Source organism: Trichomycterus rosablanca, chromosome 12 (assembly GCF_030014385.1).
Source record: "Trichomycterus rosablanca isolate fTriRos1 chromosome 12, fTriRos1.hap1, whole genome shotgun sequence".
In the NCBI taxonomy this organism is placed as follows: Eukaryota; Metazoa; Chordata; class Actinopteri; order Siluriformes; family Trichomycteridae; genus Trichomycterus; species Trichomycterus rosablanca.
The window spans coordinates 28,074,431-28,196,968 of NC_085999.1; the positions used below are offsets into that span (position 1 = coordinate 28,074,431).

General features: G+C 41.1%; 2 protein-coding genes across 3 annotated transcripts; both read right to left on the minus strand.

The window, feature by feature from the left end:
• Positions 1 to 43,699: 43,699 nt before the first annotated feature.
• Positions 43,700 to 70,363, minus strand: ndufa10 (NADH:ubiquinone oxidoreductase subunit A10). Its single transcript, XM_063005591.1, has 10 exons — positions 70,205 to 70,363; positions 66,718 to 66,886; positions 62,101 to 62,316; positions 59,123 to 59,209; positions 57,015 to 57,136; positions 56,653 to 56,732; positions 55,495 to 55,549; positions 54,107 to 54,192; positions 53,832 to 53,940; positions 43,700 to 43,883 (listed from the first exon to the last, which is right to left on the minus strand). Exons 1-10 carry the CDS (start codon positions 70,277 to 70,279, stop codon positions 43,815 to 43,817), a joined length of 1,068 nt encoding a protein of 355 aa, XP_062861661.1. The 5' UTR covers positions 70,280 to 70,363; the 3' UTR covers positions 43,700 to 43,814.
• Positions 70,364 to 73,400: 3,037 nt separating this feature from the next.
• Positions 73,401 to 117,577, minus strand: LOC134323945 (aryl hydrocarbon receptor-like). 2 transcript variants are annotated; one of them, XM_063005564.1, is made up of 11 exons: positions 117,256 to 117,577; positions 113,952 to 114,133; positions 84,599 to 84,699; positions 82,939 to 83,028; positions 82,161 to 82,281; positions 80,706 to 80,845; positions 80,412 to 80,614; positions 79,468 to 79,577; positions 78,787 to 78,928; positions 76,326 to 77,997; positions 73,401 to 74,699 (listed from the first exon to the last, which is right to left on the minus strand). In XM_063005564.1, exons 1-11 carry the CDS (start codon positions 117,309 to 117,311, stop codon positions 74,607 to 74,609), a joined length of 2,910 nt encoding a protein of 969 aa, XP_062861634.1. In that variant the 5' UTR covers positions 117,312 to 117,577; the 3' UTR covers positions 73,401 to 74,606. The 2 variants fall into 2 exon arrangements, with proteins under 2 accessions (XP_062861634.1, XP_062861633.1); XM_063005563.1 differs by lacking the exon at positions 117,256 to 117,577 and having other exon boundaries at positions 113,952 to 114,662.
• Positions 117,578 to 122,538: the final 4,961 nt, after the last annotated feature.

Here is a 122,538-nt window from a genome sequence, read left to right on the forward strand (position 1 = left end):
GGTTCTTTCCTGTTCCATCATGGCTATACACCAAGCCAGGTCAAGAAAAAAACTGTTTAGGCCAGTTTTGTGAAACGGAACAGCACTGACCTTTATCTTACTGAAAACCTGTTGAGATGAACTGGAACCTTGATTGCCAAAATTAGTTCATGACTTCACAAATACCATTATTACTGAATAGGCACAAACTGCCACAGAAAGCCATCACTCAAAACTGGAGGCTAAGGGCAGTTGTAGCTTAGTGGTTAAGATACTGGACTAGTAATCAAAAGGTCGCTGGTTGAAGCCCCACCATTGCCAAGTTGTCACTGTAGGGCCCTTGAGCAAGGCCCTTAGCCCCCAATCGCAGTACTGCAAGTCACTTTGGAAAAAAGGTATCTGCTAAATGCCAAAAATGTAAATGTTAAACAACATAATGCCTATGGTTTTTTAAAATAGGCTGTCCAAAAAAATGGTCAGATGTCCAGATACTTTTGGTCATACAGCATTTTTTTATTACACTTCTTTTCACTCTTAAATCTATATTCATTCCCACTTCTCTGGGCTTTACTCACAGCAAAGGCCAAACTCGTTCCAGTCACATCACCATCCTCCAGCTGTGAGGGTTATTGGTGTGACACAGAAGCAAACATCTGGACTCACCAGGTAAGATCACACCATCTGAGCTCTACTGGCTATATTTATATATAGACTGTTAGACTCAGGTTAGAGTGACCGCCACATAGGACGACCCTGCTGCCCTTGGTATCGCTGCAGGACAATATGGCCTGGCTGGTTTTTTTTTTTAAATGCTTTTCTTTCAAAGCCAAGGTGCCCTGCATTTCTACTCTGTTCCCAGGATACAAAAATGAAAGAACTTCAGTATGTTTAGACCTATTTTACTGATGTTATGTTTGAGGTAAAATCATGTTTATAGCTTTTTGAACATTTGTTTAAAATTTAAATATGAAATCTTGTATTTACAAAAGTATTTAGATCCTTTGTTTAATTGTTTGTAGGAGCCTTGCAGCAATAACAGCTGCAAGTCATCTTGGATATGTCTCTACAAGCTTTGGTAACAGTGAATGAGAAACCTACTCCAAAGACTCTAAAACCTCAATGAGCTTCTTGAATTTAAAAAAACTACAGGTAGCTACAACAGTCTCCACTGGGAAGGCTTTTCACAACATTTTAGATTGTGTCTGTGTGTACTATCTTAAGGACAAAAAGGCCTGGCTCACAACTGATGTTCCAATTCTTTCCGGTTCCTCCCACAGTCCAAAAACATGCAGTCAGGTTAATTGGAGACACTGGATTAACCTATAGGTGAATGTGTGTGTGTGTGTGTGTGTGTGTGTGTGTGTGTGTGTGTGTGTGTCTGCCCTGCAATGAACTGGCGCCCCGTCCAGGGTGTTACTGTGTCCCTTGCACCCATTGAAAAGCTGGGATAGGCTCCAGCACCCCCCCCCCCCTTCCCCCCTTCCCCCCTTCCCCTGACTGGATAAGCGGTTAAGAAAGTGAGTGAGTGAAACTGGAGGAAACCCACTCAGACACAGGGAGAATATGCAAACTCCACACAGAAAGGACCCAGACCGCCTCACCTGGAAATCGGACCCAGGACTTTCTTGCTGTGCGGCGATAGTGCTACCCACGGAGCCACCATGCCCCCCCCCCCCCCCCCCCCCCCCCCCATTATTTAAAAATGTTTTACTAACATGCCTCCCTCATGGTAAAACTCAGGGTTGTAGGCATCTCGTAATTATATTTTTGACAAAAATTAACCTTTTAAAGCTCAAACTATCAAAACATTTCCCCAAAATTATATATTTTTCAAACTGGAGTGTGTATTTGACAAAGAAAAAAGAAATTAAATAAAAGTTTGCATAAAAATTTTGTTTTGTATCATATTTGATACATCAGGATTTAATAGATATATTTTTTTATTTATTGTTGACTTTTTTATTACTATTGTTTATTTTGTTTATGCATTTTCTTCCCCCTTTTCCCGCATCCAATTGCCCGATTGAGTCATGCTTCCTCTCCACCAATGCAGATCCTCGCTCTGATTGAGGAGAACGAACCTAACCCACACCCCCTCCGACACGTGGGCAGCAGCCGTAGGCATTTTGTCACCTACACTTTGACGAGTGCAATGCGGATCAGCACTGTGTACAGAGAGACACACCCTGACAGCACTCTTCCTGTCTCTGTGCAGGCACCATCAATCAGCCAGCAGAGGTCGTAATTGCATTAGTTATGAGAGAGTCCCTATGCGGCTTTTTATATCCCACCCATATCTGAACAACAGGCCAATCGTTGTTCATGTGGCTGCTCATCCCAGACTCGATACGATGTATTCGAGATCCCAGCTCTGGTTCCAGCGTGTTTTTACCTGTTTACGCTGTTTTAACAAACAAAAATGTACAGAACATAATTTTTAACCCCTTTCATTCATTTGGTCTTGAATAAAACAATACCAATACAATCCCTAATTCATAATCAAACTAGACCTGTGTGCTAGTTTGATTTGCCAATCCAAAGCAAATAGTATTTGCCTTGAAGTGTCTGAATCTGAATCTGAATTGAAGTGGTTAAATAAAAGTGGGGAGGCACAGAGCCTCACGGTTACAGATAAGCTTCTCAATAGGGAACAAAACAGTCATAGCAGGAGCACAAGTGCCTGTACAACAACAATTCAAACAGCCACATTTAGACCTCAACTGAACATTCAACAACAATTCAAACAGCCACATTCATCCTCAATCCAACAACAACAACAACAATAACGGGCCAGAATAGTAGAACACTTTCCTCTTTTTGTGTATGTGGCGCTAAGAACTACAGATGAAAGCCGTGGGTATGGAAAAGAGTGGGAAACTGTTGAGGTTTCATAAACTGAGTGAGCGGAAAGACCAAGGAAGAAGTGAGAATGGAAACACTAAACACAATAATAGTGTGAAAAGCATTAAAGAGTGCCTGCAGAAAATCAGCATGTGACTCGCTGTATCAGGCTGCACATAAGCAGAGGTGAGCCGTTACCTATATATACCTATATAATAAATACCTATATACCAGCAGTTTTTTGCACCACGGACCGGTTTCATATAAGATATAATTTCACGGACCGGCTGGGACGGGGGTATTTAAAATAGAATAACTATAGAATGGAAAATCTGTGTGAATCCTGAGCTTTTTCGCTGCAACGAGACGCTGCTCCCACCTAGTGGTGATTGGAGACAATAACACCTGAAGAGTTTCTGAAATTTAATTGCTCTTGTAGCGATCTCAAATGTTTAAATTTTTCTGTATGGCCCGGTAATAAATGACCACACGGACCAGTCCGCAGTTCAGTGGTTGGGGACCACTGCTACATACTAAATACTGTGCTACATTAAATCTCCGCCAATGATTGAGACAGAGCCCTCAAGTTTGTCCACTAATTTAGTGTCCTCTCTGCTCGGTGTGCAATCTGAAGCAAGTTTTGAACCTTTCACCCAAATAATTTCCGTTAAGCACCATATAAAACATACTTGAAGAACGTTATACCAATGTAATTATCAGCTGCATGAAAAAATAGAGTACATTGTTTCAGAAGTGCTCTGATTAGTCTTAATAATGTTTCATGTGTGGTGCACGAAGAAGGGAAGAAATGTGGTTTAATGAACATTTTACTTGCAATTACAGGGATGTTTAAGGTCCTGTTGCTTTTTCATTTGAATGTTTAATCATGTTGTCCCCATTTTATTGAAACACCTCAGGCTGTTCAAACTTTAAATAGTAACAATATGGACTATTAGTGTTTTTCAATCCATATATACACCGATCAGCCAAAACATTAAAATCACCTCTTTTTCTACACTCAGTGTCCATTTAAGCAGCTCCACTTACCATATAGTAGAAGCACTTTGTAGTTCTACAATTACTGACTGTAGTCCATCTGTTTCTCTGCATGCTTTGTTAGCTCCCTTTCATGCTGTTCTTAAATTGTCAGGACTCTCCAGAGTAGGTCCACTACAGAGCAGGTATTATTTGGGTGGTGGATCATTCTCAGCACTGCAGTGACACTGACATGGTGGTGGTGTGTTAGTGTGTGTTGTGCTGGTATGGGTGGATAAGACACAGCAATGCTGGTGTTTTTAAACACCTCACTGTCACTGCTGGATTGAGAATAGTCCACCAACCAAAAACATCCAGCCAACAGGGCCCCATGGGCAGTGTCCTGTGACCACTGATGAAGGTAAAGAAGATGACCAACTCAAACAGCAGCAATAGATGAGCAATCGCCTCTGACTGTACATTTACAAGGTGGACCAACTAGGTAGGAGTGTCTAATAGAGTGGACAGTGAGTGGACACGGTCCAGCGCTGCTGTGTCTGATTCACTCATACCAGCACAACACACACCAACACACCACCACCATGTTAGTGTTACTGCAGTGTTGAGAATGATCCACCCCCTAAATAATGCCTGCTCTGTGGTGGTCCTGGGAGAGACCTGACCATTGAAGAACAGAGTGAAAGGAGGCTAAAAAAGTATGCAGAGAAACAGATGGACTACAGTCAGTAATTGTAGAACTACAAAGTGCTCCTATGTGGTAAGTGGAGCTGATAAAATAGACAGTGAGTGTAGAAACAAGGAGGTGGTTTTAATGTTATGGTTGATCGGTGTATACTGTATATATATAAAACTCTTCGTTTTGTGATACGATGAGTTTATGGGAGCGTAACCCCATTGTAAATCGGGGCGCGTCTGTATATATGTATTACCCGCAGTGATGAGCTAACAACCTTTCTTGGTTTTTAAATTGCCACCGCATTTTGCATTTTGACACACTGATCAAATTAAAACAGCTTACATAATGAACCAAGCAGCGATAGCATGAGCAGCACACACACACACTCATCCCATCCCTCATCAACACACTTCCATTACTTTTTAACAACCTAATCATTAACCATGCTACAACCAGACATGTCAGTTGCACCACGACTTCAACAGCACCATGCGACAAGCAACAGCAGCCTAATTGTGTCAGAATCATTTGCATCATTGCACATCTTGTAGACCTCTGTCCACACAACTATATAATAAATAAATATGAATAATAAACAGGCTTAGACTACATCCACGTTTCAGATGTTAACACCAGCCAGGGTAATGATTTATAAAAACGTTAGTCATTATCTGTTTTACCACCGCTTTATCCAGGTCAGTGTTGGAGTGGGTCTGTTTCATTAGGGAGGAAACACCCCAAACAGGTTGCCAGTTCATCACAGGGCAGACACATATACGCACTCACACACTCACAATTTCTAGTAGCTCCAATTGGCCTGACTGCCTGTCTTTGTCCATGTGGGTTGTCTTCCAGATGTTCCCATTTCCTCAAACAAGTTCACAGGCAGAACATGCAAACTCCACACAGAAAGGACTCTGGCTGCCTGGCCAGGCAATCAAACCCAGGACCTTCTTGATGTTAGGCAACAGCGCTACCCACTGCGCCGCCGTGCAGCCCGGAAAGAAAAGGTAACATGCACCATTTTAATAACAGTGCATCACAGCAGGAACTGGCTGTACAAAAGGATACAGCTTGTGGTTGCTGATCAATGTGAGGTAACTGGGCATATCGGACAAGTACATGCACACCCTCCTCCTAATCAGTGTGTATAAGAGGGCCTTTAGATGAAACCCACTAATACCCAAAGGGTTTAATTACTAAAGGACGGAGCTCATTTATCAGCTACTGTTAAGAGTTATTTCAGAGCAAGCAAGCAGCACAAAGTAAATAAATACACATTACCAAAGTTACAATCTATTCTTTTTAATTACTCTAAAAACAAACTAGTTTTCACACTTGGTGATTTTGTGGACAAAGAACGCTGCTTAGAGCAATGTGAACACTAACCTCGATTTTAGTGGATATGTGAACACTAACCTTATTTGCAGGTTTATATATATACACTGATCAGTCATAACATTATGACCACCTTCCTAATATTGTGTTGGTCCCCCTTTTGCTGCCAAAACAGCCCTGACCCGTCAAGGCATGGAATCCACTAGACCCCTAAAGGTGTGCTGTGGTATCTAGCTCCAAGATGTTAGCAGCAGATCCTTTAACTCCTGTAAGTTGCGAAATGGGGCCTCCATGGATCGGACTTGTTTGTCCAGCACATCCCACAGTTGCTTGATTGTATTGAGATCTGGAGAATTTGGAGGCCAATAAACACCTCAAACTCGTTGTTGTGCTCCTCAAGTTGTACTCAGTGTGATGCATTGTGTATTCTGACACCTTTCTATCAGAACCAGCATCAACTTCTTCAGCAATTTGAGCTACAGTCGCTCGTCTGTTGGATCGGACCACACGGGCCAGCTTTCGCTCCCCACATGCATCAGTGAGTCTTGGCCGCCCATGACCCTGTCGCCGGTTTACCACTGTTCCTTCCTTGGACAACTTTTGATAGATACTGACCACTGCAGACCGGGAACACCCCACAAGAGCTGCAGTTGTGGAGATGCTCTGACCCAGTCGTCTAGCCATCACAATTTGGCCCTTGTCAAACTCGCCAATTTTTCCTGCTTCTAACACATCAACATTGAGGATAAAATGTTCACTTGCTGCCTAATATATTTCACCCACTAACAGGTACTGTGATGAAGAGATAATCAGTGTTATTCACTTCACCTGTGATTAGATAGATAGATTGGAACTATACCAACAACAAACAATGAATAGTTTTTACTAGTGCACATAGCATTTTTTTTATGAGCCTCTATCATACAGTTGAGATGATCACAAAAATGATGCAACTTTTTTCAGCTGCTAGTTTCAAGTTGAAATTTAGGTTAGAAAGGCTGTTTTCTCAAAACCATCTAACAATATTTTTTATATATATACGGTCCAAATAAGATTATTTAGCAGCTTATTTTCACCCAAGTATTTAGACTCAAAGTTAGCTCAACCAAACAGTTGAGCAGACCATTAAAGGGCTAAAAATATCTAAATTTAGTTTTCAGTTCCATTGTGCAAGAAAACTGCAGGCTTTGTGCTCATTTGGAGGCCACCTCTTTGTCTCACTAACATCCAGAGTCAGTCACAGGATTTTCTCTCACAGTAGTTGTTGTATTTCACACTTTTCGCAACGTTTAGCATCTTCAACATAGTGTGCAATTGTCCATAAATATCTGTGTAATCATGGCTCCAAAGCGTGAAGCTTCTAGTGCTTCTGAAAGTGTGCTGGAAGTGTGTATATAGATAGATAGACTCAACACACTGTAAAATAGGAAAAGGGGAAAATAAAGTAGAATATTCAAGTTACATCATTTCAAAACAAATCAATAAGCAGGTGAAATGGTAACAGGTGAGGGAATCATGATTGGTTATGAAAGCAGGATCCACTAAAAGATTAGTCAATCACCAAAGGACTAGCAAAAATGGGTTGTGGCTCACCACTTTATGCCAAACTTAATGAGAGAAATGTCAATCGGTTCAAAAAGAACATTTCTCAATGCAAGATTACAAATAATTTAGGTATTTCACCATCTAATGAACATGATATTGTAGAAAGATTCAGAAAATCTGAGGAAAATCCCAGTCTGTGTAGGGCAAGAGATCCATGTGATCTGATCTATCAAAGCTGGCATCAATCTTCGTGGCAACAGTTTTCATTTAGCCCTTTTTATTGAAAATAAAACTCATTTTATTTTATTTTATTTTATTTAAAGCAGACCTTCATTGTCGCCCAGGCAGTCAGACTGTTTAACACCACACGATGGCAGGGACGTTGAACTAAATCAAACTAAACTCAAACTAAAACACATTTGTACCGCCATATCCAAACCTACATATTACTCCTTGATATTTCATTCTTATATTCATACCTATATGTATATATTGGTTATAATCTATATTATAATTATCTACATATATTATTATACTATTATTTGTATATTACTACTATTATACTCATTCATACCCATTTCTGATATAATACATCTACACTGATCAGCCGTAACATCAAAACCTCTTTGTTTCTACACTCACTGTCCATTTTATCAGCCTCACTGTCCTATTTGGGTGGTGGATCATTCTCAGCATTGCAGTGACACCGACATGGTGGTGGTGTGTTAGTGTGTGTTGTGCTGGTATGAGTGGTTAAGACACAACAGCACTGATGGTGTTTTTAAACACCTCACTTTCACTGCTGGACTGAGAATAGTCCACCAACCAAAATATCCAGCCAAAAGTGCCCCGTGGGCAGCGTCCTGTGATCACTGATGAAGGTCTAGAAGATGACAAACTCAAACAGCAGCAATAGATGAGCGATTGTCTCTGACCTTACATCTACAAGGTGGACCAACTAGGTAGGAGTGTGTAATAGAGTGGACAGTGAGTGGACACGGTATTTAAAAACTCCAGCAGCGCCGCTGTGTCTGATCCACTCATACCGGCACAACACACACTAACACACCACCAACATGTAAGTGTCACTGCAGTGTTGAGAATGATCCACCACCCAAATAATACTGTCTGTCTGTCTGTCTGTAGTGCTGTATGACCACCAGTGCACTAAAACAAAAAAGACTGGAGGCTATAGTATGTCTGTCTCAATGACAGTTTAGTGACAGTCAGTTTAATGACATTATGGTTGAGGCTTTTTGGTCCACGAGTAAAATAAAAAGTGTTTTCTGTTATCTAAAACTGTCTTTGCTCTAAATTTAGTCATCCGCTTTTTTGATGATAAGCCCACCACAAAGCCACAACTGCTTAAAATTCACCTCACAGGCAGCACTGTAAAACATGGGGGCATTTTATCCAGCACTCGAGCCTAAAAACACATTTCTAAAGTCAACGTTGCTGCTTCAAACAGCCAAGTGTAGTGCAGAGACCAACACCGGATGTGCGCCGACAGCAGAAATCCAGAACAATAACAGTAAAGTCATTTTGAGCTATCTCTGCTTTGTGGATCTCATATTAAAGGCTATTAAAGAGCACAGTTGTGAAGCCTCCAAAATATATTTTCACAGACATTGTCCCATTCTAAAGATGAACCGCTGACTAAATCTTTAATCTGTGGAGACAGATAGAGCTCCGGAAATATACATCATATATCTTTATGTGGTTTTCCATCTCCCAAAGACACATTTGTACCCAAAAGTGGCAACAATCTTATAAAGGAGAATTGGAAACACGGAACGATGATTGTTCTGTGCGAAATCAAAAGCCGTTTTGTCTTGCAAAGATGACGGAAACGTTAGAAGAATATCTAACGACCAAAAAGGCAATAATGTCTAATTTCTCCTGTGCATTTATCATAAAACAATAAGAATTTTATACAACTTTATTAAACAGACTGGCTCACGCTGTTATGATCAAGCTGCCTGCATTAAATATCGTGCTGTCTTGGAGAGGATTCCTGTGGGCCGCACAATAAAAGGCACAAGCAGTTGGTCAATTTATCCCATCATTCATTTATTCCTTCATGAATCTGTCTTATGCAAGGGTCTGGAAACTATCCTAAAAAATGGCCAGACACAACTAGAGACATTCAGTCCATTGCAATGCATCACATACTCGTTTGTAAACTCCCATCTAAATGGCACGGTGTCTTAGTGAGTAGCACTGTCGCCTCACAGCAAAAAGGTCCTGGGTTCGATCCCCAGGTGGAGCAGTCCAGGTCCTTTCTGTGTAGAATTTGCGTGTTCTCCCCATGTCTGTGTGGGCTTCCTCCGGGAGCTCCGGTTTCCTCCCACTGTACAAGGACGTGCAAGTGAGGTGAATTGGAGATACGAAATTGTCCATGACTGTGTTTGACATTAAACTTGTGAACTGATGAATCTTGTGTAATGAGTAACTACCGTTTCTGTCGTGAATGTAAGTGTATAAAACATGACGTTAAAATCCTAATAAATAAATAAAATGGAATCTAGTAGTCAATCTACCTACTGTTATGATTTGGTACGTGGAAGAAAACATTCCAAATCCCCCCTTTAAACCAGACTGGTTAGACTCCATACCTAAAATATTTAGCACACAACTTCTAATAAGTGGACCCAGTTATTTTAGCCAGTCATGGTCAACGATTGTCAGTGTACAGGCATACGAGCGGCACGGTGGCTAAGTGGGTAGCACTGTTGCCTCACAGCAAGAAGGTCCTGGGTTCGATCCCCAGGTGGGGCGGTCCGGGTCCTTTCTGTGTGGAGTTTGCATGTTCTCCCCATGTCTGCGTGGGTTTACTCTGGGTGCTCCGGTTTCCTGCCACAGTCCAAAGACATGCAAGTGAGGTTAATTGGAGATACAAAATTGTCAATGACTGTGTTTGAACTGCACCTTGTGAACTGATGAATCTTGTGTAATAAATAATTCCTGTGAATGTAACCAAAGTGTAAAACATGATAAATCCTAATAAACAAACAGGCATACAGCCATGTAATCTTCATAGTCAAACACTGATAAAGGAATAGCTAGAAAAGAACATCCTTATTTGGATCATGATGGCAGTTGTAGCCTAGTGGTTAAGGTACTGGAAGGTCACTGGTTCAAGCCCCAGGTTCAAGCCCCAGGATCAAGCCCCAGGTTGCCGCTGTTGGACCCTGGACCAAGTTTCCATTCCATATATATCGAGTTTCTTTCCATATACGTATATCAGTGTTTGCTATATAATTCCTGTTTGGCTTGCCATAATATATATATATATATATATATATATATATATATATATATATATATATATATATATATATATATATATATATATATATATATATATATATATATATATATATATATATATATATATATATATATATATATATGAAGAAAAGAACATCCTTATTTGGATCATGAGGGCAGTTATAGCCTAGTGGTTAAGGTACTGGAAGGTCACTGGTTCAAGTACCAACTCTGCCAGGTTGCCACTGTTGGACCCTGGACCAAGTTTCCATTCCATATACAGTATATCGAGTTTCATTTTATATATATCGAGTTTCATTTTACCGTGGACCCTTGAGCAAGGCACTCAACCCTCAATTGCTTTGACAATATACTTAGACAATATACTGCCACAGTACTGTAAGTCACTTTGTATAAAAGCGTCTGCTAAACGCCAAAAATGTAAATGTAAAGATAATGGATATACTCAATTCCCTGTGCACCCTGGAAACCTCTTGCATGACACCCTCGCTGGTCAATAAAGCTATGTAAGAAAGCTATGCCTCTGCATGTACATAGGGGTGCAGTATTCTCTGCTTTTATTGTAAACTGGGAATTTCTAGGAGCAACAACAGCTCATGCAATTTATACCCAAATGCTAAAGAATACAGCATTTGTAAATGTAGTCAAGTGTTGCAACACTCACTATCAAGATAAAAACTTTCATGTTAATGCTACTGTGCCCAAAGAGTCACACACAATGCCAATTATCAGGACGCATTCACATAAGAAGCGACATAACCGCCTTTGCACTGGCTTGCCATCGTTTACTACTGTTTATTCTAGTCTTAATTCTAAATTATTTGGTAAAATGCCCATCTACAAGCAAAAAAAAGTTTAAGGTGGCAAAAGAAAGACCAATTTCATATTATTCACCCATGAGTTTGAAATAAGATGGACACTTTACACAAAGATTAAACTGAATGTTGTGATTACACTTGGTTCGCTGTGGAAATACAAATGATTTAAATAAAAATGATGCTTCCGACCACATACCTATTCCACCTCTCTGAAGACCAGTTTCAGCTTTTATTGCACAGCTAAATTCCCAATAAAAAATGTAATGAGGGTTTTATGCAATGCAACTACTATATCTCTCTATGATTAAGTCAAGGGTCTGATAACATTCTGCACTTACATTACTGGTTCTCATTTGCTTGCATTTTTATGAGTCATTATGTCACACTTGCCCTGGGTTTTCAAAATACTCCATATAGAGGACAACAAACCAATTTGGGCAGTGTCACGTCAGAATTCCTGCAGCGTATAGGAATTAATGAGCAGCGTCCCAGTTTCTGTAAAAACGGTGCCTGAGGCACACAGCTCCCATGTGGAGACTTAAAACGGGTGGGTCAGGATTCGTTTAGAGGTGACAGATGCTCGGAGCTCTGAAAAAGGCCAGTTAAACGTGCAGGGTTCGAGTCAGGGTTTGGCCACCTGAGAGCTGTAAAAGACAATATCGGATTGAAGGATGATGTATCAACAGTAGACACTGGTCGTTATGGAAATCTGAGATGTCAAGGATGATGCAATGAAGCGTCTTATAATAGTATCTCCAGAGATCAGCTCAAAGTCCGGCACCTTGTTTAGGTTTCTTGATGAAGGGATTTAGCAAAATGAAATGACATGTTTTGTTTTGTGGGACTAAGAAAATGAGTCAGGTAATATCTGCTGTATGGTCAAAAGCAGCAGATACCTGACCAACCCTCATTTCTGAAAAGGTTGAGACATTATGACCACCTCCTTGTTTCAGCAACGGACTGTGTTAGATGACAACGGTCCTTCTAAGTACTCACAAGCCCATGTTCACAACATTCAACAGTGGATCCTAGCCTTGCCCTACATGGACTGAGATTTTACCAGATTCCCTAAATCTTTCTACAATATTATGCATGATAGAGGGTTAAAGATCTAAATAATTTGCTAGCTTGCATTACAACATGTTTTTAAAGACAATTTAAAGCAGAGAGAGATAAAAACTAAGCTTTTGATGATTTCTCCTTTTACACCATATTTTGAATCCCTCACTATTACCTGTTCAGTAGTTTATTGTGGAATGTTTCAAAACAGTGCAACTTGAATATATTGTAAACTTCTAAATATTATTTTGGACCATACCAACTTTTTTGAGGCACCAGGTTTAACATTTGTAAATATTTATCATTAAATACAATCAAGATGGTCCGCCAAGTTATTAGCTACACTTTGACAAGTGCAGTGCAGCTTAGCGTAGTGTACGGAGGGACACACCCTGAGAGCACTCTTTTCTCATCTCTGTGCAGGCGCCACCAATCAGCCAGCAGAGGTCGTAATTGCACCAGTCATGAGAGAGAGACCCCATCCGGCTTAGTCCCGCCCATCTGAACAACAGGCCAATCGTTGGTAATGTGGCCGCTCAGCCTCAGCCGGCAGGCAGAGCTGAGATTCGATACGATGTATTCGAGGTCCCAGCTCTGGTTCCGGCGTGTGTTTTTACCGCTGCGCCACCTGAGCGGCCGCCAAGTAGTTTTTTTTGTACGTCAATTAAATAAAGGTTAAAGAGGATGAACTAATGACACATTGTTTTACTGCTTTTTATAAATTGTCCCAACATTTTCAGAAATGAGGTTTGTACATCCTATTTTACAACCACAGGCAGCTCTATCTTGGAGAACTTCCGTCTGTCGGTACTGGTACCCATTCAGTTTGTTTTATCCCAAAGGTGTTCAGTGGGGTTACGGTCAGGGCTCTGTCCAGCCAAATATTTGTCCAAAGTAAGTCTTTCTGGACCTCAATTTGTGCACATGGGTACAGACGTGATCTTATCAAAACTGTTGCCCCAAAATCGGAAGCCGATAATTTATTGTAAACAATTGGGAGCAACTGTGTCTAAAAATCCATTAACAAAATAATTAGAAGAGGTGATAACACACTTTTTGTCATAAGTTGTTCATGCTTAGGTCTGTTTTTGTCCTTGGTAATAAGACATGCATTATATCCAGGGCAAGATGATGTGGTGAATTAATAATAGAATGATTTCCATGCATATCTTAATTTCTTTAGGGGGAAAAGCCGCCAAAGCTGACACGTATAATCCTGTTTATGTGATTGACTCATGTGCTGTGCTCTTGAATAATTGTAGAGGTCATGAAACATTCTGCAGGGCAGGAAACCGAGAAGTTGTCGACAACGTGGAGGAATAAATTTGATCTTGAGAGCATGAGAATGTCCTGATGCTCTTTGACAAGGCATAAAAAAGATCCTTGAGGCAGCAAAGTCAAGACTTGTGATTGTAATCCATCTTTCTCCTATTTATGTATCGTCAAAACAGATAAAACAAAGCACAGGGTCTCCGGGGGGCTCTCTGAATGATCCCTCTTTTCTGTACCTTTCAGGTATGCTCATTATCGCTCCAAACAAATCGCTTCTTTATACCGATGCCTCCCCTGCATTTGTTGAAGACAAAGTCATGTAATTAAAATCTAATCAAAGAGAGGAGGGAAAGCATGAATATTTAAATCTGCTTGCCTTCTGAATCTTAATGAAATGCTAATTTATAAGCGCTTGGGGCTTTATTCTGGCCAGGGAGCAAATTAACTAGATTTTCGTGGAATCCCTAAAGTCATTTCTCCCCCTCGTAGCTTCAGTGTTTAACATACGGAAACATGATTAAAACTTCCATTCAACGCTTACATCACCAAAGTGTTTATGAAATCAAGTCATGGTGCGTTCTGAAATAGTCTTTCACAGTGACTCCGAATTACAGACTTCAAACTCGCTAATTATTTGCAGTAATCTTGCAAACTTAGAGCTTTTCTCAGCACTGCCACACATGCGCACACATGATCACACACACTATGTGGACTCTGGACCCTGTGCTTGTTGAACATCCCATCTTAAATTAATGACATCTTCATATGATTGACCACCGTCATCTGTCTGCAAACCTAGTGAGCTCTGTACATAAGCAGCATTTTTAATCATCCTACACAAGCTCCCCTAGAGAAAGCTGTTTAAATTCTTAGATGCCTTATTCTGACCGATATTCTGACTGAATAACGAGGGAGCAACCAATATGTTCATAATTTCCACCTATACTGTATACACCCGTCCATTATGTTCATAGCACCTTAATCTGTATATTATGTCTATAGCAGAGATGGGGACTTCAGACTCGACTAGGACTTGTTGTAAATGACTTGGACTTGACTCGTGATTCGCAAAAAAATGACTTGTGGACAGCAACATTAATTATGTGTGACAATTATATACATATACATACATACAGTATATGTTAGATCTTAGTTACACTTATGTCCATACATAAATATATATATACTGTATATATATTGTATAAACATACATACATATATGTATAATTGTCACAATCAGAATGATGTCGGATCATATATATATATATATAATCAGATCATATATATAAATAATCCAACATCATTCTAATTGTGTCATTTTCTGCTCTCTAATAACGCTCCGGCCGTCTTAACCCGCAACGCACGCAATGGCTAAATGTTCCAGCCAGCTTCCGGCGTAGTGATGAAGCGTCGCTCCCTACTCCCTACTTTGAATTCGAATCTCACTTAAAATGGTGAAATACGTAGTGCACTTCACAGCAACAGATAATGTGAATGGAACGCTCCTACAGAATTGGCGCTAATGATTGAAAAAAACGCTTTCTGGGCCAATCACACCTTCTGATTTTAATTGTTAGTAAGAAATGCTGTTATTTGCATGTATTTAGTTGTGTCCAGTCTAATTATACCAATGTATTAATTCGATTTAGTTCATTGATGGACTGAGTAGCTAAAGGAGCAGTTACTTAATACAAATCTGCTGAAACCCTGTTAGAACCAAAGTTTTTTATTTTTATTAATGCAAAAAATAAATAAGTAAGTGCATGTCAGCTTAAGTACCTAGTAAATCTTTTGAAGACAGCCCTTGAGTCTGCTCAACTTCATTTCATTTATTAATATACCTCCATTCCTGCATTTCAGGCCTGCAACATATTTCAAAAAAGTTGGTTTCAAACAGGTGATGTCAACAGGTGATTGTAATCATGGTTTAGTACAAAAGCAGCATCCAAGAAAGGCGGAGTCTTTGATGAGCAAATATAATCAGATGATCTCCAGTTTGTCAACAAATACATGAGAAAATTATTGAAATGTTAAAAACAATAAACCTCAAAGAAAGATTGGAAGGGATTTGCATATTTCTCCCTCTACAGTGCATAATATTATTAAACCATTCAAGGAATCAGGAGGAATTTCAGTGCATAAAGGCCAAGGGCGCAAGCCTAAGCCGAACGCCCAGGATCTTCGATCCCGCAGACGGCACTGCATCAAGAACCTCCACTCAACAATAGCTGATATAACCACATGGGTGAGGGATTACTTTGGCAAACCTTTGTTAAGCACTACAATACAGAGTTACATGCACAAATGCCACTTACAACTTTACTTATGAAAAAAACTTATGTTAACCATGTCCAGAAGCGTCGACTTCTCTGGGCTCAGAGGCATCTAGAATGGACCATCACACAGTGGAAACGTGTATTGTGGTCAGATGAATCAGCATTCCTGGTCTTTTTTTGAAAAAAACCAACTTTTTCTGATTTGGGGTTGTACTTTTTGGGGTTTTTCACACCCTAAGAGCACTCTTTTCTCATCTCTGTGCAGGTGCCATCAATCAGCCAGCAGAGGTCGTAATTGCACCAGTCATGGGAGAGAGAGAGAGAGAGAGAGAGAGAGAGAGAGAGAGAGAGAGAGACCCTATCCGGCTTAGTCCCGCCCATCTGAACAACAGGCCAATCGTTGTTCATGTGGCCGCTCATCCTCAGTCGGCAAGGCAGAGCCGAGATTCGATACCAGCTCTGGTTCCAGCATGTGTTTTTACCGCTGCGCCACCTGAGCAACCGAGGTTGTACTTTTTTTTATCTTAATAAATAAAATTACCTGGAACAACTGACAAATATGCAATAATAAAATCTAGGAAAAGAGCAAATTGTTCTTCTCGATACTTCAGGTGGAAAACGAAAAAAAAACCAGGTTAAGGCCCTGTATGAAAAGACCTGGCACATCACTTGGCACCAAACAGCTTTTATAAAAACAACAATGACTCTATTACAAGCCATGCTTAAGGAGTTCCTTTTAGCACTGCTTTTCTCACATTTAATTTAAGGAATCATATTTAGATGTTTTGTCAGCCTTTTTTTCCTGAAGCTGATGACAGTGTGAGACAAAATTGTTAATGTAGCCCGAGGAGACTTAGTGACTTATAATTAAAGCAATTACCAAGCAGCTGTTTAGAATGTTGTCATTACTTCTTCTTCAAACCCTAAATTAAACTGTTGAAAACACCCTTAATCATGTGCAATGACCAACAGTACTGAGCTCCTCAGAGGTTCGACCGTGAATTTCACAAATATAAAGTGGGGCACATTTTGCTTGTCATGTTTGATGAAGAATGGCTCTCGGTGGGTGGTAATGCACCTGCTCTGCTGCCTTGTACTCTTCCAAGGGGGCTCAGCTGCTTCTCCATACGGTGGTCAAATTGGTCCTAGATTAAAGGGGTCGAGTCAGATGAGTCTTTTGAACCAATGTGCTGTTTCTTTCAATTTATTTTCATCAAACGATTCATCCCGGTCAGGGTTGCGGCGGGCTAAAGACTGGGTGCTATGCAGGAATAGCCTGGAATGAGCGACCAGCTATGGCATTGCTTGGTTGGGATCAATAAACTTAAATGTGAGTGCATTCAGGTCCATTGCCATTTATGTAACATGGACAGATGTAACCTAGTAGGTAGAGCTTTAGGCTATCAATCGAAAGGTTGAGAGTTCAAATCCTAGCTTTGCCATTCAGCCACTGCTGTGCCCTTGAGCAAGGCCCTTAACCTTCTCGGCTCCAGGGGCGCCACACAATGGCTGACCCTGTGCTCTGACCCCAGCTTCCAAACAGGCTGGAAAGAAAGAATTGTGTTGTACTATACACCTGTATATGTATATACAGTATAATAAATAAAGGCATTCTTCTAGGCATTCTACTCTATGGTTTTCCACGTTATTGTAATACTAACTTGCTTATTATAATCAATGATAATTTAGGGTGACACCTCCTGATTAGGGATCACAGGAGGTAAGACATTGATCAGGGAGGTAAGAAAGAACCCAACAGTCACTCTTAGGTCTTGTTTATACTTGTAGTTTGGTTCTCTTGGTCCAGACAAAACAAGAAAATGATACATTGTTCCATTTTAGTCCTGGTTTGCTTTGCGTTTACACTCACACATTTACAATTAAACCAAAATAAGCAAAACAAGTGATGAATGTTGCAAGTATGATGTATGTTTTAGCCCAGACTGGGCTTAATGCACTGGGTTGTGCATACCTGGTGGTATATTTACCAACTGGAAACACAGCCAATATTGGTATAATTGATTTTTAAAGAAGTCAAAACAGTGGCAAGGTGTCCAGGTGGCACAGCAGGATAATCAGCTCCCCGAGTTCAAAACTCAGCACTGCTACCGGTCGGCTGGGCAGCCCCTAGCAGGCATTATTGGTATATTTTTGGCAATGCCTGCGGCCGACCAAAGAAATTGGCCATTTAGTCTGACCGGTGGGAAAAGATCAGACCGAAAAGTGGGTGAGGTCTTAGACGCTGTGCAAGGACTCTGTTTAGTACCCTAAGGCATCTGTACAGGCAGTGGAGGAGCTTAGAGATCAGGGCGTGGCTTTCCAGGCGCGAATAATGACCTCACATGCGAATTCACCAAAAGTATGGTCAAATAAGAATGGTTAGGGCTGGCGCCCAGGTGGCGCAGCAGGATATTCCGCTAGCGCACCAGCGCCGAGATTCTGAGCTCCGCAGTTCGAAACTCAGTGTTGATACCGGTCGGCTGGGCGCCATCTAGCGGGCATAATTGCCAGTGCCTGATTAGCAGACAGAGAGGTGCCTGTGCAGAATGCATGGGTGAAAAAGTGTTCCGCTAAGGGCTGCAGAGCAGCCTCGGAGGAGGTGTGAGCAGCAATATACCCACCTCGACTGCAATCAGGGATCCCCAGCAGCGGAAGACAAATTGACTACTTTAAATTGGGAGAAAAATGGAGAAAATGCATAAATAGAACAAAAAAAAAAACAGTGGCAAAAATTTCTCCTTCTCATGCTGCATCTCGGTCTGTTTATTTGGTGTGCACACACACGCGCGCGCGCGCGCGCGCGAGAGTTCACACTACTGTAACAAACCACACTAACAAAGCATCACACCAGGGTTCATTTTAATCAAACTAAAGCTGACAAGTATAAACACAACCAAAAAGAGCTCCAAAAGTTTTGTTTATGGATGGGAGAACCTGTTGGATGAACAAACATCTGCAGCCCATCATAAATCAGGACTTTATGACAGTGGTAAGACAGGAGCCACCGTTAAATAAAAGGCATATGACAGCCTGCTTAGAGTTTGCTCACCAGCATATAAAGGACTATAAAGCACACTAGTGCTGGGATTCTGATCTCCCCGAGTTTAAATCTCAGCTCTGCTACCGGTCGGCTGGGCGCCCCCCTAGCACGCACAATTGGCCTTAAGTCTGCTGGGTGGGAAAAACCGGACTAATAAAGGGTGGGGTCTTCAACTCATTTATACATTTTAAATGTAATATATACATTTTAATCGTAAAATGTAAAACTCTGTTTAAAGGACCTTGGTTGTCCAGGGCGCCTGTACAGAAAGTGCACAGGCGCAGAAATCTGGGTGTGGCTTTGCGTGTGCGATAACCGACCTCACACACAAGTCCACCGAAGTATGGGAGAATAAAAAGGGATTGGTGGACAGCGCAAACATCAGAGGGAATGTTCAATGTGGGTCAAGACGCCTTTGGGACACCCTCCTAGGATGCCATCGGGGTCCCCAGCAGTGGACTGGCTACACTAAATTGGAGGGAAAAAAAGGGTCTAAATACTTTCTGAATCCACTGTATGTATTTACCGCCTCATGTTTGCCTGGACAAGGTTGTAAGTGTCCCTGTTATAAAAATGATTTATGTGCACAATTCTCCTTCATCCCAGACCAACACCAGGAAAACAAGTTTGTACATTTGACCATAAAGGACATCGGTTCCTTGAAGCCCTTTTTATTATTCACTAGTGCTCCTGAGATATTTCAAGTTCTCAACCCCCCTCTGGCTATCCAGTCCTACTGCAAGCATATTGCTCTCGGCTCGCATGCACAGCTTGATCCGATAGTCCAGCACCCAGCCTCGGGGCCCGAGCACAACCGGCATCGACACCACGTTCAGTTCAGTGAGCTGCCAACACTGAAATCTTGGATCTTAAGGAGATCAATATCAGTCTGGGTTATCAGTGTAAAGGTCATCTGCCGGATCTTTCCGTGTCACTGTCCTGATGCTGAAGGCACTGCTCGGCCAGGAAACCAGGGTGTTTTTTTAAAGAACTTGTGTGAGTGAGTGTGTGTGTGTGTGTGTGTGTGTGTGTGTGTGTGTGTGTGAGTGTGAGTGTGAGAGAGAGAGAGAGAGAGAGAGAGAGAGAGAGAGAGAGAATCTCCCTATTTACAAGCCTATTTACAAAGCAACAACTAATAAAGGTACTGTATTATACCGAACACCACATATATACCAAACTGATGTTGCCATCAAACCATGAGCTTATTAGACATACCAAAATATCTGCATTTGTATGAAATAGCATCCCAACCCTCACTAACCTTGCTGATAGCACTTTAACAATAATACAGTGGTACCTTGAAACTCAACCTCAATTGGTTCTGGGAGTGGAGGCAAGTTTAAAAGGCGTTGAGTTTCAAGGTATTTTTTGGATGTATGGAAAACCTGTTAATGTGTTCCATGGTCTCTTGGAACTGCATGTATTTTAGGGTTGTTTTTGACACCTATACACTGAAAAATAATACAAATATAATATAAAAACACTAAAATACATTTAAAAAACAGATAAATTCAATAAAACCTGCACTTTAACTTTACTTCTTTATTGTTTCCTTATGCTTCTTAATCGTGGAGATGCTCGATCTTGGAATACCACACTCCTTAGCGAGTTCAGTAAGTGCGCATTCACATGAGAAGCGGCAAAATTACGTTTGTGCTGGCTGTGCTGTTATTTCCTATGGAGTGTGGCCATGCACAAAGCTTAACGTGACTTATTGTACTAAAACAATGAGCGAGAAATTTCATTAGTGGGGAGAACTTATGAGCAGTAATAATTAAGAGAAGTTTAGTGTTCTTGTGTCGTTTATTTAGTACATTGTCACATTAATCAAATTTTTGTAACAATAAGCGTTTTAGACTCTCTCTGAAAAGCTGATGCTTACCGTTTCTCAGAACCCCGAGCTATAACATAAGTTTAAAAGTGAAACAGTGAGAGAAAATACAGCTAAACACAGATACATGTGGAGCTTTCAGAGTGAATTTGACGGTTATTCCACACAAATGCAGATTCGTCTCATATTCGCACTTTGATGACGTTTTACCGCACAACTTAAGCCAAGTGCTGAACAATGTCAGTCGCACACACGTCAAGTTTAAGGGAAACGTTGAGTTTAAGCCTTTGATGCACAACCTGGGTCAAAAGTGACCCAACTGAGTTTTTATTTTCTATATCTTTGCAATAAATTAATTTCGTCTTTCAAGCTTCCATGAATTTTTCAATTAACTTGTTTTTGATCATCACAAATCCTTTTTCAGTTTTATATTTTTTGCTTTTTTAATAAAAATCATTTTTGTATCACTACCCTTCTAATGCACAACATGGGTCAAAAATGACCCTTATGTATTTACTATGGAATTTGACAGAAACTACTGACATTTGTAAGTGTTTGTAGTCACGGTAGTTACTCATTACACAAGATTCATCAGTTCACAAGGTTATATCAAACACAGTCATGGACAATTTAGTGTCTCCAATAAACCTCACTTGTATGTCTTTGGACTGTGGGAGGAAACCGGAGGACCCGGAGTAAACCCACACAGACACGGGGAGAAAGGACCAGGACCGCCCCACCTGGGGATCGAACCCAGGACCTTCTTGCTGTGAGGCAACAGTGCTACCCACTTAGCCACCATGCCATCCATGCTGGTCAAGAAGGCCCGTCTTGCAATTGATGTTCCAATTCAACTAGGGTTGGGCGATATTGCCGATTTTCATACCGTCATACCGTCTTCAGGAAATACCGCGGTGGGGGGTGGGGGGGGGGGGGGGGGGGGGGGGGTTGTCGCGGACAAACTTTACAGTGTACACACGAGTGTAATTACAATATTTCAATGTTTTATTATAAAAAGATTTAACAATCTGAACGTCAAACATTGCTTATCTTAATAATAATAAATACGCATAAGTATAAATGCATGTGTATCAATTACACTTTAACACAAACATTAACACATAACATTTTGGCATTGTAATCTCTCTCTGCCCACACAAAACAGAATAATAGCAGGCTACACACTTCAATATATTTCAAAAGTTAACTGCTTAGTTTATAGTTACAGATATTTCTTAAGTGTATGAACGTGTACGATTAGTTATGCCTGTAATCCAGAATTAAGTTCTATACCGTAACAAAAAATATGAATGTAAATGTTCATGTTGCAATGACGGTGATGTAAAATAATGTTAAAATAATTCAAAGTCCAAACATTTGAGTGGTTAACGAGAACGCTACTTTACATGTCACACAAGCTCAGTGCAAAACACGAGCACGGAAACGGTACAAATCCGATCTATTCCCTACACACTCGCTCCCTACGCCCTATAGTGCACTTAACATTCTTAAAGGGCCAGACAATATATTTTATAATTCACATTACACGACAGGTGAGACATTCTTTTTTTCTTAATATAGCGCTTTTATTTAGGAAAAAATAGTTCTTACATAGGCAGGAAAATCTATGGCAGACAAGAGTCAGAACAGCGGATTGGGCGTAACGTTATTATTACTGTTTGCTCCTTATTCTCAACACTTGTGCTCGATTTACACTGAAGATATATTTAGTAAATAAGTACATGTCCGCGCATGCACGCGCTTGTGTTCATTTCCGGTTGAACTGATGAAAAATGTTGATTTTGAAAAATTAAAAGACGAGCCGTTTTTTAGTTTCTGCTTGTTAGCTCACAGCTAACGCTAGCCAGTGTGGCTCTTCACTCGTCTCTCTGTGTGAGCACCCCACAGCCAATCAGCGAGCTCCAACCGCCTACCCCTTACTGTGGATGCGCGCATGTCCTAAAGTCTCAGTTTTCAAGGTAAACCTGAAGCAGAAATTTGGCGCTTCACATTTAAAAAATACCGTCACCATTTTTGAATACCGTCACCATTTTTGAATACCGTCACCATTTTTAAATACCGCGGTATACGGTAATATCGTCATACCACCCAACCCTAAATTCAACCCAAAGTTGTGTCATGTGTTATGTCAACACTCATCTACACCAAACCTGGTCTTTAATAACCTTTTAAGGGCACATCATGTTGTAACAGAAATAGTCCCTTCCCAAACTGTTGACTGGGGTGTCAACATATTGAATATCTTGCCACACAGTGCACATGTACATGTACACAAAGATTGTGCCAACTCCATATTAATGCCCATTATTTTGGAATAGTTGTCTACATACTTTTGGCCATATAGCATATCTACAAAGTTTATCAAATGCAATTTTGCTGAGCAATTTTTATCACTAATGTGCAGTTTGGGGAGGATTTAGAAATTGGATGTAGCAGGTGCCCAGAGACTTCAGGAGTCTAAGGAAATTCTTATCATTGGCAGATGAGCTGAATCTTCTCAAATCTACCTCCAAGTATCTTTCTTGAACCTGCTTGGCCTGTAAATTTGATTTCAAAGATCTGCTTCTTCAACATTTTTAATCAACACATGAATGACTGTTGGGCTCATGTGGAATAAGTGCCAGACAGTAATGGAACAGCGTTATCATTTTTTCTAACTTAAGATTCGCACAGAAAATGTATTGGATTTATGGAAGGATGAGATATAGCCTTGAGCAGTGCAGACATCCTAAACAAAATCAGCAGCAGCTTTACTTTTTTAATCATGTGACCAGGTGTGGGCGGCACAGTGGCCTAAGTGGGTAGCACTGTCGCCTCACAGCAAGAAGGTCCTGGGTTCGATCCCTGGGTGGGGCTATCCGGGTCCTTTGTGTGTGGAGTTTGCATGTTCTTCCCGTGTCCGTGTGGGTTTCCTCCGGGTGCTCCGGTTTCCTCCCACAGTCCAAAGACATGCGAGTGAGGTGAATTGGAGACACTAATGTCCATGGCTGTGTTTGATATAACCTTGTGAACTGATGAACCTTGTGTAATGAGTAACTACCGTTCCTGTCATGAATGTAACCGAAGTGTAAAAGATGACGCTAAAACCGTAATAAACTGGCCGCTCAGGTGGCGCAGCGGTAAAAACATATGCTGGAACCAGAGCTGGGATCTTGAATACATCGTATCGAATCTCAGCTCTGCCTTGCCGGCTGAGGCCGAGAAGCTACATGAACAACGATTGGCCTGTTGTTCAGATGGGCGGGACTAAGCCGGATATGGGTCTCTCTCTGCCAGGATGGTGCCATTATGACCTCTGCTGGCTGATTGGAAGCGCCTACACAGAGATGAGGAAGGAGTGTGTGCTCTTAGGGTGTGTCTCTCCGTTCACAACGCTAGGTGGCACAACACTCGTCAATGTGTGGGTGATAAGATGCATACGGCTTTCTGCCCACGTGTCGGAGGGGGGGTTAGCTTTGATCTCCTCGGTCAGAGCAGGGATCGGCATAGGCGGAGAGGAAGCATGATGCAATTGGACGCACTAAAGGGGGAGAAAAAGGGGAGAAAATGCATTAAAAAAATAAACAAACCAGGTGCTGGTACATTAACAGTCTTGTTTCAAAACATATTCATAATTTAGCGATGCATAATATGAATGATTTCCTATTAATTAACTAAATCACATGTAGTCATGTATTAGGTACATAAACACAGACGCATATCCAGAGAGCTTCGCAAAATTATTATTTTTTTAAATTACAATTTGTCACTTTCATAATTGTCCATTATATCAGTCAATTATATCTGTTTTCTGTCTACGTGTTCCAATTTCTGCATATTTTTTTGTGGAAGTGATAAGAACAAACCTCATTATACTGCATGCCAGGAATATATTAAAAGCCATTTCTAATTCTCTGGGAATCAAAGTGAAAAATCTCATTTATTCATTTATTTGCAGTTGTTGCTGATGAAGGTGGCACAACCAGCGACGTAATTACTTTTAACATGGGTGATACGAGTCTTGTATTAGCTTTTTCCTTTATTAAATGGAAACTGTTTTGTAATTAATCCTGTTCTGTTACACTTGGTATTAGGATCAAAACACCATTTAGAGTAACAACTGTGACGGGTCTAATTCCAAGTTGATAACAGCACTTGTTTATACACACTGATCAGCCATAACATTAAAACCACCTCCTTGTTTCTACACTCACTGTCCATTTTATCAGCTCCACTTACCATATAGAAGCACTGACTGTAGTCCATCTGTTTCTCTGCATGCTTTGTTAGCCCCCTTTCATGCTGTTCTTCAGTGGTCACGACTCTCCCAGGACCACCACAGAGTAGGTATTATTTGGGTGGTGCATCATTCTCAGCACTGCAGTGACACTGACATGGTGGTGGTGTGTTAGTGTGTGTTGTGCTGGTATGAGTGGATCAGACACAGCAATGCTGATTGAGTTTTTAAAACACCTCACTGTCACTGCTGGACTTAGAATAGTCCACCAACCAAAAATATCCAGCCAACAGCGATGAAGGTCTCGAAGATGACCAACTCAAACAGCAGCAATAGATGAGCGATCGTCTCTGACTTTACATCTACAAGGTGGACCAACTAGGTAGGCGTGTCTAATAGACTGGACAGTGAGTGGACACGGTATTTAAAAACTCCAGCAGCGCTGCTGTGTCTGATCCACTCATACCAGCACAACACAAACTAACACACTGCCACCATGTCAGTGTCACTGCAGTGCTGATAATGATCCACCACCCAAATAATACCTGCTCTGTGGGGGTCCTGACCATTGAGGAACAGGGTGAAAGCAGGCTAAAAAAAGTATGTAGAGAAACAGATGGACTACAGTCAGAACTGCAAAGTGCTTCTATATGGTAAGAGGAGCTGATAAAATGGACAGTGAGTGTAGAAACAAAAAGGTGGTTTTAATGTTATGGCTGATTGGTGTATAGTGAAATCAGAAATACGAGGGATCTTCAAAAAGCTTTCGCACTTATATTTTGGTTGGAAACAGTGAGGGTGGGAGGAGTTGTAATTGCTCGTGTCTGAGAAACAGAGAGTGCTTATAGTCTGGATTTAGCTCCATCTGATTTTTACCTTTTTGGACCGCTCAAAGAAGCTTTAAGAGGAAGAACATTTTCATATGATGATGATATGAAAGCAGCAGTGCATCGTCTACGCGCTCAACCCAAAATGCTGATGGTATTAAAAAATTGGTACGACGTTGGGAAAAATGCATCAGAGGGTGACTATGTAGAAAAGTGATGTCCATTGTTTTTAAAATTATTAATAAATACAGTTTTTAAAAGTGCGGAAACTTTTTGAAGAACCCTCATAATAAAGCACAGACAGTAATTACTCACATATGCCTTAAAGTGTACATTTCTAAACCCCTACTGACAAAATGCAAACAGTAAATTATGCCAAATTTAAATGTACAAAAAATTTACATATTAAATTAGAATGCATTGATTAGTGGAAATAAGACATAGCAGCACAGGGTCACATGCATTACAATCTGGAAAAAAAGGATAACTGGCAGTGGTGGTTTAGTGGTTAAGGTATTGGACTAGTAATCAGAAGGCTGCCACATTGCCCCTGTTGGGCCACTTTAATTCCTAATAGCCCAAGTTGCATTCAGTCACAATTGTAAGTTGCTTTTGATTGAAGTGTCTGCTAAAGACTAGAAATGAGTCAATTCTAAGAAATTTTAGGTCCTTATGCCTAGTTCACACTACACGATTTCTGCCCTGATTTTCGCTCGCTGACAGGTTGCTGTTAAATGTGGCAGCTCGGAGGCGACTCGTCATTTGCTCGGGGCTCGGAACTCGGCTCTCGATCGCTATGTTTGAACTGTTTAACGATTTAATCACCGAGCGCACAGATTCAAGAAAAATATCTAGCATGTAAAATATCTGGACCTGTCGGCGAGGTTGCAAGCAGGTTGTAAGTGCTATGTCGAACTACATCCAATGAGAATGCAAGATACGGCATGAGGGGAAACATGAGAGAGGAGTGTAAAAACGTGGGACAGGGGCATAATATGGTTTTCATCAGAATACGTCAGCACACACAAAAGCGTTACAGTTTTTGTGACCTAATCGTCCACGCCAAACCATAATACCAACACTGCATTGCAAAAAATATTTATTAACCTCCAACTCACTACAGAACAAACAATCCCTGCTGGTCGCGTAGCCCAATAAACTCAGATTCACGCTGCACATCAGCGCACAAACTTTGATTGTTGACGTGCATTTTTGGACCTGGTATCATTAAACCCCTCATCACTTCTCGCGTGCATTTTCGTGACAAAACGTAGTTTGGGAGACCAGACAGACTCATCTGAGATTCCTCCTAATAATAGATTGTGTGATGTGTGACCCCCTATCGCCGATCAGTCGTGTAGTGTGAAACCCACAACGACTAAAAAGACGCCCGATTGCACTGTACAGCGATCTGACAGATCTGGAAGTCGTGTAGTGTGAACTTGACAGACAATCTTCACAGTGTTTGCAGGTAACAATGATCTCTACAGACAATTTAAAGCACCCACTGCAATGTTTTTGGGAGGTGGGAGAAAAATTGATAGCTGGAGGTATAACCCACGGCAGTAAATAGAGGCCAGGACTCATGTGACCTTACTCGAAACACCTTGACCACACAGAACAGCCATTAGATTTAATGACAATCCCACGGTCACACCGACGGATATGCAAAAGTAATCGAAGTTATACAAATCATGTGTTCACCCTCTGCATGTTAATGATTCATTAGAGCCAGGTCTAAAACATGATTAAAGCGACAGAACAAAAATGAATAGATGTCAAAAAAGAGGCCACTCTTGACACTCGGGTTGTAAAATTATAGCTGGGGGCATTTCTTTTTTCCATTCCGGTGTCTGAAGGATACTGCAAATGTCAAGGACTTTCAGGTGGAGAACATAGAACGGATACGGTGTGGGTTTCCAGGAGGAAGTTGAAGTATAATCAAATTACAAAGAAAGGAAATACTGACTGATATCAAGACCTTGAAAAGAAATTAATAATGTTTTAGTGAAGTTGTGTCGCAAATATATTCAGCTTCTGTGCGTCGAGAACAATACACTGATACTAATAGGATGGAAACAGCACTGATAAATAACTACTGTAAACAATAATAAAACTAGGTTAATATCATATTATTTTATCAGGGATCGGCATAGGCGGAGAGAAAGCATGATGCAATTGGGTAATTGGACGCGCTAAAGGGGAAGATAAAAGGGGGAAAATGCATTTAAAAAAATAAAAGGAAGAAATTTTAGGACTTTTCACTGAATATTAAAGGGTATTTTCGTCTTAAACGTAAACTTTTAAATTCACTTAATTTTAGAGCAACGTAGATATAAAAGTAGGACTACTGCTGGGCGGTATGACCAAAAATTTTGCATCCAAATATTTTTTAAGATTCTGACGGTTTTTTGTATGACTGAGACTTTTTATATGTCTGTGGCTTATTCTACTGTCATAAGTACATAGAATATAAAACATTTTAGTTTTAAGTACTAGAAGCTTTGCTTGGCCCCACATAATGACACAGTATATGATGGAATCAGTACACATTAAACAGTTGTAATAAATACAATTTATTGTTTATTTAATATTTAAGTACAATGTTTTGTACAATTACCATCAGTTCTCCCTCTAACAATTAAAACGTTCGCAAACTCCACTGTACAACTTGACCACAAGTCTGTTGTAGAAAAGTGGACGGCTTTAAATCTTCGATTCCAGTTCGCTTATAACGTCAGAATAGCAACTGACATTAAGTATTTTTGCCCCATAAGAATCCAGCATTTTAATTATTGCTCTGAAAGCTTCTTTTCCACTGTCTATAGAGGAATCGTGTCCTTGCATATGTGGATTGTTACTGCGCTCATAATGTTGTTGTTTGCAATGGCCGTGGCTCGACAAACGGTGCAGTATAAAGTGTCTTAGTCTGTTCTAAACTGCCTACACGGCTCATTTCTTTGGCAGGTTCTTCTGCTTCATATTTGGTCTTCCTCTCTTCATCCTCCATCTGTTTTTGTTTTACCATATTGAGCAAATCTGCACGGCCCCATAGCGCTTTTAGCGTTGAACAATATTATATGATTTGCACTCTACTGAAGCCTACAGCTGTTAAAATTATCTATGCTATGGTGTGGCAGTATATGAAAGATCCCTACAATATGAGGAATCAAAGACGGTATACTGAATGTACCGTCATACCGCCCAGCTCCAAGTAGGACCTTTAAATATAGATGTAAATACCAGTGGCGATTTCTCTAAGACTGCAAGGGAAGCTCAGCTTCCCCTAAAATGTCAAAAATTAAATGGTCAAATATGTACAGTTGTGTTGACATTTCATTGACTACAAATGCGTTAGAACACGTTCATCTCGAAGACGAGTTTGTTCCGAATCAGCTACTTATCATACTTTCCCTTAGCGTCAATGCATTTGCCCGCAGAAGCTGAGCGTCTCTTCACTTCTATGGGGCTGCATGGGTTTTTTTTTTCATTGCTTCGAAACTCGCCGGTCATTGGATAAATGCCGTGATTTTGTCCCGCCCCCGGACGCTGAGCGTCTCTGGGGGTGAATGGAGCTGTGGGCGGGTCTGGACGCTGAGCTTCTGCAAGATGATTGGAGGATCAGTCGAAAGGCTGAATCCCGTTTTGATTGACAGCTATCACTGGGAGCTTCAGTCCCATCGCGGATTTTGCGAGTGAAGTCGAAAGACAAACTGCATCCCATTTCAGGACATTTTCTTGAAAAGGAACGGAGGGCAGAATTTATGTATAAATAAATTGACAAATTTTACAATGTAAGCCTTACAATGAGCTTCCCCTCTTTGAAAGACCAGCAGCCGCCACTGGTAAATACGTATATACATAAATGTCTCCAAGTTACAAAATCCACTGATTTGTTTCTGATTTTAGCATAAGTGCTCAACAAAACACAGCAAATTTGCACTTTAATACCTGGTTAATCCTAGATCACATTTTTTGCTAATGTATTTTAACTTTTACGTAACGAATTTGTGCACTTCTGTCACTTCCAATTTTAAATCATTAAACATTTCAGCATTTTCTAACCCAGTTGTGTTGTTTGTGTCCACGGCTATGCAAAGCACTATTAATTTCCATCACATTATCCGACAGTGCTGGGTGTCCAGTACTTAAAAGCAGATCATCTGAGCATCTATTATGCTGTTTTTTGAGCTATTTGTATGCATTGCACATTGCAGTCAGAGCCATGTTATGAAACTTAGCATTACCCATTCAAGAGCAAAACAAATTTGTTTTCTGCCGCTTTCTAGTGTTAACCCATCATAAATCACATTTGTATGTAAATTTTCCCACGACGTAACATGAGAGCACACTGGAGGCTCACCTGCTCGAAACTAACATGTCAACACGACATATTTAGGAACCCCTGATGAGAAAGAGGATCAGAGATCACAATTTAAATTTTCAATCTAATCCACCATGATAAGTGGCTGAGACAGATGTTGATCTGGCGCATGAGGCTCTTCCATTGTCGTTGTGTGTCAGCGTGGCAACATGGGGTTTGTTTACCCTTCCAGCTGATTCATGCCCCACTTCTAAACAGTGACTGTAATGATCCACAATTCAGAAGTCAGTCTGGATTAGACCAGAGTGTGTGCAACCCAGGCTGGGGCCTGGCATTTTGCCAATACACATTAAATCTAGTGTGTACTGATCAAAGCAATGTGGTCTCCATATAAAAAAAACTACCCTAAAACAAGTATTCAAGCACATTTCAAATTTACACAAAGATTTTTAATAAATAGAATGTGTCTTTATAAGCTTAAGGAACGTATTAAATAAAAGAACGTAAGTACTGAAGTTGCATCAAAGCTTTTGCTGCCAGCCTTGAGACATCCAGTGTAAGAAATAATGAGCTTTTTGAAGAATTTTGGTTCAGTTTTGACCTGTTCCTATTATGAACATTATTGTTTCTAGGTCTTTAAAGTTACATGAGTTTCTATGAGAGACTGGAAATGCAAAAATCTGCCAGAATCTTCATGCTATATGCTTGGTGGTAGGGCTGCAACTATCGATTAATTTTGTAATCGAGTATTCTATCGATTATTCCAGCGATTAATCGAGTAATCGGATAAGAAATACTTTTGCTTTAATAAAGAGCCAAAGTAAATACATATAAGATGAAATAAGATGTGTATCTTAAAACAAACTGTACATTTTTATTCCTTACATACAGGGCAGTTTAAAGAGAACATTATTGATATGCAAAAACAAATACATCAAAAATAAATTAAATTACTTTTAAAATGTATACAGGCAACCTAAAACTAAGGCATAAATAATAAACAATAATACATAAACATATGCCTCTAATTTGTGCAACTTTTAGAACTAAAAGTTTCAGCTCATGCAGAACATAAAGCTTTAATATTTTGTTGGGAGGCTTTGTGGCCCTTGTAGGGGGAAAAAAAAATTCTGTCAGGATTGTATCTCCTAGATGAGGTAGATTTGGCGTTTGTGTGTCCATGTGTGTTTGCCTAAGCCTTCAAAAAAGCCTGTGGTGGTTGTGAAGAAAAGTAACGCATCAACAAGACGCTCTGATGGTGTGGATGTTGTTCTGAGTTTTCATTTTTTCAGCTTAAATGATCTAAATCTTTGTGGTTTTCTCTGTCCAGTTTCCTCTGTTCAGTCTCCTCTGTTCGCCCCTCAATATTTTCTCTCTCTCTCCATTCTGCAGTCCGCGCTATCAAATCTCGGCTGTGTTTCAAATCGCACTTTCGTACTGAACCGTACGCAGGAGCGGCGAGCGTGTCCTGTTAAGTACTGTTTAAGTATGAGATTTCGGATGCAGCCCTCGGCTTCTTCACGTCACCTGCTCACAGCGTGAACGCGTTGTGCAAAAGTGCAAAACACCGTGAGCGGTATATAGTTGTATGGATTAAACGATGCCTCGATGCGAATAATTTGAATCAATGGTTTTTAGTAATCGAATTACTCGAGTTTCTCGAGGAATCGTTTCAGCCCTACTTGGTGGCGATGGGTTTTGTTTCTAAAAATCATAGACTGAATGTTTATTGAATGCAAAACCAGCCCTGAACAGCCTAAACCAGCAACAGAGCAAAATATTGGACCGGTTACCAACTTTTTAAAAAGCCTTGGTGGCCAGACGACTCGTCGGGTAGATCAGTTATTTATTTAATTACATTTGATTTTTGTAGCAATAACAACAGTCCAGCACAGGGCAAAGGAAATCTTTATATATACTTAAGTTTGCCAGTGTATGAATATAAATATGAAGAATATCTAATAGTAGAACAACATTACTAATGCAGTAATAATTCACCAATGCGAGGATATGATTTTTCTATAGACAGGCAAGAAATAACCTTTTAGAGCAATAAATAAAACACTGGTTATGAGGGATGTCTTGCTATATTAACGTTATACCAACAACACCGAAGCAAGCTGGAAGCGGAGATGTATAAAAGTGTCCACTGGAGTGTACAGTGGAGTCATATATCAGTATAACGGTATAACTGTGCACTTCATCAGTGAAGACTGGGAGTTTGCAAACATCATTTTATTAAGGTAAAAGGTGTTAAAGATAAACCAAAGTGTAATTGTATAATACTTAAATATATTAAATGAACAATGCAAATTGTATATATAGTTTTACGCGTACTGATTCCATCATATATAGAGTATTTTTGTGTGGCCAAGCAAACCTTATAGCACCTTGTTTTATATGTACAGTATAATAAGCAATAGAATACACCACAGACATATAAAAAGTCCCAGTCATACAAATAATAAAACACACCATGACACACTGTGAAACCGTCAGAATCTTAAATACCGTGATACAAATTTTTGGTCATACCGCCCAGCCCTACCTTAATATTTTGATATACATTTTCCTAATTTAATACTTTGAATGCACTGTTCATTAAAATACATTTTAATTGTCGTTTCTATATTACATTCTTCACTACAGTACAATACGGTACACATCCAAATCCAGAACTAGCCGTATACCGTACACAATGAGTGATTGTCTGTTCCCAATTCCACAAGGGTGCCCATAAAAAAAGGATATCGCTGAAGGTGGGATTGTGACTGCATTCTCCACCAAATGCTGAGAGCACATACGTGACAGTAACTATAAAAAATAGCAGCTCAGCAACAACAGGAGGATTTTCAGTTGCCTTGCTGGGACTGTTGTGGTCATTCATTTTCTCCAGCCCTGTTGGAACTGCTTTAATAAAAACAATTGACGTTAGGGTTTAAATGTGACGCCCTTATTGTCATGCTCCAGTGGCAAATCCATTTTCATTTGGCGCTTCACCAATACAGCCCGCTTTGTCCCTGGTACGGAAGGAAAACTAAATTTAGAACGAGTATTTAGGTATACTACAGGTCACTCGGCAATGAAAACAACCACTAATTGTTGGATAGCGGATTAGGGTACTGTGCCATGGAAAAGGGCCATAAGATGTTTAGCACAACAGATACTGGTGAAAAAGTAGTGACTTTACATTTACACTATGTATAATCTTTGCAGGTTTTATAAAACACATTTTACTATTAATAGCAATCATATCCATGAGTGGCGAGGCAACTAAGCTATACAGCAGCTTAGCTTAATTACATTTATGATTAGGTAGCTCAGTCTTTTTTTTCCTTGCATTTAAATGAAAATGTATTTATTAAATTTACCGACAGTCACATAAACACATTTTTAGTCCTGGTATGAAAAAATTGAAAACAAAAGAAAACAAAAGAAAACTTTATTGTACAACATCTTATAAAATACCATTGTTTATTATTAAATGAATAAATCATTCATATAATAATATTTGACAGCTATATTAGTAAGCTCTAAGGTGGATAAAGAGCTAGACAGTAATCATTTTTTACATTTATTGATATTTGCAAAAGCCACAGACAGACAGCTGGGAATAAGTGACAGTCAGTAATTATAGAAGTTTATTTTGTGTAAACTGTATTGATGTTTAAATTAAATAAAATCATGTGGCTTTTTAAAGCCTTGAGCATTTTAAAATCTTATAGTGGTAAAGTAAATATGTATAAAATAATGCTAAAAGAATTGATAAACAGTTCCAGGTGTTACTAATTTATAAATAGTTATATTTTATACTTTTTTTACATTTTAGCACAGTCACACCATATGACATTTTGCATGTTTACCTTTAAATGAAAAAATAATAAAACAAAATGATATTCTATCTAAAAGTAAAACGGTTACATAAAACATTCAATTTAGCATAACTGACATGTTTTTGGAGGAAAAACACATCTTAATATATACTTTTATTTGATTACGGTAAAATCAAATAAAAATATGTCACCCACCCATGTATGTTTGGGTACGTTGTCTTTTTGTGTACGTTTATGTGTACATTTATGATTTTTATGGTCTTAGACATCATTGAAATTCACAGATTTAAGGTACTGTGACATAAGGCGAGAATATTTAGAACATGCATTTAGTCCAAGCAAGAATGAAAATACACTTATAACATTCACATACGCACTTCTTTATATGTCTTTGACAGATAGGAAGAAATTAGACTATCTGAGTCTTACACATGGACACAGGGAGCGGTGCAGCACTCACTTACCAGCTACAGTGTATCACAAAAGTGAGTACACCCCTCACATTTCTGCAGATATTTAAGTATATCTTTTCATGGGACAACACTGACAAAATGACACTTTGACACAATGAAAAGTAGTCTGTGTGCAGCTTATATAACAGTGTAAATTTATTCTTCCCTCAAAATAACTCAATATACAGCCATTAATGTCTAAACCACCGGCAACAAACGTGAGTACACCCCTTAGTGAAAGTTCCTGAAGTGTCAATATTTTGTGTGGCCACCATTATTTCCCAGAACTGCCTTAACTCTCCTGGGCATGGAGTTTACCAGAGCTTCACAGGTTGCCACTGGAATGCTTTTCCACTCCTCCATGACGACATCACGGAGCTGGCGGATATTCGAGACTTTGCGCTCCTCCACCTTCCGCTTGAGGATGCCCCAAAGATGTTCTATTGGGTTTAGGTCTGGAGACATGCTTGGCCAGTCCATCACCTTTACCCTCAGCCTCTTCAATAAAGCAGTGGTCGTCTTAGAGGTGTGTTTGGGGTCATTATCATGCTGGAACACTGCCCTGCGACCCAGTTTCCGGAGGGAGGGGATCATGCTCTGCTTCAGTATTTCACAGTACATATTGGAGTTCATGTGTCCCTCAATGAAATGTAACTCCCCAACACCTGCTGCACTCATGCAGCCCCAGACCATGGCATTCCCACCACCATGCTTGACTGTAGGCATGACACACTTATCTTTGTACTCCTCAACTGATTGCCGCCACACATGCTTGAGACCATCTGAACCAAACAAATTAATCTTGGTCTCATCAAACCATAGGACATGGTTCCAGTAATCCATGTCCTTTGTTGACATGTCTTCAGCAAACTGTTTGCGGGCTTTCTTGTGTAGAGACTTCAGAAGAGGCTTCCTTCTGGGGTGACAGCCATGCAGACCAATTTGATGTAGTGTGCGGCGTATGGTCTGAGCACTGACAGGCTGACCCCCCACCTTTTCAATCTCTGCAGCAATGCTGACAGCACTCCTGCGCCTATCTTTCAAAGACAGCAGTTGGATGTGACGCTGAGCACGTGCACTCAGCTTCTTTGGACGACCAACGCGAGGTCTGTTCTGAGTGGACCCTGCTCTTTTAAAACGCTGGATGATCTTGGCCACTGTGCTGCAGCTCAGTTTCAGGGTGTTGGCAATCTTCTTGTAGCCTTGGCCATCTTCATGTAGCGCAACAATTCGTCTTTTAAGATCCTCAGAGAGTTCTTTGCCATGAGGTGCCATGTTGGAACTTTCAGTGACCAGTATGAGAGAGTGTGAGAGCTGTACTACTAAATTAAACACACCTGCTCCCTATGCACACCTGAGACCTAGTAACACTAACAAATCACATGACATTTTGGAGGGAAAATGACAAGCAGTGCTCAATTTGGACATTTAGGGGTGTAGTCTCTTAGGGGTGTACTCACTTTTGTTGCCGGTGGTTTAGACATTAATGGCTGTATATTGAGTTATTTTGAGGGAAGAATAAATTTACACTGTTATATAAGCTGCACACAGACTACTTTTCATTGTGTCAAAGTGTCATTTTGTCAGTGTTGTCCCATGAAAAGATATACTTAAATATCTGCAGAAATGTGAGGGGTGTACTCACTTTTGTGATACACTGTATATATAGTTCTCTCTCTTTCTCACATGAGAAAGCGAGAGAAGATTTCACAAGAAAAGCACTGAAAGTTGTAAGCACTTACCTAAATTGCCTATTAGGGGTTATCCAGGCAAATGGATGTTCCACTGAGTCTGGGGGTGGATTAATAATGCACACAGACATTTATAAATGACACAAAAATATTTTTTTGTTTACTGTTTTGTTATAGTTCAATTCTATACACATCACCATAATACCTTTTAAGTTGGTGGTGGTGGGGGTGAATATTTCTAATTGTATTTGTAGCTGTTAAGCAGAGAGAGTATATCAGAACTTATTAGAACACATTCACGACATTCAGCAGACACTTTTATCCAAAGAGCAATAATCCGCTAGCACACCAGCGCCGAGATTCTACGTTTCCAGGTTCGAATCTCGGCTCTGCTATCGGCTAGGTGCCCTCTAGCAGGCACAATTGACCTCCAGTCTGCTGTGTGGGAAAGACCGGACTAAGGGGTGGGGTTATCAACGCTGTGTACAGACCTTGGTTGGCCAGGGCAGGGCGTCTGTACAGAAGTGGAGGAGCGCAGAGATTGGGTTGTGGCTCTCCGTACGCAAAGCTGACCTCATGCACAAATCCACTGAAGTATGGGTGAATAAGAAAGGACTGGTGGACTGCACACACGTCGTGTGTGTCAGGCGAATATACACACTCCTTGGACGCCGTCGGGGTCCCCAGAAGTGGATTGGGTACGCTTAATTAAGAGAAAAAAAGGGGTAAAGTGCAAGCAGTTAAGAGTTTAGGGCCTCAGTCAGAAGCCCAACAATGGCAAATTGGTAATGCCCCTGCTCAAGATACACAATACAAGATACAAGATACAAGATACAAGATACAAGATACATTGTAACACAGTTAAAAGCTTGTTTTTGTTTCTTTTGTTTGATTGGTTAATCGTTATTACCACCACAACCATACTAAAATAAAGCCAACATATTTAAAGAGCATGAAAATTTATCATAAGCCTTAGACAAGCTGTTTTCACTCTTTAACCGCTAGAGACAAAAAAATTTGCTATGTGCACCTTAAAAGTTATGAGCTACTGACGTAGTTTTCCCCAGTTATACTTTTTTTACCTGAGGACTTACAAAAATGCCAGAACTTTTACTTAAGTGATGTGTCCTGGCTACCATTTCCACTTCTTATTATCATGGTTCTATTTTTTCAGCAGAGCTGTGTCAGCTGAAGGGTCCAGGGACACACCATAACTCTGAGAAGATTCCAAAGCTTAAATTATTTAGATATTTAAAACATTGCTGTCAAAATAAAAGCCTCTTAACATCAGCTACACCTCAAAGACAGGCACGGGGAGGGGGGGGGGGGGGGGGGGTAAGAAAGTCCTCTGTAAATCTGTGTTAAATATTGAAGTGTTGCTATATAAAACCTCAACACTGCCCTCGTCTGACAAGAGAAATGGAAAAGCTTGAATGTTTTGTTTTTTTTGTTCCTGAAAACTGTATGAAGTGTGCCACCAAGTGGTTTCTTTACCATGTTCCAGAGAGGTTCTCAACCTTTTAAGTTCAAAAATGCCTATGATAAGGGGCGCTCGACTTGTGGCTTATGTTATTTTTCATGTGCAAATAAATGCATATTATACAGAAGATAAGTTCTGTGGAGTTTAAAAGTGAGTTTATGTAGCTAATAATTTCATATCCATGGTCTGAACACCAAATAAAATATTCTGCAACTTCTGTAAATGATCCGTCTTCTACATCATGCTTACAATCTACAGCTGAAATAGACTAGGGTGTCCATATGTCCGGTTTTAGGGCGGACTGACCGGTTTTTCATCTGCCTGTCCGCAGACCAACACGATGCCTGGACGGACATGTATTTGTCCACCACTGGAAGCTGTCATCATTAATTTGTCTGTCATTGGCTTACAAACATGTCAAAGAAATGACTTCATTTCTTTTTTTTTTTTCATTGGTTTAAAGTCACCACTTTCCGTCAGGACGTCCACCACTTTATTGTGAAACGTCCAGCCCAGAAATGCTAGCTAATTACTAAGTTTATAGCTGTTCACACTGTCAACATGCCAAAACGAAAAACAACGTACAGCTCTGATTGGTCGACTCACCACCCTTTTATTTTGAAGAGTTTGTTCGTTTGTTTGTTTTATTAGGATTTTAATGTCATGTTTTACACTTTTGGTTACATTCATGACAAGAACAGCAGTTACTCATTATACAAGGTTCATCAGTTCACAAGGTTATATCGATCACAGACAATTTTGTATCTCCAATTTACCTCACTTGCATGTCTTTGGACTGTGGGAGGAAACCGGAGCACCCAGAGGAAACCCACACAGACACGGGGAAACCATGCAAACTCCACACAGAAAGGACCCGGACCACCCCACCTGGGGATCGAACCCAGGACCTTCTTGCTGTGAGGCGACAGTGCTACCCACTTAGCCACTGTGCCGCCCTATTTTGAAAAGCAGGAAAGATTAATTTCATGCTTTTTGTACTAAAGAATCAAAGAATTTTGTACTAAAGAAACAAGTAGACTCTAAATGTGGTAAGTTCATCACAATTTAGTTGCAACCCAATTAAATCAATTAAGGTTTCAATTTTGTGTTCTGTTGTCATTATCCTGACCACCCACAGTCATGCCCTTCTTTTGGATTATGGAAGAGGCCACCCTAAAACAAACACAAATTATATCTTGGAAATGAGACCAAAACCTTTTCTAAACCATCTATACTCAGATGTCCACAAATTTGGTGATAGTTGTTGACATTCCATTTCAAAAACACGGACATTGATGGACTATATGGTTAACTGTATGTGGATACCCGTCCTAATTATTGAGCGAATGGGTTTCAGCCACACCCATTGCTAACAGGGTTAACCACTTTCCTAATATTGTGTTGGTCCCCCTTTTGCTGCACGATACGCAACAAACTGTGATGCACTGTGTATTCTGACCCCTTTCTATCAGAACCAGCATCAACTTCTTCAGCTAATTGAGCTACAGTAATTGGTCTGTTGGATCGGACCACACGGGTCAGCCTTTGCTCCCTACGTGCATCAATGAGCCTTGGCCGCCCATGACCCTGTCGCCAGTTTACTACTGTTCCTTCCTTGGACCACTTTTGATGCACTACAGACCGGGACACACCCCACAAGAGCTGCAGTTTTGGAGATGCTCTGACCCAGTCGTCTAGCCATCACAATTTGGCCCTTATCAAACTCACTCAGATCCTCATGCATCCGCATTTTTCCTGCTTCTAACACATCAACTTTGAGGATAAAATGTTCACTTGCTGCCTCATATATCCCACCCACTAACAGGTGCCGTGATGATGAGATAATCAGTGTTATTCACTTCACCTGTTAGTGGTCATAATGTTATGCCTCGTCTGTGTTTAATAAGTGTTTGAGGAAGGCCCTTTCCTGCACAAAATAATTTCTATAACACATATATAGACATTTCACATTTACATTTTTGGCATTTAGCAGACGCTTTTGCCTTGCTCAAGGGCCCAGCAGTGGCAACCTGGCCATGGTGGGGCTTGAAGCAGCAACCTTATGATTACTATTCCAATACCTTAACCTAGGCTACAACTGCCCTATATATATACAGTGTATCACGAAAGTGAGTACACCCCTCACATTTCTGCAAATATTTCATTATATCTTTTCATGGGACAACACTATAGACATGAAACTTGGATATAACTTAGAGTAGTCAGTGGACAGCTTGTATAGCAGTGTAGATTTACTGTCTTCTGAAAATAACTCAACACACAGCCATTAATGTCTAAATAGCTGGCAACATAAGTGAGTACACCCCACAGTGAACATGTCCAAATTGTGCCCAAATGTGTCGTTGTCCCTCCCTGGTGCCATGTGTCAAGGTCCCAGGTGTAAATGGGGAGCAGGGCTGTTAAATTTGGTGTTTTGGGTACAATTCTCTCATACTGGCCACTGGATATTCAACATGGCACCTCATGGCAAAGAACTCTCTGAGGATGTGAGAAATAGAATTGTTGCTCTCCACAAAGATGGCCTGGGCTATAAGAAGATTGCTAACACCCTGAAACTGAGCTACAGCATGGTGGCCAAGGTCATACAGCGGTTTTCCAGGACAGGTTCCACTCGGAACAGGCTTCGCCAGGGTCGACCAAAGAAGTTGAGTCCACGTGTTCGGCGTCATATCCAGAGGTTGGCTTTAAAAAATAGACACATGAGTGCTGCCAGCATTGCTGCAGAGGTTGAAGACGTGGGAGGTCAGCCTGTCAGTGCTCAGACCATACGCCGCACACTGCATCAACTCGGTCTGCATGGTCGTCATCCCAGAAGGAAGCTGACGCACAAGAAAGCCAGCAAACAGTTTGCTGAAGACAAGCAGTCCAAGAACATGGATTACTGGAATGCCCTGTGGTCTGACGAGACCAAGATAAACTTGTTTGGCTCAGATGGTGTCCAGCATGTGTGGCGGCGCCCTGGTGAGAAGTACCAAGACAACTGTATCTTGCCTACAGTCAAGCATGGTGGTGGTAGCATCATGGTCTTGGGCTGCATGAGTGTTGCTGGCACTGGGGAGCTGCAGTTCATTGAGGGAAACATGAATTCCAACATGTACTGTGACATTCTGAAACAGAGCATGATCCCCTCCCTTCGAAAACTGGGCCTCATGGCAGTTTTCCAACAGGATAACGACCCCAAACACAACCTCCAAGATGACAACTGCCTTGCTGAGGAAGCTGAAGGTAAAGGTGATGGACTAAACCCAATTGAGCACCTGTGGCGCATCCTCAAGTGGAAGGTGGAGGAGTTTAAGGTGTCTAACATCCACCAGCTCCGTGATGTCATCACGGAGGAGTGGAAGAGGATTCCAGTAGCAACCTGTGCAGCTCTGGTGAATTCCATGCCCAGGAGAGTTAAGGCAGTGATAATAATGGTGGTCACACAAAATATTGACACTTTAGGCACAATTTGGACATGTTCACTGTGGGGTGTACTCACTTATGTTGCCAGCTATTTAGACATTAATGGCTGTGTGTTGAGTTATTTTCAGAAGACAGTAAATCTACACTGCTATACAAGTTGTACACTGACTACTCTAAGTTATATCCAAGTTTCATGTCTATAGTGTTGTCCCATGAAAAGATATAATGAAATATTTGCAGAAATGTGAGGGGTGTACTCACTTTCGTGATACACTGTATATATATATTTTTTTTTTTATTATTTATTTATACTTGTTTAGGCTGTTGTTGTTCCAGTGTGAGTTTGTGTGTACAATGGAAAAAAAAAAATTATTTATAGATTGTTCTGTATTTAGCTCCATTCACCAGTTCTTTCCCCATAGCTTGATGCTACCACCACCATGTTCCATGGGATGATATTAGCAAGTTATATAAAGTGGCTGTTTTTCACCACATAGTGCTGGCTGTTCTGTTCACTTGGTTAAAACTTTGCCTCACTGCACTAGAGAATAGTTTGTCACAGTTAACGCAAGTGGCCTGCACAGAATATAGTCACCTTGTTCTCCATTAAGTTCTTTTAACTGAATGGGTCCAAATTTCTGCTCCAGTAAGGGTCGCCACAGTGAATCATTTGTCCGCAGGTTTGATTTGGCACAGGTATAACCCTCCTATTTATCCAGCCCCCTGTCCAATGGCTAGGTTCCCATACTGCCATGTGCCTTCTGCCCGGGATACGAACCCCCAAAACATAGCATCACGCAACAAAAGCTCAGCCTTTACAAAATAGTAGTCTGTTAAAGCTGCAATTCCATTTCAATGCAGACAATTTCTGGAATTGGATGTAAAAGGAGTTCATGGCCAGGTGTCTGCGTACTTTCAGCCACATGTACAATGCGTGAATTAATGTGATGTTGGAAAAATCAGTATTCAAAGCTCTCAGGGTTTTATTCATGTCAGTAATTATTCTGATCATGGTTGCAGTGAGGTTAGGCAAGGATTAAACCCAAAATTTTGAAGGTCTGCAATCATTTGCAATCATCAGTTATTTTCATTGTGTAAGGGAATCAACGATGAAGACACAGCTGTCTTTGTTGGCTCTTCACAGGTCGTTCCCCACTGCAGAAAGTTCATGTGCAGGTCTTCTGTAGCTGTGCCACTCAACAAGAGCTTGCAATCACAAAAAAGATTTCAGTCTTGTGTAGCAAAAATCCTGTTCTTTTGATCCCAGATCCCTCATCTATTCATTTCCTTTACCCAATCAAATCACTCAGGAAAACCAGGCTACACTTTCACACCATCAAAGACAAAGAGATATTCTACCATGAATCCATGAATGGTTCAAAGCTCTTTGATTGCTCGGTGTCATGCGAGAACTTCACTTTTTTTCTTCTGCAGCGTAATTGGAGAGCTTCATGAATAATCAGCATATTCCTGTTTTTTTTTTTTTTTTTTTTTTTTTTTATAAAACGTATCAGCACTTGCAATCATGAGTTGATTATGGTAATCCGAAGCCTCTTAGGTCTTCGGTGCACAAAAGACAGGAATTAATCACCAGTGGCACACGTCTATTTCTGGAACGTCGTTCGTTCTGGAGGCCGAAACAAAACAAAAGCCGCAGACCGGCCCAAGATAGCATCTTCAGAGGAGATGCTAGGAGCAGCTAATGATTTCAAGCGAGCTCTCTTCGTTACACTTCTCAAAAGCGACATTTAATTGCAGTGATTAGTCACCGTCTTGCTTGGGTGCTTCCTCTGAGCCGTCTTTTGTTCATTTTGAAATACTGCAAGAATGCTACATGTGTTTGTTGGGACATCCTGTTCCAAAACCAAGGGCATTTACCCCACTTTGCAGATATAACAGCATCCAATCCTCTGAAAAGTCTACTCGTAAAAATGAACTGAAAACTGCCATCTCAGCCCATTGGTTTGAATGGCCTGAAGATAACGGTGTTAGCTTTGTAAGCAAAAACTGTGGTGACGTAATCACTGTCTAAGTAGTGTGTCTAAATAATCTGCCTAATAAGTTTGATGTCTTATTAGAACCCTCTCTAGTTAGACAGCAAGGCAGCTCACTAGGTTTTCAGCCGAATAGGGACTCCTTGTAACTGATGCACTATGACCTCTGCTGGCTGGTTGATGGCGCCTGCACAGAGGCGGGGAAAGGGTGCAGATCATGGTGTGTGTCCCCGTACACAAGGCTGATTCGCATATATGCACTCGCCTAGTGTGGGTGACAAAATGCATACAGCTGCTGCCCATGTGTCAGAGGGGGAGTGGGTTAGCTTCGTTCTCCTCAAGTCAGAGCGGGGTTCGGCATTAGTGGAGAGGAAGCGTGACGCAATCATGGAATTGGACGTGCTAAAAAGTCGAGAGAAAAAGGGAGAAAATGCATAAACAAAACAAAAACTAAAGAATAAAAATATTAACAGTATTTTAAAGAGGTGATTTATTATTAAATGTACAGAGGTTGATCAGCTGATGAGCTGAATATAGAATCTGTTTTTATCTTCTCTCTCCTGCTCACTGTCTTCTCAGGTAAGCTTCTCACTTCAGCCAGATGCCTTTGTCTCCTGCGTCTTCATTGTAACCCTCAGCGTATTTCTTTCCAGGAAGCTGAGAAAAAGAAACCGACATGGTCAGAAAAGGCGACACAAACAATTCCTGCAGGTCTTTATGACATTTACAGAATTCTTCAGGCACCTCACAACTCAACACGATTGCCATTTTGGCTGCCATGCTGCGATTATGAAACGTAATGCATCTTGATTTAATTTGTTTTATCATATGATGTATGTTCGGAACAGTGGTAGCCTAGTGGGTAGAGCTGTGGGTAACCAGTTGGAAGGTAGTGGGTTTGAATCTTGACTCTGCTATGCAGCCACTGTTGGGCACTTAATCAAGGTTCTTAAGCCTCTCGACTCCAGGGGCGGCAAACGATGGCTGACCCTGCGCTCTGACCCCAGCTTCCAAAAAAGATGGCAAATGCAGGACAAAACATTTAATTGTACTGTACATGTGTACATGTATATATTACAAATAAAGACCTTCCATCAGCTCTAGATTATAATTATCATTTATATTTAATATTTTAAAAACAATGATCCATTGTGGTGACCCCTAAATATGGGCGCAACTGAAAGAAAAAAACGAATATAGTATATTTATTTATCTTATTATATATATATATATATATATATATATATATATATATATATATATATATATATATATATATATATATATATATATATATATATAATATTTTATTATTACAGTACATTATATTATATATTACATTTTATTAATGCTTGCTCCTGTTAAAACTAGGGTTGTCCCCTCCTCTCACTCCTCTCCCTGGTATACTCCTGAGCTTCGAACCTTAAAAACCCAGGGCCGACGGCTTGAACGTCTGTTTAAGAAAACGTCGCTGCAGGTTCATGCCTTGGCGCTCGCGGACCACTTGGCCAATTATAAAGCAGCTTTAAATGCTGCTCGATCTAGCTACCTTACTTCTGAGTTCAAAAAAGCTGGCAATAACTCGTCTAGACTTTTTTTCTATTGTTAAAAAGATTCTGTGTCCCCCATCTAACTCTGTCACTGCGTCGTCGGATCTCTGTAACTCTTTTCTCACTTTCTTTCAAGATAAAGTGTCGGGCATATATAGTGAACTTTCCACTTCGGAATCTATCTCCACTATATCTGGTTCTTACATTTCTCTATCCTCTTGCTCATTTCCGTGCTTCTCCACTGTTGACGCTGGTACCATTGAGAGAATTATATCTACATCGAAATCTGCCACCTCTTTCCTTGACCCTGCTCCTACTGCCCTTCTCAAACTCTGCTGTGCTACTTTATCTGTTCCCATCTCCCACATTGTCAATCTTTCACTTAGCTCTGGATTGGTTCCTGATGGCTTGAAACTTGCTGCTGTCACCCCTGTCATTAAGAAACCCGGTTTAGACCAGTCCATTCTCAGCAATTTTAGACCCATTTCCAACCTTCCATTCCTCGCTAAAATTCTAGAAAGAGTTGTAGCCTCCCAGCTGCTCGACTACCTTGATGCTAATAATTTATCTGAAATCTTTCAGTCAGGTTTCCGTTCTAAACATAGTACTGAAACTGCCCTAATTCGTGTTATAAATGATCTTCTTCTTGCCTCTGACAACGGTCTTGTCTCTATCCTCCTCCTACTTGATCTCTCATCAGCATTCGACACAATTAATCATAACATTCTCTTGGCACGCCTGTCTGAGATTGGTCTCATGGACACGGCTCTCTCCTGGTTTAAGTCATATCTCACCGGCAGGTGTCAATTTGTTCGTATTGGTCACCACTCATCTGCTACCGTTCCGGTTCCACAAGGTGTTCCTCAAGGATCGGTCCTTGGACCCCTCCTCTTCACCATCTACATGCTCCCTCTTGGCCCCCTTGTACGCCAGTTTGGTCTGAGCTTTCATTGCTATGCTGACGATACTCAACTATATATTAGCTTCAAACCCTCTGACCCTGTGCCTCCCCCCTCGCTTACCAGTTGCATACAAAAGTTACATTCCTGGCTTCATAATAATTACTTAATGCTTAATGCTCTGAAAACTGAGTTTCTTTTTATTGGTCCGAAATCTGCTGTCTCTACTCTCTCTGATGTGACTTTTAATATTGGTTCCACTGCCATCTGTCCCTCAAATTGTGCTCGTAATCTTGGTGTCCTTTTCGATTCTCACCTTTCCTTTGACTCCCACTTAGCATCGGTCTCCAAATCTGCCTATTTTCACTTGCGCAATATCTCTCGCCTTCGTCCTTTGCTTTCACAAGACTCTGCTGAGACTCTGGTCCATGCTCTAGTCACCTCCCGGCTTGACTACTGCAATTCAATTTTATATGGGCTTCCTGCCAAAACCCTCCGCCCTCTCCAACGTATCCAAAATACTGCTGCTCGGATCCTTACATTTTCCCAAAAATATGACCATATTACACCTGTACTGGCTAAGCTGCACTGGTTACCTATCTCTTTGAGAATTAAATATAAATTACTTATACTTACATTTAAAGCGCTACATGGCCTGGCCCCGGTATATTTAGCTGACTTACTAACGTATCACTCTCCCTGTCGCAGTCTTAGGTCCTCTGACTCTGACTTATTGGCTGTACCCAGGTTCAAGCGGGCTTCTATGGGTGGCCGTTCATTCACCTGTGCTGCCCCTCGCCTCTGGAATTCCCTTCCTCCGGCTCTCCGCTCTGCGTCTTCCCTCACTATTTTCAAATCTTTGCTTAAAACACTTCTCTTTACTGAGCATTTTTCATAGTTTTTGTATTGTATTGTAAAAGTATTGTATTGTATTGTATTGTATTGTAAAATGTTGTAAAGCGTCCTTGAGCATTGAGAAAGGCGCTATATAAGTTTAACTTATTATTATTATTATTATTATATTATATTTTATAATATTATGGTTTATTATATTATTATGTTTTATTATATTATATTTTATTATATTATTATATTATATTTCATAATAGTTTATTTCATTATTGTTTTATTATATGTTCTATTATATTATTATATTTTATTGTATTATTATATTATATTTTATAATATTGTTTTATTGTATTATTATATTATATTTTATATTAGGTTTTATTATATTATTATATTTTATTACATTATTATATTATTATATTATATTTTATAATATGTTTTATTATATTATTATGTTTTATTATATGATTATATTTTATTATATTATTATATTATATTTTATAATATTATGTTACATTAATGACACAAGATCATTACACAAGATTCATCAGTTCACAAGGTTATATCGAACACAGTCCTGGACAATTTTGTATCTCCAATTCACGTCACTTGCATGTCTTTGGACTGTGGGAGGAAACCAAACCGCCTGAAGGAAAACCACACAGACACGGGGAGAACATGCAAACTCCACACAAAAAGGACCTGGACCACTCCACCTGGGAATCAAACCCAGGACCTTCTTGCTGTGGGGCGACAGTGCTACCCACCGAGCCACCATGCCGCCCTAGTGCACTGATTAGTTTACACTATTCAGTAGGTGTTGTGCAATTTTAAACACAGCAACTTTCTGTTTGTCTCTGAAAGGTGAAGCTCAAGGGTCCAATAGAGCCTGCTTGGTGGTGGGGATTGAGCCCTCAACCACAAAGCCCCCTATACTCAGCAATGATGTTAAACAAGGCGGCTTAACTTAGGCAATCAAAGAAGGCAGTCAACGTTCCAACTTATTTTAAAGGTGTTTAGTGGAATTGAGGTTGATGAAGACTTATGTTTGGGCAGGACTGTGCTCCTATGCTAAAAAAACAAGGTCCATAAAGACATAGTTATAAATTTGGTGTTAAAAAACCTTAGTGGCCTGAACGGAGCTTTGATCTCAACCCTGTGGAAGATTTTTTTTTAATAAATTAGTGCTGATTGGCCACAAAAATAAAGACTCTTGCTAAAATCTTGCTTGAGGCTGTAAAAGCTGCAATGGGCTTGGAAGGAAACCCATATTACTGTCTAATCTCCATGATGGAATAGGATATCCAACAAGCTTATGGTCAGGTGTCCCCACACGTATACATATCTGCATTTCATATCCTAAAAATGCTACTACTGAGTGAAAGAAAAGTAAAATAGGGTTTCCTGGAACCTTCAGCCTGAGTAAAGCAAAAAAAAAAAAATCATAAGTGTGAGGACTGCCAGCTGGAGTATTAAATTCCCATTGTGGACTCAGCAGTCTGGCAATAAAAGAAGATAAACTCTTTTTCCCACGGGCGTAAGCACAAGTTCACAATGGCCCTCATCTTTTCCCAAGTGCTCCATGAAGTCGAGACGAATGGCCTCCCTGGGCCGCTTTCGTCAACACAGATCAAGCCGGTAAGAAGGAAGGATTTTTAATGGGAAAGCCCACTGACAGCTTGATCTAGAGAGAATACGGTATTAATCCAAGGCTGAAAATAGCACCTTCTAAATTGCTGCTGTCCAGTGAGGGAGTTTATTGGTGAAGCGCCTTGTGCAGCCCAAGCCTCTCTCCTCCAGTCCTGGATTTTATTGTTTTATTAGGATCTCTATTAGCAATAACGTGCAGCAGCTACTTCATTCTACACGCCACATAAATTGAGAAGATAAAACTTGTGACAAGAAAATAGGATAAAGTAAATAAGAGTACATAAATAAAAGACGTGAGAAGTGGGGGGGTGTTTTACACCACCGTACAAATTAAGACTAGCTGCAGTTCACAATGCTGGTTCACTATTACAAAGATTTTCTTCAAGTGTGAATAATAAAGACCAGGACTGAAAAATATAAATAATTTATTACATGAAAATAAACGTATAAAATAACAGTCGATTTTTCTTGAAGCTCATATCCCTCAATATAACAGTATACATTGATCAGCCATAACATTAAAACCACCTCCTTGTTTCTACACTCACTGTCCATTTTATCAGCTCCACTCACCATATAGAAGCACTTTGAGGTTCTACAATTATTGACTGTAGTCCATCTGTTTCTCTACGCTGTTTTAGCCTCCTTTCACCTTGTTCTTCAATGGTCAGAACCCTCACAGGACCACCACAGAGCAGGTATTATTTGGGTGGTGGATCATTCTCAGCACTGCAGCGACAATGACATGGTGGTGGTGTGTTAGTGTGTGTTGTGCTGGTATGAGTGGATCAGGGTTTTTAAATACTGTGTGCACGCACTGTCCACTCTATTAGACACTACTACCTAGTTGGTTCACCTTGTAGCTGTGTAGGGACGATCGCTCATCTATTGCTGCTGTTTGAGTTGGTCATCTTCTAGACCTTCATTAGTGGTCACAGGACGCTGCTCACGGGGCGTTGTTGGCTGAATATTTTTGGTTGGTGGACTATTCTCATTCCAGCAGTGACAGTAAGGTGTTTAAAAACTCCAGCAGCGCTGCTGTATCTGATCCACTCATACCAGTACAACACACACTAACAGACCACCACCATGTCAGTGTCACTGCAGTGCTAAGAATGATCCACCACCTAAATAATACCTACTCTGTGGTGGCCCTGTGGGGGTCCTGGCCATTGAAGAACAGGGTGAAAGCAGGCTAAAAAAGTATGTAGAGAAACAGATGGACTACAGTCAATGATTGTAGAACTTCAAAGTGCTCTGATAAAATGAAGTGAGTGTAGAAACAAGGAGGTGGTTTTAATATTATGGCTGATCGGTGTATCTAGCAATAAAGCACTAAATATAGTAAAAAATATATATATATTGTTGAAAACTAGTAAAAACAATCGTGTTGATTTTATTTTTTCTCTATCCTGGTCAGAGACATGGTGGGTCTGGCTTTTCTGGTATCACTGAGTGCAACGCAGTAACAAACCAGACAGGATCCCAACACATCTACATTCCCCACCTCCTCAGACGACCAATCATGTCTGTATGTAGACACCAGACCGGCCAATATGGTTCGATCCCTAGGTATTCCAACCCTGGATTTTTATAATTTTTTTAAATGAACCTACTTTTATTATATATCAAACAATGGAAGCCTTGTCATGAATTGGCACCCTCCATAGTGAAGAGTACTCCTGTATTGTGCCTAGTGTTTCTCGGTGGAAACAAACCCATTTTGACCCAGACTAGGATAAAGCAGTGGTAAAACATGTAGTAAAACTACATGAAAATAAACTAAATTAACTATAGAATTCCCTTGTCTATAAACAAAAACCTGCATTTTCAGCTAGCTCATATTGCTTTACATCAGTACTAGCACTAAATATAGCAACAATGTAGACATGTAGACACCAGACCAGCCAATAGGGTTCAATCCCTAGTAATTCCAACCCTGGATTTTTTTTAATGAATCTATTTTTATTACATATCATGAATGACAGAGGCCTTGTGATGGATTGGCACCCTGTCCAGAGTACTCCAGTCTAGTGCATAGTGTTTCTGGGTGGAACCGAACCCACCAGGACCTCCTTGCTGTGAAGCGACAGTGCTACCCACCCTAATCTACTACATTAACCTTTTCCTGTCTTACTGCCAGCCCCACTGGCTTGGACCAAAACGTCGCTGCAACCTGAGGGGAACTCCCTACATATTTATCCACTGGCCATTGCTGCTGGCCCATACCGCTCCAAAACACAAATTACATGTACGGAAGTGCGTCCTCCCTGTAGCTTTTTAGCAATTTATTGGTATTTCTGATGGTGGTCGAAAAATGTAATTGGACGGGTAAAGGTTAAAAAGAATTTACTGAAATAAGGCACAAACACATGTTGATATTAAATTCATTGATTATTGATTTAAAAAGAAAAAGAAAAAGATTAGCAGTATTTCCCTTGATCAGATACAACCAATTGTATCTGTAAAGCGCCTGACTGAAAGGTCGTACTATTAAGACTTAAACCCAAGTCTTAGCATTGCTGGGCTAGCTTAATAGACTGCCATTCCTTACAAATGCCTATTCTCAGCTTGTGAAAATGTTCTTCCTGGTATTTCAGATAAACAAACAGCTGAAACAGAGCTGAGCTTCTGACTGGAGTGTACAAATTACAAAAAAAAAAAAACCTCTCAGCACCGCGTACATTTCACATACCCACTGCCCTTCTCAGGCATCGCAATTGCAAGTTCTGCGTTGAATTAAATGTCAGTCGGAAACATCCAATAGCGTAATATAGACTCAACAGTGGAGATGGAGCCTGCAAAAAAAAAAGCCATTCTCTGAGTGCGCCAGCTTAAAGGTCAGGTCTGAATGTTTTTCGAGCAAATATAATGGCACCGAATCACTTGCAGCAATATTGAACAAGTGCCGTTAACAAGTTAATATCGGCAATAAAAAAAAATAAAAGGCCATGGTATTTTGTTGCTTTAGGAACTGAGGTTTCCTTTACTTTAGCACAGTAACCTAATAATAAACACTTTAGCTAAACTATATAGCCTGATTTCTTCTTCCTCTCAAAATTTTGGAGTGTGTATGAGAAATTGTGCTAATTCGTCAGGTCGTTACAGACCATGCTTTGTGCACAGAACACAGAGAAAACAGCAGTCCTCTGTTACACCTGTTAGAAACGGGTGTGTCTAAGACCTAAATTGGATAATTAGGAGAGTAAGTGGCTGAGCTTGAAAATGCTCTTTGGACTAAATGGACACAAATTCCCCTTAAACTATCTTAAAAGGCACTTCCTGCCAAACGGCTCAGGGTTTGAATTTGTTGTTGAAGTTGTTGTTGAATTTGTTGTTGAAGTTGTTTGAATATGTTGTACAGTGGACCCTTGAGTTATGAACGGTTTACCATACGAACATTTCGGGTTACGAGCGATCTTTTTCAACTTAATGTAACGAACAAATTTCGGATTACGAACAGAAATTCAAGAAACACGTGATGTCACGAACAAGTTCACTCCAACCGTCTCTCTTCTGTCTCTCTTCTGTCTCTCTTCTGTCTCTCTTCTGTCTCTCTTCTGTCTCTCTTCTGTCTCTCTTCTTCCTCTCTTCTTCTCCTTGGCCTTTATCCCGTTTGGTTGCGGGGTCGGCTCTCGGCAGATCACGATCCGCGCATCGATTTGGCACAATTTTTACGCCGGATGCCCTTCCTGACACAACCTATCTATCCGGGCTTGGGACCGGCACTACAATGCACTGGTTTGTGCATCTAGCGGCTAGGTATCTATAGGACAATTCAGTGTTTCCAATTAGCCTGGTGGCATGTTTTTGGACTGTGGGAGGAAACCGGAGCACCCGGAGGAAACCCACGCGGACACCATGCAAACTCCGCACAGAAAGGACCCGGACCGCCCCACCTGGGGATCAAACCCAGGACCTTCTTGTTGTGAGGCGACAGTGCTACCCATTAAGCCACCATGCCTCTATCTATCTATCTATCTATCTATCTATCTATCTACACACATATACATACAGTGAGTGAACATTCGGACAGCGGATGGTGTATTTCCAATGTTTTCTTTATATTTTGTAAAATTCAATATTAAAATGTCCCCAAAGAATGTGCAGAGGAAGCTTAGTGCTGAGAAAATGAACAAATCTATCACTATTTGTTGTGTTGAATAATTACTCCTGCCAGTAGCCATCAGTGTATCAGACAGAGAAAACAGTGAGTGAGAGAGAAGAAGGAAATCGCTGAGTAAAGTATTCTTTCTTTCGTGCAATTACACCTACAAAATACAATACTATTAAAATAAAGGAGATAATAGAGAAATATATGAGTTATTGTTGTTTCTGGTAGATACATTTTATTAAAAAAAAAGAAGAAAATGTATTATGGTGTATTATTATGGTGTATTATTTTGTATGGTATGAAATGTGATGTGTGTTTTATGTACTGTACTACTGTGAATTGTTGTTTATTACAGGAATGTCTATTCTAGAATTTAAGATTTAAGGGAAATATACTTGTATTTTTAACAAAAAAGACCATTTAAGACAGAGAGGTTAGGTAAGGGGGTGGTTTGGGAGGTCTGGCACGGATTAATTCTGTTTACATTATTTCTTACGGGAAAAATAGATTTAACTAATGAACAATTTGACTTAAGAACAGCCCTTCTGAACCAATTAAATTAGTAAGTCAAGGGTCCACTGTATTATAATTATAATTGTAATATTTGTAACGTAAAGCCTCCAAAAGGGGAGGTTTACTACTCATGTACAAGTTTACTTTGCGACCCAGAGTTTTAAAAACCCTGCTGGTGGGACTTGAAATGGCAACCCTATGAACCCTATGATTACTAGTCCAGTGCCTTAATCACTAAGCTACCACTGCCCATTCAGATTTTTCTATTTTGGTGTAACCGTTCAAATGATCCTTATTTAACTGTGTTTTCCACTCATTTTTAATCAACTAGTCCAGTCCAAGCCTCACGGCAAGAAGGTCCTGGGTTCGATCCCCGGGCAGGGCAGTCCGGGTCCTTTCTGTGCAGAGTTTGCATGTTCTCCCCATGTCTGCGTGGGTGTCCTCCGGGAGCTCCGGTTTCCTCCCACAGTCCAAAAACATGCAGTCAGGTTAATTGGAGACACTGAATTGCCCTATAGGTGAATGGGTGTGCGAGTGTGTGTGTGTGTGTGCATCTGCCCTGCGATGGACTGGCGCCCCGTCCAGGGTGTTACTGTGTGCCTTGCGCCCATTGAAAAGCTGGGATAGGCTGCAGCACTCCCCCGCGGCCCTAATTGGATAAGCGGTTAAGAAAGTGAGCGAGTGAGTGAGTCCAGTCCAAGCGAAACCAGCTACGGTAAGATGAAGATAAAGGCTATATGAACTTATTAAAATCCAGCAAAGAACATGCAATCAGTTGCACCTAATGACAGAAGGTCTAACAAAAATCCCTATTAATCTCCCAGAACTTCCATCCTGATTGTTTTCTTCACCCAAATTAACTTTCAAGGACTTTAAAGGGCTGCTGTGTTTCTGCTCCAGTTCCTCCACCCTCCCTGTAGCTTAGCTCGAGCTACTTCAGTAAAGTACCGAGTTAATGAAGGTGACCATCCATCCATCCCATCGAGCCCCCATACACTCTCTCGCGTCAACGTGTTCAGCGTGCACGTACCGATTTGAATGAGTAGTAGCCTTTGTCGAACTCGTGAGCGCCGATGGTGACCTCGGGGATGTATCTGGGGATGCAGGTCATATTGGCCACCCTCTGTTTGTCTTCCACCCTGCACACACACACAAGGTGGGAAAAATACACAGATGAGACGGAATTTTAACTCTAGAAACCATGTGGCCAAAAATATGTGGACACCCATCGTAATTATTGAGTTCTAATCATATATGCCATTACTGATCCTTTTGTACATGTTAGTGATGAAATCAAACACTCACAGAATTCTCATGTGATGGTATGTGACGTCATCCTGCTCCAACCACGGGCCCTTTTCAAACTTCAGATACTCGATATCCTCCGCAATCTAGAAACAGTATTCATAGAGGTCTTACACATCAGACACAGGTACAAAGAAGAACAATAAAATACACTTTATGGCCAAAACTAAGTGGACACCCCTCTTAAATAGCTTCTACCCGACTGCCATCAGACTCCTGAACAAAATAAACTAATTCTGATGCATATTTATTTAAAGGGTAAATCATTTATGCAGTATATTAATATGCAACAGTGTAATGTGCAATAACTTAATGTGCAAGATAATAATGTACAGTAATTATTGTGTAACAGTAATATGTAACTATTGATGTATCTATTTTATATACAGTATGCTCTCTATTTAAAATCTGCTCCCAATGCACGTAATTTCGTTCTTCTATGCGCCTTGGTGTACAGTGGAATGACAAAGTTAAACTTAAATCGTGAACCTTTATTTCTGAATTATTTACTTTAAATAATTTAATTCCACAGAGAAACACTGGCCGCAAGGCAAGAATACTATTGACAGGGTACCAATCTGTAGATGCCAGGATGGCTGATAGCTCAGGTGAGATTTGCAACCAAAGCATCCGCATCATTTCTTAAATAATTTTGTACACCTGTTAGTACTCGGGCAGCACAGCGGTCTAAGTTTGCAAAGTTTGAATCTCAGCTGTGCCGTCAACCAGCCGGGCGTCTGTACAGACACGACTGGATGTGTCTGTTGGGAAGGACAGTTGAAGAGATCCCTCATGCACTGTTGCATTCGTGGCCTCTGCTAGCTGGTCAAAGACGCTAGAGTAACAGACCACTGCGCCGACCAAGAGCGAGCTCGAAATCTTTAATTTATAATGAAATTAAGTAAGGCGCCCAGGTGGCGCAGCAGGGTATTCTGCTAGCACACCAGCGCCGAGATTCTCAACTTCTCGGTTCGAAACCCAGCGTTGCCACCGGGCGGCTGGGCGCCATCTAGCGGGTATAATTGGCAGTGCTTGCAGGGAGGGATGACCGGAATATGTGGGTGGGGTCATCAAACGCTGTGTAAGGACCCTGATTGGCGGATAGAGGCGCCTGTGCAGGGAGCATGGGTGGAAAAGGGAAAACTGTGCTATCAACCAGTCGGGTGTCTGTACAGACACGACTGGCTGCGCCGACCAAGACCGAGCGCTAAATCATTCATTAATGATAAAATTAAGTAAATTACACGAGGCAACACTTGGCCGCAGGTCAGCGCACAAAGCAAGAGGCATAATGTTAATACATAATGTTTTGGTCATGCAGTGTATTTTTTGCATTGGATTTATAATAAATAGTAGAAAATGCATGTGTCTGAATTTTTGGTCGTTACCCTCTCAATATCCTGAGATTGAGTTGAATCATAAGCGAGCACCTCCGCCTCCTCACTGAAACAAAGTTCAGGGTGTTAGAACTGAAAGCAAAGTATGTCGGGTGTCTGACAAACAAGGACACAGAGTCACCCACCTCGCCATCACTGTCTAACAAACATTCACTTGTTAAATGTGAGTAAATGTGAAAGTGAATTACAAACCAAATAAATGTGGTGCTCTACATCTTAAAAAAGGACACAGTGTGCAATAATAATATCTACAGTTGCATGCAAAATGTAAGTCTTGTTGATTGTTGATTTTTTAACATTAAATCAAGTAAACACATTCAGCACCAAACCTTTTAAAACATTATTTATTCTGCTTATGTGCAAACCTAATTTCTGGAAAAGAAATGTTAGTTCTTAATTCTCTCAAACCTTTATTTAACAGACAGAAAAAAATATGCCTGCAACACAACACACTTTTAAAAAGTTGTGCCAGGAGCAGAATAAGAGTGAAATATTTACCGAAAAAACTGACTTGCACTGTTTTAAAACATCTCACAAGAAGAACATGGGTCAGGGTTCACCGCTTTGTTCCAAACTTAATGAAAGAATCAGCTCAAATGCACATTTTCCCAATAAAAGATTGCAAATAATTAAGGTTTCACCATCTACCATACATAATATTATCAAAAGATTCAGGTAATCCAGAAAATTAGGTTAACGTTTTTTAAAAATTCTATAACCGTAAATGTATTCTTGGGCTTTCTAGGATGTTAGGATCTTCCCACATCTTTTTTTTTTTAATCTTCAAGATAAGACTGAGGCAGATTCCAACAGCCTCAGCTTAATTTCCTAAAGGAAGTCCAGGTGGATTTTGATGTGTGCTTCAGATTAGCCGAATTCAGCCTTAGTTTCATGGCTTTCATATTTGCATGTGTTTTGTATATTTCTTTTGTGATGGGGTTGCATGTAAAGTTTTCTTTCAGTTACTCTTCCAAGCATAAAAAAGTTTGTGCATGTAACACTGCAGAGAAGAATGTGTGCACAATTTTAGCAGGTGTTTTGCTAATTGTGAGCTGGAAGCACATATTTTTTTACTTTCTATGTGTGCCATATTTTAAGTGCATAACTGTTGCTTTCTTACGGACAGACAAGATTTACAAACGAGTTTACCTTATCTTGGGTAGGAAGGTCTGTTTGTACGCAGTCTCAATGCTCTTAAGGTAGGGAAGGGATACGTTCTGGAGATATGGCTGTAAATAAAGAGAAAGAGCACGGTTACAATTGCTGCATTTACAATTCTTGAGTCTATAGTAGACGGTTTCAGTGTGTTAAACACATAGAACTGTTCATACAACTGTCAAGAGTTATTAATTTTGCCGTCAACTGAATATCATGGCGGGGGGGTGAATTGGTGTCCTGCTTGGGATGTGTTACCGCATAGAGCTTAGTGAGTTTGAGAAAGCCAGACCCACTGTGACTCAAACCAGAATACAGCAATGGTAAATGAAATGAAAATATGAATGTTTCCACACCTTTCCAGACGCTTTAAGCTTTTTTTGCACTTCCTCAGCAGGAGTGTCCACATAGATGACCAGATGAGGAGCCCAAAACTCACAGAGACTGATGTTCTTGATCTCATTGTAGTGATCCACACCTGTAGGAGATAAGAGAAAAAAAAAAAAAACTCACAGTTCTTTACAGCTCATTAAATTGCTTTATTAATTAGATGGTGTGTTGTTTATCCCATTTCTAACACAGCTAAATATGAAGCGTAGGAGCACAGTGATCGTGTAAGATCATGTCATTAAATAAACCCCTTTAAAAAAAGGGCTGCTTGATGGAACAGCTTCTATCTAATAATAAAAATCAGGAGACATTATATGACCACTGGCTTATTGGACATACTATTTCAAATTTATGGATTTAAAATACTATGTATGGGAAGGCTTTTCAAAGGATTCTGTACTGTTTCTGTGACAACCTGTGCCTATTCAGTCAAAAGAGCATTTGTAATACAGGTGTTGGACAAGAAGGCCAAGGTTATAACTGACAAACTGATTCACTCCAAAGGGGTTCAGTGGGAATGAGGTCAGGGATCTGTGTAGACTGCTGGAGCTCCTCCACACCAAACTAGCCAAAACCAAAGGCACTGTTACTGTTCAAAACAATTACATCGATTCAATTCTGTTTAGAATTGCAGTAAAATTGTATTGCAGTGACTATACACATATTTACATTTATGGCATTTTACAGATGCTTTAATCCTAAAAAAATTACAATTATGACTAGGGATGTCCCGATCACGTTTTTTTGTTCCCGATACCGATCCCGATTATTAATTTTGATCCCGATCCGATACCGATTCTCAAACCGATACTTGTATTTTCTAGATATTGTCTAGATAAGAACTAGATAATACTGTTCACACAGTGCACACTTCAAGTACATTACAGTTATTCACATTAATCCAATGTACATGTTTAACAACTAAACAGCTCTGCAGTGCTGAAGGGAAAAATGCTGCATCCAAGCTATTGCTTAATGTTTACAAAATCAATCAAAATGAGTGAGATAATTACAGTTTTACTTTAAACTTTACATTCAAAGAAAAAAAAAAGCTGTGTAGCAGCTTAACTTGAATATAAGAAAAAAAAGTTACTTAAAAGCATTACAGTAAAACCTGAATACCAAAATAAAATGGAAAGGCTCTTTTGTTATGAAGGAAAGCCAGTTTTTAAAGTGCTTGTATTGTGACAATGGTTTGATGGACGTTTGTACACGAAGTGAGTGTGTTTTGACCCTTTAGGCCTTCCATAGAACATGAAATAGCGTGCTTGACTCAACTGTCGGCTATTCGGTACCGTAACAGAAGTTAATAAAGTGTTCTGCTCCCGACAATATGTGAATATACCGTGCATTTATTTCTTTATTAAGCGAGTGCATCACTACGTTGTTTTGTAAACCGGTGTGATCCTTAACTCACACACACTCTCACACATGAACGCAGCTCTGCTCCCACCGCCTCGTGAAACGCTCACACTGCAGACGTTACACTTCACTGTTGGACTTGTTTTACTTTTAGATTTAAAGTATTTACACACAACGGACATGCTGTCGTAACACAAAAGATCGGGATTAAGATCGGGTTTAGTAAAGCCGATTCCGATCAATTAAAAAATGCCTTGATCGGCCCAGATCCCGATCTTTGAGATCGGATCGGGACATCCCTAATTATGACCAAATAAATGCAGACAACTAAAGGTTAAGGTCCCAAGAGGAGCCCAACAGTGGCTATCTGGCAATGCTGGGCCTTCAACGAGCAACATTCTGATTATTAGTCCAGTACCTTAGCCACTACCACTGTACTAACACACATACAATGGGACAATATCAGACCAACTGGTTTGACAATCAGCAAGCCAAAATTTATTTTTTTTTCTCCCTGGCAGCTGTTCCCCTGCACACCATGTGTTTCTATTTGGAAAGCAGTACCAGTGCAATCACAGATCCTTTTACTGGGAAAATAACTCACAAAGCAGACTGTGGCTTGAAATTCTGCCGTTTACATTCTGTCAGGCATTTCAAGTTTCAGACCACAGGAACATGTTAAATTTCCCATTTATTGAAAAAGAGAACTTACACTGCTTTCTGATGTAGCCTTGATTATGCATGGCCTCCACAAACACCACATCGCTGAATGGAGAGCGTTCCAGGATGACTCCCTGGCCTGAAATAAAAAAAAAGTGAGATAAAACGGTACACAAGTAGAATAAGTTTGAAATGAGGACTCAAACACCACTCAAGTTCCTTGGTTGTACATTTCAATTCACCTCAATTGCATGTCTTTGTACTGTGGGAGGAAACCGAAGCTCCTGGAGAAAACCCACGCAGACATGGGGGGGGGGGACTTGCAAACTTTACACAAAAAGAACCCGGGTTCACCTGGGAATTGAACACAGGACCTTCTTGCTGTGAGGCGACAGTGCTACCCACTGAGGCACCGTGCCACCCACCATCAGGCCAATAATAATAATAATCAGGGAGGTGAAACCTTCCATGTTGGTTTGAACAAGTAAACGATTGGCTTATGTATTAACGAGTTATTGAAGTTACTTTAACATATGGCTTAGGAGCCATTTCTCAATACTTTTGAGACCTACTTAATACTTTTACAGGGAAATAAGGATGTCTAAACACGTCTGGCTCATGGGTGTTTCACAGTTGTTGTCATTGTTATCTTATAATAACTATTGTAATTAATCTAGTTTGGACTCCTGACTGCTTGCAAACTAGGGCTGGGCGATATATCGAGATTTTACAATATATCGATATATTTTCATACGCGATATAAGATAAGACAATATCGCGTATATCGATATAGATGTTGCGTTCCAGTTAGATCCGACAGTTCGACTTTCTCTTCTCCCAGTTAGTCTCTGCACATGTTCACCTGCCCCGCCCCTCTCCCTCACTGACCACAACTCGCCCCTCCCCACCGCTTCACCAGTAATTCCTGCAGGCAGCGATAGCATGGAGACGCATAAAGACATGACAGAAGCTATCGAAGAGGAGCTGGTTAGTACAAAGAATAATAATGGCTAGAGATGGGACGATCGGGGTTTTTGGCACCGATTCCGATCTCCGATCTCCTTTCAGGGACATCGGCCGATAGCCGATTGCGATCGGGGGGTTAGCAGTAAATAAAATAAATAAACTTAAAAAGAGCCTCACAGTAAAGATAAACCGGAGCAGCGCGCGTGTGTGTGTGTGTGTGTGTGTGCGCCTTTAGAAGAGACGCTTTGTTCACTGTATCGCTATAAGTGATTCATTGATTCACGAGTCATTTTTCGCGAAGCGTAAGTTTCTCTTCTCGGTTATCTCTCCGTGTTTACTGTTATTAATTAAATGTCGTGGTTTTAAATAAACACCAACTACTACAGAACATTTTGTGTGACTCTCTTACATTAAAAAGCTTCATTAAAAAGCTTAATTAAACTGCTATTACCACAGATCTGTAACCGACCGTCAGACTCGTTCCGTCTAAGGAGCTAAAAGTTCAGCAGATGATCCTGAACTAACGAATTTGGTAATGAATAAACTTTTGCCTCGGATTGGCTCTGTAACGTTTTCTGTTCTCATCTACATCACAAGTAAGAACCGCTCACGATTTACCAAAGTGAACCAGGAGTTTATATAACGTGCTGATAGAATCGACTCAGATGTGACCGGGTTGAATTATCTTTTTAAAGTAAATATTACAATCAGCAAAATTACATCGTATGTATGATGCACAACGTTAATGATGTTATTTTAGGTCATGAAGAGCTTTCACGATGGTTTCTGTACGATGGTTGATGAATGGTGATGTGATGGTTGGCGCTTCGTAGCTCAAAGTCTGGATCAATCCACTGAGCTGTTAACTTAACATGATCTTTATATATCACACGATCGGATCGGCTACTTTTAGGAAATATCGCCGATCACCGATAGCATATTTTGATTAAAAATCGGCCGATACCGATTCATAGCCGATCGATCGTCCCATCTCTAATAATGGCTCAATTATTTGGAGATGGTTCGGATTCAAAGTGTCAGATGAGCAGCACGATAATGTATTCTGTAGAGAAAGCCGAAAACAAGTCCAGATAAAATCTTCGAGCTCCGTGTACCTTTCGTTTTTCACTTCAAATCCCAAAGTTGAAAAACAAGAAAACGAGTCGTTATTCGTTTCAAAAACCAATATAAACATACAAGCGCATGCACGCGCTGACATGCACGTTAGTTTATACTGGAGGATATCCCGACGTCCGAGACTCATTTATTTATTCATCTTCTATTATAGTATTTCTTGTTCTCGGCCAATAAACATCCAAAAATTAATAAAATTGCATGAACTAACTCTGCAGTAAACAAGGAGCAAACAGCAATTAAACAACAAATAAATCTGTTAAATAATGATAAAGTGCATGAAGCAGAACGCTGATTAAAATGCATTATATATTGTAATATTTACACAGTAACATGTACGATTAGTTCTGCCTGTATTACAGAACTGAGTTCTATACAGTAAAATAAAATATTAATGTAAATGTTAATGTTGTGGCGACTGATGTAAAACAATGTATAAAGTCCAAACGTGAGTGGGGTTTAACGAGAACGCTACTTTTAATGTCATACAAGCTCAGTGCAAAACACGCAAGCTCACACAAGCACAGCCGGAAACGGTCAATTTCTGTTATCTTCCCTACACACTCGCTCCCTGCGCCCTATAGTGCACTTAACATTCTTAAAGGGCCAGACAATATATTTGTAATTCACATTACACGACAGGTGAGACGTTAGAAAACTACAAACTTTTTCTTACAATAGTTTTTTTTTTCTTAAGGAAAAATAGTTCTTGTGTGAAGCTTCCCAGCATGAATATTAATAAAAGTGCCTGTAAAAAATTTGGAACATGTAGCTTTGTCTCAGAAGTGTCCTGTTGTTATTACCTTATGGGATGAAAAAATATCGAGATATATATCGTATATCGCCATTCAGCTAAAAAATATCGAGATATAATTTTTTATCCATAATCGCCCAGCCCTATTGCAGACCATTTAAAAACATATACCAAACCTGTGGTGAGCAGATGCTCGATGGCGTTGGAGTACTGCAGCAGTCTCATCAGGTACATCCAGGACTGCAGACGGTACGAGTTGCCATCGTTGGCTTTGGGATCCTTGTAGAACTTCTCAAGGCTGCAGTTGCCATTGAAAGCTGAATCCAGGAGTTGTTTCTCATCGGTCATTTTGTCCAGGTAGTGCACGTCAGGCTCGGGCATGTAGAGCATCCCTAAATGTGAACAATGGAAACAAGATCAGAGATACGAACTCTACATCAAACACAAACTAAACATCCATATTTGTTTATCAGTTAGGATTCAAATGTAATGTTTTACACACTTTTAGTTTCATTCGTGACAAGACAGGTAGTTACTGGTTACACAAGATTCATTAGTTCACGTTTAATGTCAAACAGTCATGGACAATTCTGTATGGGAGGAAACCGGAGGTCCCGGGAAGGAAACCCACACAAACATGCAAACATGCCAAATCAAACCCAGGACCCCCTCTCAGTGAGGTGACAACCAACCCATTTAGAGTTCAGCAATTCTGGGATAACCGTAGTTACATTATTAGGATCAGGAACTATCCAATGATAAAAATCTGGAGACATTTAATAACCACTTGTTTGACATACTCTTTCAAATCCATAGGCACTGTTATGTCTGGGAAGGCTTTTTTAAAAGATTTTGGATCATTTTTGTAAGATCTGGTGCCTATTTCGTCAAAAGAGCATTTGTGAAATCAGCCACTGGTGGACAAGAAGGCCAGGCTCACAACTGACGATCCTATACATTCCAAACATTCAGTGGGAATGAGGTCAGGGCTCTGGCTGAAACATCTAAACTTGTAATCTAGGAGGAGTGTGCACATACTTTTTGCTATACAGTACAAGTGTTTTGCATGCTGGAAGCCAATGTCACTGTTTTGAATTGAACAGAACGACGCCTGCTTTTGATACTGGTGTTTTTTAGATGTGGACAGACTAATAGTAGTTAGAAACTAATAACTACTTTATTAAATGACAACCTGCCAATTTCTGGCCCAAAATTAGATGATAAGAAGGTTTTGAAAGACCAACGACCAATGAATCCTAGTATAAATCCTAATCAAGTAAAAAGGTCTGGAGGCAAGACAAGGCCTAACCAAGTTCACTTAAATGTTTCCGGTAACTCCTAAGCTGAGTCAGAAGCAGCGTAGCTTGGACGAAACGTCGCTCAAGTGTCACGCTCAAGTGTGGATTTTATATCCCTGCTTACACGAGCGAATGCAATTAGGTGCAAACGAAGCAGCTTCGTCTTCATTCCGGTTTTATTTTGAAAGGCAACGACAACCGCAAACAAGAAATTAAAACCCATCAAAGAAAGTCATTACCGTGAGCCGAGTTTAGAGCTGAGCGGAAACTCAATGACTATTATCAATCAAACTGTCAGTCTTTCGTACAGGTTTGAAAACGGATCGCTGAGTGCATCTTCAAGGACGCACGCAAAGTCTAATCAGAGATTCACACCGGATGCAGGACATCAACAACTAACGTCCCAATCAACACCTACAAGCTTTAGAAGTTTTACACGAGGTATAACTTTATTGCTCCACTGGGGTGGTGGGGGTGGCATTTATTAATCTCTTTATACTGGTCTGTTTCCAATGGAAACAGGATGTGAATCCATCACAGTTGGCAGCATCTAATTTATTTGATATATTGATTCTATGCAAAGTCAGCACTGAAACACCTGATCTTAATAATTGAAAGAGGTGTTGACTTACTTACTGGCTGTATTTTGGATGTACAAGTGTGATACTGATTTACGGCATCTGTCCCGAGTTCAGATATGGGTTACATAATTATAAAGCTTATTAATAGAGCCTTACTAAATTCAAAGGAAAATGTGCTTTATTTTACAGACCTCGTTTTTCAAAAAAAATCACAGATTTCATGGATTTGTATTTATTTATTAAGATTTTACACTTTGGTTACATTCATGACAGGACAGATAATTACTCAATACACAAGATTCATCAGTTCACAAGTTTAATATCGAACACAATCATGGACAATTTTGTATCTCCAATTGACCTCACTTGCATGTCTTGGACTGTTGGAGGAAACCGGAGCTACCGGAGGAAACCCACACAGACACGGGGAGAACATGCAAACTCCACACAGAAAGGACCCGGACCGCTCCACCTGGGGATCGAAACCAGGACCTTGTGCTGTGAAGTGACAGGGCTACCCACTAAGCCACCTTATGGATTTTTAAACAAAAGTGCCACAGTCATTAAATTACACTCATAAATTAAATGACAGAATAAATGGAAGCTACTGAACACAGCACAGCCTACCTTAACGGTTAAATGTAAACCTAGAACATCCAGCGACAAACTCAGTTACCCGGTAGTGTTTTTAGCTGCTTCACACTTCAACATCTTGGATATTTTAACTAAGCGATTGCTAACTGAATTGCTGTAGGACTGCTAGGACCGCCTCATAGTGCAAATTAACCAGTAAACGTGAGGCACTTAAATGCTATGCAAATACATTTACATTTTAAATTTCACAGAAAATTGCATGTTACTAGGGGTGGGTTTATAAAATCTATTTTTCGATTCGAATCGATCTTTATTAGAACGATTCGATATCGATTCATATCGAAGAGATCGCGAGATCGATCTTTTAAATACGCCCCTTTTTACGGTGCACACGGAAATCTGTTACCCCTTTAATTTCACGTGACAAGCCAGTGTTTTTTCATGCAACGAGATCTGACCTGCACATCAGTTTAGCATGGCAGAAGCTCAAGTTATGACCACTACACAACTTTTTCGCTCGGTTTCGCTCGGCGACGGGTCGGCGCTAGGTTCGGGAGGAACTCTGTGTTCGCTCCGCGATCAAAACTCGGCTCTCGATCGATGTGTGAAACAGCGAGGGGAAACACAGGGGAGAGGTTGTAAACAGGTGGTTCAGGGGCGTAATATAGTTTCTATCAGAATACATCAGCACACGCGAGTTTTACAGTATTTCTGACCTGATCGTTCTCTACAAAACAAAATATTTATTAACCTCCAACTCACTATAGATCAAGCCATGCTGCTCGTGTTGCCAAATCCACTCAGATTCATTTATTTCATCAGCGCACAAACTTTGATCTCTCGCTACTTGTTGATGTGCATGTTTGGACGTGGTATCATTAAACCTTTCATCACTTCTCGTGTGTTTTCGTGACAAAACGTAGTTTTGGAGACCAGAGAAGCTCGCCTGTGATTCCCCCTGGTGATAGATGGTGTAGTGTAAAACCCCCCATCGCCGATCAGCCGTGTAGTGTGAACATTACAGCGACCAGGTGTTAATCAGAGTGTCGTGTAGTGTAAACTTGGCATAAGCTGTTCAACAGCCAGGTGTATGTTTACATTACATTTATAATGTTGTAGCATGTCAGACATATAAAATAATAATAAAAAATGAATGTTACTGTTTTCTGTTTTGGATTAATTATTTATGTAAACAAAATACACAAATATTTTTAATAATGAGTGTTCTTTGTACAATTATCACATTCGTTCTCTGAACATCTTTACATATTTAAACAAAACCTGTTAATGTAACTCAAATATGCCTAACTGTGTTGAATCGAAATCGAATCGAATCGGAAATCGAATCGGGACCTTGTGAATCGAATCGAATCGATCCAGGAAATTAGTGGCGATACCCAGCCCTACATGTTACACGAGAAAAGGTTCGTTTCACGGTTCATGACACGATTTTCACGGCTGTGAATTAGGCAGGGCCTTACTTATTAAGCTAAAATGAAACGCAACCTCACAATCGCTACCTCACTTTTTTATTTAAACCATAAAGCTATTTTTTCTTTTATCTTCTTTTTAATGCCGTGTTTACTCTTGTGAGTTATATTCACGGCAGGAAAGGTTTATGTGGGTGTTTTGTATCTGTTACGTTGTCTCTAATATTATATGTATATTCCTAATTTAGTAATTGTAATGAATTTTAAAAGTTTTTCTGTTTTTCCAAGGTTAAAAATGTCTTTCATTGTTCCGGTTATGTATAATTTTTGTCTTTCCCTTTGATATTTAGGGCACTCAGTCAATATGTGTTTAATTGTGATGCGTAATTGGCAGGATTCACATTGCAGGGCATCCTCCCCTTTTATTAAGTGGGAGTGTGTAAGGCTGGTGTGTCCAATGCGACATCTGGAATAGATAACTTGATCTTTACGTTTATCTGGGTATGATTTCTGGTGGATTTTTAAGTCAGGGCATATTTCATAAAGTTTGTTCTGTGTTAATGTGTTCCATTCTGTCTGCCATTCGTTATATATATATATTGTTTCCATAAAGCTATTTAACTAACAACTTTTCTCATTATAATGTCTTGTCTGGCATGCACTGTACGCTGCAAACCTGCGCTCACAAAAGCTCCGTCCCAAACTGTGCCCTACTGCTTTCAATATAAATGGGTACATCACTGTGTCATGGTCAGTGTAAGAAAATAATTAGGGCTTTAAAACATCATCACAGAGGGGCATCACAAAGACCCTCCAATTTCCACCCATTCATAGAAAAAACACTGATCCCTGATTTATTATAACCTGCTTTGGGCTACAGTGTTACTTACCAAGTCTGTCTGCCAGTTTCTGTGCAAGTGCTCCTTTTCCAGATGCCAGGTTACCATCTATACAGAAAATCTTGCTGCTCTCCTTCAGTCTGGGAGATGTTCTCTCCCCCAGAGCGTATGCCCACCATCCATATCGCAGATTTCTGACTGTGCATGTGTGGATCCCAGCCTTAAATACAAATAACATGTTTTATAACTGTAGCACTTTTCAGTCCAAACAACACAGATGCATGACATGGGCAAAAGCATGTGAACACTTTTAATAAATTACTGAGATCAGGTCTTTTTATGTGCTTCATAGAAGAGGCTTAAATATTTAACATCCTTTCCTGTACCAGCATGACTGTGCCCCTGTGCAGAGTATTGATGAGTATTGCAGTGAGTATATATGGGTATTATGTGTGCACCGCAGTGAGTATAGTTGGATATTATGTATTGCAGTGAGTATTCTTTATGTGTTGATAAGTATTATGCATGTATAGCATTGAGTACAGATGAGTATTAAGTAAGTATTACTAAAAATTATTTAAGCATGGATAAGTATTGTGCAGGTATAGTATTGGTGTGTTTATAAGCATTGTGTAAGTATTAATGAAAATGATTTCAGTACGAGCGAGTATTATATGAGTATAGCAGTAAGTATACTTGAGTATAATGCAAATATTGCAGTATTATGTAAGTACAGCAGTTAGTGTAAATGAGTAGTGTGTGGATGAGTATGAGTATAAGTATAACAGTGAGGATTAGGTGAGTATAGCAGTGTGCACAGCTGTCAGTATGGATTATTATGCAAGTATATTAGTGAGTATTGTGTGATATCAGTTTTATGTGAGTATTCTAGGAGTATAGCGTAGCGTGTGAGTATTAAGTGGGTATAGCAGTGAGTTGTGTGAACATAACAGTGTTGTCTGCGTATGGCAGTGAGTATTACGTAAGTAGTGCAGTGTTGTGTGAGTGTTGTGTGAATAATTTGTGAGTATGGCAGAGTTGTGCAAGTGTTATGTGAGTGTTGTGTGCATATAGCAGTAAGTTGTGCAAGCATAGATGAGTGTTGTGTGCGTATTGTGTGAGCATAGCAGTATCGTGAGAGCATGGCAGTATTACGTGAGGATTAGGTAAGTATAACAGTACGTGTTGTGAGTACAGCAGTGAGTATTGAGTGAATGCAGCAGTGAGTTGTGCGGGCATAGCAGAGAGCTATGTGCATATACCAGTGAGTATAGCAGTAAGTATTGTGTGATTATAACAGTAAGTGTAGTGAATACAGCAGTGAGTATTAAGTAAATACAGCAGTGAGTTGTGTAAGCACAGCAGAGAGTTATGTGCATATACCAGTGAGTATAGCAGTAAGTATTGTATGAGTACAGAAGTAGGTGTAGTGAGTACAGTAGTGAGTACAATTTAAGTGTTGTGAGTACAGCAGTAAGTATTGAGTAAATACAGCAGTGAGTATTGAGTGAATATAGCAGTGAGTTGTGTGAGCATAGCAGAGAGTTATGTGCATATACCAGTGAGTATAGCAGTAAGTATTGTGTGAGTATAACAGTAAGTGTAGTGAATACAGCAGTGAGTATTGAGTGAATACAGCAGCGAGTTGTGCGGGCATAGCAGAGAAGTATGTGCTCATGCCAGTGAGTATAGCAGTAAGTATTGTATGAGTACTGTACAGAAGTAGGTGTAGTGAGTACAGCAGTAAGTTTAGTGAGTACAGCAGTAAGTTTAGTGAGTACAGCAGTGAGTACAATTTAAGTGTTGTGAGTACAGCAGTTAGTATTGAGTGAATACAGCAGTGAGTATTGAGTGAATACAGCAGAGTTGTGTATATACCAGTGAGTATAGCAGTAAGTATTGTGTGAGTGCTGTGTGAGTATAGCCATATTATGTGAGTATTGTGAGTGTTGTGTATAACAGTCAGTATTATGTGAGTGCTGTGTATAGCAGTGAGTATTATGTGAGTGCTGTGTGAGTATAGCGATATTATGTGAGTATTATGTGAGTGGTGTGTGAGTATAGCGATATTATGTGAGTATTATGTGAGTATTATGTGAGTGCTGTGTGAGTATAGCAATATTATGTGAGTATTATGTGAGTATTATGTGAGTATTATGTGAGTATAGTGATCTTATGTGAGTATTATGTGAGTGCTGTGTGAGTATAGCGATATTATGTGAGTATTATGTGAGTATTATGTGAGTATTATGTGAGTGCTGTGTGAGTATAGCAATATTATGTGAGTATTATGTGAGTGCTGTGTGAGTATAGCGATATTATGCGAGTATTATGTGAGTTGTGTATAACTGAGTATTATGTGAATAGTTGTGTGAGTATAGTGATATTATGTGAATTGTTGTGTATAGCAGTATTATGTGAGTGCTGTGTGAGTATAGCGATATTATGTGAGTATTATGTGAGTGCTGTGTGAGTATAGCGATATTATATGAGTATTATGTGAGTGCTGTGTGAGTATAGCGATATTATGTGAGTATTATGTAAGTGCTGTGTGAGTATAGCGATATTATGTGAGTATTATGTGAGTATTATGTGAGTGTTGTGTGAGTATTATGTGAGTGGTGTGAGTATAGCGATATTATGCGAGTATTATGTGAGTTGTGTATAACAGTATTATGTGAATAGTTGTGTGAGTATAGCGATATTATGTGAATTGTTGTGTATAGCAGTATTATGTGAGTGCTGTGTGAGTATAGCGATGCTGTGTGAGTATTATGTGAGTATTGTGTGAGTATTATGTGAGTGCTGTGTGAGTATAGCGATATTATGCGAGTATTATGTGAGTTGTGTATAACAGTATTATGTGAATAGTTGTGTGAGTATAGCGATATTATGTGAGTATTGTGTGAGTATTATGTGAGTGCTGTGTGAGTCTAGAGATATTATGCGAGTATTATGTGAATAGTTGTGTGAGTATAACGATATTATGTGAATTGTTGTGTATAGCAGTATTGTGAGTGCTGTGTGAGTATAGCGATATTATGTGAGTATTGTGTGAGTATTATGTGAGTGCTGTGTGAGTATAGCGATATTATGCGAGTATTATGTGAGTTGTGTATAGCAGTATTATGTGAGTGCTGTGTGAGTATAGCGATATTATGTGAGTATTGTGAGTGCTGTGTGAGTATAGAGATATTATGCGAGTATTATGTGAATAGTTGTGTGAGTATAGCGATATTATGTGAATTGTTGTGTATAGCAGTATTATGTGAGTATTGTGAGTGCTGTGTGAGTATAGAGATATTATGCGAGTATTATGTGAATAGTTGTGTGAGTATAGCGATATTATGTGAATTGTTGTGTATAGCAGTATTATGTGAGTGCTGTGTGAGTATAGCGATATTCTGTGAGTATTATGTGTGTTGTTGTGTATAGCTGTAGCATCATGCTAACCATGCTACTGGTACTGACAGTGTTGATGTCCTTGGTTTGTGAGCTGTAGGCCGGTACAGTGTGCGTTTAGCGTTATTAAACTCACCGTGTGAGAGAGCGCTCCTGTTTTAAATACAGCAGAACCCGCGGGTCCAAACAGCCGCACAATCCTCAACGCCATCTTACAAATTCAGCCCTAAAACGATAACTAATCCCGACAGAGAGAAAGCCTTTCTGTCCCCTCACTACTGAAGGAGACAGTCTGACCGACCAGCGCTTCACGTCGCGCAGATTTGCGTCATCAACACGCGCCTTCCACAACCTGCTGGTATGTCATCTTTATAAGCTGGTATGTCTTTATAAGCAATGAATGTGCGTTACTTTGATATACAAACATAATTATTCACTTTACTTTGGAACAATGAGTACATCGTAAACGACTTCTGTGGAAGTCAAGGGCCCCATAGCAGGGGCCCTCGTGATCAAGGGCCCTCTAATGGTATGCCCTGCTCTTCTCTAGGGCCCCCTGGTAGGGGCTCTCATAACCAGGGCCCTCTAAAAATATGCCCCCCTCTTTCCTAGGACCCCTAATAGCCAGAAGTCGAAGTCAGAGCAGTGCCACAACGCCTCATCCATTTTCATAAGGGGCCCAAAAGCATGGCTAGGGCCCCCAAAAGCATGGCTAGGGCCCCCAAGAGGCCCTGGGGTCAAAGTCCCTAATAGTCAGAGGATCCTTAAAATGGAGGGCCCTCGGAAATAAAAAATATATTGTATCATAAATGTTGATAGGCATCGCAAAATGTTTTGGGCCCCTGGGCGCTGGCCCCACTGGCCCGGTCAGTAATCCAGCCATGGATGTGACCCTCTCAATAAAACTATTTCAAACAGATATAAATACTGAATGTTCCTTTGTCACAAATATGAAGAATCCCTTATTCACTTATTTTAAGACTGCACACTTTGTTCAGTCTTCTAAATTGACCTAAATAATTTTATTATAAAAAAAAAAAAAAATAACCACTATTTTTAATTCAAATTAACGTTATTCTCTTTGGGATATTTAAAAGTGATATACTGAATTTAGATGGAATTTATATTGTCAACCTTCCCTTAATGTTATCCAAAAATCACATTAATTGTTGTAAATCTATGAATAATAGACCAAATTTTAACATTTTCATATCTTATATTAATACTTTAAAACGCTATAAAATATGAAGACAAAAAGTACCTTAACACTGCTTAAAACTTTTCTTTCATTAAAATCATTAAATTGTATTATTCATAAATTCCTGCTTTAGCTATTTATTTATGTATATGTATATATCTTTTATATTTTATTTCTATTGCTTTTATTAACTAAAGCAATTTTTAGGTAATTATTATCTAAATTTCATTCTGTATTTTTATATTTTGACTGATTTAATGTTTTTTAATGTAATATGTGTGCTGTTCAATAAAGTTGTTATACAATAAGGTAAGCACATGTCTTTTGATAGACTTTATAATAATAATTTAATGTTTTAACTTAAATAAATCCATGATTTTAAATAACTATTCCTCTTCCTGTACTATATCCAAAGGCAGTTTAGCATCACACCCTAGCCCAACCCAACTGGGGGTAAAAAAGAAGGAATTACATTTAAACATTCAAAATATAATCAATGTATGTAAATGTGTAAATTAACACTTTATATACAGTACAAGCTAAATACTGCACATATATTAAATAATCGTAATGGCCTAAAGAAACCACTGGGTGTCAGTCTATTGCAGGGCATCTCACATTCACTCACTTACTCAGACTTACTGGCAATGAACAGCAGCCAATATACACTGATCAGCCATGACAGCTCTACTTACCATATAGAAGTACTGGTGGATCATTCTCAGCACTGCAGTGACACTGACATGGTGGTGGTGTGTTGTGCTGGTATGAGTGGATAAGACACAGCAATGCTGATGGAGTTTTTAAACACCTCACTGTCACTGCTGGACTGAGAATAGTCCACCAACCAAAAATATCCAGCCAACAGTGCCCTGTGGGCAGCGTCCTGTGAGCACTGATGAAGGTCTAGAAGATGACCAACTCAAACAGCAGCAATATATGAGCAACCGTCTCTAACTTTACATCTACAAGGTGGATCAACTAGGTAGGAGTGTCTAATAGAGTGGACGAGTGGACATGGTATTTAAAAACTCCAGCAGCGCTGCTGTGTCTGATGCACTCATACCAGCACAACACACACTAACACACCACCACCATGTCAGTGTCACTGCAGTGCTGAGAATGATCCACCACCTAAATAATACCTACTCTGTGGTGGTCCTGACCATTGAAGAACAGCATGAAAGGGGGATAACAAAGCATGCAGAGAAACAGATGGACTACAGTCAGTAATTGTAGAACTACAAAGTGCTTCTATATGGTAAGTGGAGCTGATAAAATGGACAGTGAGTGCAGAAACAAGGAGGTGGTTTTAATGTTATGGCTGATGAGTATAGTTTTGACGTGTTTATTAGAGGTGGGGAAACTGGAATACCCGGGCAAAATCTCTAACAGTATAACTTTGATCATTTATTTCTTAATACTCACACCTGATGTTATGCCCTGTATCTCTCCACCATTCGTGCCTGTGGTTGCTGTCACTGTGGGAGGTAGTTTATTCCCTGTTTAGCCATCCCACATTCATACATGGCCAGTTCTGTGTGGAACGACCAACACTGGTTCAAAACACTTTTTAGAGACGAGAAAAAAGTGCGAACCGCACCGGACATGTTTAAATATCAACATTTACATCATTATTTTTAAAAAAAACATTTAATATAAATGTAAAACATTTAGCAGATTAAATTTTTTGCAAGGGGGAAATAAGAAAAAATGTGAGGTTTATGGAGAGATAGAAAGTATTTTACCACTTTAGTTTTTACTTAATATAGTCCAGTGCATTTATGTACTTCAAATGTACATACATAAGTTGTGCGTATGTGTCCAAGAACAATATAAAACAATACAAATCTATAACACAAGTATGCAATCATATATCTATAACTACATATATATAATGAAGTGTAGAAGTGTGAGCATCATGATATGGGGCAGACGATCCTGGAGAATTAAATGTAATATAAATGGAGGAATATACCGGGACACATCAGAATGTTTTTATGATACAACAAAGCAAAATACAAAGCCAAAATAACTCAAGACTGGTTTCTACAGAAGTGCTTGCATGGCCAATGTCGTGACAAAATAATGGAGGGTTTTGAAACAGTGGGTCCAACGAAGACAAATACATCCATTAATGTTCATATTTTATTTTCAAGTTGTACCACCACTTCATCCTAGTCAGAAATTAAACACACCCTGAACTGGATGCCAATCCTAATTTACTGCTGAGCCATCCGAGTGACTTGAAGCGTATATATGCACTGAATGTAGTATATGAAATAAAATGTCTATATGTAAACAGGTTATATGAGTAAACACATATAAGTAATAACACTATATAATTTATTAATAACAAAACAGCATATTTATGGTAGATATTTCTGAAGTACATTGTTACAACACAATCTAATGCTAAGTTCACACTACGCGCGAAGTGACGAGGGGCTTAATGACACCATGTCGAAAAAGTAGCGAGTGATCAAAGTTTGTTTGTGCGCTGATATGCAGAGTAAGAGCAAAGAGAAAAATAAATGAATCCGAGTGGATTTGGCAACGCGACCAGCAGGGATTGTTCTGTTCTGTAGTGAGTTGGAGCTTAATAAATATTTTTTGTAATGCAGTGTGGGTATTATGGTTTGGCGTGGACGATAAGTTCACAATTATTGTAAAGCTTGTGTGTGTGCCGATGTCTTCTGATAGAAACTATATTATCCCCTCACCACACTCATTGCCAGTCGCAACCGACTGATCCAGATATTTAGCATGCTAGATATCTCTCTTCAGTCGGTGAGCGTTTGGCACATAGCGATTGAGAGCCGAGTTTGGATCGCCGAGCGAACGCCGAGTTGCTCCCGAGCTGCCACATCTAGCGGGGACCAGTCGGCGAGCGAAAATCAGGGCAAAAATCGTGTAGTGTGAACTAAGCATAAGTGAAATACTATAAAAGGCTTTTGGCTTTGTAGTCCACATTGCAATTACATGTACAATCAATATCATAATCCTGCACTGCACACACTTAAGCAAACACAATATTCTCTAATCAGAATTTAAAATATTGTGGTTATTCTTGATCAAATCACAGAAATCAATGTAGTAGCGGATACAAAATACAAAAATACAAAGTGAATAACTTTACTATGAATTAAACTATATTTGTTTCTTTAATACAAATGGTTCCAATTTGGACCAAATTGTTAAAGTAGGGATCAAATTAAATAAACAATATTGATCACCTTTTCTTTTATGGTTTACTATACAACACTTGTGCGGTTCAGACATACACAAGTGCAAATGATCGCTCTTATTTAATTGTCCATATAATTTTACGCAAATAAGATTAGATACATGAATAGGGAGGTTGTAGCAGTTGTCCACGGACATGAAGAGGACAGGAAAAAGGCCCGTTGTCTTCGACGGGACAGGTCTCAACCTACAAGAGATAAGATTGTGATTTTATTAAGTATAGAGACCGAAACACAAGCCTTCTGCTCCAAGTATTCTTGCAAATAGCCTACATGAGCAAAAGTATGTGGACACCCATTCTTCTTTTACCCGATTGCATTACGCTTCCTCTCTACTGATGGGTCTCCACCCATTCTAATTACGTGAGATTTGATAAATAATATGCTATTAGGTTTGTGGAAATGTTTTGGGTAATGTTCTTTCCTCTTTACCTCTTGATCTTCTGACTGAACGGGCACAAATTTACACACACACACACACACACACTCACACACAAACATACACACATACACAGACTCTTGTCATAGGCCTTTCTATTAAAGGCAAATTAAAGGTAGTTACAGATTCAATAGTGGGGCAACACTATTATTATGGCCATGATCAGGTGTCCAGACACTTATGACCAAGGTCCTACTAAATTTCACAGGTTTTTAAAGAAAAGTGCCACATTTTATGGCAGTCATTAAATAACACTGGTTGGGAGTTTTTCAAACTCAGTTTCCCCAAGAAGTGAAAACCAATAAACGTGAGGCACTTGAACACTACGCGAAGGAAAAATGTTCCATCGCTAAACAAAAACCTTACATTTTGAATTTCACAGCAAGCTTATGCCAAGTTCACACTACACGACTTTCCAAGTCGTCAGGTCGCTGTACAGTTCACACTACACGACTGAATCTTCTGCACCCGGGAGTCTTTCAGTCGGTGTATATTTCACACTACACGACTGATCGGCGATAGGGGGTTTCACACTACACGATCATCACCAACTGGAATCGCAGGCGAGCTTCTCTGCTCTCCTTTTTTTCTTCTTTTAAACAAAAACACACGTGAGAAGTGACGAGGGTTTTAATGACACCACGTCCAAAAATGCACGTCAACAAGTAGCGAGTGATCAAAGTGTTTGTGGTCTGATGTGCAGCGTAAAATCAAAGAGGAAAAATAAATGAATCTGAGTGGATTTGGCAACACAAACAGTATATGGCTTGTTCTGTAGTAAAGTGGAGGTTAATTAATAATTTTGTAATGCAGCGTGGGTGTTATGTTTTGTAGAGGACGATCAAATCAGAAATACTACGTGTGTGTGCCGGTGTATCCTGATATAAACTATATCCTCTTCTGCATTTCCCCTCACACCGTATCCTGTGTTCTCATTGGCTGTTCGACATGTCACTCATTCCCAGTTGCCCATCTGAGATCAGATATCTGACATGCTAGAAAACTCAACCCAGTCGCCGAGCGGTCGGGTCGAGTTGTTGGATAGTTCACACATAGCGACAGAGACGAGTTTTGATCGCCGAGTGAACGCTGAGTTGCTCCCGACCCGGAAAATCAATCGCCGACCAGTCGCCGAGCGAAAATCAGGGCAAAAATCGTGTAGTGTGAACTAGGCATTAGTGGTTAAGGTACTGGACTAGGTACTGGTTGCCGGTTCAAGCCCCACCACTGCCAGGTTCCCACTGTTGGGCCCTTGAGCAAGACCCTTAACCCTCTATTGCTTAGACTGTATACTGTCACAACTGTAAGTCGCCTTGGTTAAAAGCCTATTATGACCACATTGTGTGCCAGTGAATATGCATGAATGTTCCATTACCTGTACGTGTCCGCTGCAGCTAAGGTATCTCTGGAGGACACTGTGACTATCAACGCCAGGTCCTATAAGGGACGACGAAGGACTGCCGCAAGCACCTGTATGAGGAACCGAAGACGAGCCCACCACCGGCTCATTCTGTAGCCAATGAAAATAACAGGCCGCCTCGGGTGGACTCTGGTTTTCGGGTATCGTCTTCTTGCCACAGGACGAGATGGTCACAGCCTGGGCTCGAGGTTGCTGCTGATCCGCATTTGTACTGACCGGAGAGTGGCTCTCAAACATGCAGCTGCTGAGCGGTGAGCACTGGTCAGGTGACAGACTGTTCTGTGCAGAATGGTACACACTATTGACCGAGTTGTTGCTTTCGTCACTGTAGTTGTGAGAGCTCTCTGATGAGTGATCCACCAACGAGAACACCGTCTGATAACAGAACTGGGATTCGAATCTGTTCTTGATGGGGCTGGAGCAGAGCTGCTCGGGCAATGGGTTTTGCCACTGCTGGGGGCTTTGGATTTGTTGCGGGAATGCGCAGCTTCTGGGGGAAATGGAATTCATGTCTGGGGATTCACAGTTCTTGGATGGGGATAAAGAATCAGTATGGTTTTCCGTACCCAAAACCATTTTATTCCAGTCGCTGTCAGTTGGTGGTCTTTGATAGTGAAAATTATTTTGTTCAGAGCCAAACTGGTAATAGGATGCTGTAGAAGATTTGTTCCTGCCATTCTCTGGGGTTTTTAGACGTTCCCAACCATTGAACGAAGGATTTGGAGGGGTGCTTGTTGAACCCACTTTAAACCCACATTTCTGGGACTGTAAGTCCTTGCTACTATCAGCGAACCAGCCGACCTTTTTAAAGTTTGGTAGGCTTTTTACATTATTCAAGGAAGCTGTACTGCCTGGAATGCTGATGCCCATGTTACTAGAACCTGTGTAGCAAAGTCCCTCACTGATCATTTCCTGACCAGTCATTCCTGAGTCCAGCTTCATTTCAGCCTTTACATTACTTGTGTCCAGTCTTGTCTTGACAAGATTGTAATCTGGGAAGTCACAACCGTAACGCACAGCGCTAAAATGTCCTCCGAATGCCTCCGGCTTGACGGATATTCCTGGATTCGTTTGCGGCACGGAGGACTTATTGTTCTCCTTGTACAAAGCATCCTCCACATAGGAGAATATATCATTGGTGAGGATTTCATTAAGACTGAAGCTCGTGTCGTTGCCATTGTTGTGTTTGGTCATCCTCAGGATAGCGTTTTCCCAGTCCTTTAACTCGGCGCTGTCTACTTCCATCTGTTGAAGAGCTGAGCAAAGATCTCCATCATGAGCCAGCTGCTCCAAGGCATCCATCACGGACATGACGGTATCCCCGTCCTCAGTCGATTTTTGTCTTTGTGAGGCCTGATTGGGAACGTTGAAGAGAGCCCAGCTATCCCTGAAGGCGTCGTCTACTGTAAACTGCGGCTTGATGTTCTGCTTATAGATCGATTTGTCCTGGCTTTCTATAGAACTGATGAGCGAGCTGGGATGCGAGGTCGACTGGTCGATTTTGTTACTTGTGGAAGTCATTACATCGAGCGTCGGACAGGTATCGTAAAGGACCGCTTCTCCTGTGGTGAAGCTGAAGGGCAGCTGCATGCTCCTCTTGCGCAGGTGCTCCTCACCTTCAGCGTTACTGAAGAGAAATAGAAAACAGTGGATTGGAAAATGATTTTAAACCTTCTTCTCTGCTCTCCCAGACCATTCATATTCTTATCAGTCCTAACCACATGATCAAAACCTGCTGGACCCCTATAGCATGATCTTTCTACCACCATGTATTATAATGGTGCTACCTGGCTGCCATGTCTTTTTAAATTTGGTCCTTAGTGTTACAGCAGCCATTCAAGTGTAGAGAGATGGTCTGACCTATGCAATGTGGATGTGACTTTATGACTTCTCCACTACTTTGTGATGAACTTACCAGCTCTTGTTTTAAATGCTTTTTGACTTTGTGAGGTCTATAACCATAGTAGAGACTGCCCACAACACAAATCAATGCAAAGAGACAGCTGATCCAATAAAGTCATACACAGACATTGATTATCAACAGATGTGCATTCTAAATATCACACATTTACTTGTACATACATGTACGTATATACAAGAGACAGTGGGTGCCTAGTGGGTAGCGCTTTGGGCTATCAACTGAAAGGTTGAGAGTTTGAATCCCAGCTCTGCCATGCAGCCACTTTTGGGCCCATGAGCAAGGCCCTAAACCCTCTCTGCTCCATGGGCGCCGTACAATGTCTGACCCCAGCTCTGACCCCAGATACGTGAAGAATTTCGTCGTACTGTACACCTGTATATGTTTATATGACAAATAAAGGAATTCTATGTATATGCTGTAAAGAAACATGTTGTTCCAATCAGATTTTAGTACAGTACAACGATTAAGCTGAAAAGGAAAATAAATACTACATACACCAGGGCCCTTTGGCGAGCAATAATGAAGTCAGGACGTCCTTCCTTGTAGACAAGTCTGGCATTTGCCTGGACCCAAACCCATCCTCCATTCTTGGTCAAAAGTCGGAAAACTGTCATTCCACTTTCCCCAGTCTTTATCACTACAAAATAAAAGAAAATTGCCATTAACAACTTGTTATAAAAGTCACACTCACATTACTCATATTAGATAGTTTGTCAATCGTTAATGTGATGTTGCAACCAACAGAATTTAAAAGGGAAATAATATTAGGAAATTAAACTTTGACATTTAAACATCCTTCCTCATATTGATGGCATATTTGGGCTTAATTTATACATGTATTTTTGTAATGTAATTGTTATCTTTTTTTGAAAGCCTGCAAGAAAGGGAATAAAGTAAGAAAGTGTTTTAACAATTTTTGTTTTTGCTGTTAATAAAACCAAGTGCACGTTTTTTAGTTTAACTTCAATTATGTGTGTACATTTGCAGTACAAATGTCCACATGATTTTATATTAGACTTAAAAAGGCTTAAAAATTATTCGACCACTTTTTGTTACAAATATATAAAGTATATAAAGTGGTTGAATAATTTTGAACCCTTATTACAGATGCCTTCAGAAAACATCCAAATTGTACACATTTCTTATGTAGTAGAACTTCAATAGATATTAACATACTTTTGACATGACTGTCGGCGCAGTACATCATATCTGCCGCGTGAATGAACTGATAGCCGGAGCCTCTCATGCACAGCTCCATCTCTGTGTAACCCAACACGACTTTGCCTCTGAAAGTAAGAAACAGACTAGCTTAGCATTTCAGTGCCTTTTTCTGTCAACCGAAACAAACCTTGCTTTCTTTGGCTAGGGGATAAAATCCTACCCCAACTGAAGGAGTTTAAGTATCTCAGAGTCTTGATGGGAAGAAGGGTTGTGAGATTGACTGAGGGTTAGGTGGAACGCTGGCTGTAATGCGATCGCTGTACCAGCCCGTAGTGGTAAAGAGAGAGCTGGGTCATAAAGCAAAGCTCTCAATGTACCAATCGATGTCCACACCTTCACATATGGTCATGGGCTTTGGGTAATGACCAAAAACCAAGTTTTTTTATGGCGGGTTGCTGGGCATACTGTCCACTATTAGGTGAGGAGCTCAGGAATACGAAAAAAGCTCGGAGTAGAACCGCCGCTTCTTGGTGTGAAGAAATGCCAGTTGAGGTGGTTTGGGCATCTGATAAGGATACCTCCAGAATGCCTCCTGTTGGAGGTATACCAGGCACAACCAACTGGGAGGAGGCCATGGGTAGACCCAAAACTCCATTGCCACAGCAACCCAGAAATGAATATGATGATGCTGATGATGAAACAAATGACCCTGTATTGTGGACACCCCTCTTAATAAGTTTATGCACAAAGTGAGGTTCATTAACCCTCATGAACACTTTTGGAATGCGCAGGAATTTCCACTGTGAGCCAGGCCTTTTCATCAGATGTTCAAAATCTTGTAGAAAGCATTCCCAGAAGTTTCTGGTATGGCATGTCCAACAAGCTCATGATCAGGAGTCCACATAGTTTTGTATATTTCGTCAAACTGTGATGTAATTACATAGAAACCAACAAGTTACCTGGAGTCGATGCCCAAAGGAGTGAAGTCCAGCTTATGCTTGGTCTGAAATATTAGTGTCTTGGTACGGATCTCCACGATAGCTGGTGGCTGCACCGGAGTGGCGATGGCAAACAGGGCAAGTTGAGGCTGAACCGGAGAGCCATCTTCAGTTTTACTCTGCTGCCCATGAAGGAACTTCAACCTTCCCTGGAAGTTCAGTTTCTACAAAGGGCAAAATGAAATATTATATATAAGGTGTTTGATACGCTCCAACATTTCTTTACTGAAATTAGAAAGACACTGTACACTGTACCAAAAATCCAGACGAGTTGTCCAGGAGACATCGGAACTGACATACGAAGCTCCTCTCTAGGAAAGATGAGTTCTCTGGTGGGATGTCTTGTGGGTCATAGGCTACAATATTTCTTGTGATGTCACTGCTGTTCTGGGTTTCTTTGTGGAGAAGTAAACAGAAGAACATTGATCATGATGATCTTGTTTGAGCTTGTTATTTTAATGCTTTACAACAGAGGTTCTCAAACTTTTGGTCAGTTGGGCCACAAAGGGATGCAACATGGCCAACCGGGCATTAAAAGGATTAAACCACGAGCCTCACTTCTAAAAAGGTTGAGAACCCCCTGCTTTAGAACATTAGAGCAATGTTTTTGGTGTACTGTAAAGCAGTGGTTCACAACAGAAAGCACAGTGGGGGGTCCAAAAGTCTATGTCTTGTGATATAGTGTACTCTGGATCTTCAGGAATATTTGATCTGCCCACCTCAAAAGTGCAAAGGTCAACAGACGGGGACTACGAATGATTCCGATTTAGACCCAGACCCAGGTGAGAATATATATCTCAGTATATACACACTGATCAGCCATAACATTAAAACCACCTCCTTGTTTCTACACTCACTGTCCATTTTATCAGCTCCACTTACCATATAGAAGCACTTTGTAGTTCTACAATTACTGACTGTAGTTCATCTGTTTCTCTGCATGCTTTGTTAGCCTGCTTTCACCCTGTTCTTCAATGATCAAGACCACCACAGGACCACCACAGAGTAGGTATTATTTGGGTGTTGGATCATTCTCAGCACTGCAGTGACACTGACATGGTGGTGGTGTGTTAGTGTGTGTTGTGCTGGTATGAGTGGATCAGACACAGCAATGCTGACTGAGTTTTTAAACACCTCACTGTCCCTGCTGGACTGTGAATAGTCCACCAACCAAAAATATCCAGCCAACAGCGCCCCGTGGGCAGCGTCCTGTGACCACTGATGAAGGTCTCGAAGATGACCGACTCAAACAGCAGCAATAGATGAACGATCGTCTCTGACTTTACATCTACAAGGTGGACCAACTAGGTAGGAGTAACTTATAGTAACAGTGAGTGGACACGGTATTTAAAAACTCTCATACCAGCACAACACACACTAACACACCACCTCCATGTCAGTGTCACTGCAGTGCTGAGAATGATCCACCCCCTAAATAATACCTGGTCTGTGGTGGTCCTGTGGGGGTCCTGATCATTGAAGAACAGGGTGAAAGCAGGCTAAAAAAGTATGTAGAGAAATAGATGGACTACAGTCAGTAATTGTAGAACTTCAAAGTGCCTCTATATGGTAAATGGAGCTGATAAAATGGACAGTGAGTGTAGAAACAAGAAGGTGGTTTTAATGTTATGGCTGATCAGTGTATACCCCTCAAGAGAAAGCAGGTTGAGAACTACTTCTTTAAAGTTCTGAAAATCAAGAATTACCCACCATCACCACTGTGCTCCACATCCGTTAGGTTTGGGTTGAGGGCAAAATGAAGTTGCCGGCGGAACATGGCTCTGTCGTCGACGTGGATGAACTCAAACACACTCTGATGGACCATGTCGGACTAAACAAGGATTAGATTAGAAATAATTAGTGTCGACTAGTCCAGGATTGTAATTATGCTACATCCTTGGCTATTATATATACACATATATACAGTCAAGTCAAATTATTATGACCACCAGCTAATATCCAAAGTAACCGCCGTGTGCAGCACGGACAGCAGCTAGATGGGCTGAGAGTGACTCAATAAGGTCCTGGTAGGTTGTCACAGGTATCAGGAGCCATGCTGACTACAGTGCATCTCACAGCTGCTGGAGGGTGCATGAGGGAGGATCCATTGAGTGAACACGATGATCGAGGTGGTCCCACAGATGCTCAACTGGGTTCAAGTCAGGGTAGTACTTAGAAACCTTGGTCATGCTCTTTCAACCAATGTCGGACATTTCTAGCCATGTGACATGTCGCATTGTCTTGCTGGAAGATCTCATCCACCCCAGAAAGGACAATTTTACCCATGGTATTTCTACCCATGACAGCAACGAGGGATATATGTGCAGACAGCCTATCGCACACCTTGAAACATGACTTCCTTCATTAGCTATACGCTTCCGCCGTCGAAAGTAGGAAGTGGTCATAATAATGTGACTCACCTGTGTATATACCACTCTTATTACACTATTTTTGACAGAGGTGATCAGTAAATGTCATGCTTGATTACCTGATGGAAGCCAAGGTAATCCTGAATGGTTGGTGAAGCATAGAAGACGTATCCCTCTGCAGTAACCACCAGTACAAATCCATTCAGAGCCTAGCAAAACAAGTACATCATCATACTGCTCCAAAATCATCCACTTATGATACATACTGTTTAAAAACCTTTGGTGCACAAATCAGGCTTTAGGAAACATAAAACTGCCAAAAGATTTGTTATCTTATCTCAATTCCACAAATGGAAGCTTCTACATCAAGTTTATTGGTGGTTGCGGAGGAGTTATGCCTAGTTCACACTACACGATTCCCCCCTCCCCCCCATTTTCCTCCCGATTTAGAGCACTAAATTTTGTCTTCCGCTGCTGAGAGATACCAGATTGCATCCGAGGAGAGCACGTCGCTGTACACGCCTCTTCCGACACGTGTACAGCCCTCCTCTTCTCGCCCCTGCATTCTGCACAGGCGTCTCTGCCGCCAATCAGGGTCCTTACACAGCGTATGAAGACCCACCCAGCCACACATAGTCCGGCCCCCAACCTGCTGATACGATGGCCAATTAGTATCTGCTGCAGGCACTGCCAATTACGGCAACACTGAGTTTTGAACTGGGGAGTTTCGCTCGGCGACTGGTCGATGCTGGATTTGCCGGCTCGGAAGCAACTCGGCGTTCGAAACCCAGCTCCCAATCGCTTGAACTGTTCAAGGACTCGATCCGAGCGACTGAATATATATATCTAGCATGTCAAATATCTGGATATGAGTCGGCCGACTGGCAATGAGTGCGGTGTCAAACAGCCAATGAGAATGCAAGATACGGGGTGAGGGGAAACGCAGGGTAGGAGTGTAAAAAGGTGGGACAGGGGCATACTATAGTTTACATCAGAATACATCAGCACACACACGTTTTTCAGTATTTCTGACCTTATCGTTCTCGACAAAACATAAAAATATTTATTAACCTCCAACTCACTATAGAACAATCCATGCTGCTCGCGTAGCCAAATCCACTCAGATTCATTTATTTTTTCTCCTTGATTTTACGCTGCACATCAGCGCAAAAACTTCGATCGCTCGCTACTTGTTGACGTGCATTTTTAGACGTGGTATCATTAAACCCCTCGTCACTTCTCACGTTTGATTTCGGGACAAAACATTCCAGTTGGTGATAGTTCGTGTAGTGTGAACCGCCCTATCGCCGATCAGTCGTGTAGTGTGAAAGCCACACCGACGTGAAAGACTCCCGGTTACAAGAGATCCAATTGTGTAGTGTGAACTGTACAGGGACCTGACGACCTGGAAAGTCGTGTAGTGTGAACTTGGTGAAGTTTAATCACATTATGAAAGATTCTCAGCATTTATGTATTTTTACTATTTGCTGCTCGATTTATACCAAGTGGAAGGAAAAAGATCATGTTGCTTTGCTTGCTGTTGATAAGCATGATTATGCTTGTACAAACACTAGCAAAAGTCGCTGTAAGTTCCTCGGCTTTGATTAATGATCTCCATGACCTTAATTCACCTTTGTAGTTAGATTGTGCAACACAAACTCGTTTATGTCTGTGAAAGATTGATCGAGTTGTACAATCCAAGGGTTACAAAAATCCCCTGTTGGTCATAGGAGCACTAATCCACCAGATAAACAGTACAATTCCTTTATGGACAGTTACCTGAAGGAGCAGGTCCCCCTCCGAGAAGCCGACAGCATCCATTTGGTTGGGGTCGAGGCTATTTCCTGAGGCATTTTCCTGAGTGTTTTTCTTCATGGTGGCTATAAAGCAAGAAGTCATGTGACATTTAAGCTTTTGAATTTAATACAGCTCAAAGACAATATACAAATCACTGCATTTGGCTTTTTAAATACTGTCCCAACTTTTCATTGTTTATATAAAGCCTGTAAAGTTCATGCAGGGTTTCAGCTCCCACAGGAAGTTTAATGATTTCCTGCTACTTTCCTGTTCCTAGGGCTAGAGGGGAGGAAGGGGGCAAGAATAAAAAAAATGAATGAAATTCAGGCAATGGCAGGAACTACTGGACATCTGAACATAGAAAATATAAACAAATATTAAACGCTTTATTCTGATTAGGGTCGAGGCGGGAATGGGTGTATAACCTACCTGCGAGAACATTAAGACACCCTGGAAAGGGCACCGATCTATCAAAGTGTGCTCACATGTATATACTGTACATATAGGGGGAATTCAGAGTACCCAAAAGAAACCCATGCACACATGGAGAGAACATGACAAACCCCTACAGATGGTGACCACAGACTGATTGAACCCAGATCCCAAAATTTCAGACGCCGCCGCCATTTATTGTTTGGCACAGTCCAATGTTTATTTGGTTCCATTTCATTTTAATTGACCATTTTATCCTTGTCAGGGTGGTGGCAGGTCTGGTTCCACTTGGAAACACTGGGCGGCAAGCAGGAATACCCTGTGCAGAGCACCAATCCATCGTAGGGTTTTGATGGCCATCCACCCATGCATAGCCAACTATTGGTGGTGGGCTAGCATATTGTGGCTGAAATATCTAAAATATATGAATGGGGGGAGGCCCTGCGATGGGTTAGTGTCCTGTTCAGGGTGTGGTGTGTTCCTGCATTAAGCATGGTAAATAACTCATTGTTAAAAACACGATAAGTTTTTTGTCTCCAGTATTAATACTACATTTTATTTATATAGTGCTTTCCAAGATACTCAAAGATGTATTCAATTTGCTACAAATATTTAAATATTTGCTAGGGTTAGGGTTAGCTACCTGTATATTTACACATACATATAATGCACTCTTTATAAATCCCCTATTTATACACTCATGCATGCATTACATGTATGAGTAAATATATAGGGGGTTGATAGAGAGTGCATTACATGTATGACTAAATATATAGGAGGTTGATAGAGAGTGCATTACATGTATGAGTAAATATATAGGGGGTTGATAGAGAGTGCATTACATGTATGAGTAAATATATAGGGGGTTGATAGAAAGTGCATTACATGTATGAGTAAATATATAGGGGGTTGATAGAGAGTGCATTACATGTATGAGTAAATATATAGGGGGTTGATAGAGAGTGCATTACATGTATGAGTAAATATATAGGGGGTTGATAGAGAGTGCATTACATGTATGAGTAAATATATAGGGGGTTGATAGAGAGTGCATTACATGTATGAGTAAATATATAGGGGGTTGATAGAGAGTGCATTACATGTATGAGTAAATATATAGGGGGTTGATAGAGAGTGCATTACATGTATGAGTAAATATATAGGGGGTTGATAGAGAGTGCATTACATGTATGAGTAAATATATAGGGGGTTGATAGAGAGTGCATTACATGTATGAGTAAATATATAGGGGGTTGATAGAGAGTGCATTACATGTATGAGTAAATATATAGGGGGTTGATAGAGAGTGCATTGCATGTATGAGTAAATATATAGGGGGTTGATAGAGAGTGCATTACATGTATGAGTAAATATATAGGGGGTTGATAGAGAGTGCATTACATGTATGAGTAAATATATAGGGGGTTGATAGAGAGTGCATTACATGTATGAGTAAATATATAGGGGGTTGATAGAGAGTGCATTACATGTATGAGTAAATATATAGGGGGTTGATAGAGAGTGCATTACATGTATGAGTAAATATATAGGGGGTTGATAGAGAGTGCATTACATGTATGAGTAAATATATAGGGGGTTGATAGAGAGTGCATTACATGTATGAGTAAATATATAGGGGGTTGATAGAGAGTGCATTACTTGTATGAGTAAATATATAGGGGGTTGATAGAGAGTGCATTACTTGTATGAGTAAATATATAGGGGGTTGATAGAGAGTGCATTACATGTATGAGTAAATATATAGGGGGTTGATAGAGAGTGCATTACATGTATGAGTAAATATATAGGGGGTTGATAGAGAGTGCATTACATGTATGAGTAAATATATAGGGGGTTGATAGAGAGTGCATTACATGTATGAGTAAATATATAGGGGGTTGATAGAGAGTGCATTGCATGTATGAGTAAATATATAGGGGGTTGATAGAGAGTGCATTACATGTATGAGTAAATATATAGGGGGTTGATAGAGAGTGCATTACATGTATGAGTAAATATATAGGGGGTTGATAGAGAGTGCATTACATGTATGAGTAAATATATAGGGGGTTGATAGAGAGTGCATTACTTGTATGAGTAAATATATAGGAGGTTGATAGAGAGTGCATTACTTGTATGAGTAAATATATAGGAGGTTGATAGAGAGTGCATTACATGTATGAGTAAATATATAGGGGGTTGATAGAGAGTGCATTACATGTATGAGTAAATATATAGGGGGTTGATAGAGAGTGCATTACATGTATGAGTAAATATATAGGGGGTTGATAGAGAGTGCATTACTTGTATGAGTAAATATATAGGGGGTTGATAGAGAGTGCATTACTTGTATGAGTAAATATATAGGAGGTTGATAGAGAGTGCATTACTTGTATGAGTAAATATATAGGAGGTTGATAGAGAGTGCATTACATGTATGAGTAAATATATAGGGGGTTGATAGAGAGTGCATTACATGTATGAGTAAATATATAGGAGGTTGATAGAGAGTGCATTACATGTATGAGTAAATATATAGGAGGTTGATAGAGAGTGCATTACATGTATGAGTAAATATATAGGGGGTTGATAGAGAGTGCATTACATGTATGAGTAAATATATAGGGGGTTGATAGAGAGTGCATTACATGTATGAGTAAATATATAGGGGGTTGATAGAGAGTGCATTACATGTATGAGTAAATATATAGGGGGTTGATAGAGAGTGCATTACATGTATGAGTAAATATATAGGGGGTTGATAGAGAGTGCATTACATGTATGAGTAAATATATAGGGGGTTGATAGAGAGTGCATTACATGTATGAGTAAATATATAGGGGGTTGATAGAGAGTGCATTACATGTATGAGTAAATATATAGGGGGTTGATAGAGAGTGCATTACATGTATGAGTAAATATATAGGGGGTTGATAGAGAGTGCATTACATGTATGAGTAAATATATAGGGGGTTGATAGAGAGTGCATTACATGTATGAGTAAATATATAGGGGGTTGATAGAGAGTGCATTACATGTATGAGTAAATATATAGGGGGTTGATAGAGAGTGCATTACATGTATGAGTAAATATATAGGGGGTTGATAGAGAGTGCATTACTTGTATGAGTAAATATATAGGGGGTTGATAGAGAGTGCATTACTTGTATGAGTAAATATATAGGAGGTTGATAGAGAGTGCATTACTTGTATGAGTAAATATATAGGGGGTTGATAGAGAGTGCATTACATGTATGAGTAAATATATAGGGGGTTGATAGAGAGTGCATTACATGTATGAGTAAATATATAGGGGGTTGATAGAGAGTGCATTACATGTATGAGTAAATATATAGGGGGTTGATAGAGAGTGCATTACATGTATGAGTAAATATATAGGGGGTTGATAGAGAGTGCATTACTTGTATGAGTAAATATATAGGGGGTTGATAGAGAGTGCATTACATGTATGAGTAAATATATAGGGGGTTGATAGAGAGTGCATTACATGTATGAGTAAATATATAGGGGGTTGATAGAGAGTGCATTACATGTATGAGTAAATATATAGGGGGTTGATAGAGAGTGCATTACTTGTATGAGTAAATATATAGGGGGTTGATAGAGAGTGCATTACTTGTATGAGTAAATATATAGGGGGTTGATAGAAAGTGCATTACATGTATGAGTAAATATATAGGGGGTTGATAGAGAGTGCATTACATGTATGAGTAAATATATAGGGGGTTGATAGAGAGTGCATTACATGTATGAGTAAATATATAGGGGGTTGATAGAGAGTGCATTACATGTATGAGTAAATATATAGGGGGTTGATAGAGAGTGCATTACTTGTATGAGTAAATATATAGGGGGTTGATAGAGAGTGCATTACATGTATGAGTAAATATATAGGGGTTGATAGAGAGTGCATTACATGTATGAGTAAATATATAGGGGGTTGATAGAGAGTGCATTACATGTATGAGTAAATATATAGGGGGTTGATAGAGAGTGCATTACATGTATGAGTAAATATATAGGGGGTTGATAGAGAGTGCATTACATGTATGAGTAAATATATAGGGGGTTGATAGAGAGTGCATTACATGTATGAGTAAATATATAGGGGGTTGATAGAGAGTGCATTACATGTATGAGTAAATATATAGGGGGTTGATAGAGAGTGCATTACATGTATGAGTAAATATATAGGGGGTTGATAGAGAGTGCATTACATGTATGAGTAAATATATAGGGGGTTGATAGAGAGTGCATTACATGTATGAGTAAATACACAGGGGGTTTAGAGTCCTTGTTTAGTAAAGATGAAATGATGGTCCTGAAAATATGCCGTTTAGAGTCGGAACATGTGAACTATTGTCAAAAAACAAACCACATTCACATCTTGGGCTCATCAAGCACCTACATCTTATTGTAAACAGTAAACAGTAAAGGTTTCGTTTTAGTTTAAAGCAGGGGTGTCAAACTCATGGCCCGCGGGCCAGATCCGGCCCGCCACGTCATTTTATGTGGCCCGCGAGAGCTTAAACGACTGTACGATTGTTGTGATGGTTCGAGTCGTTACAGAGACGCGCTTATAATTTAACGGGACTCCTGCGCCTTTAAGCGGCAACTGTTGACATCGTAGTCATGGCAACTAACTTTGACCTTCGCTGAGAAGCCATGTGACTTTTACGGCAAAGGAACGCGGGTAGTAATGTAAACAATAATAATAAATATAAATAATTATCTTGTAATATATTACCAAAGCATTGTCTGTAAGTAGTGGCGTTTATATTCTCAGTTGTTTAGTGAGTATATCACAGCGATTTAGTTACAAATTTACCGTAATTAAATACTGTTGTTACGTTACTATAGCAATTAGTATCTTTACACAAAATGCTAACTCGTTAGCGCAATTTTACGTTTGGTTAAATCTCATATTGTACCAGATGTAACACTTGACTACAGCTGTGTGCTTTTACTGTATTAAGTTCTTTATTGTTTTTATTGTTTGTATTTTTACTTCATTCTGGTGCACACAGTGTATCACACAGCTGGGAAGCAAATAAACCGACTGTATTCTGAAGAGAGCTGTCTGTCTGTCTGTCTGTCTTTCTGTCTAGCTGAGAAAGGGGGATAAACTATTAGCGAGGGCAGAATGATTGTCTTAAAATACACTGTAAAATCCTACATTAACTGCATCTCTCAAAATGCATGCTGATTTTGTGACCTGCAAAGTGACACATCCCGCCAGTAGATGATGTTACACATTTACACATAATCCCAAAATGTACAAGAAGATAAGTAAGAAAATTAAGCAGAAGGAGGAAATTTAATGAAAATGAAAACAAGTTTGTGCTTCAGGAAGAGAAACCGGTGCGTCTCTTGTGTTATGAGGCCGTGTCTGTGGTAAAGGAGGACAATATAAATGCAGAATTTAGCCTCCAAGAAAAACAACAGACTGCAATCACAGCAGAATACGTTACAGTCGGCCCTTTGAGGGCCACAATAATGCTGATGTGGCCCTCGGTGAAAATGAGTTCGACACCCCTGATTTAAAGGAACTATGCATCACCTGAGACACAAAGGCAAGTTCAGACTTGGCCATGTCGCTCTGGGAGATTAAAAGAGAGAAAAAAAGACCAGCGAATTTGTCCTGTTAAATTCACCAAATGAACACTGTGCTGTAATAGTGAGTCAATAATATCACAGCGCCAACGGAGTAGGAAATCCGATCAAATCACTACAGAGAACAGTACAAATCAAGCTCAACCTGTAAAATAAAAAACACAACCCCAAAAGAAAAAAATAATAATAGGAATGGGGGCAGGGGGGTAGGCCGTAAGCATGTGCGAGGTTTGGTTTTGAGCGAAAAAATCATGACTAGCTTGTGTGTGCATGTGTGTGTTTGAACAATAAATGAGACAATGGAGAGCTAATGGGTAGCAGCCAAACGGTTGCGTGACTGGAGTAGACGGTCGGAGCAGGGAGCGGCTACATCCTGGCGTTTTCCTGCGGCAGCTGCTCAGATAAGGAAAGCATTCCTGTCAGCATTGCCTGCGGAGGCCCGGGGGAGCCTTGCAGGAGGCGAGGATTTGTGTATGTGTGTGTTGATCTGCATGCTAAGACCTTTATTCAAAAGCTGGAAATAGGAAATCTGGTTCACTTGGACGTATTCCAATCATCAAACTTTGTTCCATGTGTGATTAGCCGTGTTATTACACTTCCATGGAACGCTATCAGCTATCAGCTAGGTTAAAAGGGCAGAGTTCTAGCTGCCTGTTCTATTTTAACCTCGAATAACACAGAGATTATTGAATACAGGCACAAAACACCGACTGTTTCTCGTCCTGACCTTCCCGCCCGTCTCCTCGCTTTAACAGACAGCCCAAGTTGCAAAAAAAACAAAAAAACAAACACATTAATGTGTACTACATAGTGCACTAGATAGTGTGACAAATAATAGATTTATGTTCCCTATGTAGTGCACTAGATTGTGTATTAGAAAAGAATTTATGTTCCTTACTTAGTGCACTAGATAAAAGACTTATGTTTCCTACATAATGTTTTAGGTAGCGTATTAGTTAACGGATTAATGTTCCCTACATAGTGCACTAGATAGTGTATTAGATAACGCATTCATGTTCACTACATAGTGCACTAGAAAGTAAAACTAGATGATGATTTGTGTTCCTTACTTAGTGCACTAGATAATAGACTTATGTTTCCTACATAATGTTTTAGGTAGCGTATTAGTTAACGGATTTAGGTTCCCTACAGAGTGCACTAAATTGTATATCAGATCACGGATTTATGTTCCCTACATAGTGCACTAGATAGTGTATTAGATAACGCATTCATGTTCACTACATAGTGCACTAGAAAGTAAAACTAGATGATGATTTGTGTTCCTTACATAGTGCACTAAATAGTGTATTACATAATTAATTAAGTTCCCTACATAGTGCACTAAATTATATATCAGATAACGGATTTATGTTCCCTACATAGTGCACTAGACAGTATATTAGACAATTGATTTATGTTCCCTACACAGTGCGCTAGATTGTATATCAGATAACGGATTTAATACGCGATGGGGGAATAAAATTGCTCAATAATCCAGGTACACAAATCCACAACGTTTGTGTCCAGATGAACTGATTCAACTTTGTGGAAACGTTTCCTTTAGTAATGTTGGAGGCACATGACGAATCATCATCATCGATGCTAACACCAAAATCTTTATATTACTGTCTAATGAGAGTCCTGCCCTCAGCAATAAATAAATAGTGGTGGTGGTCATTTACGTTACTACTACTGCTGGAGTCCAGGGTCAAATTCATAGTATTTTTATTGGCCGGTCGGGCATCTACATTTGCTGCATTTAGTAGACGTTTTTATTAAGGGTTTTTTAACCCTTAATTGAGGCCCAACAGTGGCAACCTGGGGGTGGTGAGGCTTGAACCTGCAACCTTCTGATTACTAGTCCAGTATCTTAACCACTTAGCTACCACTGTCCCGAAAGAAACAAAGGTTAAGACTAGAGATGGGACGATCGATAGGCTATGAATCGGTATTGGCCGATTTTTAATCAAAATATGCTATCGGCAATCGGCCGATATTTCCTAAAAGTAGCCGATCCGATCGTGTGATATATAAAGATCATGTTAAGTTAACAGCTCAGTGGATTGATCCAGACTTTGAGCTACAAAGCACCAACCATCACATCACCATTCATCAACAATCGTACAGAAACCATCGTGAAAGCTCTTCATGACCTAAAATAACATCATTAACGTTGTGCATCATACATACGATGTAATTTTGCTGATTGAAATATTTACTTTAAAAAGATAATTCAACCCGGTCACATCTGAGTCGATTCTATCAGCACGTTATATAAACTCCTGGTTCACTTTGGTAAATCGTGAGCGGTTCTTGCTTGTGATTTAGATGAGAACAGAAAACGTTACAGAGCCAATCCGAGGCAAAAGTTTATTCATTAGCAAATTCGTTAGTTCAGGATCATCTGCTGAACTTTTAGGATCATCAGAAAACTTTTAGACGGAACGAGTCTGACTCGGTTACAGATCTGTGGTAATAGCAGTTTAATTAAGCTTTTTAATTAAGCTTTTTAATTAAGCTTTTTAATGTAAAAGAGTCACACAAACTGTTCTGAAGTATCTGGTGTTTATTTAAAACCACGACATTTAATTAATAACAGTAAACACGGAGAGATAACCGAGAAGAAGAACTTACGCATCGCATGAAAACGAATCGACTCATGAATCACTTAGCGACACTAAACAGATCATCTCTTAAAGGCACAAACACACACGCGCGCGCTGTTGCGTTTGTCTCCGGTTTATCTTCACTGTGAGGCTCTTTTTCAGTTTTTTTTTTCAGACTGAACTGGATAACATTAAACCCCCCCCCCCCCCCCCCCCCCCCGATCGGAATCGCCTATCAGCCATCGGCCGATCGCCCTGAAAGGAGATCGGAGATCGAAATCGGTGCCAAAAACCCTGATCGGTACATCTCTAGTTAAGACATAATTGGTTATGTCTGGGGGAAAGATGGACCTCAATGGATTGTTTTACGGCAGGGGTGCACAACATACGGACCGCTGGCCAGACACGGCCCGGCAAAACTCTCAATCCGGCCCGCCAAATGAAGTGCTGATGCATTTTTAAATAAACGATGCGGTCACTTTAAATTCATGGGTAAATTCATGGGTAATTCCATGAAATTGCGACTGAAAAGTGACTGCTAAATTAGGTAAATACAAGTTACTTCAGCGGTACCGTGTCTTTGTCCAAACCAAGTACGAGTAAAAAAAGAAAAGTGGATCTCGAGCATAGGAAATTTAACCCTGAATGGACATACAAGTATTTTTTTATGAAACGGGCCATGCCGTTTTCTCATGTCTGGTGTGCTTGAAATGCATGGCAGTGGCAAAGGAATATAGTTTACGGAGGCATTACGAAACAAAACACCCAAAACTCTCCGAGGTGAGGACAGAAAGCAAAAGATTGAAGCACTAAAAGACTTGCGACCACCTCGCTGGAGCAATCAGTTGGTGTCAGAAAGACGCTGCAATATCTCCCACTGACCAACACATTTCTTGTAAGTACCTGATTTTATGTAACTGTATTACAAATTCATGTAGACAGGTCTGTAAAAATGAAATCTGTGGCCCTCTGGTGTAGGTGTTTATGTAAAATCGGCCTTGCGGCATTGCGTCCAGTGATTCCCAGCAGACCAAACCCAGGTTATCCAGAAATCCAGAAATCCAGGTTAGAATCTAAGCGGTGCTATTAGCTAGCCGGGCATCTACACAGACATGTTTGGCTAGGTCTGGGGGGAGATGGCCCGGGTGTGTTACAGCACTGTGCCCAGTGATTCCAGGCAAACCAGACCCACGACTAACTATACATATTTCCATCTTATAGCAACCACAGACTATTAGTCATTTTTAAAACCTTACTATTGTGCTCAAATGTGTAGAGGTTAGATGCTTAGTGGTCTATAACACTAGCCCACCACCGCTGAAATCCAGGTTAGAATCTAAGCGGTGCTATCAGCGAGCTGGGAATCTACACAGACATGTTTGTCTATTTCTGGGGGGAGATGGCCCGGGACTAAACTGGCGTCCTGTCTGGGGGGTGTTACAAACTGTGCCTAAGCGGTGTGCCTATGCGGTGAATCTAAGCGATGTGCCTAAGCGGTGAATCTAAGCGATGTGCCTAAGCGGTGAATCTAAGCGATGTGCCTAAGCGGTGAATCTAAGCGATGTGCCTAAGCGGTGAATCTAAGCGAAGTGCCTAAGCGGTGAATCTAAGCGAAGTGCCTAAGCGGTGAATCTAAGCAGTGTGCCTATGCGGTGAATCTAAGCGATGTGCCTAAGCGGTGAATCTAAGCGAAGTGCCTAAGCGGTGAATCTAAGCAGTGTGCCTAAGCGATCTAAGCGATGTGCCTAAGCGGTGAATCTAAGCGGTGAATCTAAGAGATGTGCCTAAGCGGTGAATGTAAGCGATGTGCCTAAGCGGTGAATCTAAGCGATGTGCCTATGCGGTGAATCTAAGCGATGTGCCTAAGCGGTGAATCTAAGCGATGTGCCTATGCGGTGAATCTAAGCGGTGTGCCTAAGCGGTGAATCTAAGCGATGTGCCTATGCGGTGAATCTAAGCGGTGTGCCTAAGCGGTGAATCTAAGCGATGTGCCTAAGCGGTGAATCTAAGCGATGTGCCTATGCGGTGAATCTAAGCGATGTGCCTAAGCGGTGAATCTAAGCGATGTGCCTATGCGGTGAATCTAAGCGATGTGCCTAAGCGGTGAATCTAAGCGATGTGCCTATGCGGTGAATCTAAGCGGTGTGCCTAAGCGGTGAATCTAAGCGATGAGCCTAAGCGGTGAATCTAAGCGATGTGCCTAAGCGGTGAATCTAAGCGATGTGCCTAAGCGGTGAATCTAAGCGATGAGCCTAAGCGGTGAATCTAAGCGATGTGCCTATGCGGTGAATCTAAGCGGTGTGCCTAAGCGGTGAATCTAAGCGAAGTGCCTATGCGGTGAATCTAAACGATGTGCCTAAGCGGTGAATCTAAGCGATGTGCCTAAGCGGTGAATCTAAGCGATGTGCCTAAGCGGTGAATCTAAGCGATGTGCCTAAGCGGTGAATCTAAACGATGTGCCTAAGCGTTGAATCTACGCGATGTGCCTAAGCGGTGAATCTAAGCGGTGAATCTAAGCGATGTGCCTAAGCGGTGAATCTAAGCGATGTGCCTAAGCGTTGAATCTACGCGATGTGCCTAAGCGGTGAATCTAAGCGGTGAATCTAAGCGGTGAATCTAAGCGGTGTGCCTAAGCGGTGAATCTAAGCGATGTGCCTAAGCGGTGAATCTACGCGATGTGCCTAAGCGGTGAATCTAAGCGGTGAATCTAAGCGGTGAATCTAAGCGGTGTGCCTAAGCGGTGAATCTAAGCGATGTGCCTAAGCGGTGAATCGAAGCGATGTGCCTAAGCGGTGAATCTAAGCGATGTGCCTAAGCGGTGAATCTAAGCGATGTGCCTAAGCGGTGAATCTAAGCGATGTGCCTATGCGGTGAATCTAAGCGATGTGCCTATGCGGTGAATCTAAACGATGTGCCTAAGCGGTGAATCTAAGCGATGTGCCTAAGCGGTGAATCTAAGCGATGTGCCTAAGCGGTGAATCTAAGCGATGTGCCTAAGCGGTGAATCTAAGAGATGTGCCTATGCGGTGAATCTAAGCGATGTGCCTAAGCGGTGAATCTAAGCGATGTGCCTAAGCGGTGAATCTAAGCGATGTGCCTAAGCGGTGAATCTAAGCGATGTGCCTATGCGGTGAATCTAAGCGATGTGCCTAAGCGGTGAATCTAAGCGATGTGCCTATGCGGTGAATCTAAGCGATGTGCCTAAGCGGTGAATCTAAGCGATGTGCCTATGCGGTGAATCTAAGCGATGTGCCTAAGCGGTGAATCTAAGCGAAGTGCCTATGCGGTGAATCTAAACGATGTGCCTAAGCGGTGAATCTAAGCGATGTGCCTAAGCGGTGAATCTAAGCGATGTGCCTAAGCGGTGAATCTAAGCGATGTGCCTAAGCGGTGAATCTAAGCGATGTGCCTATGCGGTGAATCTAAGCGGTGTGCCTAAGCGGTGAATCTAAGCGAGGTGCCTATGCGGTGAATCTAAACGATGTGCCTAAGCGGTGAATCTAAGCGATGTGCCTAAGCGTTGAATCTAAGCGATGTGCCTATGCGGTGAATCTAAGCGATGTGCCTATGCGGTGAATCTAAGCGATGTGCCTAAGCGGTGAATCTAAGCGATGAGCCTAAGCGGTGAATCTAAGCGATGAGCCTAAGCGGTGAATCTAAGCGATGTGCCTAAGCGTTGAATCTAAGCGATGTGCCTAAGCGGTGAATCTAAGCGATGTGCCTATGCGGTGAATCTAAGCGATGTGCCTAAGCGGTGAATCTAAGCGATGTGCCTAAGCGGTGAATCTAAACGATGTGCCTAAGCGGTGAATCTAAGCGATGAGCCTAAGCGGTGAATCTAAGCGATGTGCCTAAGCGGTGAATCTAAGCGATGTGCCTATGCGGTGAATCTAAGCGGTGTGCCTAAGCGGTGAATCTAAGCGATGAGCCTAAGCGGTGAATCTAAGCGATGTGCCTAAGCGGTGAATCTAAGCGATGAGCCTAAGCGGTGAATCTAAGCGATGAGCCTAAGCGGTGAATCTAAGCGATGTGCCTATGCGGTGAATCTAAGCGGTGTGCCTAAGCGGTGAATCTAAGCGAAGTGCCTATGCGGTGAATCTAAACGATGTGCCTAAGCGGTGAATCTAAGCGATGAGCCTAAGCGGTGAATCTAAGCGGTGTGCCTAAGCGGTGAATCTAAGCGATGTGCCTAAGCGGTGAATCTAAGCGATGTGCCTATGCGGTGAATCTAAGCGGTGTGCCTAAGCGGTGAATCTAAGCGATGAGCCTAAGCGGTGAATCTAAGCGATGTGCCTAAGCGGTGAATCTAAGCGATGTGCCTAAGCGGTGAATCTAAGCGATGAGCCTAAGCGGTGAATCTAAGCGATGTGCCTATGCGGTGAATCTAAGCGGTGTGCCTAAGCGGTGAATCTAAGCGAAGTGCCTATGCGGTGAATCTAAACGATGTGCCTAAGCGGTGAATCTAAGCGATGTGCCTAAGCGGTGAATCTAAGCGATGTGCCTAAGCGGTGAATCTAAGCGATGTGCCTATGCGGTGAATCTAAACGATGTGCCTAAGCGTTGAATCTAAGCGATGTGCCTAAGCGGTGAATCTAAACGATGTGCCTAAGCGGTGAATCTAAGCGATGTGCCTAAGCGGTGAATCTAAGCGATGTGCCTAAGCGGTGAATCTAAGCGATGTGCCTAAGCGGTGAATCTAAACGATGTGCCTAAGCGTTGAATCTACGCGATGTGCCTAAGCGGTGAATCTAAGCGGTGTGCCTAAGCGGTGAATCTAAGCGATGTGCCTAAGCGTTGAATCTACGCGATGTGCCTAAGTGTTGAATCTACGCGATGTGCCTAAGCGGTGAATCTAAGCGGTGAATCTAAGCGGTGAATCTAAGCGGTGTGCCTAAGCGGTGAATCTAAGCGATGTGCCTAAGCGGTGAATCGAAGCGATGTGCCTAAGCGGTGAATCCAAGCGATGTGCCTAAGCGGTGAATCTAAGCGATGTGCCTAAGCGGTGAATCTAAGCGATGTGCCTAAGCGGTGAATCTAAACGATGTGCCTAAGCGGTGAATCTAAGCGATGAGCCTAAGCGGTGAATCTAAGCGATGAGCCTAAGCGGTGAATCTAAGCGATGTGCCTATGCGGTGAATCTAAGCGGTGTGCCTAAGCGGTGAATCTAAGCGAAGTGCCTATGCGGTGAATCTAAACGATGTGCCTAAGCGGTGAATCTAAGCGATGAGCCTAAGCGGTGAATCTAAGCGGTGTGCCTAAGCGGTGAATCTAAGCGATGTGCCTATGCGGTGAATCTAAGCGATGTGCCTAAGCGGTGAATCTAAGCGATGTGCCTATGCGGTGAATCTAAGCGGTGTGCCTAAGCGGTGAATCTAAGCGATGAGCCTAAGCGGTGAATCTAAGCGATGTGCCTAAGCGGTGAATCTAAGCGATGTGCCTAAGCGGTGAATCTAAGCGATGAGCCTAAGCGGTGAATCTAAGCGATGTGCCTATGCGGTGAATCTAAGCGGTGTGCCTAAGCGGTGAATCTAAGCGAAGTGCCTATGCGGTGAATCTAAACGATGTGCCTAAGCGGTGAATCTAAGCGATGTGCCTAAGCGGTGAATCTAAGCGATGTGCCTAAGCGGTGAATCTAAGCGATGTGCCTAAGCGGTGAATCTAAGCGATGTGCCTAAGCGGTGAATCTAAACGATGTGCCTAAGCGTTGAATCTACGCGATGTGCCTAAGCGGTGAATCTAAGCGGTGTGCCTAAGCGGTGAATCTAAGCGATGTGCCTAAGCGTTGAATCTACGCGATGTGCCTAAGCGTTGAATCTACGCGATGTGCCTAAGCGGTGAATCTAAGCGGTGAATCTAAGCGGTGAATCTAAGCGGTGTGCCTAAGCGGTGAATCTAAGCGATGTGCCTAAGCGGTGAATCTAAGCGATGTGCCTAAGCGGTGAATCTAAGCGATGTGCCTAAGCGGTGAATCTAAGCGATGTGCCTAAGCGGTGAATCTAAGCGATGTGCCTATGCGGTGAATCTAAGCGATGTGCCTATGCGGTGAATCTAAACGATGTGCCTAAGCGGTGAATCTAAGCGATGTGCCTAAGCGGTGAATCTAAGCGATGTGCCTAAGCGGTGAATCTAAGCGATGTGCCTAAGCGGTGAATCTAAGAGATGTGCCTATGCGGTGAATCTAAGCGATGTGCCTAAGCGGTGAATCTAAGCGATGTGCCTAAGCGGTGAATCTAAGCGATGTGCCTAAGCGGTGAATCTAAGCGATGTGCCTAAGCGGTGAATCTAAGCGATGTGCCTAAGCGGTGAATCTAAGCGATGAGCCTAAGCGGTGAATCTAAGCGATGTGCCTAAGCGGTGAATCTAAGCGATGTGCCTAAGCGGTGAATCTAAGCGATGTGCCTATGCGGTGAATCTAAGCGATGTGCCTAAGCGGTGAATCTAAGCGATGTGCCTAAGCGGTGAATCTAAGCGATGAGCCTAAGCGGTGAATCTAAGCGATGTGCCTAAGCGGTGAATCTAAGCGATGTGCCTAAGCGGTGAATCTAAGCGATGTGCCTATGCGGTGAATCTAAGCGATGTGCCTAAGCGGTGAATCTAAGCGATGTGCCTAAGCGGTGAATCTAAGCGATGAGCCTAAGCGGTGAATCTAAGCGATGTGCCTAAGCGGTGAATCTAAGCGATGTGCCTATGCGGTGAATCTAAGCGATGAGCCTAAGCGGTGAATCTAAGCGATGTGCCTAAGCGGTGAATCTAAGCGATGTGCCTAAGCGGTGAATCTAAGCGATGAGCCTAAGCGGTGAATCTAAGCGATGTGCCTAAGCGGTGAATCTAAGCGATGAGCCTAAGCGGTGAATCTAAGCGATGTGCCTAAGCGGTGAATCTAAGCGATGAGCCTAAGCGGTGAATCTAAGCGATGTGCCTATGCGGTGAATCTAAGCGATGAGCCTAAGCGGTGAATCTAAGCGATGAGCCTAAGCGGTGAATCTAAGCGATGAGCCTAAGCGTTGAATCTACGCGATGTGCCTAAGCGGTGAATCTAAGCGGTGTGCCTAAGCGGTGAATCTAAGCGATGTGCCTATGCGGTGAATCTAAGCGGTGTGCCTAAGCGGTGAATCTAAGCGAGGTGCCTATGCGGTGAATCTAAACGATGTGCCTAAGCGGTGAATCTAAGCGATGAGCCTAAGCGGTGAATCTAAGCGATGTGCCTATGCGGTGAATCTAAGCGGTGTGCCTAAGCGGTGAATCTAAGCGAGGTGCCTATGCGGTGAATCTAAACGATGTGCCTAAGCGGTGAATCTAAGCGATGTGCCTAAGCGTTGAATCTAAGCGATGTGCCTATGCGGTGAATCTAAGCGATGTGCCTATGCGGTGAATCTAAGCGATGTGCCTAAGCGGTGAATCTAAGCGATGAGCCTAAGCGGTGAATCTAAGCGATGTGCCTAAGCGTTGAATCTAAGCGATGTGCCTAAGCGGTGAATCTAAGCGATGTGCCTATGCGGTGAATCTAAGCGATGTGCCTAAGCGGTGAATCTAAGCGATGAGCCTAAGCGGTGAATCTAAGCGATGTGCCTAAGCGGTGAATCTAAGCGATGTGCCTATGCGGTGAATCTAAGCGGTGTGCCTAAGCGGTGAATCTAAGCGATGAGCCTAAGCGGTGAATCTAAGCGATGTGCCTAAGCGGTGAATCTAAGCGATGAGCCTAAGCGGTGAATCTAAGCGATGAGCCTAAGCGGTGAATCTAAGCGATGTGCCTATGCGGTGAATCTAAGCGGTGTGCCTAAGCGGTGAATCTAAGCGAAGTGCCTATGCGGTGAATCTAAACGATGTGCCTAAGCGGTGAATCTAAGCGATGAGCCTAAGCGGTGAATCTAAGCGATGAGCCTAAGCGGTGAATCTAAGCGATGTGCCTATGCGGTGAATCTAAGCGGTGTGCCTAAGCGGTGAATCTAAGCGAAGTGCCTATGCGGTGAATCTAAACGATGTGCCTAAGCGGTGAATCTAAGCGATGAGCCTAAGCGGTGAATCTAAGCGGTGTGCCTAAGCGGTGAATCTAAGCGATGTGCCTAAGCGTTGAATCTACGCGATGTGCCTAAGCGTTGAATCTACGCGATGTGCCTAAGCGGTGAATCTAAGCGGTGAATCTAAGCGGTGAATCTAAGCGGTGAATCTACGCGATGTGCCTAAGCGGTGAATCTAAGCGGTGAATCTAAGCGATGTGCCTAAGCGGTGAATCTAAGCGATGAGCCTAAGCGGTAAATCTAAGCGATGAGCCTAAGCGGTGAATCTAAGCGATGTGCCTAAGCGGTGAATCTAAGCGATGTGCCTAAGCGGTGAATCTAAGCGATGTGCCTATGCGGTGAATCTAAGCGATGTGCCTATGCGGTGAATCTAAGCGATGTGCCTAAGCGGTGAATCTAAGCGATGTGCCTAAGCGGTGAATCTAAGCGGTGTGCCTAAGCGGTGAATCTAAGCGATGTGCCTAAGCGGTGAATCTAAGCGATGTGCCTAAGCGGTGAATCTAAGCGATGTGCCTAAGCGGTGAATCTAAGCGATGTGCCTATGCGGTGAATCTAAGCGATGTGCCTAAGCGGTGAATCTAAGCGATGTGCCTATGCGGTGAATCTAAGCGATGTGCCTATGCGGTGAATCTAAGCGATGTGCCTAAGCGGTGAATCTAAGCGATGAGCCTAAGCGGTGAATCTAAGCGATGTGCCTATGCGGTGAATCTAAGCGGTGTGCCTAAGCGGTGAATCTAAGCGATGTGCCTAAGCGGTGAATCTAAGCGATGAGCCTAAGCGGTGAATCTAAGCTGTGTGCCTAAGCGGTGAATCTAAGCGATGTGCCTAAGCGGTGAATCTAAGCGATGAGCCTAAGCGGTGAATCTAAGCGATGAGCCTAAGCGGTGAATCTAAGCGATGAGCCTAAGCGGTGAATCTAAGCGATGAGCCTAAGCGGTGAATCTTAGAATCTAAGCGGTGCTATCAGCCAGCCGGCATCTGCACAGACATGTTTGGCTATGTCTGGGGGAAAATGGCCCAAAATAAATTGGTGTGTTACAACACTGTGCCCAGTGATTCCTGGGAAACCAGACCCACCAGACTATTAGTCCTTAGACTTTTAAAACCTTACTTCGAACTCGTCTGTTCGAAACTCAGCTCTGCCATCCGGCTGGGCGGCTATATGAACTACGATTGGCTTGTTGTTCATACAGGGAGGGAAAAGCCGGATAGGGACCCCATAACTGATGCAATTATGACCTCTGCCGGCTGATTGATGGCGTCTGCACGGAGTTGAGGGATAATGCGATCAGGGGTACACCAAGCTGATCCACGTGTAGTGCCAATTTTAATATATCGGTGTAAGATAAAAAGCTTTGAAATTTAAGCTGTTCCTCCTTATTTATTGCCCAATCCCATACGCTCACTGCTAACCATGGCTAAACTTCACTAAACTTTCCTGTTTGTGGTTCTGAGAAAGAATTTTTGCTATTTGAACTGAATTAACCTCGCTTACTTCCTCTGTAATCTTTCTCAACAAGGGTGACAGTGTTGTGTTAGGCAATGCTATGACATGTTTCATGATCACATATCTGCTAATCTTTAAAGATCATTGCTTAATGCCCTTAGCTTATGGCTTGTACTTGCTAGCATGCAAGCAGTACCAACACTTAGTGCCATGAATCCAATTTATTACTTATTACTGCGACATATGAACATGCGTCGTGTGAATCCTCTTACTATAAATCTGGCAACCTTGAAGACTGGTTTACTCCTATTCATTTCAAACAAGCTAGCAGATGTTGTTCACCCATTATATCAGCTCCACTTACCATATAGAAGACTTTGTAGTTCTACAATTACTGACTGTAGTCCATCTGTATTCAATGGTCAGGACTCTCCCAGGACCACTACAGAGTAGATATTATTTGGGTGGTGGATCATTCTCAGCACTGCAGTGACACTGACTGACATGGTGGTGGTGTGAGTGGATCAGACACAGCAGCACTAATGGAGTTTTTAAACACCTCATCGTCACTGCTGGACTGAGAATAGTCCACCAACCTAAAATATCCAGCCAACAGCGCCCCGTGGGCAGCATCCTGTGACCACTGATGAAGGTCTAGAAGATGACCAACTCAAACAGCAGCAATAGATGAGCGATCGTCTCTGACTTTACATCTACAAGGTGGACCAACTAGGTAGGAGTGTCTAATAGAGTGGACAGTGAGTGGACACGGTATTTAAAAACTCCAGCAGCGCTGCTGCGTCTGATCCACTCATAGCAGCACAACACACACTAACACACCACCACCATGTCAGTGTCACTGCAGTGCTGAGAATGATCCACCACCTAAATAATACCTGCTCTGTGGTGGTCCTGTGGGAGTCCTGACCACTGAAGAACAGGATGAAAGCAGACTAACAAAGCATGCAGAGAAACAGATGGACTACAGTCAGTAATTGTAGAACTACAAAGTGCTTCTATATGGTAAATGGAGCTGATAAAATGAACAGTGAGTGTATATATCTGTATATATCCAGAGGATACATGTATGTAATAATAATATATCACCTTACAGGTAACATATATGGAAAAACAATTATTGATATGAGGGCATATATGTCATATATTACATGTCCGTGTGGGGCACATTAAAATAATATAATAATAATAATAATAATAATAATAATAATAATAATAATAATAAGATAATAACAATAATAATAATATAATAATAATAAAATAATAATATAATAATAATAATTGACTTTAATATTTAATAATTTCTAATATAATATTTACTTTAAAGATTTAATAAGCTTTATTAAGATGAATCTGAAGAAATAGAAATAGAAGAAATCAGGAAGAATTTTTTTACGCCCCTATACCTGCCTTAAACTGACTGAAATCCAAACAAGCTCTGATGCTGCCTGCTTATCTTAAGCCTCTGGAGGCCTGTCTCTCATCGCGTAGGATTTGGCTAGGTCTGATCTTTATCAATTTTCCAAGATATTAATCAAGGACTGGAGAATAAGAGCCAATGCACTGGCGTCATCATGATTTAAAACAAAGAAGGACTAGTCTGATATCTGTCTAAATTTAGAAGCTCAGATCTGATAAGCTGGCAGTTGGCATGAGGTAGACGACTGTTTTGATACTTAAAATTAATGACGTTTTCTGGGCCTTGGTTGAACAGAGAAAATCGTGGGAAACAATACCAAACGCTTTGGTTACATTAATGACAGGACAAGTAGTTACCGGTTACACAAGATTCACCAGTTCAAGTTTTAATGTCGAACACAGTCATGGACAATTTTGTATCTCTAATTCGCCTGACTTGCATGTTTTTGGACTGTGGGAGGAAACCGGAGCTCCCAGGCAGACATGGGGAGAACATGCAAACTCCACAAAGAAAGGATCTGGACCGCTCTACCTGGGAATCAAACCCAGGACCTTCTTACTGTGAGGCGACAGTGCTTCCCACCGAGCCACCTTGGAAGGCTGTATGACTGCGAATTTGTGCCCATTTAGTAAAAAGAGCATTTGTGAGGTCAGGCACTGATTGGAGTAGAAGGCCTGGCTCGCAATTACTGCTGGAGTTCCACTACAGCAAGATGTTTCAAACCCTAAAAGTTGTGAGCCAAAAAAATGGGTCGCAGAGAAAAATAATAATAATAATTAAATAAACTTGTGGAAGCTTTATGTTACAACTTGTAAACCACAGTGGGACCAGATTGTACAGATCAGAGCAGATAGAGTAAGATGCATTGTTTGTGTTGCCTGGGTGGCATACAAAAATATGTACACAATGTGGGTCGCTTGAAAAAAAGTTTGAAAAACCCTGCACTACAGTACACCAAACTGTACAGTATATCAAACCTTGTCTTTAAGGACCTGTACAAATTAAAAAACACATAATGTCATAAGGGCGCTCCGGAGGTGGGTAGCCCACTACTAACAGACTGGGGGCGGCACAGTGGCTAAGTGGGTAGCACTGTCGCCTCAAAGCAAGAAGGTCCTGGGTTCGATCCCCAGGTGGGGTGGTCCGGGTCCTTTCTGTGTGGAGTTTGCATGTTCTCCCCATGTCTGCGTGAGTTTACTCCGGGTGCTCCGGTTTCCTCCCACAGTCCAAAGACATGCAAGTGAGGTGAATTGGAGATACTAAATTGTCAATATAACCTTGTGTGAACTGATGAACCTGGTGTAATGAGTAACTACTGTGTAAAACATGACATTAAAATCCTAATAAACAAACAAACAAACATACTGGCTGCGTCTGAGGGTAGAGTAAAGGATTGGCAACCCTGTCCAGGTTGTTTTACCGCATTGACTCAGTGATTCCAGGCAAACCCGGACCCACTGAGACCCTGACCATCCTGGGTCAGGATATAAATATAGGATCATTTTTCTAATATCGTTTAGCAGTGAGTGTAGCTGATACATCTGAAACATCTGAAATCAATAATTCAGTGAAGGGTGTCCTAATGCTTTTGGCCATGCAGTGTATTAAATGTTTCCAAAGCCAAGACTTTGATCTTTAGGATGTACGTCTAGGGGGAAAAATGAAAACCTAAAAAAAAAAGGGTCGAAACTTCAAAGTTCAAACATCTGTCTCTAGTCAAAACTAGTTCTTAGTGATGTTTATAAGGTGTAAGCAGTGCTCTTCTCTCCAAGAGCCAAAGGTGCTAATTTTTTTTCTTCACAGATCCACTTTGCGTGCTAAGCATGTCCTCAAACGCTCTGAGAGGAAAATATGTTTTGGAATGTCATTGTGTCATTGTCAAACCGAATCAAAAGTTGCAAGACGGCGTCTTGAAGCTGCGTATGAGTGCAGATCTGGATGGATCCGAGCCAAACCCTCGTTCATTGTGCATTTACAAAAACACTTAATCGTACAGTTTTAACGTCTGTGAGAGGTATAAGAATATACGGAACAAGGAATAAGAGCATCAAAAAGCTTCCAGTAATGTACAAAGGCCTGTCAGAAGTAAGAACTGAGAATACAATGTTGCAATCTGATAGCGAACAGTTTACAAAACGACAACCACCTGAATTATTGTTCATTTGAATGGCTGCACCTACACCACAGTCAGAACCTGTTCCATCGTCCAATCCTCTGTGTGCTTGCCTTTTGTTATTTTATATACACTGATCAGCCATAACATTAAAACCACCTCCTTGTTTCTACACTCACTGTCCATTCTTAATTGTAGTTCATGCTGTTCTTCAATGGTCAGGACCCCCACAGGACCACCACAGAGCAGGTATCATTTAGGTGGTGGGTCATTCTCAGCACTGCAGTGACACTGACATGGTGGTGGTGTGTTAGTGTGTGTTGTGCTATAATGAGTGGATAAGACACAGCAGCGCTGCTGTAGTTTTTAAATACCGTGTCCACTCACTGTCCACTCTATTAGACACTCCTACCTAGTTGGTCCACCTTGTAGATGTAAAGTCAGAGACGATCGCTCATCTATTGCTGCTGTTTGAGTTGGTCATCTTCTAGACCTTCAGCAGTGGTCACAGGACGCTGCCCATGGGGCGCTGTTGGCTGGATATGTTTGGTTAGTGGACTATTCTCAGTCCAGCAGTGATGATGAGGTGTTTAAAAACTCCAGCAGCGCTGCTGTGTCTGATCCACTCATGTCAGTGTCACTGCAGTGCTGAGAATGATCCACCACCTAAATAATACCTACTCTGTAGTGGTCCTGGGAGAGTCCTGATCATTCAGCATGAAAGGGGGCCAACAATGCATGCAGAGAAACAGATGGATACAGTCAGTAATTGTAGAACTACAGAGTGCTTCTATATGGTAAGTGGAGCTGATATAATGGACAGTGTGTGTAGAAACAAGGAGGTGGTTTTAATGTTATGGCTGATCAGTGTATAGTATGTGGCCGAAAGTATGTGGACACCCTTCCTAATTATTGAGTTGGACAAAGTCCAACTTTGTGTACATTTTATTTGGGATAAATTAACATGCACTGTGTCTGCTAGGGCGGGATGACCGGACTATGTGGGTGGGGTCTTCATACCCTGTGCAAGGACCCTGATTAGCAGATAGAGATAGAAAAGAAGGGGTCTGCTAGGACTGCGCATGGGTCGGAGGAGGCGTGAGCAGTAACATACCCTCCTCGAATGCAATCAGGGATCACCAGCAGAGGAGGACAGATTGACTACGCTAAATCGGGAGAAAATGGGATAAAATGCATAAATAAATAAAAAAGAAGAATTTGGTATTCACCCTGACAATCTAACTCTCATTTGGATTTACGGTTTTGAACTGTGATGTCAAAGTAATATTACGGCAGAGGTGGAAAGAGTACTAAAATATTGTACTCAAGTAAAAGTACTATTACTTTAATGAATTTTTACTTAAGTACGAGTAAAGTTACTAGTCTAAAAATCTACTCAAGTAAAAAGTATCTCATTTAAAATGTACTCAGAGTAAACGTTACTTAGTTACTTTTTTAACAGGAGAGGGTGACAAGTGGATATAAATCTCACAATAGTTGTTTTTTATTTAAATATAATAGAAAAAAACATGTTGATACAAGATTTAAAACATTTAGGGATGTGTAATGTGTCATTTTAGTACAGACCATCCCATAAAACTTTTTCAAACTGTATAACCACTAGTGATGGGTCGTTCATGAATGACTCGATTCTATTGAACGGCTCTTTAAAATAAACGAAAGGAACCGAGTCGTGCCTTTGGGAGTCGTTGCCTCGCTGCCTGAACAAAAGAATGAAGAGCCATTTTTTTGAACGGCTCTTTTTTAGCATTTTTTTTTTTTTTACTCAGTAACGGATGTTATTTAAAATGTAGCGAATTACAATTCTTAATACAAAACATACTGAAGTAAAAGTAAAATTACTGGTTGTAAAATCTACTTTAAAAAGTACAAGTACACAAAAAAACTACTCAGTTACAGTAACGCCAGTAAATGTAACTCGTTACTTTGCACCTCTGTATTACGGTCATTTGTCACCCTAGATTTCTGCTAATCCTTTGTTTCTAATCATCACTTGAAGACACATTTTTATCACTCAGAATCAGCCACGCCTCTGTTCTAAATAAGCTGAATGAAACTCAAAGTGAAAGAACAAGTACTCAAGCCAGTTTTACAAGACACTTTCTGGTTAAGAACATTTCTGAGGAAGTGACAGACCTGTGAAGTTCTCTTCCACAGCCTGAGGCCTTGTTGCTTTGATGATTAAAGGTTTAGCAGATGTTCCGTATGTAAGTTCACTGCAGGTTAACTTGCTGAATAATGGAAGCTGTGCATGTCGCATTCATGACTAAAGAATTCACTGAGATGGCACTGACACAAAGGGTGGGTCTGACATGTCAGGAATGTCACTGTCTCAGGTGTATGCAGGAGCCATTGAGAAAAGCCACTGAATCTGGTGCTTACATAAATCATCTGCATGTGTCGCAGTGCTTTTGAATTTAGGTACCTTGGACTGAGAATAGTCCACCAACCAAAAATATCCAGCCAACAGCGCCTCGTGGGCAGCGTCCTGTGACCACTGATGAAGGTCTAGAAGATGACCAACTCAAACAGCAGCAGTAGATGAGCGACCGTCTCCGACTTTACATCTACAAGGTGGACCAACTAGGTAGGAGTGTCTAATAGAGTGGACAGTGAGTGGACACGGTATTTAAAAACTCCAGCAGTGCTGCTGTGTCTGATCCACTCATACCAGCACAACACACACTAACACACCACCACCATGTCAGTGTCACTGCAGTGCTGAGAATGATCCACCACCTAAATAATATCTGCTCTGTAGTGGTCCTGTGGGGGGCCTGACCATTGAAGAACAGGGTGAAAGGGGGCTAACAAAGCACGTCATTGGAAAAGTACACCTCACCGTCACTGCTGGACGTGGAGCTTCTGCAAGATGATTGGAGGATCAGTCGAAAGGCTGAATCCCGTTTTGATTGACAGCTATTTGCTGGCCATTGAGAGGACACTGGTCAAGTCCCTGGAAAAGACGCCTACTTGGTACGATAGGATCACAGGCCATTTTCTTGAAAAGGAACGGAGGGCACAATTTATGTATAAATAAATTGACAAATTTTATGATGTAAGCCGACAATGAGCTTCCCCTGTCCCGGGTGTTTCCTACCCTTTGCCCAGTGACCCCGAATAAGACAAAGTGGTGGTAAAAACGGACAATTAACGAATCTGCAAAGACACGCAGTGCAAGTCAGTGAGTCAGCGTGGCTGTGAGGATACGCCAATCCACTGCGGGTGTAAAAGAGTGTATTCCTGCCATGCACCCAGCGTTTCTAGGTGGCCACAGATCCATTGCAGCCGTGATCCAGGTGAAGCAGTAACGCAGGCTTTAAATCTTTTTCTCAGCGCTGCCTATTTAGCAATTAATTTTTTTAATAATAGGCGCAAAAGGGTGTGGGCGAAGCCAAGAGTGGTGAGACAAGTCAGGTTTTCATGAATGATTCATGACTGAATGTATTTCTGAATGACTAAGAGTATTTATCAATGACTAATCCCTTTAAAGGACACTTGTAAATCTTACATTCATAGGAGTAGTTATTTTAAATAGCCGCAATTTTTTTCTTTGTTTGGTGACAAATTTAATACCCATTTGCTTTAATTCTGTTTAAATACATAATAACATGCCAAAAAGCTATATTAATTTGTATGGATAAGACATTGTATGAATGAGACACTCTCATGTAGATTTATGTTGTTATTCTAAATGAATGACAAGAATGGTGTTGCTCTGGTTTTAGCTACAGTAATTCTAGTTTGAAAGTTCAACTAAAATATTCCAAAATGTTAAAAATGTTTAATTTTAATTTAATATGCATAATAAGTTTTATATTAGTTTGGAGAATACAGACAGTTCACAAATCCTTAATGCAAGACTTTTATATGAAATTGCAGATGGCCCTGCAAATATTAATTCATTCATTCATTTTCTTATCCGCTTATCCAATTACGGTCGCGGTGGGGTGTTGGAGCCTATCCCAGCTTTTCAATGGGCACAAGGCACACAGTAAAACCCTGGACGGGACGCCAGTCCATCGCAGGGCAGACGCGCATACACCCATACACACACCCATTCACCTATAGGGCAATTCACTGTCTCTAATTAACCTGACTGCATGTCTTTGGACTGTGGGAGGAAACCTGAGCTCCCGGAGGAAACCCACGCAGACACGGGGAGAACATGCAAACTCCGCACAGAAAGGACCCGGACCGCCCCGCCTGGGGATCGTACCCAGGACCTTCTTGCTGTGAGGTGACAGTGATACCCACTAAGCCACCGTGCCGCAAAAATGAATCCCTTTTTTAATTTGCAGGGAGGGCGAATGACTAGATTTGCTAAAAAAAAAAAGGCATCCAGAAGTGCACACAAGTTGCCGTATTTAAAACTGGATATCTGCACTCAGATCTGCTAACATTTATTTCAGATGGTGAATCTTATCCGAGTTTGCGTAGCGTCTCCTGTTCCCCTGCATTTGTGCTATAAATATACTAATTCAGCACTAAGGCATGGTAGCGTAAAGGGTAGTGCTGTCCTCTCACAGCGAGAAGGGCCCGGCTGGAGTTTGCATGTTCTCCCTGGGTCCGTGTGGGTTTCCTCCGGGCGCTCCGGTTTCCTCCCACAAGTCCAAAGACATGCAGACAGGCCAACTGGAGCGACTGCAGTGCCAACAATGCTGCTTCTACTAGACGAGACGGACACCTAGCGTGTCTGCACCAAAAATGTCCAGAACTTACAACGGACTTTATCACAGACTGGACTGAATAATGAAGAACTCACATTATTTTTTGCTAGTTATAACTTTCAGTTCAATTTAATTCTGTGTTTGTATGATTTGTGTAAATCCTATTTATTTAAAGTATCCTCCAGGCCACCCAAAAAAGAATGGGTCCCTGCTGAGTCTGGTTTCTCTCAAGGTTTTTTCCTGTATTTTTAAAGGAGTTTTTCCTTGCTCTTGGCTTGCTCAATAGGGGTTTTTGGTCTGTTGGTCCTGGATTCTGTAAAAGCACTATATAAATAAATGTGACTTGACTACTAGACATTGCCCCAAGTGTAAGTGTGGGTGTGTGTGTGTGTGTGTGTGGGTGGTTGACTGGCAACCTGTTCAGGTTGTTTCCTACTTTTTGACCAATTAATCTGACCTATCACAACCCTGACCAGGGTAAAGTGGCGGTAAAACAGACAATGAAAGAATGAATGAATAATCCCAAAAAGAGTGCCAATAAACACAGGATTCGATGTGTTTGGTGTCCTGAACTAAACACATTCGGGATGAATTAGAACCCTCTGTCCAGCACTTCAGTCTCTGGTTCTAAAAAGAGTGTTTTTTTTTATGTGTATTGCCATTGTAAATAAAATGCTTTTTTTCTTTCTTAGAAACATTTACTGTTTGATTATTACTGTGTTTAAATTTATGTATAATTTACATTACGTCTTATTTAATGCACAATATTAAACACAATTTTTTATTTGGTTAGTGATACTAGCCCTAAAGTGAAGGAGCCATCAGCACAAATCTGCAGAATATAATCAGATTTTTATATAATTGTATACATGCCACTCATTCCTGAACACAGTAGAGTTCTGGTGTATTAGTACATCCTTGTGAAGCTGACAACATCTGTAGGTGGTAGGTCAGACAGCTCGTCTATCAACCAAGCATGTGCTTTGACACGGCAAGACGAAGAGATACAGTCATAACGACTATGGGTCGTGTAGGTTCACAGCATGATAGCATCTAGCCGAATTGTTTAAGTGCTTGAAATCACGTCTGGTCAAAAGACATTACGTGCAAATTTATTATTAATTTTATTAGGATTTTAATGTCATGTTTTACACACTTTGGTTACATTCATGACAGGACAGGTAGTCACTGGTTACACAAGTCAAACACACTCAAGAACAATTTAGTATCTCCAATTCACCTCACTTGCATGTCTTTGGACTGTAGGAGGAAACCAGAGCTCCTGGAGGAAACCCACACAAACACGGGGAGAACATGCAAGACCGTTCCACCTGGGAATCAAACCCGGGACCTTTTTGCTATGAGGCGGCAGTGCTATCCACCGAGCCACTGTGCTGCTCATGTTCAAATTTAAAGTGCACTAAAAGTAGGTGTTTCAGCCACACTCACAGCCTAAAAACACAACACATTAGGGATGAATTACAACCTCCTGACCAACAGCAAAGCATGACCTCACAAATGCTCATGCTTTTGACATAATGGGTTCAAATTACACAGACGTACTACAAAATATTGTGGAAATACTATCTATAAGAGTGATCGAATCTATATCGCACATGATTGTGGAATGGGATGTCCAACAAGCTAGTGTCCAAATATTTTTGATCATATATTAAATTAGAAACAGACAACGCCTGTCTGGGCACTCAGGTATTACCCTCGCCCACTACTAATGGGATCCGGATTTGAATCTCAGCTGTGCTACTAGCTGGCCTGGACGGCACGGTGGGTAGCACTCTCGCCTCACAGCAAGAAGGTCCTGGGTTTGATCCCCAGGTGGTGGTGCTGTCCTTTCTGTGTGGAGTTTGCATGTTCTCCCCGTGTCCATGTGGGTTTCCTCCGGGGACGGTCCAAAGACATGTGAGTGAGGCAAGTGAGGTGAATTGGAGACACTAAATTGTCCATGACTGTGTTCGATATAACCTGGTGAACTGATGAACCTTATGTAATGAGTAACTACCGTTCCTGTCATGAATGTAACCAGTGTAAAAGATGACGTTAAAATCCTAATAAACAAACAAACAAACTAGCTGGCCTACAAAGACATGATTGGCTATGTCTAATGGGGGATGACCAAAGCCCTGCGATAGATTGGGAGGGGTGTTTCAACCTGTGGGGCGCGAGTGCCTGACCGCATTGCGAGATTTTTTTACATATCTCATTAGTCTAACTGACCACGCACACACGCACGTTAGATGTTATCCAGTTCAGTCTGGAAAAAAACCTTAAAAATAGGACGAACAGTGAAGATAAACCGGTGACAAAAGCAGCGACGTGTGTGTGCCTTTAAGAGAGACGCTCTGTTCACAGTATCGATATAAGTGATTCATGAGTCGATTCATTTTATGCGAAGCGTAAGTTTCTTTTCTCAGTTATCTCTCCGTGTTTACTGTTATTAATTAATGGCGTGGTTTTAAATAAACACCAGCTACTACAGAACATTTTGTGTGACTCTCTTACATTAAAAAGCTTCATTAAACTGCTATTACCACAGATCTGTAACCGAGTCAGACTCGTTCCGTCTGTGGAGCTAAAAGTTTTCTGTCAGTCAGAGCAGATGATCCTGAACTATGTATGATGCACAACGTTAATGATGTTATTTTAGGTCATGAAGAGCTTTCACGATGGTTTCTGTACGATGGTTGATGAATGGTGATGTGATGGTTGGTGCTTTGTAGCTCAAAGTCTGGATCAATCCACTGAGCTGTTAAGCTTAACATGGTCTTTATATATCACACGATCAGATCGGCTACATTTGGGAAATATCGCTTGATTAAAAATCGGCCGATATCGATTTATAGCCGATCGATACCAAACATCCCCGGCACATATTTAATACAGGTGTGAAAATATATTTTAAGCACTTTTGCACTTTGCAAGCTGTTTATAGACTCACCTTTGAAGAAGTTCTTCACTTTTAGGTAGCCCACACTCAAGCGGAGGATTGACAGTTTGTCCAAGCGAGAGCACACGTTCTCATGAAACGGCAGCATGTCGTTCAGCCTGTCCAGCTCACTGTTCAGCCGATCCCGGTGCCTCTTCGATGGATTGGTCTTGGTGACATCGTTGGCAGGTTTGCTATTAAAAGAAAACAGTGGCAGAAATTGGAAATCAATATTGGAAATTAATATTGATTCGATCACAGCTTTTACGTGTAATGGCATGCTCTCCAGTCTTTCACTGGTAGCTGTTGGGTGACTTTATGCCACTCCTGATGGACAGTTTGATGGCTGTTGACTATCCATGTTCCCCTTGATCACATGCCAGAGATTTTTAATGGAGTTCAGGTCTGGAAATTAAATGGGCAATGACAGGTTCTAGGTCTGGTGTTCATCTATCCACACCCTGATTGACCTGACTGCGTAGCATGAAGCATAATCCTGCTTAAAAAATCAATCCTCAGTGTTGGGGAACATTGTCAGAACTGTACTTGGTAGGACTGTCACTTGGTGAAGGTAAACATTCATGCTATGCAACATTTAAAAGGATGACTAATGTTCTTGTGGCTAATTTGAAACAAATGGCTAGGGTTATGTTCTATAGAGCAGTGGATTTCCACCTTTTTGTCATGTAGGATGTAACAGTAGACAATAGCATCAAAAGGGAAACCAACTCTTTATTAATGGTTTGAAATGTGGTTTTGGACATTCAGTTGTAAGTTCAGAGCAAGAGCAGAGCACTTTTCCAGCCGACTACCATTTTTAACTGCTGAAAATCTTCCATATTCCACAGAAGTGCAAGTGGGAATAATTTCATATTAGTGTTAGTATTAGTGCCTCCATGTTAGTGTCTCTATGTCACAGCCCTTCTTGACCTCAAGAGAATTGGTGAAAACACTTAGCCTTATCGCATAAGACACACACTATGCTGATCCATGATTAAAAGCATTAACAGCAGCAATAAGCAACCCTGTCATCCCCCCACCCTCAGGCACACCCAATTGTATCTATTGGATCCAGACAGGTTGATAGCATATCTTGGATTCAAACTCGAGAGCTTGTTGTTGTGCTAGTACATTTGAGCACTGTGCAACAGGTTCCCCTTTTAGGACAGAATAAGCTTCAGACTTCTACAGTAGTGAATCTTATACCTGGATCTATTACCGAAAGATATAGCTGTGCCAGCTGAGCCGCTCACCTGATAATTTGCATTTTTTTACTATGAGCTGAATGTATATAGCATTTATCTTGCAATAATTTTCTTAGGTACAACTAATTACACAAACAACATTCTTATCATCTTGTCATTATTATAACTACACTTCAGCAGCCATGGCAGTTACAGAATCCAGCTAAAGTACAAGGTCTATGTGGAAAAAAACAATCACTCACCTCTGTTTGACTTAACATAGAAAGATCACATGTTACAAGCACATGGAAATGCCTAGCCTAGGCCAAAATGTGTGGACACCCAACACACCTCTAGCTATGGGCTATTTTATCTTCTGTTGTTTATTTATTCATTTACTTATTTCATTCATAGCCGAGTGCCCAACCAATCGCAACATACAACCAGCACAGCATAATACAAAATTACTTGACCTGAAGACCAGCTTTTCAATTTGAACACAAAATTTCAAGGAATTTTGTGTGACTGAGGGATTATTACACAATATGTTGTACATATTTAATATCGTGTAGTGAGTATCTATGTCTTACATCAATCTAGTACACCCTTTTTTTTGTTCTGCAATATTCTAAACACAGTTACACTAGTTTACCTCTTCACCCCTCTGGATAATGCATGAATAGGGTTGGATCCGTAAGTGGTTAATAATATAGTCTCTGTACACATGAGCTCTGTACACACATGCACTATACAGCTTAGCTTCTGTATACAAACATCCTAGTACCGTAGCAGTGTTCTAGATCATTCTGTCAAATATTCTGTAAACGCTAATAAAGTAAGGTACAAATTTTTTTTTCATTTAAAACTGTTAAAACAGATACACTGACGAGGCATAACATTATGACCACTGACAGGTGAAGTGAATAACACTGATTAGCTCTTCATCACAGCACCTGTCAGTGGGTGGGATATATTAGGCAGCAAGTAAACTTTTTATCTTCAAAGTTGATGTGTTAGAAGGAGAAAACAATGGGCAAGCATAAGGATTCGAGCGAGTTTGTCAAGGGCCAAATTGTGATGGCTAGACCTGCAGCTCTTGTGGGGTGTTCCCAGTCTGCAGTGGTCAGTATCTGGAGTGGTCCAAGGAAGGGAACAGTGGTAAACCGGCGACAGGGTCATTGGCGGCCAAGGCTCATTGATGATGCACGTGATCATAATGTTATGCCTGATCGATATATATTGTAACCAATTAATGTTAGGTTTATTATTGTATTACTATATTATTATTAAAGTGACAAGTTAATTGAGCTTGTAAAATGTTACACTTTGTTGTGCAATTTTTCATAAAAGACTATCCAAAAGAAATTGACAGCTAAAATTGGCGTCGTTTGTTAGTATTCCTGAACACTTACATTATTTGAAGTCTATTTTAATTAAAAAAAATATATATCATAACTTATTTATGCAGCTTGTACTCCTGTTGTTATGAATTGACTAGGCGTCCAGTGTTGTTCTGCGCATGCGTACTAAGTTCTGTCCGTTCAGTTCGTTTCGGGGTTACTCGGTTCTTTTCGTGTGAGCTGTAATTTGTACCAAAAAAAAAAAAACATAACAAAACAGCAGACCGGGTCCCAAAATATGTAAACAAAAGGCCTGTCGAGAGGAAGGGAAAAAAAACTCTCCACATAAAAAGGGTAAACGAGGGAAGGCGGCGTGTAGATCAGATTACACTAACATAGTTGAGGCGAACGGGGCCCGGCTTCCCCTCCCTCTTGCGAGCATCGCGTGCGAGCAAAACAGTCTGCTGACAAACTTTGGCTGTGTCCAAATCATCACTTGTGCCCCCTATACATGCGCACTAGATTAGATAAGAATAATCGCCGCGTGTGCACTTTCTAGTGCACTACATACATTAGACAGCAAGAATTGGGATTGCATGCCAATATTATTATGACAATTGTTGGGCAATGAAAGTACAGTTTATGCAAATGATACAAGCTATTGCAAAATTAAGTAAAAGAAAAAAAGTACTACATTTATGCGTTATGCAATCAAAACTCCAGTTGTTGAAGCATGCCCTGTCATCTTAAACGTATTCAAACCCAATGTAAAATGTGCACTTATTGACTTACTGTTTTTGGACAGGCTTCTTTCGCTTCTTGCCAGCATATCTGTCTGTATCCAGCATGTTTACTGCTTTATTATTTGTACCTCCTTATATTTTCAGTCAAACCTTCAAGGTAGGAAAAAAGTCCACCACCAGATGAAGGTAAAACTCCTGGAAAGAGAGAAAAAGTCGTAGATCCAAATTAATCGATCCAATAACATCAGAGATCTGAAGTCACTGTAAGCTGTGGGTCGCTTTTGGGTTTCGGTTGCAGAAAAACAAAAACAAAATAAAAATACGACAAAACTCGATCCTGTTAAGTGTCTTTTTCTGTTCATACACGCTATACTGGCAGGTGGTGTGTGTGTGTGTGTGTGTGTGTGTACTTCAGGCGTGGGGCGTTGCAGGAAACGCTATCAATTTTTTAAGGTGGACTGTAAAACACAGTCGTTATCTATGCGTATTTAGGGGAAATATACAGCCACACCTTAAGAATTCTAATACAGTTAAAATTGTTGTACTATCAGAATATTTTAAGAATTATAATAAATTTGTTTCCCACAAAGTATATTATCAGCTATTTTGCTGTGAGTAAAAAATGTAGATTTGCATTTACTGTACCTACAAGACTCTTTTATCCAGAAATATTTATAATATTTCTGTCAATTAGCTACCATGAATAAACAGCGCACAGCCTCAAAGCAGTGGACATAGCAAACATAGCTAAGCTTATTTGCACAAGTTTGAGATTCCTAAAAAATGTACATTGTCTGGAATCACGTATACAATCCTCCTCCTATAGCTACACCTTTTAAAGCTGCTGCTTTAGGCAAAGCTTGATGAATTGTATACCATGTTAAGAAATGTAATGTGTCATGTTAATGTTTGTCTCATCTCAACTCTGTCTCAATGAATTAAATGGCTGCTGATCCACGCTAGTGTCTGCTGTCAAGTCCTGATTAATTGCTGGTGTATGCACTGTAGGGACAGTGGTAGCTTAGTGGGTAGAGCTTTGGGCTATCAACCGGAAGATTGGCGGTTCAAAACCATGCAATGCAGCCACTGTTGGGTCCTTGAGCAAGGCCCTTAACCCTATATGCTCCAGGGGCACCGTACGATGGCTGACCCTGCGCGCTGACCCCAGCTTCCGAAGAAGCTGGAATATGCGAATAAAGAATTTCATTGTACTGTACACCTGTATATGTATATATGACAAATCTATCTATCTATCTATCTATCTATCCATCCTCCATCCATCCATCCATCCATCCATCCATCCATCTATCTATCCATCTATCCATCTATCCATCTATCCATCTATCCATCCATCCATCCATCCATCCATCCATCCATCTATCCATCCATCCATCCATCCATCCATCCATCCATCCATCCATCCATCCATCCATCCATCCATCCATCCATCCATCTATCTATCCATCTATCCATCTATCCATCCATCCATCCATCCATCCATCCATCCATCCATCCATCTATCTATCCATCTATCCATCTATCCATCCATCTATCCATCCATCCATCCATCCATCCATCTATCCATCTATCCATCTATCCATCCATCCATCCATCCATCCATCTATCCATCTATCCATCTATCCATCTATCCATCTATCTATCTATGACATTTACCCCATGACCCAAGTGGAAAAACCCTGTGAAATGCAGATAAGGGTATTGCTGATTTCTACCTCAAAAATAACCGACATACATACAGTGTATCACAAAAGTGAGTACACCCCTCACATTTCTGCAGATATTTAAGTATATCTTTTCATGGGACAACACTGACAAAATGACACTTTGACACAATGAAAAGTAGTCTGTGTGCAGCTTATATAACAGTGTAAATTTATTCTTCCCTCAAAATAACTCAATATACAGCCATTAATGTCTAAACCACCGGCAACAAAAGTGAGTACACCCCTTAGTGAAAGTTCTTGAAGTGTCAATATTTTGTGTGGCCACCATTATTTCCCAGAACTGCCTTAACTCTCCTGGGCATGGAGTTTACCAGAGCTTCACAGGTTGCCACTGGAATGCTTTTCCACTCCTCCATGACGACATCATGGAGCTGGCGGATATTCGAGACTTTGCGCTCCTCCACCTTCCGCTTGAGGATGCGCCAAAGATGTTCTATTGGGTTTAGGTCTGGAGACATGCTTGGCCAGTCCATCACCTTTACCCTCAGCCTCTTCAATAAAGCAGTGGTCGTCTTAGAGGTGTGTTTGGGGTCATTATCATGCTGGAACACTGCCCTGTGACCCAGTTTCCGGAGGGAGGGGATCATGCTCTGCTTCAGTATTTCACAGTACATATTAGAGTTCATGTGTCCCTCAATGAAATGTAACTCCCCAACACCTGCTGCACTCATGCAGCCCCAGACCATGGCATTCCCACCACCATGCTTGACTGTAGGCATGACACACTTATCTTTGTACTCCTCACCTGATTGCCGCCACACATGCTTGAGACCATCTGAACCAAACAAATTAATCTTGGTCTCATCAGACCATAGGACATGGTTCCAGTAATCCATGTCCTTTGTTGACATGTCTTCAGCAAACTGTTTGAGGGCTTTCTTGTGTAGAGACTTCAGAAGAGGCTTCCTTCTGGGGTGACGGCCATGCAGACCAATTTGATGTAGTGTGCGGCGTATGGTCTGAGCACTGACAGGCTGACCGCCCACCTTTTCAATCACTGCAGCAATGCTGACAGCACTCCTGCACCTATCTTTCAAAGACAGCAGTTGGATGTGACGCTGAGCACGTGCACTCAGCTTCTTTGGACGACCAACGCGAGGTCTGTTCTGAGTGGACCCTGCTCTTTTAAAACGCTGGATGATCTTGGCCACTGTGCTGCAGCTCAGTTTCAGGGTGTTGGCAATCTTCTTGTAGCCTTGGCCATCTTCATGTAGCGCAACAATTCGTCTTTTAAGATCCTCAGAGAGTTCTTTGCCATGAGGTGCCATGTTGGAACTTTCAGTGACCAGTATGAGAGAGTGTGAGAGCTGTACTACTAAATTGAACACGCCTGCTCCCTATGCACACCTGAGACCTAGTAACACTAACGAGTCACATGACATTTTGGAGGGAAAATGACAAGCAGTGCTCAATTTGGACATTTAGGGGTGTAGTCTCTTAGGGGTGTACTCACTTTTGTTGCCGGTGGTTTAGACATTAATGGCTGTATATTGAGTTATTTTGAGGGAAGAATAAATTTACACTGTTATATAAGCTGCACACAGACTACTTTTCATTGTGTCAAAGTGTCATTTTGTCAGTGTTGTCCCATGAAAAGATATACTTAAATATCTGCAGAAATGTGAGGGGTGTACTCACTTTTGTGATACACTGTATACACCAACAACAATACCATTGAGTAGACATCTGAAAAGTCCAGTCGAAAGCATATACTGTACACTGGCAGGATAATGAAGCAATGAAAGAAGGTTGACCGGTCCAATTAATCCTGTTTTCTCTTTACTTTTCTTCTCATGTATGCACCTGTGAAAGAGATGGCACCAAGATGCAACATAGATACCACCAGGACTCCTTCAGATGTGTTGTGTCTCGGCAGGTCCGTGCTATTTTGACAGCATATTAGGCTGTTAGTCCTAATGCTCTGGATCATCAGTGTTTACCTGGTTTTCGTTTGTTCAGGGTGGTACTAGTCTGAAAGGTCTGAGACCTAAAGTTTTTGACTGAATTTAACTGCTAGACACATGGGGGTGTAAAACACTTAACTACAATTATAGCATATATTGTACTGCAGGGCTTCTCAAGTCCAGTTCTAAAGTCTGATTGTCTCCAGGAGCTGGATCAACACTTGAAGATCTGCAGGACTGAGGTGAGAAACCCTGCTATGTTGCATACTGATTCATAAGCTGCCTGCTTTATGTCAAACTGGACCTAGCCAAATGAAAATGTGATAGTGCCCTCTAGTGATAAGATCAAACTAAACATTGTTCCCTCTTCATTATGTTCATACACCGATCAGCCATAACATTAAAACCACCTACTGGTTTCTACACTCACTGTCCATTTTATCAGCTCCACTTACCATATAGAAGCACTTTGTAGTTCTACAATTACTGACTGTAGTCCATTATTTCTCTACATACTTTTTTAGCCTGCTTTCACCCTGTTCTTCAATGGTCAGGACCCCCACAGAGCAGGTATTATTTAGGTGGTGGATCATTCTCAGCACTGCAGTGACACTGACATGGTGATGGTGTGTTAGTGTGTGTTGTGCTGGTATGAGTGGATCAGACACAGCAGCGCTGCTGGAGTTTTTAAATACCGTGTCCACTCACTGTCCACTCTATTAGACACTCCTACCTAGTTGGTCCACCTTGTAGATGTAAAGTCAGAGACGATCGCTCATCTATTGCTGCTGTTTGAGTTGGTCATCTTCTAGACCTTCATCAGTGGTCACAGGACGCTGCCCACGGTGTGCTGTTGGCTGAATATATTTTTGGTTGATGGACTATTCTCAGTCCAGCAGTGACAGTGAGGTGTTTAAAAACTCAATAAGCATTGCTGTGTCTTATCCACTCATACCAGCACAACACACACTAACACACCACCACCATGTCAGTGTCACTGCAGTGCTCAGAATGACCCAGCACCCAAATATTACCTGCTCTGTAGTGGTCCTGTGGTGGTCCTGACCATTGAAGAACTGGGTGAAAGCGGGCTAAAAAAGTATGTAGAGAAACTGATGGACTACAGTCAGTAATTGTAGCGCTACAAAGTGGTCTTATATGGTAAGTGAAGCTGATAAAATGGAAAGTGAGTGGAAACAAGGGGGTGGTCATAATGTTATGCCTGATTGGTGTATATGTTATTCTTGAAATAAATCTCGAAGCATAACATGTGGGCGGCACGGTGGCTCGGTGGGTAGCACTGTCACCTCACAGCAAGAAGGTCCTGGGTTCGGACCTCCGGTTTCCTCCCACAGTCCAAAAACATGCAGTCAGGTTAATTGGAGACACTGAATTGCCATATAGGTGAATGGGTGTGTGTATGTGTCTGCCCTGGGATGGACTGACGCCCCGTCCAGGGTGTTACTGTGTGCCTTGCGCCCATTGAAAAGCTAGGATAGGCCCCAGCAAAAAATAACTCCAAGAATTTAAGTTTTGATATTAAAAATGCATTGTAAGCTTTCTGAAGAATCTGTGGGTCAAAAATACACAAACACAACTACTGAGGTAGTATGCAGTATTTAGTATGCAGTATTAAGTATGCAGTATCTAGTATGAAGTATTAAGTATGCAGTATTACGTATG

What these genes read in the sequence shown, in the direction of transcription:
- LOC134323945 (XM_063005563.1), bottom strand. Translation starts at nt 114,219, where the DNA reads ATGCCATTACACGTAAAAGCTGTGATCGAATCAATATTAATTTCCAAT. An exon ending in AGGGGGACCTGCTCCTTCAG is followed by an intron (nt 83,029 to 84,598) that starts GTAACTGTCCAT and finishes TTGTTTTGCTAG; the next exon opens with GCTCTGAATGGATTTGTACT. An exon ending in TGTGGAGCACAGTGGTGATG is followed by an intron (nt 80,846 to 82,160) that starts GTGGGTAATTCT and finishes TTCTCCACAAAG; the next exon opens with AAACCCAGAACAGCAGTGAC.
- ndufa10 (XM_063005591.1), bottom strand. Translation starts at nt 70,279, where the DNA reads ATGGCGTTGAGGATTGTGCGGCTGTTTGGACCCGCGGGTTCTGCTGTA. An exon ending in GAAACTGGCAGACAGACTTG is followed by an intron (nt 62,317 to 66,717) that starts GTAAGTAACACT and finishes GTTCACATTTAG; the next exon opens with GGATGCTCTACATGCCCGAG. An exon ending in AGCTTAAAGCGTCTGGAAAG is followed by an intron (nt 56,733 to 57,014) that starts GTGTGGAAACAT and finishes CTTTATTTACAG; the next exon opens with CCATATCTCCAGAACGTATC.